At 40.5% G+C, this 136,062-nt stretch overlaps 8 long non-coding RNA genes across 9 annotated transcripts in view; 5 read left to right on the top strand and 3 right to left on the bottom strand.

The window, feature by feature from the left end:
- The first annotated feature begins 15,056 nt into the window (after nt 1–15,056).
- LOC117507581 lies at nt 15,057–24,001 on the top strand. Its single transcript, XR_004559767.1, has 3 exons — nt 15,057–15,096; nt 15,330–15,334; nt 23,848–24,001. It is a non-coding gene; the product is annotated as an uncharacterized LOC117507581 (long non-coding RNA).
- A 1,164-nt stretch (nt 24,002–25,165) lies between these two features.
- Nucleotides 25,166–48,800, bottom strand: LOC117507578. Of its 2 annotated transcripts, XR_004559763.1 has the most exons (4): nt 48,739–48,800; nt 42,022–42,149; nt 28,447–28,450; nt 27,348–27,359 (listed from the first exon to the last, which is right to left on the bottom strand). It is a non-coding gene; the product is annotated as an uncharacterized LOC117507578 (long non-coding RNA). The 2 variants fall into 2 exon arrangements; XR_004559764.1 differs by lacking the exons at nt 27,348–27,359; nt 28,447–28,450 and adding an exon at nt 25,166–25,213.
- LOC117507596 lies at nt 36,612–39,068 on the bottom strand. The gene is made up of 3 exons (XR_004559781.1): nt 39,057–39,068; nt 37,454–37,458; nt 36,612–36,717 (listed from the first exon to the last, which is right to left on the bottom strand). It is a non-coding gene; the product is annotated as an uncharacterized LOC117507596 (long non-coding RNA).
- A 5,586-nt stretch (nt 48,801–54,386) lies between the features above and the next one.
- On the top strand, nt 54,387–73,790 carry LOC117507597. Its single transcript, XR_004559782.1, has 3 exons — nt 54,387–54,676; nt 61,680–61,686; nt 73,779–73,790. It is a non-coding gene; the product is annotated as an uncharacterized LOC117507597 (long non-coding RNA).
- Nucleotides 55,042–78,136, bottom strand: LOC117507566. Its single transcript, XR_004559750.1, has 3 exons — nt 77,967–78,136; nt 71,269–71,396; nt 55,042–55,063 (listed from the first exon to the last, which is right to left on the bottom strand). It is a non-coding gene; the product is annotated as an uncharacterized LOC117507566 (long non-coding RNA).
- LOC117507575 lies at nt 77,961–103,389 on the top strand. The gene is made up of 4 exons (XR_004559759.1): nt 77,961–78,068; nt 78,122–78,123; nt 94,730–94,737; nt 103,376–103,389. It is a non-coding gene; the product is annotated as an uncharacterized LOC117507575 (long non-coding RNA).
- LOC117507571 lies at nt 83,071–83,529 on the top strand. Its single transcript, XR_004559755.1, has 2 exons — nt 83,071–83,220; nt 83,473–83,529. It is a non-coding gene; the product is annotated as an uncharacterized LOC117507571 (long non-coding RNA).
- Nucleotides 103,390–131,551: 28,162 nt separating the features above from the next.
- Nucleotides 131,552–136,062, top strand: part of LOC117507569 — a 14,143-nt gene continuing 9,632 nt past the window's right edge. The window contains exons 1-2 of the long non-coding RNA XR_004559753.1: nt 131,552–131,589; nt 133,597–133,601. This is a non-coding gene — a long non-coding RNA (uncharacterized LOC117507569). The remainder of the gene's footprint in view (nt 131,590–133,596; nt 133,602–136,062) is intronic.

Here is a 136,062-nt window from a genome sequence, read left to right as displayed (position 1 = left end):
GTATATGGCATTAGAGAACATAAAGAAGGAATCATATCCTTAAACCTAGTTACAGCGCTTTCTGAAAGACTTCTAGTGTAATGAAACTTATTCCCCACTGCTGGGTAGTCCATCAGAGTAAATGTAAATGTTATTAAGAAATGATCAGACAGAAGGGAGTTTTCAGGGAATACTGTTAAGTCTTCTATTTCCATACCATAAGTCAGAACAAGATCTAAGATATGATTAAAGTGGTGGGTGGACTCATTTACTTTTTGAGCAAAGCCAATAGAGTCTAATAATAGATTAAATGCAGTGTTGAGGCTGTCATTCTCAGCATCTGTGTGGATGTTAAAATCGCCCACTATAATTATCTTATCTGAGCTAAGCACTAAGTCAGACAAAAGGTCTGAAAATTCACAGAGAAACTCACAGTAACGACCAGGTGGACGATAGATAATAACAAATAAAACTGGTTTTTGGGACTTCCAATTTGGATGGACAAGACTAAGAGACAAGCTTTCAAATGAATTAAAGCTCTGTCTGGGTTTTTGATTAATTAATAAGCTGGAATGGAAGATTGCTGCTAATCCTCCGCCCCGGCCCGTGCTACGAGCATTCTGACAGTTAGTGTGACTCGGGGGTGTTGACTCATTTAAACTAACATATTCATCCTGCTGTAACCAGGTTTCTGTTAAGGCAGAATAAATCAATATGTTGATCAATTATTATATCATTTACCAACAGGGACTTAGAAGAGAGAGACCTAATGTTTAATAGACCACATTTAACTGTTTTAGTCTGTGGTGCAGTTGAAGGTGCTATATTATTTTTTCTTTTTGAATTTTTATGCTTAAATAGATTTTTGCTGGTTATTGGTAGTCTGGGAGCAGGCACCGTCTCTACGGGGATGGGGTAATGAGGGGATGGCAGGGGGAGAGAAGCTGCAGAGAGGTGTGTAAGACTACAACTCTGCTTCCTGGTCCCAACCCTGGATAGTCACGGTATGGAGGATTTAAGAAAATTGGCCAGATTTCTAGAAATGAGAGCTGCTCCATCCAAAGTGGGATGGATGCCGTCTCTCCTAACAAGACCAGGTTTTCCCCAGAAGCTTTGCCAATTATCTATGAAGCCCACCTCATTTTTTGGACACCACTCAGACAGCCAGCAATTCAAGGAGAACATGCGGCTAAACATGTCACTCCCGGTCGATTGGGGAGGGGCCCAGAGAAAACTACAGAGTCCGACATTGTTTTTGCAAAGTTACACACCGATTTAATGTTAATTTTAGTGACCTCCGATTGGCGTAACCGGGTGTCATTACTGCCGACGTGAATTACAATCTTACCAAATTTACGCTTAGCCTTAGCCAGCAGTTTCAAATTTCCTTCAATGTCGCCTGCTCTGGCCCCCGGAAGACAATTGACTATGGTTGCTGGTGTCGCTAACTTCACATTTCTCAAAACAGAGTCGCCAATAACCAGAGTTGATCCTCGGCGGGTGTGTCGTCGAGTGGGGAAAAACGGTTAGAGATGTGAACGGGTTGGCGGTGTACACGGGGCTTCTGTTTAGGGCTACGCTTCCTCCTCACAGTCACCCAGTCAGCCTGCTTTCCCGGCTGCTCGGGATCTGCCAGGGGGGAACTAACGGCGGCTAAGCTACCTTGGTCCGCACCGACTACAGGGGCCTGGCTAGCTGTAGAATTTTCCACGGTGCGGAGCCGAGTCTCCAATTCGCCCAGCCTGGCCTCCAAAGCTACGAATAAGCTACACTTATTACAAGTACCGTTACTGCTAAAGGAGGCCGAGGAATAACTAAACATTTCACACCCAGAGCAGAAAAGTGCGGGAGAGACAGGAGAAGCCGCCATGCTAAATCGGCTAAGAGCTAGTAGCTACGCTAAGCTAGCGGATTCCTAAAAACACGCAAAGTGAATAATGTGTAAATAATTTAGAGGTGATTCAGCAGAAGGAGTGCTTTAGTTAAGGCACGTAAAGATTACACTGGGAAACAAATCGTAATCTAGATAACTAGATCAATCTAACTGCGCAGATTAAACAGCTAACAGATACAGAAAAACACCGCTGTGCTCCGGAACAGGAAGTGATACAATACCGCAGTGAGAGCCAACCACCAGTAGAGGCAAGCAAGAGGATATATATATATATATATATATATATATATATTATATATATAATATATATATATATATATATATATATATATATTATAATATATATATATATATATAAAACATCATGAGGTTTATGTCACAGAAATCCTACTTTACAATCACACTGCAGTCATTGTTAAATTATTTCCTTTTGCTTTATAATAAACATTTGTATTTATTTAGTGTTTGTTTTTCTGGTTGAAATAAGATATAAATAATCTACCAGACTTCAAAAAAATATACAAGTTTCCATGTTATTTTATTTGTCTAAAAATAAATGTCTGAGGTTCCTTATGTTAAACAAGAAATTATCTAATCTGAAATAACAGGTGGTTTTAATACAGATGAAAGGTTTCTAAAGAACCATTTATTGATTTATTTACCTGTTTTAATTACAAGTGTTCTAAACTTTTTTTTAACAGTAATCAGAAATTTTGAGGTAACAACAACAACAAAAAACATTTCCAATGATTTTTCTTCAGAAAACTGCTCTCTAAATGAGCAGTCCTGTCACACGTTAATGTTTTGTACAGATCAGTGGTTTCTGCACCAATCAGATTGGTCCAATCCATTTTGTAGAGATCAGTGGTTTCTGCCACGAGTCTTCCGTGTTTTGGCCCGACGCGTCATTCCTATTGCACAATGCGAAGGTACGTCACAGCTCAGAGTGTCGAAAGTTGGCGCATCTCATCTCGACAGAACACCGGCTCTGTGGTATGCAGGAGATCACTTGACCGAGCGTCTATACGTTCAAATAATAATTTTTAAAAAATACTGTCATCACTCTTCACTCTTAGTCAGTCTCTTACAATGGTGCAGCGTAAATACACGAGCTTTCCAGGAGCGCACGTCTCCTCCGGTGCGCACTTTTTTGGGGGGGGGGGGCGACCCCGCCCCCTGTGATATATTTTTTTTTTTTTCTGGCACCGGGTCTGACAAAACGGAAGCAAAAGCACACAAGAGGAAAAAAAGTTTTGTGTCTCCAAAGTGTGTGTGTGTGTGTGTGTGTGAGTGAGTGAGAGAGAGAATGTGTAACCACTGCTAGGATTCACACAGCAGCAAATTAAGGAGCTGAAGTCCGTAGCTGTTGCATTTAAAGATTAACAAAAGTAAAGCACAGTTAATTAAGATAAAAGAAACGATTCCAACCTTGTGTCAGTAGAAGAGCGGAGAGAAGTCCAGGCGCCGAGGACTCAATCCATTCACAGGGGCGGGAGCGGCCGCCTGCTCTTCCTGCAATCTGATTGACCACCCTGTATGCTTCTCACCCTGTACGCTTCTGGAACATCATACGAAACAGTTAGTTAGGAATTGTTTTTTTCAGATCCGGAATATCTCTAAACTTCGAAAAATGGTGTCTTTTGAAGAGTTAGAGATGATTGTACATGCTTTTATATCTTCGCGACTGGATTACTGTAACAGCCTGTTCACGTGTCTTAATAAGAAAGAACTGGCTCGTTTGCAGGTTGTGCAAAACTCCGCTGCACAGCTTCTGACCTGCACCCACAGGAGAGCCCATATTAGCCCAATACTCAAGTCCCTGCATTGGCTCCCTGTCTCGTTTAGGACAAATTATAAAATCCTGGTGCTTACATTTAGAGCTCTGCATGGGCAGGCTCTGGAATACATCAAGGAACTGATCCAACCGTATGTGTCCACCAGGGGCCTGAGGTCCTCCAACCTGAACCTGCTGATGGTTCCCCGTACCTGTTTTAAAACTCGAGGGGACAGATCTTTTAAAGCCGTGGCGCCACGCCTTTGGAATGAGCTTCCCTGCTCCCTTCGCTCGATAGACTCTGTCGATGTTTTTAAAAAGCAACTTAAGACTCACCTTTTTAAAATTGCATTTTAGCTTGATTTTCTTTTAAATGTTTGTATGTGTTATTTTGTATTTATTGATTTTATCATGTGAAGCACTTTGTGACCCTGGTCTGTGAAAAGTGCTATATAAATAAAGTTTACTTACTTACTTACTTCTCCATTGTCATTGGCTGTAGGTCATGTCAGTCACTGTGCTCGATGTAAGTCTCCGTTGTGTGATCAAACGGAAACAAAACTGAAACCTAGAATAAGACTGCGCCGTGTATGAAACACTACAGAACTTTTATTTTGACACAAATTCAGGAAGTGGCCGATTAAATGCTGTAGCGTCACCGATCACGGATTTTCCTCGTGTTGACAGCAGCACGCGGTTCGAGAACACTGTATATTTCCATAATCTCTATAAATATGGGACGGCTGGCCCATGCACGTCTAAACATGCAGCGGCCCACCGGGCAAATGCCCAAAATCACGGATTACCAGTCCGAGCCTACACACACACACACACACACACACACAACACACACCACACACACACACACACACACACACACACACACACACACACACACACACCAGTTTGTGTGGAGAAACCATGTTTCTGCTCTGCTCCTGAAAAAAAGTCAGACAATTGTCAAAACAGAAAAAGAAACCATTTGGCTGTTTTTCTTTTAAAAAACATTGTGTGATGACTGAGAAATTTGAGGATGCAAACACAAGCACACACGCAAACACAAACACACAGTGTGTGTTGAGAAACCATGTTTCTACTTTTTTGAAAAATATTGCCATGAAAGAGAAATTTTAGGATGCAAACACACATACAGAGACAGAAAGACCAACAGACACCACACAATATGTGTTGAGAAACCATGCTTCTGCTCTGCTCCTGAAAAATGTTCAGGCATTTTCAATACAGAAAAAGAAACCACTTGGCAGTTTTCCTCTTAAAAAATCTTGCGATGACTGAGAAATTTGATGATACAAACAAAAGTGAACATGCAAACACTGTACACATACACACACTGTGGGTGTGTTGAGAAACCATGTTTCTGTTCTGCTGCTAAAAAATTGTTCATTTTTCAACACTGGAAAAGGAACCATTTGGCTGTTTTCCTCTTAAAAAAATCTTGTGATGACAGATTTGAGCACGCAAACACAAGAGCACATGTAAACACACACACACACACACACACACACACACACACACTGTGTTGAGAAACCACATTTCTGCTTTGCTGAAAAAAGTTCAGAATTGAAAACAGAAAAAGAAACCATTTGGCTGTTTTCATCTTTGAAAAATATTAAGATGAAAGAGAAATTTGATGATGCAAACATACACACCGACATACAGATGTGTGTGTGTGTGTGTGTGTGGTGTTGTGTGTGTGTGTGTGTGTGTGTGGTGGTGTGTGTGGTGTGTGTGTGTGTGTGTGTGTGTGTGTGTGTGTGTGTAGAAATCATGTTTCAGCTCTGCTCCTGAACAATGTTCAGACAATTTTCAAAACAGAAAAGAAACCATTTCACTGTTTTCCTCTTTGAAAAATATTGCCATGAAAGAGAAATTGAGGACACACACACACACACACACACAAGTTTGATGAACCGAAGCAGCCACCCCTTTTCACCTACAAAAATTCTTTTGATAACTTTTGATCAGCATGGGGTCATGGTGATGTGTACCAAGTTTGTTTAACTGTAAATAGTGGAAATGGCCAAAACTGAAAAATAACATCAAAATCGAAACTTCAAAATCAAAATGGCCGACTTCCTGTCGACATTTTACCATGACATTAAGAGACTTTTTGTGTCTCAGCATGGTAAATACATGTACCGAATTTTGTGAGGCTACAAAAAGAAAAAAAAAAAAGAACCCTAATGGGGAGGGTTTTTTGAAAATTTGTAGGGGGCGCCATTTTGTCATTTTGCTGCGAGCATGTGTGCGACCCCAAAAATATCAACTTTCACATCTGGCCGGACGGCTTTTCAAAGTTTGGTGAGTTTCTAAGCATGGAAAAGGCCGAAATTGGGGCTTGAAAAGTGTGAATAATAATAATAATAATAATAATAATAATGAATTATAAATAATAATAATAAACAGTGCAATTACAATAGGGTCCTCGTTGGACTTTGTCCTACAGGGGCCCTAATAATAAACAGCCCAATTACAATAGGGTCCTCGTTGGACTTTGTCCTACAGGGGCCCTAATAATAAACAGCCCAATTACAATAGGGTCCTCGTAGGACTTTGTCCTACAGGGGCCCTAATAATAAACAGCCCAATTACAATAGGGTCCTCGTTGGACTTTGTCCTACAGGGGCCCTAATAATAAACAGCCCAATTACAATAGGGTCCTCGTTGGACTTTGTCCTACAGGGGCCCTAATAATAAACAGCCCAATTACAATAGGGTCCTCGTAGGACTTTGTCCTACTTGGGCCTTTTTCAATACAGAAAAAGAAACCATTTGGCTGTTTTCCTCTTAAAAAAAATCTTGTGATGACTGAGAAATTTGAGGATTCAAATAAAAGTGGACATGCAAACACATGTACACATACACACACTGTGGGTGTGTTGAGAAACCATGTTTCTGCTCTGCTCCTGAAAATAGTTCATTTTTCAACACTGGAAAAGGAACCATTTGGTTGTTTTCCTCTTAAAACAAATCTTGTGATGACTGAGATATTTGAGCACGCAAACACAAGAGCACATGTAAACACACACACACACACACACAGTTTGTGTTGAGAAACCACGTTTCTGCTTTGCTCCTGAAAAAAGTTCAGAATTGAAAACAGAAAGTTTGATGAACCGAAGCAGCCACCCCTTTTCACCTACAAAAATTCTTTTGATAACTTTTGTTCAGCATGGGGTCATGGTGATGTGTACCAAGTTTGTTTAACTGTAAGTAGTGGAAATGGCCAAAACTGAAAAATGACATCAAAATCGAAACTTCAAAATCAAAATGGCGACTTCCTGTCGACGTTTCACCATGACATTAAGAGACTTTTTGTGTCCCAGCATGGTAAATACATGTACCAAATTTGTGAGGCTACAAAAAAAAAAGAACCCTAATGGGAGGGTTTTTTGAAATTTGTAGGAGACGCCATTTCATCATTTTGCTGCGAGCATGTGTGCGACCTCAAAAATATAGACTTTCGCATCTGGCCGGACGGCTTTTCAAAGTTTGGTGAGTTTTTGAGCATGGGAAAGGCCGAAATTGGGGCTTCAAAATGTGAACAATAATAATGAATTATAAATAATAATAATAAACAGTGCAATTACAATAGGGTCCTTGTTGGACTTTGTCCTACAGGGGCCCTAATAATAAACAGCCCAATTACAATAGGGTCCTCGTAGGACTTTGTCCTACTTGGGCCCGAATTATAAATAATACCTTTGAGATTATCCCAAACACTTTCTCCATCACAAGAATCACACAAGAAAACTGCTGGAGAAAATTCGTCTGTGCTTCCGAAGTGTTTAGAGGTGGTTTTATTAGCCAATCTCCGAGAGCGAATGATTAATCCACTACAAAATAAAATAATAATAAAAAAAAATCCACGATTAAGTGAAGAAGGGGAACCCCCCCCCCCAAAAAAATTTACATTTATTTCTTTGTGTTGTGAGTTTCGGAGCTTTCCTGACAGTGCACATGCATGTTATGACCACAGACCACAGCCTGGAAAACAGCCTCGCATGTGTGAATGTTTTACACAAAAGCTGCATTCATAAATCCGCCCTGTTGATGAACAGATGAAAGCTCTGATCAAATCCAATAAGAATATGTCTGATAAAGGTGCTTTTTAATAGTCAGTTGAATCGCATAAAAAAAGTGTGCGTCCATTCTCTTCAGGGGTCGACACACAGCGCTGTGTTTAACAAAAATACACAAAAACACTGCTTAATTTTAAATACACAACAAGTCTATTTAAGATCATCTGTGTGACTGTTGAGAGCATGAAGTTGATAAAACACACAATGAACTCTTTGCAGCTGCAGACAAACTCTGCAGGCCTCTGGTGCAGAGGTGGAGCCACATGGGCGAGGGGTGGGGAAGGGCCCCCAAACCCCTTAAAGGTCCACTTTTGCAACAATTTTAAATCAATTTTTTGCTCATAATAATAATAATAATAATAATAATTATAATAATCAGTATATGTGGGCTGAAAAGGGGTTTTCTCAGGAGGGTGATTAGGGTCTCCCTTAGCGATCTGAGGGGAAGGTCAGTCATTCGAGAAGAGCTCAGAGAACAGCCTCTGCTCAGTTGTGTTGAAAGGAGACAGCTGAGGTGGTTCTGGCATCTGGTCAGGATCCCTCCGGGCGCCTCCTTAGGGAGGTGTTCCAGGCACATCCAGCTGGAGGAGACACAGGAGTAGGTGGAGAGTTTATATATCCACACTGGCCTGGGAACACCTCGGAATCCCCCAACCAGAGGTGGTTAATATGGCTTGGTAAAAGGGAGGTTTGGGGTCCCCTACTGGAGCTGTTGCCCCGCGACCTGATCCCAGATAAGACTCGTGGCTGGAAATCCTACTCGGAGAGACTGCACATGTCATAATTCATAATGGAGCTATACGGTGCTATGATGGATCACCATGCTGTTGTTATAAGGCAGACAGGTAGACAGTTAAAGTAGTTCTGCTAATCCGCTAACTGCTAATTATCGAAGATAATGTTTTCATTATCGGATTATCTTTTCAAATAACTTTGAAAACCATCATCGGACCAATTATCTCCCAATAAGTTTTTGTCCGATAATTTTTAGACCGCTAACATTTTTGCAGACGTAGTGAGTAGGGTGTCTCTGCAGAGCCAGAGGCTGCACATTTACGGCTGCATGTTTACGGCTGCACTTTCAGGCCACACACTTCTAATGACATCGATTCAGAATATTGTTTATAGACAGCGCCACCTAATGGCTGCACGTTTGCGGCTGCACTCTCAGGCCGCACGCTTCTTCCTCCCGGGAAGCAGAGAATATGTACTTCTGTGGGTCACTTTACCATCAAAGGTAAGGGTAAAGTTTGTGTTTTTTTTGTTTATTTGGTTTTTTTAGAATAAACAACGCACAATAATCTCTTAAAATGTTTACTAATAGAAGTTGTTATTACCTGGAAGTAACAGTGTTACTGAATGAACTCTTAGGATTTATCAGTATTTTTCTCAAACCAGAGATTTTCTTGTCTGTCAATTGTTACCAGTGCAGTGGATGAATTTGGCAGATGGCTGAACACAGAATTAAAGAAAGAAGGAAGACAATTCTGGTGGTAGGGGGGATTAAAAAGGGCATGAACTGTTACAAATGAAAATTACGAGGTCTGTTAGAAAAGTATCGGACCTTTTTATTTTTTGCAATAACCTTATGGATTTGAATCACGTGTGATTGCATCAGCCAAGCTTGAACCTTTCGTGCGCATGCGTGAGTTTTTTCACGCCTGTCGGTTGCGTCATTCGCCTGTGAGCACGCTTTGAGTGAGCACTGGTCCTCCCCCCTTATCGGATTTTCATTGTGAGGAAAATGTTTGAACGGCTGGAGCAGCAATGCATCAAATTTTTCCAGAAACTGTGAGAGACAGCCAGGTGGAAACCATTCTGAAATTCAGATGGCTTTCGGTGAAGATTTATGGGCATCACAGAGATTAAGGAGCATTACAACCGGATTAAAGACGGCCCACAGTGGCTGAGGGCGCGCCGCGCTTCAAGCGGCCATCGACAGGCTGAAATGACCGGGTCATTTCCAAAGCGAAGGCTGTGTTGATCCGGGACGTCGTCTGGCCAGAGAAATGGCAGAAAAGGTGGACATCAGCACTTTTCCGGCACATTCCACTGTTAAAGGAGATTTTGTCATGAAAACAGGAGCGGAGGAATTCGCCACGGAGCCGCTAATGGCACGGAACGAAAACACCTCCGTGTTGGTCTCACAGGACATGTTGTGACATGCTCAGCTAATCGACAATTTCTCGGATACTCACTCAACTGAAAAGCCACCAAAAGCCGTCTGAATCTTCCGAATGGTGGAAGAGCTGGGCATGTCCTGTGAGACTTCCAACACAGAGGTGCTTTTTGTTCTGCGCCATTACGCGGCTCTGTACTGACGCGCGAATTCCGCCACACGTCTTTCATTACAAAATCTCCTGTAACAGTGTAATGTGCCGAAAAAGTGCTATGTCCACCTCTCTTGCTATTTCTCTGGTAGTCACACGACGTCCTGGATCAACACAGCCTTCACTTTGGAAATGATCTGGTCGTTTCAGCCTGTCAATGGCCGCTCGGAGTGCGGCGCGCCCTCAGCCGCTGTGGGCCGTCTTTAATCCGGTTGTAATGCTCCTTAATCTCTGTGATGCCCATTGAATCTTCACCGAAAGCCATCTGAATTTTCAGAATGGTTTCCACCTGGCTATCTCTCACACTTTCTGAAAACATTTTGACGCAGCAAAGCGGAAGTCGCTCAGCCATTTTCCTGACAATGAAAATCCACTGTGCTCACAGGCGAATGACACAACCGGCAGGCGTGAAAAAACTCATGCATGCGCACGAAGGTTCAAGCTTGGCTGATGCAATCACATGTGATTCAAATCCATATGGTTTTTGCAAAAAATAAAAAGGTCCGTTACTTTTCTAACAGACCTTGTATTAGGCCCATGAACGTGAAAGATGGAGAGTTTATCGGATATAATGCTTAGCCTGTTTTTGCATGCTAATGTCTATGAGTCTGTCTCTCAGGAGGCTCTGAGATTAGTCTGAGGAGCTACTAGTACTACCTGTGTGTGTTAAGCTTTTATTTTGGTTAATAATGTAAAAATAAATCTAAATATCTGCCTCCAGCATTGTCTTTGTTTATCACCTTGCTCAAAACTTTCAAACTGTCCTGTCGTAGATCAAGAGAACAGAGTGACCACACATATGATAACATTATTAATTTACCAGATTATAACATAATATTGCTACACATTTTGTCCCAATGCATGAAACAAAGTTTGTTTTTTTTTGTTTTTTTTTTATTAATAAGTAATATTTTTTGGTGGAATAAACCTTTAAAAGCTTAACTTTTTAAAAATTTCAGACCCCTCCATGATTTCTAAGTGGGGGAACTTGCTAAATCGCAGGGTGTTCAAATACTTATTTCCCTCACTGTAAATTGTAAGTATATTTGGAGTGAAATCAAATTTGAAAATAGCAAGTCACACTCTTGAATCACAGGTAGGTGGCACAGTCTCTAAAGAAATGCTCTATATCGACATCAGTAGAAGAAGCGTGTGGCCTGAAAGTGCAGCCGTAAATAAACAGCCTCCGGCTCTGCAGACACATACTATTGGACGTAGTAAACAAAGCTTAACAGTTACAAACATTTATGAAGTCTAAAATCCGATGAGTACCTACCTGTTAAATGTTTTGTAGTACAACCCCTGGCAAAAATTATGGAATCACTGGCCTCGGAGGATGTTCATTCAGTTGTTTAATTTTGTAGAAAAAAAGCAGATCACAGACATGACACAAAACTAAAGTAATTTCAAATGGCAATTACCTGGCTTTAAGAAACACTATAAGAAATCAGGAAAAAAAAATTGTGGCAGTCAGTAAGTTACTTTTTTAGACCAAGCAGAGGGAAAAAAATATGGAATCACTCAATTCTGAGGAAAAAATTATGGAATCATGAAAAACAAAAGAACGCACCAACACACTAGTATTTTGTTGCACCACCTCTGGCTTTTATAACAGCTTGCAGTCTCTGAGGCATGGACTTAATGAGTGACAAACAGTACTCTTCATCAATCTGGCTCCAACTTTCTCTGATTGCTGTTGCCAGATCAGCTTTGCAGGTCGGAGCCTTGTCATGGACCATTTTCTTCAACTTCCAAAGATTTTCAATTGGATTAAGATCCGGACTATTTGCAGGCCATGACATTGACCCTATGTGTCTTTTTGCAAGGAATGTTTTCACAGTTTTTGCTCTATGGCAAGATGCATTATCATCTTGAGAAATTATTTCATCATCCGCAAACATCCTTTCAATTGATGGGATAAGTAAAGTGTCCAAAATATCAACATAAACTTTTATTGATGATGTAATGACAGCCATCTCCCCAGTGCCTTTACCTGACATGCAACCCCATATCATCAATGACTGTGGAAATTTACATGTTCTCTTCAGGCAGTCATCTTTATAAATCTCATTGGAACGGCACCAAACAAAAGTTCCAGCATCATCACCTTGCCCAATGCAGATTCGAGATTCATCACTGAATATGACTTTCATCATGTCATCTACAGTCCACTGTAACCTTGTTTTTTCTGTTTAGGTGTTAATGATGGCTTCGTTTAGCTTTTCTGTATGTAAATCCCATTTCCTTTAGGGGTTTCTTACAGTTCGGTCACAGACGTTGACTCCAGTTTCCTACCATTTGTTCCTCATTTGTTTGTTGTGCATTTTCGATTTTTGAGACATATTGCTTTAAGTTTTCTGTCTTGACGCTTTGATGTCTTCCTTGGTCTACCAGTATGTTTGCCTTTAACAACCTTCCCATGTTGTTTGTATTTAGTCCAGAGTTTAGACACAGCCGACTGTGAACAACCAACATCTTTTGCAACATTGCATGATGATTTACCCTCTTTTAAGATTTTGATAATCCTCTCCTTTGTTTCAATTGACATCTCTCGTGTTGGAGCCATGATTCATGTCAGTCCACTTGGTGCAACAGCTCTCCAAGGTATGATCACTCCTTTTTAGACGCAGACTAATGAGTAGATCTGATTTGATGCAGGTGTTAGTTTTGGGGATGAAAATTTACAGGGTGATTCCATAATTTATTCCTCAGAATTGAGTGAGTCCATATTTTTTCCCTATGCTTGGTCTAAAAAAGTAACCGTTACTGACTACCACAATTATTTTCCTGATTTCTTATAGTGTTTCTTAAAGCCAGAAAGTTGCCATTTGAAATGACTTTAGTTTAGTGTCATGTCTGTGATCTGCTTTTTTCTACAAAATTAAACAACTGAATGAACATCCTCCGAGGCCGGTGATTCCATAATTATTGCCAGTGGTTGTAGATGGGCAGTTCTATCCTCTACAAACAGAGAGAGCTGGTCTAGAAGAAAACCACTCTATCCTCTGCAGGCAAAGGAGAACTGGTCACAGAAAAGAAAAAAGTTCATTTCTTTTGACCCCATACTGATATGCTGGCAATATCACCCAAGTCATCCAGAGGCATACACTTTTAACTTGTGGTTAAAATTTTAACCAAACTAATTGACAAGTTATTTAAATTAACATCATGTCTGAAGTTTTATAAAGTGAAAATATCAGATATATGTTTTAGTTTTAAAGTAATGCACTAATTTGTAGGTTTTCATGTGGACATGCTGTGCCCAGTGCAGTATGGGCAATCTCAGTATATTCACGACAGACGAAATGCATTGACACGCTCTGATCAAGCTCCACACCGACAACAGCATTAAACTCATTGTATATTGCGCCTAAAACGCTTGTGAATATATATATATCGTCTGGGTTTCTAGGCGTTGTTATTGTGTTTGTTTTATGAGAAAATGCCAGAAGAGACTTAGATTGCGTCCCCATTATTTCAGTTGGAATCATTGCAATCGATTTCTTTTTGCTCTTTAACATCTTGCTTATGTCAAACACTGTCATCTTTCTTCCAGAGTAATATATATAAGATGTCTGAAATTCAGTTTGTGTTTATTAAATTCTACGCATCTTAAACGTGACAGACACTGATTATCTGGAATTTTGCTTTGGCACGTTTTCATGGTCTCTACTGCCATCTACTGGCCAGTAGTGTTCATGGCAGTATTCGCCCTAAGTACTGAGCGTCTGGGCACCAGTAGATGGCAGTGTTCTATTTATTTTGACACTGGTTATATCAGACGGTATCTAATTACAACTTGGCTTTTTTTTTTTTTTTTTTTGCAAATGCCTTTTTTTACAAATAAAAAATGGCATATTTTACAAAAGCACATTATATGTAAACACCAACACACAATCACATTAACATGTTGGTTTTTACAGAATGAATGCGTCAACCAATTAATGTTAGCGGAGGCACATTTTACCCATAATTCCTTTAGCATCTGTCTGTGTTGTTACAAAACTTCAGAATTAGTACATTATTTACTCATTGTTTAGGTCTGTGGTTGCCTTAGGTTCTGCCACAAGTGATCGTGGTGTTAAAACTCAAAATCAGCTTGTTAGTAGTTGCAAGTGTACCAGAGACAATAGTGGAAGTTATCGCTTAGCTGTAGCTTCCGATAAATCTGTGGGTGGTTTATCGGTTTAGCTTTATAAAAGATAACTTTTCAGTTAGCTGATTATCTGTTATCGAACCTAACAATTTTGGTTAGCCGTGCCCACCACTGGATTTGGATAAGCTTTAGTGCTACATTATAGTTTTATGTTGTCTTGTTTACACATTCTGCTTCTATAAGGACCACTGTTACAAGGGACATTGTTACAAATAAAGTATTCACTGACCTTAGCACAATTTCCATTTATGTTGCTAAAAAAGAAAAAAAATTCTGTCATTGGGACTGAATTGGTTTAACTTGCGCTGCAACTTTTGTATTAGTTTTATGTTATATTGCACTGTTTTGTATTGTCTGAACACAGCACCTTTTTATTATTCATATTATGGGAGCTGTCAGGACTTTCAAAATATTAGCAAAAATCTATAAAAAAATTCTGGCTTTATTTACATTATTTCATTGAATTATTTTTATTATTTATGTTATTTTAATGTGTGTGATCAACAATTAAACCTTGAAGTCTGTCATACCGCTGTTGTCAATCTATAATCTAAATTATAACCTCACCTAAAGTAGTAAATGCCTTCAGATGTTCCCTTGTTTGCAAATGGGGGTGCCAAACAAATCCTAGGCCTCGGGCACTAAAATGCCTGGAACCGGCTCTGAGCCCAATTGAAGGAATTCAGTCATCGTGATGGAGAACTTTAACCTCTGTATTGTTTCTTTCGATGACCATGTTGTTCGTAGCGCATTGATAAGGTTTTGATATTTTATTTGTGTCTTCTATGAATTATCATGTGTTTGTTCAAAGGGCTCTTTAGTCAAAATCTTTGACCCACTCAGAACAGACAATGCTTTTTGTCAGTTTTTTTCATTTACCTTGGATTTCTTTTTAATAGACTGCAGTGGGCCCCAGACCCAGGGTCTAAAGTTACACCCGAAGCTCTAGTTACACCTAACCATAGCTGGCACTGTATCTGAGAGCTCTCTTCAAGATGGTGATTGTTCCCTTAATTGCAGACAACTGCACCTCATGTGTGCTTGGGTGACCGGGGATTGCCTCAAGTTATTTCTTCAGGTTCTTCTTCGTAAGGCCTTGTTGCCCCCACCACAACTGGGATGATATCGATGTCTTTCAGTGTTCATAGGCCATTTTTCAGGTCTTAGTATTTCATGATCTTTCCCCTTTCAGCTCAATTCAAGCCATAGTAATTAGGGACTGTTACATCGATGAGTTTGGCTGTTTTCTCTTGCTTGTTCAGATAATATCTGGTTTGATTGCACCTCCTTCGATAGTCTCCTGCCGGGATCTCTGTCGTAAAAGACAGTTATTTTTCCATTGGACGAGACTGGTGCTTGCTCATGCTCCCAGATGTTTTCCTTGACTTCCATCTCCAGTTCTTTGCATACTTTCCAGTGGAGATATTGACAGCTAATTTAAAATAATAATTTTGTATTATTGTACGATATATTTTTTCATCATATGAATTTCCTCAGGAAATTTGATTATAATGTGTTTGTGTTAAAACTGTTCAGTTTTGCTTTTAAAAATTAAGTGTTCAATTAACTGACTGTCATACTTATATGTGATTAAAAACTTAGTTTGTCATGTGAATTTCCTCAGGAAATTTATTGATTGTAATATGTTTGTGAAACTGTTCAGTTTCGCTCTTAAAAATGATGTGTTCAATTGCATTGTCGTATCTGAATAATGTCATACTGAGTTTTCAAATCTATGTGATTAAAAACTTACAATATTTTTCATAGGAATTTTCTCAGGGAATTTATTGATAGTAATGTGTTTGTGTTAAAGCTGTCCACAGTTTTGCTCTTAAATGATGTATTATTAATTATGCATGCAAACATTACCTGTCCTCATTCTTTGTTCATATGGTTCGTGCAATGTTCATGCCATGTATGAGAACGTTCTCATGCAAACGTCCAATGAGCATTCAAAGAACATACAGTTTCCGGGTGGGATCATGTTGCGGGGTAACATGTTTGAGGGTATTGGAAATTGGCTAATATTAGAAATTGGCAAATAATGCAATACTGTTTTCAATATGATTAGAGCATCTTTTAATTTTTACCCCTGTGTAAAACTTCATTGACCCCTGTGGCTACCTATTGAGAAATCAAGTGGATAGTCTGCTTTATCAAAATAGTAAGGAGTATTTGTGCAAAATTTGGTGCTTGTATCACCATTTGAAAGATGCCTCTGTAAATATTCTCTTATCTGCTGCACTATTTCTAGTCTTTTCTCCACAAGCACCTCAATTTACTTGCACTTCATCTCAGGTGTCAAGGTCAGTAAATGCTGATCTGGCTGTAACATTTGAGGTCTTTTGAATTGACCATTTATGGCTGAATGTGGTCATTTAGAGAAGACTCTTGTCCTTCAGTGTGTTGTAATGTCCAATCAGAGCTTTTACATAATTCAGTTTTTACAATTTTTAATTTTTTTTTCAGAAAATCATTCTCATCCTACTGCACATGTATTCACAAAATTACCAGTTGAATAACTCATTAGGAAAATATTTGACAGTCATAATAGCCTGTTATGGAGTAAAAGTAATAGTGAACAAACCTGCTTTATACATTAGTGTTCAGAATAATAGTAGTGCTATGTGACTAAAAAGATTAATCTAGGTTTTGAGTATATTTCTTATTGTTACATGGGAAACAAGGTATCAGTAGATTCAGTAGATTCTCAAATCCAACAAGAAAAGCCTTCATGATATGCACACTCTTAAGGCTATGAAATTGGGCTATTAGTAAAAAAAGTAGAAAAGGGGGTGTTCACAATAATAGTGTGGCATTCAGTCAGTGAGTTTGTCAATTCTGTGGAACAAACAGGTGTGAATCAGGTGTCCCCTATGTAAGGATGAAGCCAGCACCTGTTGAACATGCTTTTCTCTTTGAAAGCCTGAGGAAAATGGGACGTTCAAGACATTGTTCAGAAGAACAGTGTAGTTTGCTTAAAAAGTTGATTGGAGAAAGGAAAACTTATACGCAGGTGCAAAAAATTATAGGCTGTTCATCTACAATGATCGCCAATGCTTTAAAATGGACAAAAAACCGGAGACGCGTGGAAGAAAATGGAAAGCAACCATCAAAATGGATAGAAGAATAACCAGAATGGCAAAGGCTCATCCATTGATCAGCTCCAGGATGATCAAAGACAGTCTGGAGTTACCTGTAAGTGCTGTGACAGTTAGAAGATGCCTGTGTGAAGCTAATTTATTTGCAAGAATCCCTGCAAAGTCCCTCTGTTAAATAAAAGACATGTGCAGAAGAGGTTACAATTTGCCAAAGAACGCATCAACTGGCCTAAAGAGAAATGGAGGAATATTTGTGGAATGATGAGAGTAAAATTGTTCTTTTTGGGTCCAAGGGCCGCAGACAGTTTGTGAGACGAACCCCCCAAACTCTGAATTCAAGCCACAGTTCACAGGAAGACAGTGAAGCATGGTGGTGCAAGCATCATGATATGGGCATGTTTCTCCTACTATGGTGTGAGCCTATATATCGCATACCAGGTATCATGGATCAGTTTGGATATGTCAAAATACTTGAAGCGGTCATGTTGCCTTATGCTGAAGAGGACATGCCCTTGAAAGGGGTTTCAACAAGACAATGACCCCAAGAACACTAGTAAACGAGAAATCTTGGTTCCAAACCAACAAAATTAATGCCTCGCAGATGTGAAGAAATCATGAAAAACTGTGGTTATACAACTAAATACTAGTTGTATAACCACACTTTAGTGATTCACTGGATTGCTAAAAAGCAGTTTGAACATAATAGTTTTGAGTTGTAGCGTATTGTATGCTACTATTAAGGGCTTTTCACACTGCAAGCTTTAGCGCGATGCTTTAACGCCCCCTAGCACGTCAGGCCGATGCGTTCCAACGCGTTGTGACGTGTCGCTTTGGAAGCGGCAAGAGGGCGGAGATTGCGGCTATGTCCACTCTGGCTGTTTCCATAATCTGAAAAAAGTTCAGCGATCACCATCTTGAATTTGCGTCTCCTGAACCACAAAAAAGCTTTAAAAAACAGCAGAACGATTCTCCCATCACCCTGCTGGGAGAAGCTTTTTTTCAGTTACTTTTCGGAGTGACGCCGACCAAGGGAGGACTGACGACTTGGTGGGATATCAGTCGAACCGCGACAGCGGGGCCGACCCGCACGGAGAAGCGGCCTTCAGTCATCATTCCAGGGCAGACCGAGGCTGGCAGCCGGGGGGATGGAGCAACCCCACTCAGTCCGAAATCTCCCACTTTTTGGATATATGTGAAGTCCCAGTTTGCCGGAGGTTAGTTCTGCAGCTTTATCGAGGTGAGGATAAATAAAAGTAAAACGTGACGTTTCTGCACAGGTTTAATGATCAGCTAACATTAGCTTAGCTTTTTAGCACAGTTGATCTGAGTAAACGCTTTAATTTGTAGATGGTTCAGGTTTCTTATTTTACCAAATAAAGCTACAGCTTTTTTCAGACACCACAAAAGCTCAACTTTAAATAACTTATTTTTTCAGGCGTTTTTTTCCATCTTTTTTTTTTTGCCGTTTTTTTCCCTTTTTATATATAAACTGTTTAGCGTTTCTTTATATTTAAAAAAAATATTTTTATTTGTCCCAATCAGGAACATTTGTTGTGCATTCAACCAAGCTTCCCATTGATGAGCTGAACACCACGAAGTCGAGTCGAAAGAAAACATCTCTGCTCTTCAAAATAGGACAAAAGTGTCTTCAACAACACCACCAGAGTTCAAAGCTGCAGAAGAGGCCTTCATCTGGTCCCGAGAATCCAGCAGAACATCACCTGCTTCTAAATAAAAGGCTCTTTCAACAGCAACTATTTATTTTATTTTTTTAAAAAGCTGTTTCATTTTAATTTTTACAATAAATGAATGGTTCATTAAAATGTCCACGAATCAAAGTCAAAGACATTTGCACAGAAGCTCTCCACTTATTGTGCTCAAATTCATATTTAGAAATGACTGTCCTGATAACATTAAAGGCAATTACATATTTTGACAAAATTACAAGTTTAAATGACTATATAAAAAAAATTCATCATGAGGTTTATGTCACAGAAATCCTACTTTACAATCACACTGCAGTCATTGTTAAATTATTTCCTGTTTTGGCAGTTTTAGACCTGCAACACCAACAAAACTAGGTTTTACGTTGTAAACCTCAACCCTGAAAAACTGTAATCAATAGTATTGATTGATTGATTTCGTCCATCACCAAGCTGAACTGTCGTTCCTTTATCATCATAAAGCACAGTTTGGCTTATTATTTTTGCTGATATTTGGTGTTCAGTCTGTAATAAGAACTCCAACACTAGCAGCTATCATTTGGATGTAGTGGAGTTGACCTGAATAAAGTTTAGTGGACAAACCTGCTCTGGATCAGCAAACTTCAGGCTTGAAAACAGCATCCAGCACGTTTACTAGTTCTTCTCTTCTTTAAATCCACTCATTTCTTCTTGCTGCTCTGCGATCTGTTTATTTCTACCAACTCAAATTCTCACACTCAGACATCCGTGAACTTCCTAGACGGAAGCAAACTGCCATCTTTGTTTGGGAATTGAGCGACTTTGGTAACATGAAAGCGGCACGAAATGCCCAAAGTAGTTGTGTTCCGGGTTGTACAGCCAACCAAGAGTTATATAGAACGTCAGTTCTATATTATACCATCTGAGAAATGCAGATGTGAGAAATGGCTCGCTGCAATCAACAGGGCCGCTGTAAACACTGATGGGAGTATCAACAAAAAAGAAACGATGGGGTCCCAAGTCTGGTTGTGCTATCTGTGTTCTGCCCATTTCATCTCATAAGTACTTTTTGTGTTAATATTTATGAATTGAGGCTGTCGCCAGGATCCGTTCACATTTTTCAAGTTTGAAAATTCCGATAAAGCGCCAGCTACAGAAATTAAGCTGGATGACGGTTAAACGATGTCTCCGAAAGTCAACGTAAGGCCAGATTTCTTGTTTTGTTTTGGCTTCGGTGTCCATCATTAGTGCCGTGTGTGACTGGGGCTTAACTGATACAATTATTAATGTGTGTGTGTGTGTGTGTATATATATATATATATATATATATAAAAGAATACTCACAAGGACTCTTGATGAAGTATGTGAAGACGTCTTTGTAATCCATCTCTGGCCATAAGCCAGTTTCGACTTTTCAGCGCCACAGTGGCTGCTGGGTAAGTTCAAAGGTCAGTGCATATAAGGGTGATTCTTAGACTACGGGCACTTCAGACAACTTTATTGATCCCAAAAAACGGCAATTATGTTTACACTTCAATTACCTCAGACAAGATACAGCAATTAATCCACAATTATTACTTGTTTACCGTAATAATGGCACACATCAAAATTAAAGACAACACATATACATTTGACATTGTTTATGTGCACTACACTTGAAGCAGTCCGTCATCAGCACACGAGCGAAGTTACAATATTCTCAGAACGAATATACACAACATGCATCCAGCAGCATACACGTTGCTGTCATAGGCAATTGCCTGTAAAGTTTTTGGCAAGTTATAACTTTCTAAACAGTGTAATTTGTAATGAAAGCCACTTACATTTGTACGACTCTTTTGGCGCCATGTTTGTTTCTTTGGAGACAGCAGTAAGCTCCTCCTACCCCTCAAAACGGAGTGTGCATCCAGATTCCCCCCGTTTAAAGGGGTTTGTAGCCCTCCGCCTAGCGCCAAAAAGAGAATTGGGACACCCCTCTGTCTCTCATGCCCGTGCAAACAGACGGGAAGGGGTAAGGGGAAGGGCCAAGGGGTTGAATTGAGATTCAGCCAAAGTCTCAGTATAAGCAACAGTGATGACACATTATTCTAATATGATCCTTTTTCAGTAACAAGTAATCTAAGGTGTCAATCTTTCCAAATAGTCATCAGATTAGTTACTTCACCAAGTCAGTGTGTTACTATTATTTTTGTATTGCGAGACGATTGCAGCATTAAATCCGGCCTGTGAGCAGAGGGAGGTCGGGGTTCAACTGAACTGCCCACTTTCAGCAAGCTGCGAGCAGAGCCAGAACTGCTGTGCAGCAGCTCTAGAGTTGAAAAAAGTTGTCTCTCAAAGCGCGATGACATTTCTACATTTTTTTTCCTAAACAGCTGCTCCACGATGAATTATACCAACTAACACTTTTTTTCCATCTAAATGCACCTACAGTGAAGAAAATAAGTATCTGAACACCCTGCGGTTTTGCAAGTTCTCCCACTTAGAAATCATGGAGGGGTCTGACATTTCATCTTAGGTGCACGTCCACTGTGAGAGACATAATCTTAAAAAAAAAAAAAAAAAAATCCAGAAATCACAATGTATGCTTTTTTTTTTAAATAATTTATTTGTATGTTACTGCTGCAAATAATTATTTGAACACCTACCAACCAGCAAGAATTCTGGCTCACACAGACCTGTTCATTTTTCTTTAAGAAGCCCTCTTATTCTGCACTCTTTACCTGTATTAATTGCACCTGTTTGAACTTGTTACCTATATAAAAGACACCTGTTCGCACACTCAATCAATCACACTCCAACCTGTCCATCATAGCAAGGCCAAAGAGCTGTCTAAGGACACCAGGGACAAAACTGTAGACCTGCACAAGGCTGGGATGGACTACAGGACAACAGGCAAGCAGCTTGGTAGAAGACAACAACTGTTACGATTATTTATCAGAAAGTGGAAGAAATACAAGATGACTTACAATCTCCCTTGGTCTGGGATTCCATGCAAGATCTCACTGTGTGGGGTAAGGATGATTCTGAGAAAGCTCAGTAGGACCACAGTAGGACCTGGTCAATGACCTGATGAGAGCTGGTACCACAGTCACAAAGATTACATTAGTAACACATGATGCTGTCATGGTTTAAAATCCTGCAGGGCAGCAAGGTCCCCCTGCTCAAGCCAGCAAATGTCCAGGCCATTTGAAGTTCACCAGTGACCATCTGGATGATCCAGAGGAGGCATGGGAGAAGGTCATGTGGTCAGATGAGACCAGAATAGAGCTTTTTGGAATCAACTCCACTTACCATGTTTAGAGGATGAGAACAACCCCAAGAAAACCATCCCAACCGTGAAGCATGGGGGTGGAAACATCATACTCTGGGGGTGCTCTTCTGCAAAGGGGACAGGACGACTGCACCGTATTGAAGGTAGGATGGTTGGGGTCATGTATTGCGAGATTTTGGCAAACAACCTCCTTCCCTCAGTAAGAGCATTGAAGATGGGTCATGGCTGGGTCTTCCAGCATGACAATGACCCCAAACACAGAGCCAGGGCAACTAAGGAGGGGTTCCGTAAGAAGCATTTCAAGGTCCTGGAGTGGCCTTGCCAGTCTCCATCCCTAACTCAATAGAAAATCTTTGGAGGGAGCTGAAACTCCAAACGTGAAAGATTTGGAGAAGATCTGTATGGAGGAGTTGACCAGAAATCCCTGCTGCAGTGGGTGCACACCTGGTGAAAAACTACAGGAAACATTTGACCTCTATAATTACAAACAAAGGCTACTGTACCAAATATTAACATTGATTTTCACAGGTGTTCAAATACTTATTTGCAGCAGTAACATACAAATACATTATTAAAAAAAGCATACATTGTGATTTCTGGATTTTGTTTTTTTTTAGATTATGTCTCTCACAGTGGACATGCACCTAAGATGAAAATTTCAGAACCCTCCATGATTTCTAAGTGGGAGAACTTGCAAAACCGCAGGGTGTTCAAATACTTATTTTCCTCACTCTAAGTCTCTTACTGAGGATGACGTGATGTAAAAACACTGATAAAACTTTCTTACCTGTAAATCTGGTCGTTTTTTCTGCATAAATAAACCTTAATTCTTCTGCTCAAACAGCAAGTCAGGGGCGAATCCACGCGGGAAGGGGACGCGGGAGGGTGGGTGGCTGAACTTTCATCTCTTGAACACTAGATGGCATATCCACTCGTAATACATGAACAATTTTCAGGACAGAGGCATTTCCTCATTTCCAAAACACAACAAGAATCATCGTTCTCTGGCTGATTTGCCTTAATGTGTCGGTGAAAACATCCTTGCATTATTTAATGAGGCGCTGTCTCAAATGTTTGATTCAGGTTGTGACAGAGCTGCCTGCCTCCACCTGGAGCGTTCGCTGAAATAAACAATGACTTTGCAAATATTGCACATTGCTGTCTTGGCATTGCGGTGTAAAGTGACACAACTGCTAACTGCAGAAGACACTCCTCATCTCAGTGAGAGGACACGCCTCAGCTCAGAACAACCCCCCCCCCGAGGAAAGGAGGAGTGGGTCACGGATGCTTCACAGAGGAGTTTTCTTAGATCGAAAAACTGTGGGCATTATTGCGATTAGTCGGTGAAGTCCAAATCTCCACCATATGCCAATTCACACCATGTACCGTATAAACCTTATATGCCATGCAGCCTAAGTTGCACCATTGCTCTCCTCACACACCCAGGTGCCTAGGTGCTTTGGGGAGTTATTAGCTGGGGTTCGTTTTCTCTGAAACGTCCTCAGACCAAGATCTCTCCTGGAAAACCTCTTCAAAGTGGACCCAAGGACACTCGAGGGATGAATTATCATGTGCCTCTTCAGAGTGCTCTTTAGTCCAAATCTTTGACCACACTCAGAACAGACAAAAGCTTTTTTCCCTGTATGAATTATCATGTGTGTAGTCAGAGTGCTCTTATGTCTAAATCTTTGACCACACTCAGAACAGACAAATGGTTTTTGTCCTGTATGAATTATCATGTGTCTGTTCACGTGGCTGTTTCGCCCAAATCTTTGACCACACTCAGAACAGACAAATTGTTTTTGTCCTGTATGAACGATCATGTGTCTGTTCAGAGTGCTCTTTTGTCTAAATCTTTGACCACACTCAGAACAGACAAATGGTTTTTGTCCTGTATGAATTATCATGTGCCTGTTCAGGTGGCTCTTTAGTCCAAATCTTTTACCACACTCAGAACAGACAAATGCTTTTTGCCCTGTATGAATGATCCATGTGTCTGTTCAGAGTGCTCTTTTCTCCAAATCTTTACCACATTCAGAACATCCAAATGGTTTTTGTCCTGTATGAATTATCATGTGTTTGTTCAGAGTGCCCCTTTGTTTCTGTTTTTTACTGCGATCAGCACAGCTAAATGGTTTTCCGCTTGCTTGCCTCCCCTTGTATTGCTCTGAGTTGGTTATGTGACCAGATGCTTTTACATATTTAGAGCAATTAATCTGTATCTCAGCAATGTTGCAATTGCTTGAACTAACAATATTGGTATTTTTTTGACAGTTAAACCGTGACAGCAGTTCTCTGGTCTGTTCCCAGTCAAGACTGTCATCAGTCTCACTTCCAGAACTATTTGAAATCTTACCACTGGTATTTGGTCGTAAATGTCTGTTTGAGCTGTTAAATTGTTTCTCAGCAACGTTGCAATTGCTCAGATTAACAATATTGGTATTTTTTTGACAGTTAAATCGTGACAGAAGTTCTCGGGTGCGTTCCCAGTCAAAACTGTCATCAGTCTCACTTCCAGAATTGTCTGAACTCCTGCCACTGGTACCTCGTTGTAAATGACTGTTTGGACCTGAGTTGCTGGCTGGTTGTGGTCCTCCATCGTCCTCTCCATCAGCTTCTGCTGTCAGTGTTCTGTGTACAGATGAGCTGCTGGCTACAGGCTCAGCCTCTGTGCTTTCATCACTTCGGCTTTGATGAAGCTGTGATGACTCTGGTTTTTCATCATCAATTTCACTTTTCACAGGGATGGCAGTGAAACCAAACTTGGTGAGATCTGCCTCCTCCAGCTGCTGAAGCTGCTCTCCCTGCTGACTTATCCACAGCTTATCTTCTTCTTTAATGTCCTCCTGGTCAACACTCAGATTCCATTCCTGGTGTTCAGGGAGAATTTCTTCTTTCATCATCAACAACAACGGCTACATGTCTGTAAAGAAACAAATTAACAATAAATGTTACAACAACACTCATTTAAAAAAGTAGCAGAGTGGTGAGTTTGACTTGACAACACTAAGTTATTGCACTGATGAAAAATGAAAATGTACAACCCCAATTCCAATGAAGTTGGAACGTTGTGTAAAATGTAAATAAAAGCATAATACAATGATTTGCAAATTCTCTTCAACCTATATTCAATTGAACACACCACAAGACAAGATATTTAATGTTCAAACTGATAAACATTATTGTTTTTGTGCAAATATTTCCTCATTTTGAAATGGATGCCTGCAAAACCTTTCAAAAATGCTGGGACAGTGGTATGTTTACTACCGTGTTACATCACCTTCCTTCTAACAACACTCAATATGTGTTTGGGAACTGAGGACACTAATTGCTGAAGCGTTGTAGGTGGAATTCTTTCCCATTCTTGCCTGATGTACGGCTTCAGCTGTTCAGCAGTCCGGGGTCTCCGCTGTCTCCATCCCTGAAAAAGACATTGCCTGGATGGCAGCATGTGTTGCTTCAAAACCTGGATGTACCTTTCAGCATTGATGGTGCCATCACAGATGTGTAAGTTGCCCATGCCATGGGCACTAACACACCCCCATACCATCACAGATCCTGGCTTTTGAACTTTGCACTGGTAACAATCTGGTCTTTTTCCTCTTTTGTCTGGAGGACAGGATGTCCATGATTTCCAAAAACAATTTGAAATGTGGACTCATCAGACCACAGCACACTTTTCCACTTTGCATCTGTCCATTTCAGATGACCTTGGGCCCAGAGAAGGCGGCAGTGTTTCTGGATGTTGTTGATATTTGGCTTTCGCTTTGTATGGTAGAGTTTTAACTTGCACTTGTAGCAACGAACTGTGTTAACTGACAATGGTTTTCTGAAGTGTTCCTGAGCCCACGCGGTAAGATCCTTTACACAATGATGTTGGTTTTTAATGCAGTGCCGCCTAAGGGATCGAAGGTCACGGACATTCAATGTTGGTTTTTGGCCTTGCCGCTTATGTGTATAAAGTTCTCCAGATTCTCTGAATCTTTTGATTATATTATGGACTGTAGATGATGGAATGCGTGCATTCCTTGCAATTAAACGTTGAGAAACACTGTTCTTAAACTGTTGGACTATTTTTTCACACAGCTGTTCACAAAGTGGTGATCCTTGCCTCATCTTTGCTTGTGAACAGATGAGCCTTTTGGGGATGCTCCTTTTATACCCAATCATAAAACTCACTTGTTTCCAATTAATAACCTGTTCGCCTGTGGAATGTTCCAAACAGGTGGTGTTTGAGCATTGGTGATGTATGCAGGCATCCATTTCAAAATGAGGAAATATCTGCACAAAAACAATAAAGTTTCAGTTTGAACATTAAAAATCTTGTCTTTGTGGTGTATTCAATTGAATATAGGTTGAAGAGGATTTGCAAATCATTGTATTCTGTTTTATTTACATTTTACACAACGTCCCAACTTCACTGGAATTGGGGTTCTACATCAGGAGCATCTGTTTAAAATGTCACACATACTTGAACTGGACACCAACATAATGTCAAAATTCATGAAATACGACATCAACACATCTATAGTGACATTACAATTCATTAAAAAATATATAAGCCAACTATTTTAATTAATATTTTATAATGTTGCTGATCTCAAACACAATGTGAATGGACTTCATTTCTACAGCACTTTTTACCATCTGATAAACATACTCAAAGAGCTTGACATTGATGTCTCACATGCACCTCATCACACTCATGAAGCGGGAGTAATTTGGTGTTTAACAATCTTTGTGATTTTCAAATCTGACAGGAAAACATCTGACAGGGAGCCTCTGATGTGAAACCCGTGGCTTTAAACTCTGGATCCTGGTCTGCAACTGTGGAGACTGCTGTGAGGGGGTGCACAAAAGAAAATTTATGATGGTGTTCATCAAATATATTTAAAAAAACAAAAAAGTCACCACTGTTTAGTTTGAATGGGAGATTCAAGAGTGGAAAAAAAAAAATGAATTATTGTCATCTTAGACAGAGAAACCCTGTCAAGACTACCTTCCCCACAATTCTTATGGATGGAGATGGAACCCTTTTTAAAAGCCCAGCAACTCCAACAAGACGCTCTCTTACTTTTTACTCTTGTTCTTAAGTTTGTTTTCACGTTTGTACTTTATACTTTCACTTTAAGGATTTTGCATACCAATAACCAAATTTCTTAAGGGCCCCGTCACAGCAGAGCACGAATCCCATGCGAATCCCATGAATTAGCAAAACAAACAAAAGTTGAGCTGCATTCGTACAGGACAGACAATTAAGGCAGTCCAAAGGCAGTTGAACAGCCGTGTGCGAATTAAGGATGTGACCGAACCGATCCAGTATCAGCTTCCAATACCAATGTAATTCAAGTATCGGAAAATACAGATACAACCCACGATGTTTTCCCATACCAGAGAGGAGCCACTGTGAAACCTCTCAACTGTTGCTGTATGCTCTCTCCTTTGTTTGCTGCTGAGCATGAGGAGGGAAGGGGGTAGGTTTCTGAAGTCGAGCTGTTTGAGAGAGCTATCTTCCGCAGTCTTCTAAGCCTCGGTTAACGGCAAATCTCCACCCGGCTCTCTGATTCAAATTGTCTGCCACCGAGCATGGATTTTCCAAAAAAATTAACTCAATTGTTGCTGAAAATGTGTGCTGAAAAGTTAGCCGCTTCAGTGTCCCGAGGCTGTGAGACGCTATGAAATGGCATCTCAGAGCACAGCTGAAACAGTCGGAACTGAACAGAGATTCTGTTCGCTGAAAGGGAAAAAAATCTCCATCAAAATCCTTCAGTATCAATCCAGAGCAGGGGTGCCCAAGTTTGGTCCTCAAGATCTACCTTCCTGACACTCTTAGTTGTCTCCCTGTTCCAACACACCTGAATCCAATGAAAGACTCGTTAGCAGGCTTTTAATGACCCTTTCATTGGATTCAGGTGTGTTGGAGCAGGGAGACAACTAATGCCGCGTTCACACCGGGCGCGATCAGACGCTACAAATTCGCGTGGGTCGTCAGGCGACGGACGCACCTCCTTCGCCCGGTGTGTCATTATTTGCTGCAGGAGCTGTCTCTAGATGACGGCCGCTTTCAGTGGTCCTTCCTACTCTGCGGGAACCAGTTTGAGGATCAACTGTCCCGTTCACGCGCGCACATGTAAACAATAAAAAAAAAAAAGAAACTCCGCTGCTTGCTGCAGCTGGCTCTTCCCCCAAAAAACTCTGTCGTAATTGTGTTTAGAAACCAGTCACCATTTGTTTTATTATACATCTCTGTAGTTAATAAAATATTCTCTACAGATGATTCGCTCGCGCACACGTAAAAGAAAAGAAAAGGAAAAAGCTCCGCTGCTGCAAGCAGGGCTGCTGCTAGCTCCTAAAACTCTGTCATAATTGTGTTTTGAAACCAGTCACCATTTGTTTTATTATACATCTGTGTAGTTAATTAATAAAATATTCTCTACAGACGATTCGCTCGCGCGCACGTAAAAAAAAGAAAGAAAAAAGAAACTCTGCTGTTTGCTGCTGGCTGCTCCTCGCTCTTTTCCCCAAAAAACTCTGTCATAATTGTGTTTAGAAGCCAGTCACCACTTGCTTTATTATACAGCTGTGTAGTTAATAAGTAAAATAATCTCCAGGACGATTTGCACGCGCACGTAAAATAAAAATAAACTCGGCTCCACGCTGCCGTGGTGCTGCTGCTCGCTCCAAAAACTCTGTCATAATTGTGAAATAAAGGACAAAAGAGACATATAAGTCCTGCTCACAGGCTGCTACCAGATACAGGACATGTTCACATCTTCAGTCAAACTCCAGACATCTCCACGTCACTACATATTCAGTCCCTGATTGGTCATTGCGGCGCGACGAGATGAAAAAGTTCAGATTTTTGAACTTGGGGAGGAGGGCAACGCGACGCAATATCGCGCCACAAACGCGCAAAATGCTCAAAATCGCTTCACTTGTGTCGCTTCACTCGCCTCCATCGCGTCGCGCTGTGTGGTTTGGCGCCAAAACGCGTCCTTACATAGGGATTACATGGCAACCTGTGGCTGCAGTCGCTCGCGTCGTGCCCGGTGTGAACGCGGCATAAGAGCAACGGTGTAATGGTACATGTATTTGTACTGAACCAGTGGCGGCTGGCCCATAGGGGGCGCTCGGGCGCTGCCCTCCTAGATGTGGAGGGGAAAAGTCATAATATATATATATATTTAAAAAGTATTATCAATGTCAGTTTTACTTAATAGTATGTGCCTACATGTAATATGAATGATTAAAACAACACTTCCTCCAACTGACTCTCATTCAACAGTGCATTTCCACCGACAGAAGCAGAGAACGTATCATTCCTCGTCTTGGGCGGTCATTCAAAGCGCCCTTGAAGTGCAGCGAAATAACCTATTGTATGTAGTTGCTAGGGAAAATTAATAAATATTTGGCAAATCAACATTGCCAAAATTAATGGCTTTGGGGCGCCGGAATTTTAGCCCTTGCTACAAAAATGCGGGAACGTTAGATTGCTACAGTCAGTGATATACGTGACATTGCAGCTGCTGCTGCCAGTCAGTCAAGCAGGAAGAGATGATGGTGACGACGACGTTTGGGTTATATTTATTTATTTATTTTTATTTTGTCTCCGTGTGTTTTGCTGGAGTAAGTTGAAGAACTCTTCAGAGGTTTAAAACGGGACAAAACTAATCAAATCAATGACACCAAAGTTTCGCAGGGATCCTTTTAGAGGCGCATGGAGGTGCACACATCAGATCTTTCTCGTGGTTTAATGACAATTGCACATCCCGGTTGGAGGAGAGACGTTTGTCTGACTCGTTATAAACCGTGTCAGGCTTCATTCACACTGTCAGCGCGCACACATCACGGAGGCTGCTGATCTGCGCTCTTTACTGCGGGGTGGAAAGGAGCGCATCCACCTCTGCCAGCTGCGGACTGACTCCTCTGGATCCACTTCAGCTCAGGTGAGCTGACGAGCTGCTCGGATTTATTCCCGAATGTTGCTCCTGGTATGGAAACGAGGATGAAAATTTAAGATAAAACGAATGAGTGATGTTTTTTTGTTTGTTTTAGGGGGTCAAAGCTGTGATCTTTATTGGGACAGCAGACCAGTTATAATGGTAATAGGGGAGGCCGGGGCTGTTTGTAACAGTGTTCAAAGCTGTAGCCATGCTGGTATTTTGATTTCACTTTACACGTTATGAGGATCAGTTCACAGACGTGAAATATTCTTTGGAGTATTCCACACTCTAAAACAAATTATTTGCTAAGTTTAAAAACAAAACAAAACAAAACCCTAAAATAGCAATTTGCATGTTTTTTAAAGAAATTCTAACTAAATTCTAACTCAGCTACTCAGTACACACAAGACACTTATAGTAAGACAAACCCAAGTTTAGCAACGCATTTAATTAAGTGGTTTTGTGGGAGCCATCAGGGGAGGCTTCCATCCCATTAGGAGAATGCTAACTAGAGCACAATAGGCGCTAATTAGAACTATTGTTTAGTCATTAGCCTATAGCAGTCGGCCTCTCAGTAGGAGGGGTCTGGTTAGGTTAAAAAACTCCAGCTTTTGTTGGCTTCTGGTTTATTCTTCTCTACAAGAGTCAAGACAGAAGTCAGACTACCAGAGCAAGAATTTTAGCTGAGGAAGCTTCTGTGATTTGAAGTGAAACGTCCTCACGTCAAGCAACCCAGTCCAGTTGAAGATTCAAGCTTCTCTACTATGGTTTTGTATACTTAATTTGCTTTGTCCTCTACACTGTTAATTAATTTTAACCAATTTAATTTAAAGGTTTTGGTGTTATTAGGTAGTCAAGTTATTTAAGTTTTTCAAGCTTCTTTAGTTTGCCTCCATTCCACTCAGTAATGTTCATGCAAAATATTACCTTAATTTTCTCTCGCGCTCTCTCTCTCTCTCACTCTCACACACGCTCTCTCTCTCACACACACACACACACACACACGCTCTCTCTCTCACACACACACACACACACACACACACACACACACACACACACACACACACACACACACACACACACACACACACACACACACACACACACACACACACACACACACACACACACACACACACACACACACACACACACATTTTCTCTCTCTCTCTTGGAAGGTGGTGTGAACATTGTAGTATGTACATAATGTTCTTTTGTCAATTGAAGAATTTTTCCATATTTTGAAAGAGTGTAAATTTGGTGATATTTTCTATTTTGTTAAGGGGGTATCATTGTGAACCCCAAGATCTGTTTGCCTGAAGATAATGGCAGTGCAGTACAGTTTGGTGTACTATATGTGTAATTGGTGTCAAATGGTGAAATGTTCTTTGCTCAAGAACTTGAGTGTTGTATTTGATACTGTTCCTTTCCAAAGTAGAAATGGGGCCTAATATAGCTGTAAATGGTTACCTTTATTTGTAAAACTGCTGATTTTGAGAAGGACATGAAATGATTATTGTGGAAATGTAGTAATTTTCCGACTGTTCACTTGAATGCCTGTACTGGACAAGTCAAGGGAATCTATTGGCACAGCAGCCCCATCAAGACTGTTTTTCACCAGCCGCCACTATACTGAACCATTTCGGTATGGGCCGTTCGGTTCGGTACAGGGCTGTGCACGGGTGAGTTTGCGTTGCGTGTGTTGACATTCAGTGTTGCCAACTTATCAACTTTCTCGCTAAATCTGGTGACTTTCCAAACCCTCTTGACTACTTATTTTCTCAAAAGCGACTAACAACAAATCAAAATACTTTTCCTGGCGTTACCAGAGACTTTTCTGATGTTTGGTGACTGAAAGTTAAAGTATCTGTTGTCACCAAGTGGCAGCGGGTCTCCCCTTCCTCCGCTGCCTGCAGCAGCCTGAAAGCGCTGAGCGGAGGAATATCTACAATCCTCCTCACTCTGACTTGCTCAGCCTACTGACTTCGACTGCTGCGCTGTGATTAAATAGTCCCCAGACTTTGAGAAGCCCTGGCCTTGAGAAGTTATTTTATTTTATTAGACCCCATTCCTACCAGACTGCTCAAGGAAGCCCTACCATTATTTAATGCTTCGATCTTAAATATGATCAATCTATCTTTATTAGTTGGCTATGTACCACAGGCTTTTAAGGTGGCAGTAATTAAACCATTACTTAAAAAGCCATCACTTGACCCAGCTATCTTAGCTAATTATAGGCCAATCTCCAACCTTCCTTTTCTCTCAGAAATTCTTGAAAGGGTAGTTGTAAAACAGCTAACTGATCATCTGCAGAGGAATGGTCTATCTGAAGAGTTTCAGTCAGGTTTTAGAATTCATCATAGTACAAAAACAGCATTAGTGAAGGTTACAAATGATCTTCTTATGGCCTCAGACAGTGCACTCATCTCTGTGCTTGTTCTGTTAGACCTCAGTGCTGCTTTTGATACTGTTGACCATAAAATTTTATTACAGAGATTAGAGCATGCCATAGGTCAGTGATTCTCAACCGGGGTGCCGCGGCACCCTAGGGTGCCGTGATCGATCGTCAGGGGTGCCGTGGGTATTTTTCATATTCGCGATTACCATGAATTATTTATTTTATCCATAAAGCATAAAACGACTCAGCCTCGCGTGCTGCAGCCTCCCTCTCGTCTTAAGGCGGGACAATAACAAGGAGGCTGACGGCCGATTAAAACAGTGCCGTCTCCTTCAAAAGCCGTCTAAAATGCGGAGCTGTCGGTGTGTGTCAGTGCCTGTGTGTGCGCGCGCGCGGAGTTAACAAGCTGCAGACTGCAAGGGAGGGGGTGGGTGAGGGAGGGGGTGGGTGAGGGAGATTCCTGAATGCAGGCGCGACACGTTCAGTGCGCAGCGAGCGCGGAGCAGAGAGAGGATTTTAACCCAAGTGAACGTTAACAAAACGGAAACATGAAGTTGCCTTTACTTCTCTCTGAACTTTCTCTAAAGGTGTGATTCTGCCGTTACCGTCCTGTTCACACCATGTGCGCGTCATATGCTGAATTTATGAGATCATGAGATGAAATAAATGGTCAAATATCTTTAAAAACATATTTAAAAAATGAGAATATATGAATGAACTGAGCCACAAAAAAAAAAACAATGTTCAGATGCAGAGATCACAAAAAGCAGGTGAGAACTCTGAACTTTAACAGCTGTTATTTTCCAAAGGTATTTATTTGTTCAATATTTAGCTTAATGCAGTGTTTAAGCACAAAACGTGACTGATGAGGAGAAACAATTTCAGAAATGCAACAGAAACAACCACAAATCAGAAAAAGTTGGGACTGTATGTAAAATGAAGATAAAAATAAAAATGTTGCACCATTCCCAGTTTCTCCACTCACAGAAACCACACGTTCTTCCAGAGTTGTGTAATTATACTACAATAGTAGAATATAAAGAAGGGAAAAAAAAGAAAAAAAATAGACAATATATTCGTCAATCGCAATTATTTGTCTGACAATTAATCGTCTCCAGAAATTCGTAATCGTGACAGCCCTACTTGAGATCAGAGCACAAAATGCTTGAGGATTTTCGAAATGCGGTGTTTTCTGTATCGATTTTCTATTGCGATAATTGGGTTCTGCGCAAAACCAGAGGTAATAGCATTATAATATTATTTTGGTTGGTGGTGTGCCGCAGGATTTTGTAAATACAAAAAGGGTGCCGCGGCTCAAAAAAGGTTGAAAATCACTGCCATAGGTATTAAAGGCACTGCGCTGCGGTGGTTTGAATCATATTTATCTAATAGATTACAATTTGTTCATGATGCACTGAGTGTTTCTTTCTCTTTTTGCTCTGTATGCACCACTCTGCATTTAATCATTAGTGATTGATCTCTGCTCCCCTCCACAGCATGTCTTTTTCCTGGTTCTCTCCCTCAGCCCCAACCAGTCCCAGCAGAAGACTGCCCCTCCCTGAGCCTGGTTCTGCTGGAGGTTTCTTCCTGTTAAAAGGGAGTTTTTCCTTCCCACTGTCGCCAAGTGCTTGCTCACAGGGGGTCGTTTTGACCGTTGGGGTTTTTATGTAATTATTGTATGGCCTTGCCTTACAATATAAAGCGCCCTGGGGCAACTGTTTGTTGTGATTTGGCGCTATATAAATAAAATTGATTGATTTTAATAAGTGATGGCTACTTTTAATGGCAAAATAAATATGCAAACCATGAATCAAGTGTATTTGTGGTTCTAAATACTTTAAGGTGGTTTTACTCACTTTTTTGCCTCAGTTTTTTTTCAAATCTTTATTTAAAAAGATATATTAATGAACATTAAATGAACAGTTAATAGAAAGAGATAGAAAATAAAATAAATTGTACAAAAGTAAAGGGATTCTTTAACATTAATTCTCTTTTTTAAAAAATCCTTTACAGAGTGTGACAGTTTTGGACAAGTTAATTTTTCTGACATAAAATATGAAGGTTGAGTAAAATTGAGCAGGGCTTCATGCTGGAACTGTTGTGCTGCTCTTTACTTGTGGAAAGGTTTTGTTAAAGAATGTTTACTACAACCCCTGGCAATAATTATGGAATCCCCAGCCTCGGAGGATGTTCATTCAGTTGTTTAATTTTGTAGAAAAAAAGCAGATCACAGACATGACACAAAACTAAAGTCATTTCAAATGGCAACTTTCTGGCTTTAAGAAACACTATAAGAAATCAGGAAAAAAAAAATTGAGGCAGTCAGTAACGGTTACTTTTTTAGACCAAGCAGAGGGAAAAAAAATATGGAATCACTCAATTCTGAGGAATAAATTATGGAATCACCCTGTAAATTTTCATCCCCAAAACTAACACCTGCATCAAATCATATCTGCTCGTTAGTCTGCATCTAAAAAGGAGTGATCACACCTTGGAGAGCTGTTGCACCAAGTGGACTGACATGAATCATGGCTTGAACACGAGAGATGTCAACTGAAACAAAGGAGAAGATTATTAAACTCTTAAAAAAGGGTCAATCATCACGCAATGTTGCAAAAGATGTCGGTTGTTCACAGTCAGCTGTGTCTAAACTCTGGACCAAATACAAACATGGGAAGGTTGTTAAAGGCAAACATACTGGTAGACCAAGGAAGACATCAAAGCTTCAAGACAGAAAACTTAAAGCAATGTCTCAAAAATCGAAAATGCACAACAAAACAAATGAGGAACGAATGGGAGGAAACTGGAGTCAACGTCTGTGACCGAACTGTAAGAAACCGCCTAAAGGAAATGGGATTTACATACAGAAAAGCTAAACGAAAGCCATCATTAATACCTAAACAGAAAAAAACAAGGTTACAATGGGCTAAGGAAAAGCAATCTTAGACTGTGGATGACTGGATGAAAGTCATATTCAGTGATGAATCTCGAATCTGCATTGGGCAAGGTGATGATGCTGGAACTTTTGTTTGGTGCCGTTCCAATGAGATTTATAAAGATGACTGCCTGAAGAGAACATGTAAATTTCCAGTCATTGATGATATGGGGCTGCATGTCAGGTAAAGGCACTGGGGAGATGGCTGTCATTACATCATCAATAAATGCACAAGTTTACGTTGATATTTTGGACACTTTTCTTATCCCATCAATTGAAAGGATGTTTGGGGATGACGAAATCATTTTTCAAGATGATAATGCATCTTGCCATAGAGCAAAAACTGTGAAAACATTCCTTGCAAAAAGACACATAGGGTCAATGTCATGGCCTGCAAATAGTCCGGCTCTCAATCCAATTGAAAATCTTTGGTGGAAGTTGAAGAAAATGGTCCATGATAAGGCTCCAACCTGCAAAGTTGATCTGGCAACAGCAATCAGAGAAAGTTGGAGCCAGATTGATGAAGAGTACTGTTTGTCACTCATTAAGTCCATGCCTCAGAGACTGCAAGCTGTTATAAAAGCCAGAGGTGGTGCAACAAAATACTAGTGATGTGTTGGAGCATTCTTTTGTTTTTCATGATTCCATAATTTTTTCCTCAGAATTGAGTGATTCCATATTTTTTTCCCTCTGCTTGGTCTAAAAAAGTAACCGTTACTGACTGCCACAATTGTTTTTCCTGATTTCTTATAGTGGTTCTTAAAGCCAGAAAGTTGCCATTTGAAATGACTTTAGTTTTGTGTCATGTCTGTGATCTGTTTTTTTTTCTATAAAATTAAACAACTGAATGAACATCCTCCAAGGCCGGTGATTCCACAATTTTTGCCAGGGGTTGTAGGAATGTATTTTTTTTATAATATTTTATACATTTGTCATTTATTTGAGAACATTTTATTTAACTTATTACCAGACAGCACTTTGCAATTATTTTATTTTCCTGTTTGTATAATGTTACAATAAATTGTTAGTTTAAACAAGAAAATTTAGGTTTTGCATTTTGTTCCCATACTGTACCGAAAATGAACCAAACCGTGACCTCAGAACCGGGGTACGTACCGAACAATGATTTTTGTGTATCGTTACACCCCTAACTAAGAGTGTCAGGAAGGTAGATCTCGAGGACCAAACTTGGGCACCCCTGATCCAGAGTTTCTCGCATGAGCATGGCTGGTGATACATTTAGAAATTTACGGTTTATTTTACAATTCAAAGGCTTTGTGTTTCCAAAAAGTGGTGCCGCAGAAAAAAAAAAAATCGATTCACGTCCGAATCGCGATTCTTATTTATTACAATTCTGAATTGATCCAAAATGTCCAAGAATCGATTTTTAAAAAGCATTTTTTAAACATTTTCTTGCTTACTCGCTGCGTGTACTGTTTGTCAGGCAACGGCTTCCATACTACAGCGTCTCCGCAAGGGGAGGGTCCGGCGTGCTTTAAACATTCGTGAACTGCAGCTTAGCACGGTGGACGAAGAGCTAATTCAGTCAGCACCGTCTTTGCTGAAGGCAATTGTTTGGGCGCATTTTGGATTTTATTATTTGCTGCGTAAGAAGGAGCTTGACATGACTTATGCAGTGTGCAAAATCTGCAAAATGAAAGTCAAGTACTTTGGAAACACTTCAAATCCACAAGCCCACATGCTACGCTATCACCCAGAGCTAAAAGAGGGGAGCAGAAGTCTCTGCCGACTACTGACCAGCGCTTTGCTAAACTGCCAGCCAACTCTGAACAAGCAAAGCAGATAAGTAAATTTACATCTAGAATCACTTGATTAACCTTGTAAAGCTGCATTTTCTTAAACATAAACATTTTTAAGTAATATCACTATTTCTCAGAGCTCTTTGAATCGAAAATCGATTCTGAATCGAATGGTCACCCCAAGAATCGGAATCGAATTGAATCGTGAATTGTTGTACGATTCACATATATACTTACTTACAAAACCGGAAACAGTTTGTCAAACTCAGGGACTGCTGTTCTTCATATCTGGACATCATTTGTGGGCCAAAATTATTTATTTTGTACATCAATGATTTATGCAAAGTTTTGGATTTATTTAAAGCAGTTCTTTTTGCAGATGATACAAATCTGTTTTGTTCAAGAGGAAATTTGCAACAATTATCTGATTTAGGAAGTGAAAGAGATGAGTTAAAGAGATGGTTTGATATTAATAAATTATCACTAAATTTGTCTAAAACTAAAACAATGTTATTAGAAAATTATAAAAAAAAGACATACAAATTCTGTTAAATATACAAGGGGTAAACATAGAACATGTCAAAGAGAATAAGTTTTTAGGTGTGATTATTGATGAAAGAATTAATTGGAAAGCTCATATTCAACATATTCAAAAGAAAGTATCAAAATGTATTGCAGTATTAAACAACGCAAAGCATGTTCTCAATTACAAAGCACTACATACTCTGTATTGTTCATTGGTTGCACCCCACCTGACTGACTGTGCTGAAGTTTTGGGAAACAATTATAAAACTACATTGCAACCATTATTAATTCTTCAAAAAACAAAAAAAGAGCATTAAGAACAATTCACAATGCAGGTTATCAAGACCACACCAACCCACTGTTGATTAAATCTACAGTATAAGATTAAAACTCCACAATATGATTGCATTTAAGACTGTTCAATTAATATATAAAGTGAAAAATAAGAATTTTTCATTGAGAGAGACAGAAAATATAATCTCAGGGGCTTGTGTCATTTTAAAATTGCTGGCGCTCGGACGACCAGGAAAGGTTTCTGTGTCTCCATTTGTGGCCCTAAAATATGCAATAAACTGACGGAGGAATTCAAACGATGTCCAAATATTAATCAGTTTAATTATCATTATAAAGAAATGATGTTCTCTACATATGTGTCTGATGAAGAAAGATGAGTTTTGTGCTCTATGTGTTGCTATATTGTAAATGTAAATTGTTCAGTAGAATTTGGATTGTGTCCTTTAAGCTGAAGTGATTAAAGAGGTTGAAAAAGGGAGTGGGAACAAAAAAGTTTTTTTTTACTTCCTCCCACTCCTTTTTGAACTAGATTAAACTGGATGTATAATCCAGAAATGTAAATTGTCACAGTATTGAGCTGTATATTTTGTGAATGATGTAGGCTTATGGCAGATTGTATTTTTAAGTTGTGTGCAAATTATCTTATCTTTTCTTTGTTGTGTATGTTCTGTGGTCCGAATAAACCATTCATTCATTCAAGGAGAGAGAGACAGACAGAGAAAGAGGGAGGAGTCAGAGGACTAAATTTTGAACTTTTCCTCTTAACACTTGCTTTGACAATGTAAACATATGTTTCCCATATCAATAAAGCTCAAATGAAATTGAAAATTGAGGAGAGAGACAGAAACAGACAGACAAAGGGAGACAGAGGACTTAAAATTTTACTCAACACTTGTTTTGACAATGTAAACATATACAAAAATCTATAAAAAATAAATAAATAAAAGTACTTAATTCTTTCACCAAACATCAAATCTAGGCTTTCATCTTAGATAAACATTCTGGAAAAGTGTACCGGAACTTTCAGATATTCTTTTTAAGAAAACCCTCATATAAAATCAACAATACGAGGTCTGTTAGAAAAGTATCGGACCTTTTTATTTTTTGCAAAAACCTGATATTTGAATCACGTGTGCTTGCATGAGCAAACCTTGAACCTTTGTGCGCATGCGTGAACTTTTTCACGCCTGTCGATTGCATCATTTTCTGGTAAGCAGCCTTTGTGTGAGGTGTGTGTCGTGAGCTTGGCGTTTTTTCATTCCAAGGAAAAAGACGGAACGACTGGAGCAGCGCCGCATCAAATTTTGCCAAAAACTGGGCGACAGCCAGGTGGAAACCATTTGGATGATTCAGACGGCTTTCGGTGACGATCCCATGGGCATCACACAGATTAAGGAGTGGTACAACCGGTTTAAAGACGTCCGCACAACGGTGGAGAGCGAGCCACGCTCCGGTCGGCCATCAACATGCTGAAACGACCAGATCATTTCCAAAGTGAACGCTGTGGTGATGCGGGATCGTCGTGTGACTGTCCGAGAAATTGCGGAAGAGGTGGACATCTGCACTTCTTTGGCACATTCCACTGTGACAGAAGATTTGGCCATGAAAAGAGTGGCGGTGAAAATCATGCCAATGGCTTCGGCACGAAGCTGCCAACGGTGGAGCAAAAGCGCCTTGGTGTTGAAGTCTCACAGGACATGCTATGACATGCACACTTCTTCCACAATTCTCGGATAGTCACACGAGTGAAAAGTCACCGAAAGCCATCTGAATCATCCGAATGGTTTCCACCTGGCTGTCGCCCAGTTTCTGGCAAAATTTGATGCAGCGCTGCTCCAGTCGTTCCGTCTTTTTCCTTGGAATGAAAAACGCAGAGTGCACGACACACACCTCACACAAAGGCTGCTTACCAGAAAATGATGCAATCAACAGGCGTGAAAAAGTTCCCGCATGCACACGAAGGTTCAAGGTTTGCTCATGCAAGCACATGTGATTCAAATCCATCAGGTTTTTGAAAAAAAAATAAAAAGGGCCAATACTTTTCTAATAGACCTTGTAATATTAAAACAAACAGAGCCCTGGTATTGGAATAGTATCGTATCGGAACTGAAAAATGTGGATTGGTGCATCTCACTCTCACACACACACACACACACACACACACACACACACACACACACACACACACACACACACACACACACACACACACACACACACACACACACACACGTGGGCGTGGCAGGCGTGTGCTGTGGTTCGCACAACTGAGAACCTGCCGTGTCCCACTGCTGGATGTCAATGACATCATACCCATTAACTGAATACATGACACTTCCTGGATTGGAGATTCCCCCCCACCACCACCACCACCCTTGACCTCCTCACTGCCTCTCTCTCCCTGTCTGGCTTGGTCGATCCCTCTCTGGAAACCATTAATCCATTTAATCACTTTGGGTGGTAGAGTCCCTCTCAAACAAGCTGCAGTGGTCCCAAATGACAATGCACACTGGAGGCAAAGCGGACCAATTGGTCTGTGACACTGGTCCTTCCGTGGCTCCAGTTTTTGTTTTAAACAGCCACACTCACTCACAGCTGCAAGGTGAAAAGATAAGATTATGGAGGTTGTTACAAAACAGAGGTAAAAGGAGAAAAAAAAATGTCAAAGCAAGTTGGGAGAGCAGAGTCTACAGGTCAGCACCGCGGACAGGTCCCCCTCCTTTTCCTAACACACATACACACACGGAGCGGCTCGCACTTATATGTGACGTCACAAAATGTGCGCGCCATTTCCATGTGCATGTGTTGCACACAATATGTACTGCGCGTGTGATAGCACATCCGTGGTATTTTGTTGTGAACCTGCAGCAGGGTGGTCAAACTGTTCCAAATGCTTTATGGAAAATGGAGGCAATATTAATAAAATAGGAGTCGGCTGAATGGTGGAGGGAAAAAGAATCGCTGAAAATCTAATGAGAAGTTTGAAGTTTAGCAGAGGATTTTCTGAGTGTAGCATTATGGATAATTTACAAGGAGTTTTCCAGAGTTCCTCACATACAGCGTAGCTGATGATACAATTAGAAATTTACAGTTTATTTTACTGTTGAAAGGCTTCGTGTTTCCAAGAAGTTCCAAATTTGCTCTTACCACGAAAACAGCAAGCAAGAGAGAGGGCTTAATTTTTAACTTTAATTTTTTTACTCTAAGACTTGCTTTGACAATGGAAATGTATGTTTCAACTGAAATCGAATTGAGAGAGAGACAGAGGGAGAGAGAGGACTTAATTTAAAATTTTTTACTCTATAACACTTGCACTGACAATGTAAACATGTTTCCCATGTCAATAAAGTTCCATTGAAATTGAAAATTGAGAAGGAGAGAGAGACGGAGAGAGAGACAGAGAGAGAGGGACAGACGGAGGGAGAGCACTATGTTTTCTGTTTTAAGTCTATAAAAATAACACTATAAAAAATTTTTTAAAAAGTGCTTAATTTTTTCACGAAAACATCAAATCTAGGCTTGCATCTTAGATGCACCTTCTGGCAAATTGAAGCTGAACTTTCAGGTCTCTTTTTTAAGAAAATCCTCCTCTAAACACTTCATGAAGCTGTATAACTGGGAATACAAAATATTATAATATTAAAGCAATAATAATAATAATAATGCAAACAGAGCTCTGGTACTGGAACAGTATCTGTATCTGCAGATATCCAAATTCAGGTATCGGGATTGGATCAGAAGTGAAAAAAATGCGGATTGGTGCATCCCTACTTACAACCACATGTTCTAAAGTACAGTAATACAAACAAAGCTGAGTGAACAAACCTGTTCTGTAGAAGAGATTTGGCAGATTAAAAACAGCATCCAGCCCTTTACATCTTTTGTTCTCTTCTTTTAAATGACACTTTTCTTCTTCCTGGTTTGTGATCATTCCATCAGCAGGTGTTTGCTGTAGTTTCAACATGTCCCTCAGCTGCTGGACTTCAGACATGTTTGCAGAAAGACTTTAAAACACACAAAAGAAAGAGAGAGTCAACGACCAAGTGGAGGGAAGACTAAAAACAGGTCAATTTAATCATCTGCTGCTGCTCTGCTGCCCAGGCTGACCAATCACAAGTGCGAGACAACACCGAAATGTCCCTGTGGTGGGAAAGACATCCTAAAGCAGGAGACACCAACCCTGATCCCAGAGATCACCAGACATGCACGTTTTCCTTACGTACCTGCTGCAACCAGCTGATTAGAAAGAGAGAGGTGATATGAATGGCCATAAGATGTTTCTTTAAATTAAACTGAGATAGTGAAAAGATAAAATAAAGTGTTCTTAACTTACATGTCAGTGATCAGAAAGAAAAGAGGACAAGTAGACATGGTCCCCATTTTGTGGAAAGGTTTTGGGACAATTTAATTTACAATGGGACATTTGCCAAATATTGTGACAAATTTATAACTTTAATTTTAATATAAATCTTTGTCTTTTTAGTTTTAATTTACACATACTTCATATGTTTCCTTGCCACAATGATCAAACTTGCAGCCTTGTTGAGTGAATTTAATTTTCCAGGTTTGTTGAACACTCGGTTTGGGCCATATGACAAATATATCTGTAAATTAAAGCATTATTAACCTACTGCGAGGTCTGTATGGAGAAATATCAGACTGAGGTGTAGGTACGGGCCGGGTGCAAGCGAGGTCCATGCGAAAAACACCGAATGTGTGTGTGTATATATATATATATATATATATATATATATATATATATATATATATATATATATATAAAAACACACGAACACCCGAATATGAAAGCTGCCGACAGCTCGTAGACAGAGCTCATAGTCAGAGCGGAAGAGAAGCCATTCGCTTCACCTCCGAGCCGTGAGCAGCAGAAGTTAAGTTCACCTCCACAAAAAACAAACAAACAACAAAAAAAAACAGGATTCACCTCGTCTGCTCACTTCAGAGCTCTGAAGCCGAGCGAGCAGTGGCTCTCCTCAACTCACCTCTGAGCTGATGGCCGGTGTCCCGACAGAACACCAGAACAGAGCAGGAACTTGCTAACAGATGGTCAAGGTCGAGCTGGTAAGCTTTCACTGTGTGTTTTTCCGATGTTGTTTAGATATTTATAGAGTATGTTCACATCCAAATTGGTTTTTGTAATTGTGTTTTTAGCTTCCTAGTTTGTAAAGAAAATAGTGTTCGGACTGATTATGAGAAAATATCCGACCGTTAATCAGCCAATCAGAGCGCACGTAGTATCGCATCCATATAATAAAATAATGTAGTCCCCTCATGTTGATCAATTTTGATTTTTACTGTGACACATAATTACACTGAAGCCTGAAGAAAATATCAGATTGAAAAATCTGATTCAAATAATTTTTCATGTTGTAGTAAATACACTCCCAAAGCATTTTGTAATTTAACAATGACTTGGTACCAGTGTCACAGATGAGAAAAAAAAAAAACAAAAAAAAAAAACACTCTGAAGCTCTGATCTTGTGCCAAACATCAGGGGGACTCCCCCTGATATAAATCTGGCAGAGATAGATGAACATGCAGTACAGGACACTGAACAGCACAGTAAAATTCAGGAGCAGAAAAACAGCCGAAGCTCACAGAAAAATCCTACAGCAATAAAATGCAACAGCCAATCACATCTATTGCTCACACCGAGCAATGACAAAGACAACTGATGATGTCATGTAACCTAGCGGTGGGCGATGTACCCTCAAAATTAGCCATTAGACTCTTTAACTCCTCCCTCTGACACTCATTAACATAACAGTTGTCTCCTCCCTGTCTCAATGTCATCTCATCACTCTGGAGTTGCCCAGGGGGTGAGGCGCCGGGCAGGTATGGGGATACTCACGAGTCCCCGGCTGAGCTCACCTACGTTGGAGTTTACTCCAGTAGACGAGAGGTTCGCCTCCCTGCGTCTTAGGGGGTTAGGGGGGAAAAGTCTGACTGTTGTTTGTGCATGCGCAGCAAACAGCATTTTGGAGTATTCGGTCTTCTTGGAGTCCCTGAATGGAGTCCTATATGGGGCTCCAGTGGGGGACTCCGTTGTTCTGCTGGGGGACTTCAACACACATGTGGGCAATGACAGAGATACGTGGAGAGGTGTGATTGGGAGGAACAGCCTCCCTGATCTAAACCCGAATGGTCGTTTGTTATTGGACTTCTGTGCTAGTCATGGACTGTCCATAACAAACACCATGTTTGAACATAAGGATGCTCATAAGTGTACATGGTACCAGAGCACCCTAGGCTGAGGATCAATGATCAATTTTGTGATCGTATCATCTGATTTGAGGCCGCATGTTCTGGACACTCGGGTGACGAGAGGGGCAGAGCTGTCAACTGATCACCATCTGGTGGTGAGTTGCATCAGAGGGTGGGGGAGGACTTTGGACAGACCTGGTAAGCCCAAATGGATAGTGCGGGTGAACTGGGAACATCTGAAGGAACCTACTGTCTGACAGCTCTTCAACTCACACCTCCGGCAGAGCTTCTCAAGCATCCCTGTGGCGGTTGGGGGCATTGAACGAGAATGGGCAATGTTCAAAGCTTCCATTGCTGAAGCTGCAGCGGGGAGCTGTGGCCTGACGGTCTTAGGTTCCTCAAGTGGCGGCAACCCTCAAACACAGTGGTGGACACCGGTGGTCAGGGAAGCCATCCGACTGAAGGAGGTGTCCTTCCAGGATATATTATCTCAGAGGACTTCAGCGGCAGTTGCAAGGTACCAACAGGCCCGAAGGGCAGCAGCCTCTGCTGTGGAGGAGGCAAAGCAGCGGGTGTGGGAGCAGTTCGGAGCAACCATGGAGAAGGACTTTCGGTCGGCACCAAGGTGCTTCTGGTGGACCGTGAGCGTAAAACGGGGAACCATCCAAGCTGTCTACAGTAAGGATGGGACTCTGTTGACCTCAACTGAGGATGTAATCCGGTGCTGGAAGGAACACTTTGAGGAACTCCTACATCAGACCGGAGCACCCTCTATAGTAGGGGCAGAGCTGGAAGCTGATGGAGGATTTTCATCCATTTCCCTGGTGGAAGTCACTGAGGTAGTCAAACAACTCCACAGTGGCAAAGCCCCGGGGGTTGATGAGATCCGTCCAGGGTTCCCAGTTTGGTGGGCTCAGGGTCTCATCACTGCTTTTTTGCAGATGATGTGGTCCTGTTGGCTTCATCGACCGGTGACCTCCAGCACTCACTAGATCGGTTCGCAGCCGAGTGTGAAGCAGCTGGGATGAGGATCAGCACCTCTAAATCTGAGGCCATAGATCTCAGCAGGAAACCGATGGATTGCCTACTCTGGGTAGGGAATACGGCCTTGCTCCAAGTGAAGGACTTCAAGTACCTCGGGGTCTTGTTCACAAGTGAGGGGACGATGGAGCGCAAGATTGGCCGGAGAATCGGTGCAGCAGGGGCGGTATCGCATTCGCTCTACCGTACTGTTGTGATGAAAACGGAGCTGACCCAAAAGGCGAAGCTCTCAATCTACTGGTCAATACTCGTTCCTACTCTCACCTATGGTCATGAGTGTTGGGTCTTGACCGAAAGAACTCAATCACGAGTACAAGCAGCCAAAATGGGCTTCCTCAGGAGGGTGGCTGGTGTCTCCCTTAGAGATAGGGTGAGAAGTTCAGTCAACCGTGGGGAGCTTGGAGTAGAGTCGTTGCTCCTTCACATTGAAAGGAGCCAGCTGAGGTGGTTCAGGCATCTGGTAAGGATGCCTCCTGGGCGCCTCCCAAGGGAGGTGTTCTACGCACGTCCATATGGGAAGAGACCCCAAGGAAGACCCAGGACTAGGTGGAGAGATTATATCTCCACAATGAACTGAGAACGCCTCAGGATCCCCCAGTCAGAGGTGATCAATGTGACACGGGAAAAGGAAGTCTGGGGTCCTCTGCTGGAGCTGTTGCCCTGCGACTCAAACCCGGAAAAGCAGATGAAGATGAGTGAGTGATGAGTGGTTATTTTTTTGGTAGTGGATATTTTGCCAGATACGGCAAGCACACACCAAGCGATATTTAACCAGATCTCCTCGCTGACTGGTTAGTTCAAATGACATCATCGTAGAAGGTATTACAACATGGCGGCACCCTCGGCATTTAATGCTGGTGCTCATTTTTCATTCTTAAATGCCATTTTGGGTGCCATAAAGTTGTTTGAATTGGAACAGAAAATCACCTACTGGCGGAAGGATTCTCGGACGCTAAAAGCAGCTCAAAAACGTGGCATAGCTGTACCCGAAATTATTTCCACCATGTGGCGAAAATTATGTCCACCGGCGCATTTTGCCACACAGTGGAAATAATTTCGGACACAGTGGAAATAATTTTTGCAGTCTTGGTAATTTTCTGTGTAGGACGGGGATGATAAACAACTTCTTTTTTTTAAATTTGGCCTTAAGTGGCCTCATTTTGTGTAGCTAACATGATAACATTCAAAATGCCATGGTAAACAAAAATAAGCCCCACGTCGGCATGTGTGTTTATCCTGTTTTTCCTCTGTCAGTGTCATGTCTGCAAAACCTTCGATCAAGCCACCCCTGAAAATAGTGAAGGGTAAAATATGCCAATTTTCAATAATGAAAATCACCAATGTCAAGCTACTATCATAAATGTGAAATAAGGAGATCTTAAACTCCGATCACCTTTAAGTTCTCGCCCGACTGCGGCCGTTCCATTCCGTTGTGAATAAATTTAGATGGCCGGCAAAACAGCACAACCTGCCATTTTGCCTGTGCCACGTACGGCAAAATATCGTCCAGTTCAACTTTGCCGAGGGCGCCGCCATATTGAAATAAAGTCTACGATGATGTCATTTGAACTAGCCAATCAGTGAGGAGATCCGGTCAAATATCACTAGATGCGTGTTTGCCGTATCTGGCAAAATATCCACTGCCTATGTTTTATTATAGGGCGGCGTGGGGGTTAGTGTGCTTGCTTCCAAACCAGGAGGTAGTCGACTCAAGACCACACGTGCTCATTCTCCATGTCATGTGGAATTGTATCAGGAAGGGAATCCAGTGTAAAACTTGTGCCAAATCAACATGCAGATAGATACACATCAGATGCGCTGTGGTGCCCCTGAGCAAAAACAGAGAAGCTGAAAGAACTTACGATGGTTATTTTTCTTATCCAGTCTCCTGCTGTTCATTTTGACTTGCAACTCTTTATCTGTGCAGTTGGAACATCAGCAGTTTCCTTCAGGATAAATTAAGTCTTCTGATTCTAACTTGTGATTTGATTGAAACCGTGGTGTTGTGCTCAAAGTTCAGCGGTTTGGAGTCATGACGTTGATATACGAGCTTCAGATCTCCATTTTTGTGTGTATAAAATGTGAAAAAAACTGTAATCAATAGTATCGACTGATCGGCTTCATTGGCCCATGAGCAAGCTGAACTGTCCTTCATTTATCACCAATCAATCAATTTTTTTTTATATAGCGCCAAATCACAACAAACAGTTGCCCCAAGGCGCCTTATATTGTAAGGCAAGGCCATACAATAATTATGTAAAACCCCAACGGTCAAAACGACCCCCTGTGAGCAAGCACTTGGCTACAGTGGGAAGGAAAAACTCCCTTTTAACAGGAAGAAACCTCCAGCAGAACCAGGCTCAGGGAGGGGCAGTCTTCTGCTGGGACTGGTTGGGGCTGAGGGAGAGAACCAGGAAAAAGACATGCTGTGGAGGGGAGCAGAGATCGATCACTAATGATTAAATGCAGAGTGGTGCATACAGAGCAAAAAGAGAAAGAAACAGTGCATCATGGGAACCCCCCAGCAGTCTACATCTATAGCAGCATAACTAAGGGATGGTTCAGGGTCACCTGATCCAGCCCTAACTATAAGCTTTAGCAAAAAGGAAAGTTTTAAGCCTAATCTTAAAAGTAGAGAGGGTGTCTGTCTCCCTGATCTGAATTGGGAGCAGGTTCCACAGGAGAGGAGCCTGAAAGCTGAAGGCTCTGCCTCCCATTCTACTCTTACAAACCCTAGGAACTACAAGTAAGCCTGCAGTCTGAGAGCGAAGCACTCTATTGGGGTGATATGGTACTACGAGGTCCCTAAGACAAGATGGGACCTGATTATTCAAAACCTTATAAGTAAGAAGAAGAATTTTAAATTCTATTCTAGAATTAACAGGAAGCCAATGAAGAGAGGCCAATATGGGTGAGATATGCTCTCTCCTTCTAGTCCCCGTTAGTACTCTAGCTGCAGCATTTTGAATTAACTGAAGGCTTTTTAGGGAACTTTTAGGACAACCTGATAATAATGAATTACAATAGTCCAGCCTAGAGGAAATAAATGCATGAATTAGTTTTTCAGCATCACTCTGAGACAAGACCTTTCTAATTTTAGAGATATTGCGTAAATGCAAAAAAGCAGTCCTACATATTTGTTTAATATGCGCTTTGAATGACATCATCAGTTTGTCTTATTTATTTCTGCTGATATTTGATGTTTACTCTATAATAAGAATGATGTTAGCTGTTAGTTTGTGTTGGAGTTCTAAGAACTCCAACACAAACTAACAGCTATCATTTGGATGTGGTGGAGTTGGTCTGAAATAAAGTTTAGTGGACAACCTGCTCTGGATCAGCGAACTTCAGGCTTGAAAACAGCATCCAGCACGTTGACTAGTTTCTTCTCTTCTTATATCCACTCGTTTCTTCTTGCTGCTCTGTGATGTTTGTTTCCCGACATTAGCAGCAGTTAGCCGCTGTTTCAACAACCTTCTCAGCTGTTCCACCTTTTCGCGCTAACTTCGTCTTTTCTTCTTTTTATTTCGGTTTACTGTCGACCTTTGTGCTTCTGGAGCTCTTCAAAAAACATATTCGAGGATCACAGAATGAAGTTTGATCTGTTCAGAGAAGCGTTTTCAGCGTCCCCAGCTAATTAGCTTTAGCCTCGGACGACAACAGAACACAGCTTCTTCGTTGGATATTTGTGACGTTTGGCAAACCAGGTTTTAGGTGCATTATCGCCACCTATTGGACTAGATTATGGAGATGTTGTCGACGTCAACATGATAAATAGGAAGTGGCCTCTGTGTGTTCGTGTATCCGGAGCATCAAACTGAAATCCAGAAAGAACAGACTTTCGTCCTTTGGCAGACTTGTGCATTTTTTCCATGAGGATTCAAGTCATGAAAAGAGAAAGGTGATTGGAACAATATTTTTTGAGAAATCAGTAATTTTTGAAAACGACTGTTTATGTCGCACTTCCACAATAAGAGCATGTATTTCAAAATAAAAACCTTTGAGGTTGGCGCAGACCTGACAGATTTCATCAGTCTGTCCATCCTTGACCATCCCAGACAGCAGATTCAGATCTGGACATTTTCTTTCTGAACGTGACTCCAAACCCAGAATTAACATGTTCACAATCCGGACAAAACAGCAGGATTGTGTCTCAACAGTGTGGGAAAAAAATAAATAAATTTGATCAAATGTGAACATGGTCACAGTGCAAATATACAACTTCAGTTATTTGTAATTTCTTTACATGGAATATTGTCCTGGTTAAGCAGCTTCAGAAAAAGCTTACTGACAACAACAACAAAAAAAATCATTTTAGAAAATTGAACACAACTGAAAACAGATTAAACCTTCAATAAAGACTTTCATAAAAGCCAAGAAATTTTTTGATGTCAACACTTAATAAAATGTAGCATAAACAGATTTTCACAAAAAGTCAGCTGTCCTCCATATATAGTACAAATGATGACCACATCTAGAACCCGTGATTCCCCACAAGTCAACATACTAGTATTTGTCATACCTGAGTGACGTTTGGAGACGACAGCAGACAAAATCATCACCATTAATTTCATTTCTGGCCGATGTGACATTTTGCCCAGTGGTTCAGGAACACAGCTGGAGCCAGGCAGAGGTCAACCAAGGGTTACACCGTTGTCAACATTTTAAAATACCCCAATCAGACTGAAGGATGTACAACATGATTTGATTGATCATAATAATTTGCATCATTTTTAAACAAATTTGGAGTAACTTTAACTTTTGACCCCTGTGTGTACTTAAGTTGACCTTTGTCACCTTTTCTATTTTTAACCCAAAACTCCAGAACATTCAGTCATAGTCTAAACTATACGCTTATAGGATCTTTATGATCAGAGAATTTATTCTCCTTAAACAGGACCGAAAACCTCCTCATGGACCGTTTCATAAACATAAACACCAAATTTGGTGCTGTCAGTCAAACTGATGGTTTCTTCAAAAAAATCCTGATAACACCTATATTGTTGGTGAAATGCTCCTCTTTTGTGTCCGACAAACAAATTTACAATTATAAATGCAAGAGTATAAACAGACTTCCAAACACTTCTGCAGATAGATTTTTGTACAATTTGCATTTTCCTTTTTATGTAGATAAACAGAAAGGCGTTACTTCATGACCACCCCCTTCGCCCCCCAAAAAACAGGTTTATTTTTATGTGCTTGGTTTAGTTTTATTCAATGTGAAAAATTTATGATTTAGCAGTATATAAGTCACACTGGAGTTTAAGTCCCAGAACCTCCCAACTAGTAAATAAATGCAATTTGACACTCCAGAAAATGCAGAACTGACAAGGATCAGAGCAGCTGAACGGCAGCGTTGTAAATCTGGACACCCTGTTGTCCTCAGTTCATGTCCGTCTCTTCTGTCATGTTGATTTTCCAGCATTGCTGCTGTCAAATTGTCATGACAGGATCAGAAACGCCACTGATTCAGGAAAAATGTTTCCCTTTAAGACACTCCTCGTTCCACCTCCACCATCGACCTCTGACCTCACAGGTACAGCAGCAGACATCATGAAACAGTTCTAGTTAATAACCAGAGCTCACCCAGGTTTATTCTCCCAACTATTTCCCCGCACTATGCAGGTGAGGAAAATGATGACATACCCCAAATAAAATTCTTCACCAATGGCTGTAAATTTTGTAAGAGTCATTTTAGTGTTTACACTACTGTCAAATTAGACTTTTGAATGAAACCTGAAGTACCAGCTGAAATATTGACAGTAGTGTGTCAACTGTATCAGGGAACAGAAATTTGCTGGAAATATTATTGCTGGAAGTTGAGGTTCTCCTCCAAATTTTAATGACAATCTGTAAATTTTCTTCAATGTTATCTTGTTTTGGTGAAGGTTTCTCTCTCAGGGAATTTGAAAACTTAACCAACTTTGGGTGTATTTTAGGTTTCATAACCAAAAGTTAGTACTTTGCCCAAATTTAAAATTCTGTAATTTAGAACAGAGCTTTAATGAATCAAACAAAACAATCAGAATTAAAATGTATCAGAAACTGGAGGAAAATAAACATTTTGGGTGAATTTTATTGTTTTCAAACAAACAGTATTTAATGACAAAAATTCAAACTTTTTAAGGAAGAACTGTGAACAGTGTTTAGATGAATCAAACTCATCAGAATTAAAATCAGAAACTGAAGGAGAAAATGTGTTCTGATGAATTTTAATATTTTCATGATAAAAAAAATCTACATTTTTCCAAAACTCAAAATTTTAATATTTTTCAGAGGAAGAATTGTGAACAGTGCTTCAATGACTCAAACAGAAACATGATAATCAAAATCCAAGAACTGAAGAAGGAAAAAATTAGGATAAGTTTCAGTTTTTACTGAAAAATATTCCATATTTTCAACAAAATTTACAATTTCAACATTGCGACATTACAACATTCAGAGACTTGTCCACATCCCCAGTTTATGACTCTGATCTTGTTCTTTGGTGTCAACTCTGTTTGTCAGATCTTTTTTGAAGTGGTTTAGGTATTCTTGTGTTGTGTTGTTTTCTTTGTCATTTTCTTGTGCTCTATTGAAGCATTTTCTTCAATTCCCAAGGATTTGTATGTGGAGTCTTCAGCCAAATCTTCAATGTAGCACCCTTCATCCAACTATATGTTTTCTGGTTTTCTCTTTTTACATTTTTTGATTGTGCATTTTGAGCATTTATCCAGTCCAAATTCCATACAATGTCTTTGGAGAATCATGGACTGATTTCCACGAGCTGACTGAGTCCCTTTTGCCTTTCATTTGCCTTGGATTTCCTTCTAATAGAGTGCAGTGGGCCCCAGACATGGGGTCTAAAGTTGTACCCTAAACATTACTGACTTTGTATCCGAGGGCTCTCTTCAAGATGGTGACCTATCCTCTCCTCAAATACTGCCTTTGATTTCCTGCCCCACTTCTCATGTTTGAGTAAGTGAAACAGTGAAAGATCTTTTGCTTCTCCCCAATGGACCATTTAACAATGATGTATTTTCAGTGGATTCTTTTAGCCCTTTGATGGTGTTGTTGCTGGGGTCCAGGATCAGAACTATCTGGTGAATGACCGAGCTGATCTGGAGGATGACCCAGCTGAGTGCTGCCACAGAAGAGATGTCTCCCCACAGCACTGGGAGAAGTTGCACCATTGCTTTCTTCACACACCCTGGTGCCTAGGTGCTTTGTGGAGTTTTTAGCTGGGGTTTGTTTCTTTTGAAACATCCTCATACCAAGATCTCTCATGGCAAACCCCCTCACAGTGGGGCCGAGGACACTCGAGGCTCGTGTCCAGTAGGAACTCCAACCCACTTCTGTATGAATTGTCATGCGTTTTGTTCAGGGTGCCCTTTTGTCCAAATCGTTGACCACAGTCAGAACAGACAATGCTTTTTGCCTTTGTTTTCTCATTTATCTTTGATGTCTTTTTAATAGAATGCAGTGGGCCCCAAACCTGGGGTCTAAAGGTGCACCCTAGGCTCTATAGTTATCCTAACCAGAGCTGGCATTGTATTTGAGGGCTCTCTTCAAGATGGTGATCGTTCCCTTAATTGCAGACAACTGCACCTCATGTGCGCGTGCGTGGGTGACCGGGGATTACCTCAAGGTATTTCTTCAGGTTCTTCTTCATCAGGCCTGTTGCCCCCACCACAGTTGGGATGATATCGATGTCTTTCAATGACCATGTTGTTCGTAGGTCATTTTTCAGGTCTTGGTATTTTGAGATCTTTCCCTTTCCGCTCGATTCAGGCCGCAGTCATTGGGGACTGTCGATCGATGATTTTGGCTGTTTTCTCTTGCTTGTTCCAGATGACAATATCAGGTCTGATTGCGCCTCCTTTGATATGTCTTCCTGCTGGGATCTCTTTGTCATAGAAGACGGTTACTTTTCCGTTGGATGAGACTGGTGCTGGCTCGTGCTCCCAGATGTGTTCTTTGACTTCCAGTCTCCAGTCCTTGCATATCTTCCAGTGGAGATATTGACAGATTCTGTTGTGTCTGGATGTATAATGTCCATTGCCATGAGGATCTGGCATGCTGAAGTTAGGATGGTTTTACATTCTCAACAGCTGTATGACAGAATCGGACATTTATCATTTTGTGAGATCCCTGCCATTTTTTTGAAGCCATTTGTTAGAAGTCCCTGATCTTGTGCTCCAATCAGAATTATTTCTCCATCAAAACCAAGTTCTCCATTTTTTAGCCACTGCCATGTTCCAACTTTGTCAATGTATTCCTTTTCGAGTTCTTCTTGGAACTCATCTGGCTCTTTTGTGCTGTTTCCATCTTTCCACTCAATGTTTTCCTTCTCTTTTGCTGTATTGCTCTCTGGTCTGTCTTGCAAGTTTTGTTGCTGCATGAGACTGTTGCTTTTTCTCTCTTGTATGAATTATCATGTGTGAGTTCAGGTGGCTGTTTCGTCCAAATCTTTGACCACACTCAGAGCAGACAAATGCTTTTTGCCCTGTATGAATATCATGTGTGAGGTTAGGGTGCCCTTTGTCCAAATCTTTGACCACACTCAGAACAGACAAATGCTTTTTTGCCCTGTGTGAATTACCAGGTGTGTGTTCAAGTGCCCCTTTCGTCCAAACCTCTGACCACACTCAGAACAGACAAATGCTTTTTGACCTGTATGAATTTTCATGTGTTCGTTCAGGCTGCACTTTCGCCCAAATCTTTGACCACACTCAGAACAGACAAATGCTTTTTGTCCTGTATGAATTACCATGTGTGTGTTCAGAGTGCTTTTTTGTCCAAATCTTTGACCACACTCAGAACAGACAAAGGCTTTTTGTCCTGTATGAATTATCATGTGTGTTTTCAGGTTGCCCTTTTGTCCAAATCTTTGACCACACTCAGAACAGACAAATGCTTTTTGTCCTGTATGAATTATCATGTGTATTTTGAGGGTGCTCTTTCGTCCAAATCTTCGACCACACTCACAACAGACAAATGTTTTTTGTCCTGTCTGAATTCTAATGTGTTTGTTCAGAGTGCCCTTCTGTTTCTGTCTTTTAGTCTGATCAGAACAGCTAAATGGTTTTCCACTTGCTTCCCTCCCCATTTGTTGCTCTAAGTTGTTCATGTGACCAGATGCTTTTCCATATTTAGAGCCTTTAAACTGTTTCACATCAGTGTTGCCTGAATGAGCAATATTTGGTATTTTTCGACAGTTAAAATGTGACTGTAGTTCTCTGGTCTGTTTCCAGTCATAACTGTCATCAGTCTCAGTTCCAGAACTGTCTGAACTTTTGCCACTAGTATTTGGTTGTAAGTGACTGTTTGGACCTGATTTACTGGCTTTTTGTGGTCCTCATCATCCTCTTCATCAGCTTCTGCTGTCAGTGTCTGTGTACAGATGAGGTGCTGGCCTACAGGCTCAGCCTCTGTGCTCTCATCACTTTGGCTTTGATGAAGGAGTGAATGACTCTGATTTTTCATCATCACTTTCACTCTCACAGTGAAACCAAACTTTGTGAGCTCGCCTCCTCAGCTGCTGAAGTTCCTCTCCCTGCTGACTTATCCACAGCTTCTCTTCTTCTTTAATGTTCTCCTGGTCAACACTCAGATTCCATTCCTGGTGTTCAGATGAGAGCTTTCTCTTTAATCACCAACAACGGCTGCATGTCTGCAGAGAAACAATACAATTAATTTAACAACGAAGCCTCCGCTCCTCTTTCCATGACAAAAACTCCTGTAACAGTGGAATGTGCCGTTCATTTCCAAACTGGATGCTGTGTTTTATCCAGGACGTCGTTTGTTTCTGACTAGCACAGGGAATTGTGAAAAAGACACTTTTTCGGCACATTGAGACAGATGTGTGGAGGAATTCCGCGCGTCGCGGCGGTGCCGCATGGCGCACAGCAATGCCGTGATGAAGCCTCACGGGACATGTTCTGGCATGTCCAGGCACATCCACAATTTCTCAAAAAATCACTCGATGGAAAATCCACCGACAGCTGTCTGAACGCCATCTCAAAGCCGTCCTGTGAGACCAAAACGGAGGTGCTCCTTTGTCTCGCTCCATCAGCAAATCAGTCGTGACACGCGAAGCCTCCGCTCGGCTTTCCATGACAAAATCTCTTGTTAAAAGTGAAATGTGCCGGAAAATGGCTAATGTCCAGCTCTTGTGATAACCAGAGAAAGTGCACATGACGGTCTTGGATCCACAGAGCCATCCGTTTAGAAATAATCCGGTGGTTTGTGGCTCTCGATGGCGGCACGGAGCGCGGCATGCCGAGTGTCCTTAAAGCCGTCCTTAAAGCTGTAGTAACACTCCTTATTCTCTGTGAAGCCCGTAAAATTTTTACCGAAAGCCAGATAAATTTTTCGAATGGTTTCCAGCTGCCAGTCTCTAACAGTTTCTGAAAAAATTCTGATGGAAAAAAAGCCCAAATCATTCCGCCATTTCCTGACAATGAAAATCCGCCAAGGGGGCTGGACCACTCCTCACTCAAAGCCTGCTCACAGGCGAATGACGCAACCGACAGGCGTGCAGGTTTTCTGCAAAGAAAACCTGCACCCTCTTGGCCCTTTCTGGAACAACTTGCCCCCTCTTGGCCCTTTCTGGAACAACTTGCCCACCCCTGGTTTAAATTAAAATATGCTCCAATCATATAGAAAACTAAACCACATTATTTGCCTGATAATAAAGATTCCAAAAAGGTATAGTTTGGATAAACTGTGACTGAATGTTATGGAGTTATGAGGTAAAAGCAGCAGGAATGGTGACAAAGGTCAGTTTCAGTTTGTACAGAGGTCAAGCTCCAGCTGTATTTGTGCTGAATCTGAAACAATCCTTAAAATGGTGATAGAAGCATCACCATTTTAAGGATTGTTTCAGTTATCTGCTGCAATAATAAGCCAACATGAACTAGCTGTTGTCTGTTAGTTTTAACGTGTACATAAACCAACCCAAATTAAAGGAGAAATGCTGCTTTTAACAACCTGGACCTCATTTCTGGCATAAAATACGGTCGTGTGATTAGAAGTCCATATTTCAAACGATGTGTTCAGTTCAAATCTGAAGCAAACATTTTTCTTCTTCTACTAAGGTGGATTAGAACTTTTTGTGGTACACAGCACAAACTACTGGACAGGAGGAACTGAGCGGTCAATGTGACTCACTGATTTGAAAATGCAGATCTTTCAACCAGATGTGTGGTGCTGTAACATGTCAATCACCTGTGTCCAATCAGATTTCAGGAGAGTCCAGAGAAATCCCGGCCTCAGCTCTAGCTCCACCCATGCCAGGAAGTGTTTGACATTTCAACAGTTCCTGTTTCACTGTGATTGATAAATTGGCACTTCCTGTTTAGGACGCCCTGTACCATGAGTGAGCTTTGCGCCGCTTCGCTCATATAATTTCCTCTTTGTATAGGGGGTAAAATAACACTATTCAAAATGCCAGTTGAAAACAGTCTAAACCCAAATCTTTATTCAACATCTACAAATAAACAAAAATCTTTCACTTTTGAATGTTTTGTCAATTTCAAAATGCTAACTGGTGTAAATGACCCGGCTCTTTGTTGGAACCATCCTGAACACAGGGCTCAGAAGCAATGCTTTAAATACAGAAAAGGCCATTTCATTAGTCTAATGCGAAGTCATAACAGATCTGGACTCTTAGTGAACATAGCTCACGTGGGAACTGGTTCAGAAAGAGCTACAAACACACAGCGGCACACTGGAACACACAAAAACAGGTTGATGGTTCGCCCTATTTGTCAGTATCCACCCTGTTGACTCACTGCAATGGCACCATGTTGTTGTGTCTTCTCATGCAGATAAGAGAAGTGGAGACTGGCTGACAGTTACAAGAAGTCATGATAGCAGAGTAAACACCGTTCCTGGGAAATGGAAACTTAATCTTATATAACCTTAGCAAGAGCACAGTGACACATTAGCAACTCCCCCTTCTGAAAGATAATATCACGTCAATATCCATCTGCCCGATCTGTGCATCCCTGGACAAGCATGCACCTGAACTGGTCCCCCAAGCCAGATCAGACTGAACCCAACCACACTGAGCACAGAACGGAGAGAAACCGACAGAACCCCCTTTAATACAAAACAATGTCACACAACCCTGCATCCCTATGGCTGGCATGCCCAACCGGTTGATCGCGGGCTGAGTTCCAGTCGAACACCTGAAAAATTTGTTAAAAATCTGGACTCAAGAGCATTTCATGCTGCGATAACAGACTGATGCAGAAGGTGGCAGCAATGCACCAATAAGAATGCCGGCTGCCGTTGAACGCCAAAGAACAAGTAACGCTGTAGAACAGTGAGGTAATGCTAAAAAATAAAAACATCAAAAACTTATTTTCATTCAGAGTGGGAGAAGGATTATATTGAATGTCAAATCCATCTGTCTTATCGACAATGCAAATGTGGTTTTACCGAAGAAATTTTTTTGCGGGCACTGTTCGGTCTGTGACACCAGAGCAACAGTCATCGACCCAGAACTCTTTTTAACACTATTAATTTAGTTGTTAATCAACACACACACACACACACACACACACACACACGTTCTGGCTGATACCTCAGTCAGTACTTCTGAGGACTTTCTTCATTTCTTTATTGGAAAAGTTGACAGTATAAGAAAACTTGACAACAACAGTCTCAGTGCTGACCAAGCTGTTGGTCCAGTTCCTCCTTCTGTGATTGAGCGATGTGAACTTGTTGCTCTTTCTACTCTCTCTAAAGTGGTGCAGCAATTGAAACCTACCTATTATTTATGTGCTTAAATATTCTGAAATTCACAGATTTAGTTGATTACAATACAAACTATATACAAAACCAAAAACAAACTTTTATCCCAACATGTCCAAAATCTGTTAAAATGAAGGACTCCACTTATATTCGACAGGAATATTGATATTTGATAAGCCAAGGACTTGAACTACTGTACTGAAATTTGGAACAACTGTCCCACAGGGTATTAAATTATGCTGTACTCCAGTCAGATTTAAAAGACTTTATAAAAACTATATAATTTCTGGTTACAGTATGGACAATTCAGTTTATTGATTTTGTACTATTATCTTTGGATTGTGCAATGTGCACAATTATTACTTATTTCGTTAGTAAGTCCCTTCGGCTGCTCCCTTGTTTGCACTCGGGGTCGCCACAGCAAATCCAAGGTGGATCTGCATGTTGAATTGGCACACGTTTTACGCCGAATGCCCTTCCTGACGCAACTCCACATTACATGGAGAAATGTGGCAGGGGTGGGATTTGAACCCGGAACATTCTGAACTGAAGCACATTAAACACTTGGCCACCACCCCTGCTACTTGGCCACCACCCCTGCTTATGATGAGAAATTTAAGTTCATTGATTATCTTCAAAGGTTTGTGCCTTGCTTGTTCTGATTATTTTGCGATTGTTGTGAGGAGTAAATTTTACTGAGGTAAAAGGGGTAGGTGTATATAAGCTTTTGCTTCTACCTACAACCTTTCCATTACTTAGATTGACTGACAAATCAGTTTTGTTTCTTTTTATTTTGTATTGACGTTTCTTTTCTTTGTACCGAAATTACCTCATTCATTCATTATTTGAGGCCATATCAAAACTATAACCAGAAGCACAGTATGGTCTTGCCTGCCACCTAGCTTGTTCAGTCCCTATTATAATACAACCCCAATTCCAATGAAATTGGGGCGTTGTGTAAAATGTAAATAAAAACAGAGCACAATGACTTGCAAATCCTCTTCAACCTATATTCAATTGAATACACCACAAAGACGAGATATTTAACACTCAAACTAATAAACTGTGCAAATATTTGCTCATTTTGAAATGGATGCCTGCAACACATTTCAAAAAAGCTGGGACAGTGGTATGTTTACCACTGTGTTACATCACCTTTCCTTCGAACGAAACTCAATAAGCGTTTGGGAACTGAGGACATTAATTGTTGAAGCTTTGTAGGTGGAATTGTTTCCCATTCTTGCTTGATGTGCAACTTCAGTTGTTCAACAGTCCAGGGTCTCAGTTGTCGTATTTTGTGCTTCATAATGCGCCACACATTTTCAATGGGCAACAGGTCTGAACTGCAGGCAGGCCAATCTAGTACCCACACTCTTTTACTCTGAAGCCACGCTGTTGCAACACGTGAAGAATGTGGCTTGGATTGTCTTGCTGAAATAAGCAGGGACGTCCCTGAACAAGACGTTGCTTGGATGGCAGCATGTATTGCTCCAAAACCTGGATGTACCTTTCCTTGCGGGATCAAAGGTCATGGGCATTCAATGTTGGCTTTCGGCCTTGCCACTTACAGTGGGGTAAAAAATTATTTAGTCAGTCCCTGATTGTGCAAGTTCTCCTACTTAGAAAGATGAGAGAGGTCTGTAATTTTCATCATAGGTAAACTTCAACTATGTGAGACAAAATGAGGAAAAAAAAAAAAAAATCCAGGAAATCACACTGTAGGATTTTTAAAGAATTAATTGGTAAATTGTGGTGGAAAATAAGTATTTGGTCACCCACAAACAAGCAAGATTTCTGGCTCTCACAGACCTGTAACTACTTATTTAAGAAGCTCTTCTGTCCTTCACCTGTTACCTGTATTAATGACATCTGTTGGAACTCGTTATCTGTATAAAAGACATCTATCCACAGCCTCAAACAGTCAGACTCCAAACTCAGCCATGGCCAAGACCAAAGAGTTGTCGAAGGACACCAGAAAGAACATTGTAGACTTGCACCAGGTTGGGAAGAGTGAATCTACAATCGGCAAGCAGGTTGGTGTGAATAAATCAACTGTGGGAGCAATTGTTAGACATACAACACCATTGATAATCTCCCTCGATCTGGGGCTCCACGCAAGATGTCATCCTGTGGGGTCAAAATGATCATGAGAACGGTGAGCAAAAAATCCCAGAACTACATGGAGGGACCTGCAGAGAGCTGGGACCAAAGGAACAAAGGCTACACACTATGCAGTGAGGGACTCAAATCCTGCAGTGCCAGGTGTGTCTCCCTGATTAAGCCAGTACATGTCCAGGCCCATCTGAAGTTTGCCAGAGAGCATATGGATGATCCAGAAGAGGATTGGGAGAATATCATGTGGTCAGATGAAACAAAATAGAAGTTTTTAGTAAAAACTCAACTAGTCATGTTTGGAGAAACAAGAATACTGAGTTGCATCCCAAGAACACCATATCTACTGTGAAGCATGGGGGTAGGAACATCATGCTTTGAGGCTGTTTTTCTGCAAAGGGGACAGGCAACTGATCTGTGTTAAGGAAAGAATAAACGTGGCCATGTATCGTGAGATCGGTCAGGCCGATATAAGCCCTTTTCATAGTACTCACTATCAGCCAAAATTTTGCCGATAAAATGCCGATAATTTCTCAAAAACAGAACAGTTACTGAAATAATGTTTGTGTTGGCAATGTAAAATGTCCTTGCACCGTTTGTCCAGTAGATGGAGCTCTGACTCCATTCAACTGAGAGCTGCTTACACCCCTGCTTAAATGTGTTCATCACCAGCCCACGTAGTTCGCCGTCACACTGCACTGATCAGCTGACAAAAGCATACAAGTAAGTTTATAAGAATGTTGTTTGTAATAACTCTGCGATTACATTCACCCCACATTTCTCCCGTTTCAGTTCAACTCAGTTTGATTAACTCAGTTTATGTAGTAATGTGTCAAATGTGCTTCATTGCGTCGGTCACGCTTTTTAATAAGCCCATGTTGTGTAGACCTTATTTCTAGCATGAAAAACTTTCGTTTACTGCTAAAAGGTTCAATCAATCAATCAATTTTTATTTATATAGCGCCAAATCACAACAACAGTTGCCCCAAGGCGCTTTATATTGTAAGGCAAGGCCATACAATAATTACGTAAAACCCCAACGGTCAAAACGACCCCCTGTGAGCAAGCACTTGGCGACAGTGGGAAGGAAAAACTCCCTTTTAACAGGAAGAAACCTCCAGCAGAACCAGGCTCAGGGAGGGGCAGTCTTCTGCTGGGACTGGTTGGGGCTGAGGGAGAGAACCAGGAAAAAGACATGCTGTGGAGGGGAGCAGAGATCAATCACTAATGATTAAATGCAGAGTGGTGCATACAGAGCAAAAAGAGAAAGAAACACTCAGTGCATCATGGGAACCCCCCAGCAGTCAAAGTCTATAGCAGCAAAACTAAGGGATGGTTCAGGGTCACCTGATCCAGCCCTAACTATAAGCTTTAGCAAAAAGGAAAGTTTTAAGCCTAATCTTAAAAGTAGAGAGGGTGTCTGTCTCCCTGATCCGAATTGGGAGCTGGTTCCACAGGAGAGGAGCCTGAAAGCTGAAGGCTCTGCCTCCCATTCTACTCTTACAAACCCTAGGAACTACAAGTAAGCCTGCAGTCTGAGAGCGAAGCGCTCTATTGGGGTGATATGGTACTATGAGGTCCCTAAGATAAGATGGGACCTGATTATTCAAAACCTTATAAGTAAGAAGAAGAATTTTAAATTCTATTCTAGAATTAACAGGAAGCCAATGAAGAGAGGCCAATATGGGTGAGATATGCTCTCTCCTTCTAGTCCCCGTTAGTACTCTAGCTGCAGCATTTTGAATTAACTGAAGGCTTTTCAGGGAACTTTTAGGACAACCTGATAATGAATTACAATAGTCCAGCCTAGAGGAAATAAATGCATGAATTACTTTTTCAGCATCACTCTGAGACAAGACCTTTCTAATTTTAGAGATATTGCGTAAATGCAAAAAAGCAGTCCTACATATTTGCTTAATATGCGCATTGAATGACATATCCTGATCAAAAATGACTCCAAGATTTCTCACAGTATTACTAAAGGTCAGGGTAATGCCATCCAGAGTAAGGATCTGGTTAGACACCATGTTTCTAAGATTTGTGGGGCCAAGTACAATAACTTCAGTTTTATCTGAGTTTAAAAGCAGGAAATTAGAGGTCATCCATGTCTTTATGTCTGTAAGACAATCCTGCAGTTTAGCTAATTGGTGTGTGTCCTCTGGCTTCATGGATAGATAAAGCTGGGTATCATCTGCGTAACAATGAAAATTGGTCCTAGCACAGAACCTTGTGGAACTCCATAATTAACCTTAGTCTGTGAAGAAGATTCCCCATTTACATGAACAAATTGTAATCTATTAGATAAATATGATTCAAACCACCGCAGCGCAGTGCCTTTAATACCTATGGCATGCTCTAATCTCTGTAATAAAATTTTATGGTCAACAGTATCAAAAGCAGCACTGAGGTCTAACAGAACAAGCACAGAGATGAGTCCACTGTCTGAGGCCATAAGAAGATCATTTGTAACCTTCACTAATGCTGTTTCTGTACTATGATGAATTCTAAAACCTGACTGAAACTCTTCAAATAGACCATTCCTCTGCAGATGATCAGTTAGCTGTTTTACAACTACCCTTTCAAGAATTTTTGAGAGAAAAGGAAGGTTGGATATTGGCCTATAATTAGCTAAGATAGCTGGGTCAAGTGATGGCTTTTAAGTAATGGTTTAATTACTGCCACCTTAAAAGCCTGTGGTACATAGCCAACTAACAAAGATAGATTGATCATATTAAGATCGAAGCATTAAATAATGGTAGGGCTTCCTTGAGCAGCCTGGTAGAATGGGGTCTAATAGACATGTTGATGGTTTGGATGAAGTAACTCATGAAAATAACTCAGAACAATCAGAGAAAGAGTCTAACCAAATACCGGCATCACTGAAAGCAGCCAAAGATAACGATACGTCTTGGGATGGTTATGAGTAATTTCTTCTCTAATAGTTAAATTTTATTAGCAAAGAAAAACGTTCAGATTCACTGGTCATCCGGAAGGGTTCTGGGAATTACTGCCATTAGCCATTAAAGCTCTGGGGTCGACACCGTCGTATACGACGGCTGGGACCAAGCTTTACTAAACTGTAAATAACTTTTTAATGATATGAGATAGAAACTTTTTTTGGCTGAAAAGTTAACTCCGCGGACTTTCGATCCACCATCGCCATCTTGGTACTCCTCATAGAAGATGTGTGATAACGTGCGCAATGTGAGTGTCCAATCAGAATTGGTTCTCTGTCATATGGTTTTCGAAAATCCAATCATATGGCAGATTTACCTCACATGATATGGCAAAGATCGTTTTCAGGAGTGATATCTTACTAGCTGGCCCGTTTGAATAGCCCCCTAACTGCTCCAATTGCATTTTTTGAACTTCAAAAGTCTTCTCTGTTATAATGTTAATCAATGAGGACAAAGCTTCAGCTTTTAGCTCATACCTTTTAAGGGTCCAAAAAGAACATTTATTTATTAAAAAAAATAATAATAATAATAATAATATCGACTGATTTATCGCTATCGGCAAATCAGCCGATTTATCGATTATCGGCATTTTTTTCATCCAAATATCGTTATCGCCATCAGCCTCAAAAAATCCATATCGGTTGGGCTCTATTTAAGCCAAAACCTACTTCCATCAGTGAGAGCATTGAAGATGCAACATGGCTGGGTCTTCCAGCATGACAATGATCCCAAACACAATGCTCGTGCAATGAAGGAGTGGCTCCGTAAAAAGAATTTCAAGGTCCTGGAGTGGCCTAGCCAGTCTCCAGACCTCAACCCCATAGAAAAATTTGTGGAGGGAATTAAAAGTCCGTGTTGCCCAGTGACAGCCCCAAAACATCACTTCTCTAGAGGAGACCTGCATGGAGGAATGGGCCAAAATACCAGCTACATTGTGTGCAACCTGGTGAACGACTTACAGGAAATGTTTGAGCTCTGTCATTGCCAACAATATTATGTTACAAAGTATTGAGCTGAACTTTTGTTATTGACCAAATACTTATTTTCCACCCAATTTACAAATAATTCTTTAAAAATCCTACAATGTGATTTCTTGGATTTTTTTTTCATTTGTCTCTCATAGTTGAAGTGTACCTATGATGAAAATTACAGACCTCTCTCATCTTTCTAAGTAGGAGAACTTGCACAGTCAGGGACTGACTAAATACGTGTTGGCCCCACTGTACATGGAGAAAGTTCTCCAGATTCTCTGAATCTTTGATTATATTATGGACTGTAGATGATGGAATCCCTAAATTCCTTGCAATTGAACATTGAGAAACATTGGTTTTAAACTGCTGGACTATTTTTCACGCAGGTTGTTCACAAAGTGATGATCCTCGCCCCATCTGTGCTTGTGAACGGCTGAGCCTTTTGGGGATGCTCTTTTGTACCCAGTCATGAGACTCACCTGTTTCCAATTACGTGTTTTTTTTATATTTTATTTGACAGGGACAATGCAATCAAACATAGTTACAAACAAGTTTGCAGCTGATGCGATGCACACAGAGTATAGCTACTGCTAGTTTTCAACTCCCATCCCTGGTTGAGCTTTTCTATACCAACAAGACATTATCTAAAATACAAATTCATTTACATGAAAACATTTCATCTATAAATAGCAGTCAAAAACAGTTCAAAAATTCATCACTTACCCATCTCATTCATTCACACTCTCATACATGGGTGCAGTTTTGGTTATTTTAAGTCAAGATTTAAGTTTGGATAAGAACAATTTAAACTCACTGATGGACTTCATTTCTGTGGCAATGAGTTCCAGAGTTTTACAGGCTTTATAAGAAAAGGCTGACTGTCCAAATGATGTTCTACACTTGGGGATTATACAGTGTGGTTTAAGCTGCCTCTGTTGTCCTGCTGCTTGGTCTAGCCAACTGTACTGAGTGATTCTGGAACCAAATTATGGTAACATTTAAAAAATAATTTGAGAAAGCCACAAATTACTGAAAACTATCAAAACTTAAGAAATTATACTTGTTGAGAATTTGACAGTGGTGAAAACGGATAGGTTTTCTGTCCATAATTTTCATAGCTTGATTATAAAGTGAACCAATGCACTTTGTAGCTAAGGGGACTGCCTGGGCCCATGCTGTCATGCGGTAGGATATATGTGAAAATATTATCCCATGCATGTACAGCAGGGCCGCCTGGTTTGGAATGTAATGTCTGATAAGTTTAAAATTTTAGGTTTCTTTGTATTGTTTTCGATATCTTCTTTATGTGTCCATCAAATTTTAGTTGTGAATCAAGAACTAAACCTAAATATTTAGTTTCATTTACCCATTATATTTTATTATTTTGCAAAAGTATTTGAAAATTCAGTTCTAAATTTTGTGTTTTGATGGAAAAACACGTCAACTGTTTTAGTGAGATTAGGAACCATTCATTTTTGAAAAGCCACAGACTAACCTTAGCCATGTATGCAGATAAAACTGCTGCAGCTTGCTCTGGTGTCTTTGCGGGACCATAAAAAACAGCATCATCTGCATAAAGTTGATAGTGGACACCACAACAAATCAAAGGCAGATCATTTATGAAGAGACCAAACAGCAATGGTCCCAGTATGGAGCCCTGAGTTATGCCCATCGAGATGTTTATGAGAGACGACTTTTCCTGGGCCACTTTCACACACTGTTCCCGATCCTGAAGAAACGAGGTAAACCACCGCACTGCCTCAGGGGAGATGTTAAATAAAGGCATTTTGGCTAAAAGAAGGCTATGGCTGACTGTTTCAAAAGCTTTTTTAAGATCGAGAAACACAGCTCCTACCACCTCACCCCTATCCAAGGACTTCTTTATATTATCTATGAACAGGCTTGGGGAGTAACAGAATACATGTAACGGCGTTACGTAATTAGGATACAAAAAAAAGGTAACTGTATTCCGCTACAGTTACAGAAAAAAGGCGTATTCAGATTATAGGTATATTTAGTAAAAATGGGGATTACTTTGCAGGATTATAATTTTAATGCATTTTATGATATTATCCAGGGTTCTAGCTAGCGCAAACTTGCGTTACGGCCCGTTACGCTATCATTTTGGACCGTTACAATTTTTAATACAGCGTCTGTAATCAACCGTTTCTGCAGTGCGACTCCAGTTTGAAGCATAAATTGAAGCAATGCTTCGATTCAATGGCTCGTGGCTCTTTTATTCGCTGCTCTTCAGAAGAGGTAAGTCTGCTTCTTAACCCCTCTGAAAGCCATTAAAATATCATGAGTCACTTTTGTGTGGATTAAAGGCATTAACTGGAACTCTGGTCTTGTTGCAGTCGAGAAACGAGACTCGTTCTCCATTCTGTCACAGCTTCAAATGCTGCGTGGCTCTCTGCTGAGAGTCTGCTCGGAATTAATAACTTCAAAACTAATCGCCACTTTAAATAAAATGACACCTCTTACAAACCTTGCAATACAGACAATAAACTACAATCGACTAAAACATTTTTTCCTTCCAAAATGAGACGTCTTGCATTCTTTATAAACCTGACCTCTGTAAGAGCTCAGCTCATAGGTATGGAAAGACATTCATGCCAATAATAATGTCTGAAAGGAAGTTTCTGACAAAAACTAACATTTTATTTCTGTTCAACTCAGGGACTGCTGTTCTTCATATCTGGACATCATTTGTGGGCCAAAATTATTTATTTTGTACATCAATGATTTATGCAAAGTTTTGGATTTATTTAAAGCAGTTCTTTTTGCAGATGATACAAATCTGTTTTGTTCAAGAGGAAATTTGCAACAATTATCTGATTTAGGAAGTGAAAGAGATGAGTTAAAGAGATGGTTTGATATTAATAAATTATCACTAAATTTGTCTAAAACTAAAACAATGTTATTAGAAAATTATAAAAAAAGACATACAAATTCTGTTAAATATACAAGGGGTAAACATAGAACATGTCAAAGAGAATAAGTTTTTAGGTGTGATTATTGATGAAAGAATTAATTGGAAAGCTCATATTCAACATATTCAAAAGAAAGTATCAAAATGTATTGCAGTATTAAACAACGCAAAGCATGTTCTCAATTACAAAGCACTACATACTCTGTATTGTTCATTGGTTGCACCCCACCTGACTGACTGTGCTGAAGTTTTGGGAAACAATTATAAAACTACATTGCAACCATTATTAATTCTTCAAAAAACAAAAAAAGAGCATTAAGAACAATTCACAATGCAGGTTATCAAGACCACACCAACCCACTGTTGATTAAATCTACAGTATAAGATTAAAACTCCACAATATGATTGCATTTAAGACTGTTCAATTAATATAAAAGTGAAAAATAAGAATTTTTCATTGAGAGAGACAGAAAATATAATCTCAGGGGCTTGTGTCATTTTAAAATTGCTGGCGCTCGGACGACCAGGAAAGGTTTCTGTGTCTCCATTTGTGGCCCTAAAATATGCAATAAACTGACGGAGGAATTCAAACGATGTCCAAATATTAATCAGTTTAATTATCATTATAAAGAAATGATGTTCTCTACATATGTGTCTGATGAAGAAAGATGAGTTTTGTGCTCTATGTGTTGCTATATTGTAAATGTAAATTGTTCAGTAGAATTTGGATTGTGTCCTTTAAGCTGAAGTGAAAGAGGTTGAAAAAGGGAGTGGGAACAAAAAAGTTTTTTTTACTTCCTCCCACTCCTTTTTGAACTAGATTAAACTGGATGTATAATCCAGAAATGTAAATTGTCACAGTATTGAGCTGTATATTTTGTGAATGATGTAGGCTTATGGCAGATTGTATTTTTAAGTTGTGTGCAAATTATCTTATCTTTTCTTTGTTGTGTATGTTCTGTGGTCCGAATAAACCATTCATCATTCAAGGAGAGAGAGACAGACAGAGAAAGAGGGAGGAGTCAGAGGACTAAATTTTGAACTTTTCCTCTTAACACTTGCTTTGACAATGTAAACATATGTTTCCCATATCAATAAAGCTCAAATGAAATTGAAAATTGAGGAGAGAGACAGAAACAGACAGACAAAGGGAGACAGAGGACTTAAAATTTTACTCAACACTTGTTTTGACAATGTAAACATATACAAAAATCTATAAAAAATAAATAAATAAAAGTACTTAATTCTTTCACCAAACATCAAATCTAGGCTTTCATCTTAGATAAACATTCTGGAAAAGTGTACCGGAACTTTCAGATATTCTTTTTAAGAAAACCCTCATATAAAATCAACAATACGAGGTCTGTTAGAAAAGTATCGGACCTTTTTATTTTTTGCAAAAACCTGATATTTGAATCACGTGTGCTTGCATGAGCAAACCTTGAACCTTTGTGCGCATGCGTGAACTTTTTCACGCCTGTCGATTGCATCATTTTCTGGTAAGCAGCCTTTGTGTGAGGTGTGTGTCGTGAGCTTGGCGTTTTTTCATTCCAAGGAAAAAGACGGAACGACTGGAGCAGCGCCGCATCAAATTTTGCCAAAAACTGGGCGACAGCCAGGTGGAAACCATTTGGATGATTCAGACGGCTTTCGGTGACGATCCCATGGGCATCACACAGATTAAGGAGTGGTACAACCGGTTTAAAGACGTCCGCACAACGGTGGAGAGCGAGCCACGCTCGGTCGGCCATCAACATGCTGAAACGACCAGATCATTTCCAAAGTGAACGCTGTGGTGATGCGGGATCGTCGTGTGACTGTCCGAGAAATTGCGGAAGAGGTGGACATCTGCACTTCTTTGGCACATTCCACTGTGACAGAAGATTTGGCCATGAAAAGAGTGGCGGTGAAAATCATGCCAATGGCTTCGGCACGAAGCTGCCAACGGTGGAGCAAAAGCGCCTTGGTGTTGAAGTCTCACAGGACATGCTATGACATGCACACTTCTTCCACAATTCTCGGATAGTCACACGAGTGAAAAGTCACCGAAAGCCATCTGAATCATCCGAATGGTTTCCACCTGGCTGTCGCCCAGTTTCTGGCAAAATTTGATGCAGCGCTGCTCCAGTCGTTCCGTCTTTTTCCTTGGAATGAAAAACGCAGAGTGCACGACACACACCTCACACAAAGGCTGCTTACCAGAAAATGGCAATCAACAGGCGTGAAAAAGTTCCCGCATGCACACGAAGGTTCAAGGTTTGCTCATGCAAGCACATGTGATTCAAATCCATCAGGTTTTTGAAAAAAAAATAAAAAGGGCCAATACTTTTCTAATAGACCTTGTAATATTAAAACAAACAGAGCCCTGGTATTGGAATAGTATCGTATCGGAACTGAAAAATGTGGATTGGTGCATCTCACTCTCACACACACACACACACACCACACACACACACACACACACACACACACAACACACACACAACACACACACACACACACACACACACACGTGGGCGTGGCAGGCGTGTGCTGTGGTTCGCACAACTGAGAACCTGCCGTGTCCCACTGCTGGATGTCAATGACATCATACCCATTAACTGAATACATGACACTTCCTGGATTGGAGATTCCCCCCACCACCACCACACCCTTGACCTCCTCACTGCCTCTCTCTCCCTGTCTGGCTTGGTCGATCCCTCTCTGGAAACCATTAATCCATTTAATCACTTTGGGTGGTAGAGTCCCTCTCAAACAAGCTGCAGTGGTCCCAAATGACAATGCACACTGGAGGCAAAGCGGACCAATTGGTCTGTGACACTGGTCCTTCCGTGGCTCCAGTTTTGTTTTAAACAGCCACACTCACTCACAGCTGCAAGGTGAAAAGATAAGATTATGGAGGTTGTTACAAAACAGAGGTAAAAGGAGAAAAAAAAATGTCAAAGCAAGTTGGGAGAGCAGAGTCTACAGGTCAGCACCGCGGACAGGTCCCCCTCCTTTTCCTAACACACATACACACACGGAGCGGCTCGCACTTATGTGACGTCACAAAATGTGCGCGCCATTTCCATGTGCATGTGTTGCACACAATATGTACTGCGCGTGTGATACATCCGTGGTATTTTGTTGTGAACCTGCAGCAGGGTGGTCAAACTGTTCCAAATGCTTTATGGAAAATGGAGGCAATATTAATAAATAGGAGTCGGCTGAATGGTGGAGGGAAAAAGAATCGCTGAAAATCTAATGAGAAGTTTGAAGTTTAGCAGAGGATTTTCTGAGTGTAGCATTATGGATAATTTACAAGGAGTTTTCCAGAGTTCCTCACATACAGCGTAGCTGATGATACAATTAGAAATTTACAGTTTATTTTACTGTTGAAAGGCTTCGTGTTTCCAAGAAGTTCCAAATTTGCTCTTACCACGAAAACAGCAAGCAAGAGAGAGGGCTTAATTTTTAACTTTAATTTTTTTACTCTAAGACTTGCTTTGACAATGGAAATGTATGTTTCAACTGAAATCGAATTGAGAGAGAGACAGAGGGAGAGAGAGGACTTAATTTAAAATTTTTTACTCTATAACACTTGCACTGACAATGTAAACATGTTTCCCATGTCAATAAAGTTCCATTGAAATTGAAAATTGAGAAGGAGAGAGAGACGGAGAGAGAGACAGAGAGAGAGGGACAGACGGAGGGAGAGCACTATGTTTTCTGTTTTAAGTCTAAAAAATAACACTATAAAAAATTTTTTAAAAAGTGCTTAATTTTTTCACGAAAACATCAAATCTAGGCTTGCATCTTAGATGCACCTTCTGGCAAATTGAAGCTGAACTTTCAGGTCTCTTTTTTAAGAAAATCCTCCTCTAAACACTTCATGAAGCTGTATAACTGGGAATACAAATATTATAATATTAAAGCAATAATATAATAATAATGCAAACAGAGCTCTGGTACTGGAACAGTATCTGTATCTGCAGATATCCAAATTCAGGTATCGGGATTGGATCAGAAGTGAAAAAAATGCGGATTGGTGCATCCCTACTTACAACCACATGTTCTAAAGTACAGTAATACAAACAAAGCTGAGTGAACAAACCTGTTCTGTAGAAGAGATTTGGCAGATTAAAAACAGCATCCAGCCCTTTACATCTTTTGTTCTCTTCTTTTAAATGACACTTTTCTTCTTCCTGGTTTGTGATCATTCCATCAGCAGGTGTTTGCTGTAGTTTCAACATGTCCCTCAGCTGCTGGACTTCAGACATGTTTGCAGAAAGACTTTAAAACACAAAAGAAAGAGAGAGTCAACGACCAAGTGGAGGGAAGACTAAAAACAGGTCAATTTAATCATCTGCTGCTGCTCTGCTGCCCAGGCTGACCAATCACAAGTGCGAGACAACACCGAAATGTCCCTGTGGTGGGAAAGACATCCTAAAGCAGGAGACACCAACCCTGATCCCAGAGATCACCAGACATGCACGTTTTCCTTACGTACCTGCTGCAACCAGCTGATTAGAAAGAGAGAGGTGATATGAATGGCCATAAGATGTTTCTTTAAATTAAACTGAGATAGTGAAAAGATAAAATAAAGTGTTCTTAACTTACATGTCAGTGATCAGAAAAAAAGAGGACAAGTAGACATGGTCCCCATTTTGTGGAAAGGTTTTGGGACAATTTAATTTACAATGGGACATTTGCCAATATTGTGACAAATTTATAACTTTAATTTTAATATAAATCTTTGTCTTTTTAGTTTAATTTACACATACTTCATATGTTTCCTTGCCACAATGATCAAACTTGCAGCCTTGTTGAGTGAATTTAATTTTCCAGGTTTGTTGAACACTCGGTTTGGGCCATATGACAAATATATCTGTAAATTAAAGCATTATTAACCTACTGCGAGGTCTGTATGGAGAAATATCAGACTGAGGTGTAGGTACGGGCCGGGTGCAAGCGAGGTCCATGCGAAAAACACCGAATGTGTGTGTGTATATATATAATATATATATATATATATATATATATATATATATATATAAAAACACACGAACACCCGAATATGAAAGCTGCCGACAGCTCGTAGACAGAGCTCATAGTCAGAGCGGAAGAGAAGCCATTCGCTTCACCTCCGAGCCGTGAGCAGCAGAAGTTAAGTTCACCTCCACAAAAAACAAAAAACACAAAAAAAAACAGGATTCACCTCGTCTGCTCACTTCAGAGCTCTGAAGCCGAGCGAGCAGTGGCTCTCCTCAACTCACCTCTGAGCTGATGGCCGGTGTCCCGACAGAACACCAGAACAGAGCAGGAACTTGCTAACAGATGGTCAAGGTCGAGCTGGTAAGCTTTCACTGTGTGTTTTTCCGATGTGTTTAGATATTTATAGAGTATGTTCACATCCAAATTGGTTTTTGTAATTGTGTTTTTAGCTTCCTAGTTTGTAAAGAAAGTGTTCGGACTGATTATGAGAAAATATCCGACCGTTAATCAGCCAATCAGAGCGCACGTAGTATCGCATCCATATAATAAAATAATGTAGTCCCCTCATGTTGATCAATTTTGATTTTTACTGTGACACTAATTACACTGAAGCCTGAAGAAAATATCAGATTGAAAAATCTGATTCAAATAATTTTTCATGTTGTAGTAAATACACTCCCAAAGCATTTTGTAATTTAACAATGACTTGGTACCAGTGTCACAGATGAGAAAAAAAAAAAACAAAAAAAAAAAACACTCTGAAGCTCTGATCTTGTGCCAAACATCAGGGGGACTCCCCTGATATAAATCTGGCAGAGATAGATGAACATGCAGTACAGGACACTGAACAGCACAGTAAAATTCAGGAGCAGAAAAACAGCCGAAGCTCACAGAAAAATCCTACAGCAATAAAATGCAACAGCCAATCACATCTATTGCTCACACCGAGCAATGACAAAGACAACTGATGATGTCATGTAACCTAGCGGTGGGCGATGTACCCTCAAAATTAGCCATTAGACTCTTTAACTCCTCCCTCTGACACTCATTAACATAACAGTTGTCTCCTCCCTGTTCTCAATGTCAGCTCATCACTCTGGAGTTGCCCAGGGGGTGAGGCGCCGGGCAGGTATGGTGATACTCACGAGTCCCCGGCTGGCTCACCTACGTTGGAGTTTACTCCAGTAGACGAGAGGTTCGCCTCCCTGCGTCTAGGGGGTTAGGGGGGAAAAGTCTGACTGTTGTTTGTGCATGCGCAGCAAACAGCATTTTGGAGTATTCGGTCTTCTTGGAGTCCCTGAATGGAGTCCTATATGGGGCTCCAGTGGGGGACTCCGTTGTTCTGCTGGGGGACTTCAACACACATGTGGGCAATGACAGAGATACGTGGAGAGGTGTGATTGGGAGGAACAGCCTCCCTGATCTAAACCCGAATGGTCGTTTTGTTATTGGACTTCTGTGCTAGTCATGGACTGTCCATAACAAACACCATGTTTGAAACATAAGGATGCTCATAAGTGTACATGGTACCAGAGCACCCTAGGCTGAGGATCAATGATCAATTTTGTGATCGTATCATCTGATTTGAGGCCGCATGTTCTGGACACTCGGGTGACGAGAGGGGCAGAGCTGGTCAACTGATCACCATCTGGTGGTGAGTTGCATCAGAGGGTGGGGGAGGACTTTGGACAGACCTGGTAAGCCCAAATGGATAGTGCGGGTGAACTGGGAACATCTGAAGGAACCTACTGTCTGACAGCTCTTCAACTCACACCTCCGGCAGAGCTTCTCAAGCATCCCTGTGGCGGTTGGGGGCATTGAACGAGAATGGGCAATGTTCAAAGCTTCCATTGCTGAAGCTGCAGCGGGGAGCTGTGGCCTGACGGTCTTAGGTTCCTCAAGTGGCGGCAACCCTCAAACAACAGTGGTGGACACCGGTGGTCAGGGAAGCCATCCGACTGAAGGAGGTGTCCTTCCAGGATATATTATCTCAGAGGACTTCAGCGGCAGTTGCAAGGTACCAACAGGCCCGAAGGGCAGCAGCCTCTGCTGTGGAGGAGGCAAAGCAGCGGGTGTGGGAGCAGTTCGGAGCAACCATGGAGAAGGACTTTTCGGTCGGCACCAAGGTGCTTCTGGTGGACCGTGAGCGTAAAACGGGGAACCATCCAAGCTGTCTACAGTAAGGATGGGACTCTGTTGACCTCAACTGAGGATGTAATCCGGTGCTGGAAGGAACACTTTGAGGAACTCCTACATCAGACCGGAGCACCCTCTATAGTAGGGGCAGAGCTGGAAGCTGATGGAGGATTTTCATCCATTTCCCTGGTGGAAGTCACTGAGGTAGTCAAACAACTCCACAGTGGCAAAGCCCCGGGGGTTGATGAGATCCGTCCAGGGTTCCCAGTTTGGTGGGCTCAGGGTCTCATCACTGCTTTTTTGCAGATGATGTGGTCCTGTTGGCTTCATCGACCGGTGACCTCCAGCACTCACTAGATCGGTTCGCAGCCGAGTGTGAAGCAGCTGGGATGAGGATCAGCACCTCTAAATCTGAGGCCATAGATCTCAGCAGGAAACCGATGGATTGCCTACTCTGGGTAGGGAATACGGCCTTGCTCCAAGTGAAGGACTTCAAGTACCTCGGGGTCTTGTTCACAAGTGAGGGGACGATGGAGCGCAAGATTGGCCGGAGAATCGGTGCAGCAGGGGCGGTATCGCATTCGCTCTACCGTACTGTTGTGATGAAAACGGAGCTGACCCAAAAGGCGAAGCTCTCAATCTACTGGTCAATACTCGTTCCTACTCTCACCTATGGTCATGAGTGTTGGGTCTTGACCGAAAGAACTCAATCACGAGTACAAGCAGCCAAAATGGGCTTCCTCAGGAGGGTGGCTGGTGTCTCCCTTAGAGATAGGGTGAGAAGTTCAGTCAACCGTGGGGAGCTTGGAGTAGAGTCGTTGCTCCTTCACATTGAAAGGAGCCAGCTGAGGTGGTTCAGGCATCTGGTAAGGATGCCTCCTGGGCGCCTCCCAAGGGAGGTGTTCTACGCACGTCCATATGGGAAGAGACCCCCAAGGAAGACCCAGGACTAGGTGGAGAGATTATATCTCCACAATGAACTGAGAACGCCTCAGGATCCCCCAGTCAGAGGTGATCAATGTGACACGGGAAAAGGAAGTCTGGGGTCCTCTGCTGGAGCTGTTGCCCTGCGACTCAAACCCGGAAAAGCAGATGAAGATGAGTGAGTGATGAGTGGTTATTTTTTTGGTAGTGGATATTTTGCCAGATACGGCAAGCACACACCAAGCGATATTTAACCAGATCTCCTCGCTGACTGGTTAGTTCAAATGACATCATCGTAGAAGGTATTACAACATGGCGGCACCCTCGGCATTTAATGCTGGTGCTCATTTTTCATTCTTAAATGCCATTTTGGGTGCCATAAAGTTGTTTGAATTGGAACAGAAAATCACCTACTGGCGGAAGGATTCTCGGACGCTAAAAGCAGCTCAAAAACGTGGCATAGCTGTACCCGAAATTATTTCCACCATGTGGCGAAAATTATGTCCACCGGCGCATTTTGCCACACAGTGGAAATAATTTCGGACACAGTGGAAATAATTTTTGCAGTCTTGGTAATTTTCTGTGTAGGACGGGGATGATAAACAACTTCTTTTTTTTAAATTTGGCCTTAAGTGGCCTCATTTTGTGTAGCTAACATGATAACATTCAAAATGCCATGGTAAACAAAAATAAGCCCCACGTCGGCATGTGTGTTTATCCTGTTTTTCCTCTGTCAGTGTCATGTCTGCAAACCTTCGATCAAGCCACCCCTGAAAATAGTGAAGGGTAAAATATGCCAATTTTCAATAATGAAAATCACCAATGTCAAGCTACTATCATAAATGTGAAATAAGGAGATCTTAAACTCCGATCACCTTTAAGTTCTCGCCCGACTGCGGCCGTTCCATTCCGTTGTGAATAAATTTAGATGGCCGGCAAAACAGCACAACCTGCCATTTTGCCTGTGCCACGTACGGCAAAATATCGTCCAGTTCAACTTTGCCGAGGGCGCCGCCATATTGAAATAAAGTCTACGATGATGTCATTTGAACTAGCCAATCAGTGAGGAGATCCGGTCAAATATCACTAGATGCGTGTTTGCCGTATCTGGCAAAATATCCACTGCCTATGTTTTATTATAGGGCGGCGTGGGGGTTAGTGTGCTTGCTTCCAAACCAGGAGGTAGTCGACTCAAGACCACACGTGCTCATTCTCCATGTCATGTGGAATTGTATCAGGAAGGGAATCCAGTGTAAAACTTGTGCCAAATCAACATGCAGATAGATACACATCAGATGCGCTGTGGTGCCCCTGAGCAAAAACAGAGAAGCTGAAAGAACTTACGATGGTTATTTTTCTTATCCAGTCTCCTGCTGTTCATTTTGACTTGCAACTCTTTATCTGTGCAGTTGGAACATCAGCAGTTTCCTTCAGGATAAATTAAGTCTTCTGATTCTAACTTGTGATTTGATTGAAACCGTGGTGTTGTGCTCAAAGTTCAGCGGTTTGGAGTCATGACGTTGATATACGAGCTTCAGATCTCCATTTTTGTGTGTATAAAATGTGAAAAAAACTGTAATCAATAGTATCGACTGATCGGCTTCATTGGCCCATGAGCAAGCTGAACTGTCCTTCATTTATCACCAATCAATCAATTTTTTTTTATATAGCGCCAAATCACAACAAACAGTTGCCCCAAGGCGCCTTATATTGTAAGGCAAGGCCATACAATAATTATGTAAAACCCCAACGGTCAAAACGACCCCCTGTGAGCAAGCACTTGGCTACAGTGGGAAGGAAAAACTCCCTTTTAACAGGAAGAAACCTCCAGCAGAACCAGGCTCAGGGAGGGGCAGTCTTCTGCTGGGACTGGTTGGGGCTGAGGGAGAGAACCAGGAAAAAGACATGCTGTGGAGGGGAGCAGAGATCGATCACTAATGATTAAATGCAGAGTGGTGCATACAGAGCAAAAGAGAAAGAAACAGTGCATCATGGGAACCCCCCAGCAGTCTACATCTATAGCAGCATAACTAAGGGATGGTTCAGGGTCACCTGATCCAGCCCTAACTATAAGCTTTAGCAAAAAGGAAAGTTTTAAGCCTAATCTTAAAAGTAGAGAGGGTGTCTGTCTCCCTGATCTGAATTGGGAGCAGGTTCCACAGGAGAGGAGCCTGAAAGCTGAAGGCTCTGCCTCCCATTCTACTCTTACAAACCCTAGGAACTACAAGTAAGCCTGCAGTCTGAGAGCGAAGCACTCTATTGGGGTGATATGGTACTACGAGGTCCCTAAGACAAGATGGGACCTGATTATTCAAAACCTTATAAGTAAGAAGAAGAATTTTAAATTCTATTCTAGAATTAACAGGAAGCCAATGAAGAGAGGCCAATATGGGTGAGATATGCTCTCTCCTTCTAGTCCCCGTTAGTACTCTAGCTGCAGCATTTTGAATTAACTGAAGGCTTTTTAGGGAACTTTTAGGACAACCTGATAATAATGAATTACAATAGTCCAGCCTAGAGGAAATAAATGCATGAATTAGTTTTTCAGCATCACTCTGAGACAAGACCTTTCTAATTTTAGAGATATTGCGTAAATGCAAAAAAGCAGTCCTACATATTTGTTTAATATGCGCTTTGAATGACATCATCAGTTTGTCTTATTTATTTCTGCTGATATTTGATGTTTACTCTATAATAAGAATGATGTTAGCTGTTAGTTTGTGTTGGAGTTCTAAGAACTCCAACACAAACTAACAGCTATCATTTGGATGTGGTGGAGTTGGTCTGAAATAAAGTTTAGTGGACAACCTGCTCTGGATCAGCGAACTTCAGGCTTGAAAACAGCATCCAGCACGTTGACTAGTTTCTTCTCTTCTTATATCCACTCGTTCTTCCTTGCTGCTCTGTGATGTTTGTTTCCCGACATTAGCAGCAGTTAGCCGCTGTTTCAACAACCTTCTCAGCTGTTCCACCTTTTCGCGCTAACTTCGTCTTTTCTTCTTTTATTTCGGTTTACTGTCGACCTTGTGCTTCTGGAGCTCTTCAAAAAACATATTCGAGGATCACAGAATGAAGTTTGATCTGTTCAGAGAAGCGTTTTCAGCGTCCCCAGCTAATTAGCTTTAGCCTCGGACGACAACAGAACACAGCTTCTTCGTTGGATATTTGTGACGTTTGGCAAACCAGGTTTTAGGTGCATTATCGCCACCTATTGGACTAGATTATGGAGATGTTGTCGACGTCAACATGATAAATAGGAAGTGGCCTCTGTGTGTTCGTGTATCCGGAGCATCAAACTGAAATCCAGAAAGAACAGACTTTCGTCCTTTGGCAGACTTGTGCATTTTTTCCATGAGGATTCAAGTCATGAAAAGAGAAAGGTGATTGGAACAATATTTTTTGAGAAATCAGTAATTTTTGAAAACGACCTGTTTATGTCGCACTTCCACAATAAGAGCATGTATTTCAAAATAAAAACCTTTGAGGTTGGCGCAGACCCTGACAGATTTCATCAGTCTGTCCATCCTTGACCATCCCAGACAGCAGATTCAGATCTGGACATTTTCCTTTCTGAACGTGACTCCAAACCCAGAATTAACATGTTCACAATCCGGACAAAACAGCAGGATTGTGTCTCAACAGTGTGGGAAAAAATAAATAAATTTGATCAAATGTGAACAATGGTCACAGTGCAAAATACAACTTCAGTTATTTGTAATTTCTTTACATGGAATATTGTCCTGGTTAAGCAGCTTCAGAAAAAGCTTACTGACAACAACAACAAAAAAATCATTTTAGAAAATTGAACACAACTGAAAACAGATTAAACCTTCAATAAAGACTTTCATAAAAGCCAAGAAATTTTTTGATGGTCAACACTTAATAAAATGTAGCATAAACAGATTTTCACAAAAAGTCAGCTGTCCTCCATATATAGTACAAATGATGACCACATCTAGAACCCGTGATTCCCCACAAGTCAACATACTAGTATTTGTCATACCTGAGTGACGTTTGGAGCGACAGCAGACAAAATCATCACCATTAATTTCATTTCTGGCCGATGTGACATTTTGCCCAGTGGTTCAGGAACACAGCTGGAGCCAGGCAGAGGTCAACCAAGGGTTACACCGTTGTCAACATTTTAAAATACCCCAATCAGACTGAAGGATGTTACAACATGATTTGATTGATCATAATAATTTGCATCATTTTTTAAACAAATTTGGAGTAACTTTAACTTTTGACCCCTGTGTGTACTTAAGTTGACCTTTGTCACCTTTTCTATTTTTAACCCCAAACTCCAGAACATTCAGTCATAGTCTAAACTATACGCTTATAGATCTTTATGATCAGAGAATTATTCTCCTTAAACAGGACCGAAACCTCCTCATGGCCGTTTCATAAACATAAACACCAAATTTGGTGCTGTCAGTCAAACTGATGGTTTCTTCAAAAAAATCCTGATAACACCTATATTGTTGGTGAAATGCTCCTCTTTTGTGTCCGACAAACAAATTTACAATTATAAATGCAAGAGTATAAACAGACTTCCAAACACTTCTGCAGATAGATTTTGTACAATTTGCATTTTCCTTTTATGTAGATAACAGAAAGGCGTTACTTCATGACCACCCCCTTCGCCCCCCAAAAAACAGGTTTATTTTTATGTGCTTGGTTAGTTTTATTCAATGTGAAAAATTTATGATTTAGCAGTATATAAGTCACACTGGAGTTTAAGTCCCAGAACCTCCCAACTAGTAAATAAATGCAATTTGACACTCCAGAAAATGCAGAACTGACAAGGATCAGAGCAGCTGAACGGCAGCGTTGTAAATCTGGACACCCTGTTGTCCTCAGTTCATGTCCGTCTCTTCTGTCATGTTGATTTTCCAGCATGCTGCTGTCAAATTGTCATGACAGGATCAGAAACGCCACTGATTCAGGAAAAATGTTTCCCTTTAAGACACTCCTCGTTCCACCTCCACCATCGACCTCTGACCTCACAGGTACAGCAGCAGACATCATGAAACAGTTCTAGTTAATAACCAGAGCTCACCCAGGTTTATTCTCCCAACTATTTCCCCGCACTATGCAGGTGAGGAAAATGATGACATACCCCAATAAAATTCTTCACCAATGGCTGTAAATTTTGTAAGAGTCATTTTAGTGTTTACACTACTGTCAAATTAGACTTTTGAATGAAACCTGAAGTACCAGCTGAAATATTGACAGTAGTGTGTCAACTGTATCAGGGAACAGAAATTTGCTGGAAATATTATTGCTGGAAGTTGAGGTTCTCCTCCAAAATTTTAATGACAATCTGTAAATTTTCTTCAATGTTATCTTGTTTTGGTGAAGGTTTCTCTCTCAGGGAATTTGAAAACTTAACCAACTTTGGGTGTATTTTAGGTTTCATAACCAAAAGTTAGTACTTTGCCCAAATTTAAAATTCTGTAATTTAGAACAGAGCTTTAATGAATCAAACAAAACAATCAGAATTAAATGTATCAGAAACTGGAGGAAAATAAACATTTTGGGTGAATTTATTGTTTTCAAACAAACAGTATTTAATGACAAAAATTCAAACTTTTAAGGAAGAACTGTGAACAGTGTTAGATGAATCAAACTCATCAGAATTAAAATCAGAACTGAAGGAGAAAATGTGTTCTGATGAATTTTAATATTTTCATGATAAAAAAAATCTACATTTTCCAAAACTCAAATTTTAATATTTTCAGAGGAAGAATTGTGAACAGTGCTTCAATGACTCAAACAGAAACATGATAATCAAAATCCAAGAACTGAAGAAGGAAAAAATTAGGATAAGTTTCAGTTTTTACTGAAAAATATTCCATATTTTCAACAAAATTTACAATTTCAACATTGCGACATTACAACATTCAGAGACTTGTCCACATCCCCAGTTTATGACTCTGATCTTGTTCTTTGGTGTCAACTCTGTTTGTCAGATCTTTTTTGAAGTGGTTTAGGTATTCTTGTGTTGTGTTGTTTTCTTTGTCATTTCTTGTGCTCTATTGAAGCATTTTCTTCAATTCCCAAGGATTTGTATGTGGAGTCTTCAGCCAAATCTTCAATGTAGCACCCTTCATCCAACTATATGTTTTCTGGTTTTCTCTTTTTACATTTTTTGATTGTGCATTTTGAGCATTTATCCAGTCCAAATTCCATACCAATGTCTTTGGAGAACTCATGGACTGATTCCACGAGCTGACTGAGTCCCTTTTTGCCTTTCATTTGCCTTGGATTTCCTTCTAATAGAGTGCAGTGGGCCCCAGACATGGGGTCTAAAGTTGTACCCTAAACATTACTGACTTTGTATCCGAGGGCTCTCTTCAAGATGGTGACCTATCCTCTCCTCAAATACTGCCTTTGATTTCCTGCCCCACTTCTCATGTTTGAGTAAGTGAAACAGTGAAAGATCTTTTACTTCTCCCCAATGGACCAATTTACAATGATGTATTTTCAGTGGATTCTTTTAGCCCTTTGATGGTGTTGTTGCTGGGGTCCAGGATCAGAACTATCTGGTGAATGACCGAGCTGATCTGGAGGATGACCCAGCTGAGTGCTGCCACAGAAGAGATGTCTCCCCACAGCACTGGGAGAAGTTGCACCATTGCTTTCTTCACACACCCTGGTGCCTAGGTGCTTTGTGGAGTTTTTAGCTGGGGTTTGTTTCTTTTGAAACATCCTCATACCAAGATCTCTCATGGCAAACCCCCTCACAGTGGGGCCGAGGACACTCGAGGCTCGTGTCCAGTAGGAACTCCAACCCACTTCTGTATGAATTGTCATGCGTTTGTTCAGGGTGCCCTTTTGTCCAAATCGTTGACCACAGTCAGAACAGACAAATGCTTTTTGCCTTTGTTTTCTCATTTATCTTTGATGTCTTTTTAATAGAATGCAGTGGGCCCCAAACCTGGGGTCTAAAGGTGCACCCTAGGCTCTATAGTTATCCTAACCAGAGCTGGCATTGTATTTGAGGGCTCTCTTCAAGATGGTGATCGTTCCCTTAATTGCAGACAACTGCACCTCATGTGCGCGTGCGTGGGTGACCGGGGATTACCTCAAGGTATTTCTTCAGGTTCTTCTTCATCAGGCCTGTTGCCCCCACCACAGTTGGGATGATATCGATGTCTTTCAATGACCATGTTGTTCGTAGGTCATTTTTCAGGTCTTGGTATTTTGAGATCTTTCCCCTTTCCGCTCGATTCAGGCCGCAGTCATTGGGGACTGTCGATCGATGATTTTGGCTGTTTTCTCTTGCTTGTTCCAGATGACAATATCAGGTCTGATTGCGCCTCCTTTGATATGTCTTCCTGCTGGGATCTCTTTGTCATAGAAGACGGTTACTTTTCCGTTGGATGAGACTGGTGCTGGCTCGTGCTCCCAGATGTGTTCTTTGACTTCCATCTCCAGTTCCTTGCATATCTTCCAGTGGAGATATTGACAGATCTTGTTGTGTCTGGATGTATAATGTCCATCTGCCATGAGGATCTGGCATGCTGAAGTTAGATGGTTTACATTCTCAACAGCTGTATGACAGAATCGGCATTTATCATTTTGTGAGATCCCTGCCATTTTTTGAAGCCATTTGTTAGAAGTCCCTGATCTTGTGCTCCAATCAGAATTATTTCTCCATCAAAACCAAGTTCTCCATTTTTTAGCCACTGCATTGTTCCAACTTTGTCAATGTATTCCTTTTCGATGTTCTTCTTGGAATCATCTGGCTCTTTTGTGCTGTTTCCATCTTTCCACTCAATGTTTTCCTTCTCTTTTGCTGTATTGCTCTCTGGTCTGTCTTGCAAGTTTTGTTGCTGGCATGAGACTGTTGCTTTTTCTCTCTTGTATGAATTATCATGTGTGAGTTCAGGTGGCTGTTTCGTCCAAATCTTTGACCACACTCAGAGCAGACAAATGCTTTTTGCCCTGTATGAATTATCATGTGTGAGTTTAGGGTGCCCTTTTGTCCAAATCTTTGACCACACTCAGAACAGACAAATGCTTTTTGCCCTGTGTGAATTACCATGTGTGTGTTCAAGTGCCCCTTTCGTCCAAACCTCTGACCACACTCAGAACAGACAAATGCTTTTTGACCTGTATGAATTTTCATGTGTTCGTTCAGGCTGCACTTTCGCCCAAATCTTTGACCACACTCAGAACAGACAAATGCTTTTTGTCCTGTATGAATTACCATGTGTGTGTTCAGAGTGCTTTTTTGTCCAAATCTTTGACCACACTCAGAACAGACAAAGGCTTTTTGTCCTGTATGAATTATCATGTGTGTTTTCAGGTTGCCCTTTTGTCCAAATCTTTGACCACACTCAGAACAGACAAATGCTTTTTGTCCTGTATGAATTATCATGTGTATTTTGAGGGTGCTCTTTCGTCCAAATCTTCGACCACACTCACAACAGACAAATGTTTTTTGTCCTGTCTGAATTCTAATGTGTTTGTTCAGAGTGCCCTTCTGTTTCTGTCTTTTAGTCTGATCAGAACAGCTAAATGGTTTTCCACTTGCTTCCCTCCCCATTTGTTGCTCTAAGTTGTTCATGTGACCAGATGCTTTTCCATATTTAGAGCCTTTAAACTGTTTCACATCAGTGTTGCCTGAATGAGCAATATTGGTATTTTTTCGACAGTTAAAATGTGACTGTAGTTCTCTGGTCTGTTTCCAGTCATAACTGTCATCAGTCTCAGTTCCAGAACTGTCTGAACTTTTGCCACTAGTATTTGGTTGTAAGTGACTGTTTGGACCTGATTTACTGGCTTTTTGTGGTCCTCCATCATCCTCTTCATCAGCTTCTGCTGTCAGTGTTCTGTGTACAGATGAGGTGCTGGCTACAGGCTCAGCCTCTGTGCTCTCATCACTTTGGCTTTGATGAAGGAGTGATGACTCTGATTTTTCATCATCACTTTCACTCTTCACAGTGAAACCAAACTTTGTGAGCTCTGCCTCCTCCAGCTGCTGAAGTTCCTCTCCCTGCTGACTTATCCACAGCTTCTCTTCTTCTTTAATGTTCTCCTGGTCAACACTCAGATTCCATTCCTGGTGTTCAGAGAGAGCTTCTTCTTTAATCACCAACAACGGCTGCATGTCTGCAGAGAAACAATACAATTAATTTAACAACGAAGCCTCCGCTCCTCTTTCCATGACAAAAACTCCTGTAACAGTGGAATGTGCCGTTCATTTCCAAACTGGATGCTGTGTTTTATCCAGGACGTCGTCTGACTAGCACAGGAATTGTGAAAAGACACTTTTTCGGCACATTGAGACAGATGTGTGGAGGAATTCCGCGCGTCGCGGCGGTGCCGCATGGCGCACAGCAATGCCGTGATGAAGCCTCACGGGACATGTTCTGGCATGTCCAGGCACATCCACAATTTCTCAAAAAATCACTCGATGGAAAATCCACCGACAGCTGTCTGAACGCCATCTCAAAGCCGTCCTGTGAGACCAAAACGGAGGTGCTCCTTTGTCTCGCTCCATCAGCAAATCAGTCGTGACACGCGAAGCCTCCGCTCGGCTTTCCATGACAAAATCTCTTGTTAAAAGTGAAATGTGCCGGAAAATGGCTAATGTCCAGCTCTTGTGATAACCAGAGAAAGTGCACATGACGGTCTTGGATCCACAGAGCCATCCGTTTAGAAATAATCCGGTGGTTTGTGGCTCTCGATGGCGGCACGGAGCGCGGCATGCCGAGTGTCCTTAAAGCCGTCCTTAAAGCTGTAGTAACACTCCTTATTCTCTGTGAAGCCCGTAAAATTTTTACCGAAAGCCAGATAAATTTTTCGAATGGTTTCCAGCTGCCAGTCTCTAACAGTTTCTGAAAAAATTCTGATGGAAAAAAAGCCCAAATCATTCCGCCATTTCCTGACAATGAAAATCCGCCAAGGGGGCTGGACCACTCCTCACTCAAAGCCTGCTCACAGGCGAATGACGCAACCGACAGGCGTGCAGGTTTTCTGCAAAGAAAACCTGCACCCTCTTGGCCCTTTCTGGAACAACTTGCCCCCTCTTGGCCCTTTCTGGAACAACTTGCCCACCCCTGGTTTAAATTAAAATATGCTCCAATCATATAGAAAACTAAACCACATTATTTGCCTGATAATAAAGATTCCAAAAAGGTATAGTTTGGATAAACTGTGACTGAATGTTATGGAGTTATGAGGTAAAAGCAGCAGGAATGGTGACAAAGGTCAGTTTCAGTTTGTACAGAGGTCAAGCTCCAGCTGTATTTGTGCTGAATCTGAAACAATCCTTAAAATGGTGATAGAAGCATCACCATTTTAAGGATTGTTTCAGTTATCTGCTGCAATAATAAGCCAACATGAACTAGCTGTTGTCTGTTAGTTTTAACGTGTACATAAACCAACCCAAATTAAAGGAGAAATGCTGCTTTTAACAACCTGGACCTCATTTCTGGCATAAAATACGGTCGTGTGATTAGAAGTCCATATTTCAAACGATGTGTTCAGTTCAAATCTGAAGCAAACATTTTTCTTCTTCTACTAAGGTGGATTAGAACTTTTTGTGGTACACAGCACAAACTACTGGACAGGAGGAACTGAGCGGTCAATGTGACTCACTGATTTGAAAATGCAGATCTTTCAACCAGATGTGTGGTGCTGTAACATGTCAATCACCTGTGTCCAATCAGATTTCAGGAGAGTCCAGAGAAATCCCGGCCTCAGCTCTAGCTCCACCCATGCCAGGAAGTGTTTGACATTTCAACAGTTCCTGTTTCACTGTGATTGATAAATTGGCACTTCCTGTTTAGGACGCCCTGTACCATGAGTGAGCTTTGCGCCGCTTCGCTCATATAATTTCCTCTTTGTATAGGGGGTAAAATAACACTATTCAAAATGCCAGTTGAAAACAGTCTAAACCCAAATCTTTATTCAACATCTACAAATAAACAAAAATCTTTCACTTTTGAATGTTTTGTCAATTTCAAAATGCTAACTGGTGTAAATGACCCGGCTCTTTGTTGGAACCATCCTGAACACAGGGCTCAGAAGCAATGCTTTAAATACAGAAAAGGCCATTTCATTAGTCTAATGCGAAGTCATAACAGATCTGGACTCTTAGTGAACATAGCTCACGTGGGAACTGGTTCAGAAAGAGCTACAAACACACAGCGGCACACTGGAACACACAAAAACAGGTTGATGGTTCGCCCTATTTGTCAGTATCCACCCTGTTGACTCACTGCAATGGCACCATGTTGTTGTGTCTTCTCATGCAGATAAGAGAAGTGGAGACTGGCTGACAGTTACAAGAAGTCATGATAGCAGAGTAAACACCGTTCCTGGGAAATGGAAACTTAATCTTATATAACCTTAGCAAGAGCACAGTGACACATTAGCAACTCCCCCTTCTGAAAGATAATATCACGTCAATATCCATCTGCCCGATCTGTGCATCCCTGGACAAGCATGCACCTGAACTGGTCCCCCAAGCCAGATCAGACTGAACCCAACCACACTGAGCACAGAACGGAGAGAAACCGACAGAACCCCCTTTAATACAAAACAATGTCACACAACCCTGCATCCCTATGGCTGGCATGCCCAACCGGTTGATCGCGGGCTGAGTTCCAGTCGAACACCTGAAAAATTTGTTAAAAATCTGGACTCAAGAGCATTTCATGCTGCGATAACAGACTGATGCAGAAGGTGGCAGCAATGCACCAATAAGAATGCCGGCTGCCGTTGAACGCCAAAGAACAAGTAACGCTGTAGAACAGTGAGGTAATGCTAAAAAATAAAAACATCAAAAACTTATTTTCATTCAGAGTGGGAGAAGGATTATATTGAATGTCAAATCCATCTGTCTTATCGACAATGCAAATGTGGTTTTACCGAAGAAATTTTTTTGCGGGCACTGTTCGGTCTGTGACACCAGAGCAACAGTCATCGACCCAGAACTCTTTTTAACACTATTAATTTAGTTGTTAATCAACACACACACACACACACACACACACACACACGTTCTGGCTGATACCTCAGTCAGTACTTCTGAGGACTTTCTTCATTTCTTTATTGGAAAAGTTGACAGTATAAGAAAACTTGACAACAACAGTCTCAGTGCTGACCAAGCTGTTGGTCCAGTTCCTCCTTCTGTGATTGAGCGATGTGAACTTGTTGCTCTTTCTACTCTCTCTAAAGTGGTGCAGCAATTGAAACCTACCTATTATTTATGTGCTTAAATATTCTGAAATTCACAGATTTAGTTGATTACAATACAAACTATATACAAAACCAAAACAAACTTTTATCCCAACATGTCCAAAATCTGTTAAAATGAAGGACTCCACTTATATTCGACAGGAATATTGATATTTGATAAGCCAAGGACTTGAACTACTGTACTGAAAATTTGGAACAACTGTCCCACAGGGTATTAAATTATGCTGTACTCCAGTCAGATTTAAAAGACTTTATAAAAACTATATAATTTCTGGTTACAGTATGGACAATTCAGTTTATTGATTTTGTACTATTATCTTTGGATTGTGCAATGTGCACAATTCATTACTTATTTCGTTAGTAAGTCCCTTCGGCTGCTCCCTTGTTTGCACTCGGGGTCGCCACAGCAAATCCAAGGTGGATCTGCATGTTGAATTGGCACACGTTTTACGCCGAATGCCCTTCCTGACGCAACTCCACATTACATGGAGAAATGTGGCAGGGGTGGGATTTGAACCCGGAACATTCTGAACTGAAGCACATTAAACACTTGGCCACCACCCCTGCTACTTGGCCACCACCCCTGCTTATGATGAGAAATTTAAGTTCATTGATTATCTTCAAAGGTTTGTGCCTTGCTTGTTCTGATTATTTTGCGATTGTTGTGAGGAGTAAATTTTACTGAGGTAAAAGGGGTAGGTGTATATAAGCTTTTGCTTCTACCTACAACCTTTCCATTACTTAGATTGACTGACAAATCAGTTTTGTTTCTTTTTATTTTGTATTGACGTTTCTTTTCTTTGTACCGAAATTACCTCATTCATTCATTATTTGAGGCCATATCAAAACTATAACCAGAAGCACAGTATGGTCTTGCCTGCCACCTAGCTTGTTCAGTCCCTATTATAATACAACCCCAATTCCAATGAAATTGGGGCGTTGTGTAAAATGTAAATAAAAACAGAGCACAATGACTTGCAAATCCTCTTCAACCTATATTCAATTGAATACACCACAAAGACGAGATATTTAACACTCAAACTAATAAACTGTGCAAATATTTGCTCATTTTGAAATGGATGCCTGCAACACATTTCAAAAAAGCTGGGACAGTGGTATGTTTACCACTGTGTTACATCACCTTTCCTTCGAACGAAACTCAATAAGCGTTTGGGAACTGAGGACATTAATTGTTGAAGCTTTGTAGGTGGAATTGTTTCCCATTCTTGCTTGATGTGCAACTTCAGTTGTTCAACAGTCCAGGGTCTCAGTTGTCGTATTTTGTGCTTCATAATGCGCCACACATTTTCAATGGGCAACAGGTCTGAACTGCAGGCAGGCCAATCTAGTACCCACACTCTTTTACTCTGAAGCCACGCTGTTGCAACACGTGAAGAATGTGGCTTGGATTGTCTTGCTGAAATAAGCAGGGACGTCCCTGAACAAGACGTTGCTTGGATGGCAGCATGTATTGCTCCAAAACCTGGATGTACCTTTCCTTGCGGGATCAAAGGTCATGGGCATTCAATGTTGGCTTTCGGCCTTGCCACTTACAGTGGGGTAAAAAATTATTTAGTCAGTCCCTGATTGTGCAAGTTCTCCTACTTAGAAAGATGAGAGAGGTCTGTAATTTTCATCATAGGTAAACTTCAACTATGTGAGACAAAATGAGGAAAAAAAAAAAAAATCCAGGAAATCACACTGTAGGATTTTTAAAGAATTAATTGGTAAATTGTGGTGGAAAATAAGTATTTGGTCACCCACAAACAAGCAAGATTTCTGGCTCTCACAGACCTGTAACTACTTATTTAAGAAGCTCTTCTGTCCTTCACCTGTTACCTGTATTAATGACATCTGTTGGAACTCGTTATCTGTATAAAAGACATCTATCCACAGCCTCAAACAGTCAGACTCCAAACTCAGCCATGGCCAAGACCAAAGAGTTGTCGAAGGACACCAGAAAGAACATTGTAGACTTGCACCAGGTTGGGAAGAGTGAATCTACAATCGGCAAGCAGGTTGGTGTGAATAAATCAACTGTGGGAGCAATTGTTAGACATACAACACCATTGATAATCTCCCTCGATCTGGGGCTCCACGCAAGATGTCATCCTGTGGGGTCAAAATGATCATGAGAACGGTGAGCAAAAAATCCCAGAACTACATGGAGGGACCTGCAGAGAGCTGGGACCAAAGGAACAAAGGCTACACACTATGCAGTGAGGGACTCAAATCCTGCAGTGCCAGGTGTGTCTCCCTGATTAAGCCAGTACATGTCCAGGCCCATCTGAAGTTTGCCAGAGAGCATATGGATGATCCAGAAGAGGATTGGGAGAATATCATGTGGTCAGATGAAACAAAAATAGAAGTTTTTAGTAAAAACTCAACTAGTCATGTTTGGAGAAACAAGAATACTGAGTTGCATCCCAAGAACACCATATCTACTGTGAAGCATGGGGGTAGGAACATCATGCTTTGAGGCTGTTTTTCTGCAAAGGGGACAGGCAACTGATCTGTGTTAAGGAAAGAATAAACGTGGCCATGTATCGTGAGATCGGTCAGGCCGATATAAGCCCTTTTCATAGTACTCACTATCAGCCAAAATTTTGCCGATAAAATGCCGATAATTTCTCAAAAACAGAACAGTTACTGAAATAATGTTTGTGTTGGCAATGTAAAATGTCCTTGCACCGTTTGTCCAGTAGATGGAGCTCTGACTCCATTCAACTGAGAGCTGCTTACACCCCTGCTTAAATGTGTTCATCACCAGCCCACGTAGTTCGCCGTCACACTGCACTGATCAGCTGACAAAAGCATACAAGTAAGTTTATAAGAATGTTGTTTGTAATAACTCTGCGATTACATTCACCCCACATTTCTCCCGTTTCAGTTCAACTCAGTTTGATTAACTCAGTTTATGTAGTAATGTGTCAAATGTGCTTCATTGCGTCGGTCACGCTTTTTAATAAGCCCATGTTGTGTAGACCTTATTTCTAGCATGAAAAACTTTCGTTTACTGCTAAAAGGTTCAATCAATCAATCAATTTTTATTTATATAGCGCCAAATCACAACAAACAGTTGCCCCAAGGCGCTTTATATTGTAAGGCAAGGCCATACAATAATTACGTAAAAACCCCAACGGTCAAAACGACCCCCTGTGAGCAAGCACTTGGCGACAGTGGGAAGGAAAAACTCCCTTTTAACAGGAAGAAACCTCCAGCAGAACCAGGCTCAGGGAGGGGCAGTCTTCTGCTGGGACTGGTTGGGGCTGAGGGAGAGAACCAGGAAAAAGACATGCTGTGGAGGGGAGCAGAGATCAATCACTAATGATTAAATGCAGAGTGGTGCATACAGAGCAAAAAGAGAAAGAAACACTCAGTGCATCATGGGAACCCCCCAGCAGTCAAAGTCTATAGCAGCAAAACTAAGGGATGGTTCAGGGTCACCTGATCCAGCCCTAACTATAAGCTTTAGCAAAAAGGAAAGTTTTAAGCCTAATCTTAAAAGTAGAGAGGGTGTCTGTCTCCCTGATCCGAATTGGGAGCTGGTTCCACAGGAGAGGAGCCTGAAAGCTGAAGGCTCTGCCTCCCATTCTACTCTTACAAACCCTAGGAACTACAAGTAAGCCTGCAGTCTGAGAGCGAAGCGCTCTATTGGGGTGATATGGTACTATGAGGTCCCTAAGATAAGATGGGACCTGATTATTCAAAACCTTATAAGTAAGAAGAAGAATTTTAAATTCTATTCTAGAATTAACAGGAAGCCAATGAAGAGAGGCCAATATGGGTGAGATATGCTCTCTCCTTCTAGTCCCCGTTAGTACTCTAGCTGCAGCATTTTGAATTAACTGAAGGCTTTTCAGGGAACTTTTAGGACAACCTGATAATGAATTACAATAGTCCAGCCTAGAGGAAATAAATGCATGAATTACTTTTTCAGCATCACTCTGAGACAAGACCTTTCTAATTTTAGAGATATTGCGTAAATGCAAAAAAGCAGTCCTACATATTTGCTTAATATGCGCATTGAATGACATATCCTGATCAAAAATGACTCCAAGATTTCTCACAGTATTACTAAAGGTCAGGGTAATGCCATCCAGAGTAAGGATCTGGTTAGACACCATGTTTCTAAGATTTGTGGGGCCAAGTACAATAACTTCAGTTTTATCTGAGTTTAAAAGCAGGAAATTAGAGGTCATCCATGTCTTTATGTCTGTAAGACAATCCTGCAGTTTAGCTAATTGGTGTGTGTCCTCTGGCTTCATGGATAGATAAAGCTGGGTATCATCTGCGTAACAATGAAAATTGCCTAAGGGAAGCATGTATAAAGTGAATAAAATTGGTCCTAGCACAGAACCTTGTGGAACTCCATAATTAACCTTAGTCTGTGAAGAAGATTCCCCATTTACATGAACAAATTGTAATCTATTAGATAAATATGATTCAAACCACCGCAGCGCAGTGCCTTTAATACCTATGGCATGCTCTAATCTCTGTAATAAAATTTTATGGTCAACAGTATCAAAAGCAGCACTGAGGTCTAACAGAACAAGCACAGAGATGAGTCCACTGTCTGAGGCCATAAGAAGATCATTTGTAACCTTCACTAATGCTGTTTCTGTACTATGATGAATTCTAAAACCTGACTGAAACTCTTCAAATAGACCATTCCTCTGCAGATGATCAGTTAGCTGTTTTACAACTACCCTTTCAAGAATTTTTGAGAGAAAAGGAAGGTTGGATATTGGCCTATAATTAGCTAAGATAGCTGGGTCAAGTGATGGCTTTTTAAGTAATGGTTTAATTACTGCCACCTTAAAAGCCTGTGGTACATAGCCAACTAACAAAGATAGATTGATCATATTTAAGATCGAAGCATTAAATAATGGTAGGGCTTCCTTGAGCAGCCTGGTAGGAATGGGGTCTAATAGACATGTTGATGGTTTGGATGAAGTAACTCATGAAAATAACTCAGAACAATCAGAGAAAGAGTCTAACCAAATACCGGCATCACTGAAAGCAGCCAAAGATAACGATACGTCTTTGGGATGGTTATGAGTAATTTCTTCTCTAATAGTTAAAATTTTATTAGCAAAGAAAACGTTCAGATTCACTGGTCATCCGGAAGGGTTCTGGGAATTACTGCCATTAGCCATTAAAGCTCTGGGGTCGACACCGTCGTATACGACGGCTGGGACCAAGCTTTACTAAACTGTAAATAACTTTTTAATGATATGAGATAGAAACTTTTTTTTGGCTGAAAAGTTAACTCCGCGGACTTTCGATCCACCATCGCCATCTTGGTACTCCTCATAGAAGATGTGTGATAACGTGCGCAATGTGAGTGTCCAATCAGAATTGGTTCTCTGTCATATGGTTTTCGAAAATCCAATCATATGGCAGATTTACCTCACATGATATGGCAAAGATCGTTTTCAGGAGTGATATCTTACTAGCTGGCCCGTTTGAATAGCCCCCTAACTGCTCCAATTGCATTTTTTGAACTTCAAAAGTCTTCTCTGTTATAATGTTAATCAATGAGGACAAAGCTTCAGCTTTTAGCTCATACCTTTTTTAAGGGTCCAAAAAAGAACATTTTATTTATTAAAAAAAATAATAATAATAATAATAATATCGACTGATTTATCGCTATCGGCAAATCAGCCGATTTATCGATTATCGGCATTTTTTTCATCCAAATATCGTTATCGCCATCAGCCTCAAAAAATCCATATCGGTTGGGCTCTATTTTAAGCCAAAACCTACTTCCATCAGTGAGAGCATTGAAGATGCAACATGGCTGGGTCTTCCAGCATGACAATGATCCCAAACACAATGCTCGGGCAATGAAGGAGTGGCTCCGTAAAAAGAATTTCAAGGTCCTGGAGTGGCCTAGCCAGTCTCCAGACCTCAACCCCATAGAAAATTTGTGGAGGGAATTAAAAGTCCGTGTTGCCCAGTGACAGCCCCAAAACATCACTTCTCTAGAGGAGACCTGCATGGAGGAATGGGCCAAAATACCAGCTACATTGTGTGCAACCTGGTGAAGACTTACAGGAAATGTTTGAGCTCTGTCATTGCCAACAAATATTATGTTACAAAGTATTGAGCTGAACTTTTGTTATTGACCAAATACTTATTTTCCACCACAATTTACAAATAAATTCTTTAAAAATCCTACAATGTGATTTCTTGGATTTTTTTTTTCATTTTGTCTCTCATAGTTGAAGTGTACCTATGATGAAAATTACAGACCTCTCTCATCTTTCTAAGTAGGAGAACTTGCACAGTCAGGGACTGACTAAATACGTGTTGGCCCCACTGTACATGGAGAAAGTTCTCCAGATTCTCTGAATCTTTTGATTATATTATGGACTGTAGATGATGGAATCCCTAAATTCCTTGCAATTGAACATTGAGAAACATTGTTTTTAAACTGCTGGACTATTTTTTCACGCAGTTGTTCACAAAGTGATGATCCTCGCCCCATCTGTGCTTGTGAACGGCTGAGCCTTTTGGGGATGCTCTTTTGTACCCAGTCATGAGACTCACCTGTTTCCAATTACGTGTTTTTTTTATATTTATTTGACAGGGACAATGCAATCAAACATAGTTACAAAACAAAGTTTGCAGCTGATGCGATGCACACAGAGTATAGCTACTGCTAGTTTTCAACTCCCATCCCTGGTTGAGCTTTTCTATACCAACAAGACATTATCTAAAATACAAATTCATTTACATGAAAACATTTCATCTATAAATAGCAGTTCAAAAACAGTTCAAAAATTCATCACTTACCCATCTCATTCATTCACACTCTCATACATGGGTGCAGTTTTGGTTTATTTTAAGTCAAGATTTAAGTTTGGATAAGAACAATTTAAACTCACTGATGGACTTCATTTCTGTGGGCAATGAGTTCCAGAGTTTACAGGCTTTATAAGAAAAGGCTGACTGTCCAAATGATGTTCTACACTTGGGGATTATACAGTTGTGGTTTAAGCTGCCTCGTGTTGTCCTGCTGCTTGGTCTAGCACAACTGTACTGAGTGATTCTGGAACCAAATTATGGTAACATTTAAAAAATAATTTGAGAAAGCACAAATTACTGAAACTATCAAAACTTAAGAAATTATACTTGTTGAGAATTTGACAGTGGTGAAAACGGATAGGTTTTCTGTCCATAATTTTCATAGCTTGATTATAAAGTGAACCAATGCACTTTGTAGCTAAGGGGACTGCCTGGGCCCATGCTGTCATGCGGTAGGATATATGTGAAAATATTATCCCATGCATGTACAGCAGGGCCGCCTGGTTTGGAATGTAATGTCTGATAAGTTTAAAATATTTTAGGTTTCTTTGTATTGTTTTCGATATCTTCTTTATGTGTCCATCAAATTTTAGTTGTGAATCAAGAACTAAACCTAAATATTTAGTTTCATTTACCCATTATATTTTATTATTTTGCAAAAGTATTTGAAAATTCAGTTCTAAATTTTGTGTTTTGATGGAAAAACACGTCAACTGTTTTAGTGAGATTAGGAACCAATTCATTTTTGAAAAGCCACAGACTAACCTTAGCCATGTATGCAGATAAAACTGCTGCAGCTTGCTCTGGTGTCTTTGCGGGACCATAAAAAACAGCATCATCTGCATAAAGTTGATAGTGGACACCACAACAAATCAAAGGCAGATCATTTATGAAGAGACCAAACAGCAATGGTCCCAGTATGGAGCCCTGAGTTATGCCCATCGAGATGTTTATGAGAGACGACTTTTCCTGGGCCACTTTCACACACTGTTCCCGATCCTGAAGAAACGAGGTAAACCACCGCACTGCCTCAGGGGAGATGTTAAATAAAGGCATTTTGGCTAAAAGAAGGCTATGGCTGACTGTTTCAAAAGCTTTTTTAAGATCGAGAAACACAGCTCCTACCACCTCACCCCTATCCAAGGACTTCTTTATATTATCTATGAACAGGCTTGGGGAGTAACGGAATACATGTAACGGCGTTACGTAATTAGGATACAAAAAAAAAGGTAACTGTATTCCGCTACAGTTACAGAAAAAAAGACGTATTCAGATTACAGGTATATTTAGTAAAAATGGGGATTACTTTGCAGGATTATAATTTTAATGCATTTTATGATATTATCCAGGGTTCTAGCTAGCGCAAACTTGCGTTACGGCCCGTTACGCTATCATTTTGGACCGTTACAATTTTTAATACAGCGTCTGTAATCAACCGTTTCTGCAGTGCGACTCCAGTTTGAAGCATAAATTGAAGCAATGCTTCGATTCAATGGCTCGTGGCTCTTTTATTCGCTGCTCTTCAGAAGAGGTAAGTCTGCTTCTTAACCCCTCTGAAAGCCATTAAAATATCATGAGTCACTTTTGTGTGGATTAAAGGCATTAACTGGAACTCTGGTCTTGTTGCAGTCGAGAAACGAGACTCGTTCTCCATTCTGTCACAGCTTCAAATGCTGCGTGGCTCTCTGCTGAGAGTCTGCTCGGAATTAATAACTTCAAAACTAATCGCCACTTTAAATAAAATGACACCTCTTACAAACCTTGCAATACAGACAATAAACTACAATCGACTAAAACATTTTTTCCTTCCAAAATGAGACGTCTTGCATTCTTTATAAACCTGACCTCTGTAAGAGCTCAGCTCATAGGTATGGAAAGACATTCATGCCAATAATAATGTCTGAAAGGAAGTTTCTGACAAAAACTAACATTTTATTTCTGTTTATGTCCAGAGATCAAGGATCCACCATGTAGAGTTTATTATGTCCAGAGTTTAAAGATCCAATAACCAATTTCATATTTATTTACTTTAAGACTCAATAAAATGTTGTTCAATTTCAATTTAATCAGCTTCTAAAGCGCCAAATTACAACAAAAGCCGTCTCAAGATGCCTCACACAGAACAGTTCAACATAAAAAATTAAAATAAATAAATAAAAATAAAAAAATTCAAATACCTAATTAAAACAGAAGTAAAAGAATAAAACATAACAAAATAAAACTACTCATAAGAAAGAGAATAAAAATAGGTTTTAAGTCTTGACTTAAAAATGTCCACGGACTCCGACTGCCTCATTGAGGGCCATATACTGGCTAACCCAGAATGAGATTGCCCACTCAACAAACTTCCCCAGCCTTCTCGACATGATGAAGGGACTTGGGTCGTACCTGGCTTTTCCCCTTTGGGTACCCCTAGAATGGCCAATTTTTAGCTTGAATTTTCAAAAGCTTCCCCGCTTCGTCCTCTCGACATTACCATCCATCCATCCATCCATCCATCAAATTTAAAATCTTATGGATGGATGGATGGATGGCTAAAATTTTATCCTTGCTAGAACCCTGTTATCTGTATATAATATTTTTTTTTCTTTGAAACGAAAACGTCCCTTCATGAACAGCGACATGACATCTCCTAACAAACAAAACAAAACAACAAAATATTGATGGAGCCGGATGTTAAAACATTTTCAATGGAGATCCGCGACTGGACACTCTCAGAAAAATGCTCGCAAAATACATGTTAAAAAAATGCCATTTTGACCTGGATATTGAGCCAGTAAAATTAAATTACATTAAATTATGTCAGGAAAGTATTAAACTTATTCTGACACGCACACACATTCCCAAATATTAGTGTTGAAAGTTACACGGATCTGCGCTGTTCAAGCTGCTGAGCTGAGGCGTCCTGCTGCAGCTGTTGTTCAGCGCAGCGCAGCTCCTAAAACCATTACAATACATATTATATTTTTACACAATTATCCTTTATTGACCGAGTTTCATTCATGAAGTCAGTGGTGTGGGTACACATCTCTATGTGTGGGTGTGACTGTGAGCGCCCAGAGCGTGGGTCATTATAATCTCATTATTTTAAAGGTGCAAATAAAAACAAAATCCCCAGTCTTGTCAAACAATTTTAATCACTAACAACAAGTATTTTAACTAGACATTGGTCTAGCAGTGAAAAATATCAACTAGAATAAGTGAAGAGTTAATGGTCCGTGTCATCAGGCAACACAGGTACGGCAGGAAACATACAGCTGTTTATCATCCAAATATCACGGACAAAGTGACAAAAATAACCAAAACCACTTACTTATGGAAGGAAATATTGTCTCCCTTGTTCCTCCGTTTGTGGCTTTGCCAACATGTGCAGCTTTCTGGCATATTCCACCTGTTTCTTGAACATCTATGCACGCAAATCACTAACTTGCCTGGAATTAAAATGGTGATCACGCCTCCTTACTGACAGAATTTACTTAATGGTTTTCATTATGCTTTTCTTCTTATTTTGAAAGTTCAATAAGTGGACTGATATGTTAAACATGGTGCGAATTTACTGAACAAGTAGTAGAGGTTTTTTTGTTTTGTATATTGTTCTGCAAGCCACTTTTAATTACAAATTCATCCGCACAAGCCTGAGTTTTCATTATCCTTCATTTGTTTGACATTTTTTGTTGAAAATTTAGCAGGTGAACACTGGGTGTGTTTAAAACAATATTGTGGGTGCTCTTAATTCATAATGTGAAGTAAAACAGAGCATGCCATGTAAAAAAAAAAAAAAAAAAAAAAGAGTTTTATTTTTGCTTAATAAACTGTACTATGTGGTCAAGACTATTTATATTTAGTTTCTTTTGTCTGTATTAGCATATTTGATATTGGAGTAATCCAGAAATAATTGAAAGTAATCAAATTACATTACTTTAATATTATCAATCAATCAATCAATTTAATTTTATATAGCGCCAAATCACAACAAACAGTTGCCCCAAGGCGCTTTATATTGTAAGGCAAGGCCATACAATAATGATGTAAAACCCCAACGGTCAAAACGACCCCCTGTGAGCAAGCACTTGGCTACAGTGGGAAGGAAAAACTCCCTTTTAACAGGAAGAAGCCTCCAGCAGAACCAGGCTCAGGGAGGGGCAGTCTTCTGCTGGGACTGGTTGGGGCTGAGGGAGAGAATCAGGAAAAAGACATACTGTGGAGGGGAGCAAAGATCGATCACTAATAATTAAATGCAGAGTGGTGCATACAGAGCAAAAAGAGAAAGAAACAGTGCATCATGGGAACCCCCCAGCAGTCTACATCTATAGCAGCATAACTAAGGGATGGTTCAGGGTCACCCGATCCAGCCCTAACTATAAGTTTTAGCAAAAAGGAAAGTTTTAAGCCTAATCTTAAAAGTAGAGAGGGTGTCTGTCTCCCTGATCTGAATTGGGAGCTGGTTCCACAGGAGAGGAGCCTGAAAGAGAGAGGCCAATATGGGTGAGATATGCTCTCTCCTTCTAGTCCCCGTCAGTACTCTAGCTGCAGCATTTTGAATTAACTGAAGGCTTTTTAGGGAACTTTTAGGACAACCTGATAATAATGAATTACAATAGTCCAGCCTAGAGGAAATAAATGCATGAATTAGTTTTTCAGCATCACTCTGAGACAAGACCTTTCTGATTTTAGAGATATTGCGTAAATGCAAAAAAGCAGTCCTACATATTTGTTTAATATGCACTTTGAATGACATATCCTGATCAAAAATGACTCCAAGATTTCTCACAGTATTACTAGAGGCCAGGGCAATGCCATCCAGAGTAAGGATCTGGTTAGACACCATGTTTCTAAGATTTGTGGGGCCAAGTACAATAACTTCAGTTTTATCTGAGTTTAAAAGCAGGAAATTAGAGGTCATCCATGTCTTTATGTCTGTAAGACAATCCTGCAGTTTAGCTAATTGGTGTGTGTCCTCTGGCTTCATGGATAGATAAAGCTGGGTATCATCTGCGTAACAATGAAAATTTAAGCAATACCGTCTAATAATACTACCTAAGGGAAGCATGTATAAAGTGAATAAAATTGGTCCTAGCACAGAACCTTGTGGAACTCCATAATTAACCCTAGTCTGTGAAGAAGATTCCCCATGTACATGAACAAATTGTAATCTATTAGACAAATATGATTCAAACCACCGCAGCGCAGTGCCTTTAATACCTATGGCATGCTCTAATCTCTGTAATAACATTTTATGGTCAACAGTATCAAAAGCAGCACTGAGGTCTAACAGAACAAGCACAGAGATGAGTCCACTGTCCGAGGCCATAAGAAGATCATTTGTAACCTTCACTAATGCTGTTTCTGTACTATGATGAATTCTAAAACCTGACTGAAACTCTTCAAATAGACCATTCCTCTGCAGATGATCAGTTAGCTGTTTTACAACTACCCTTTCAAGAATTTTTGAGAGAAAAGGAAGGTTGGATATTGGCCTATAATTAGCTAAGATAGCTGGGTCAAGTGATGGCTTTTTAAGTAATGGTTTAATTACTGCCACCTTAAAAGCCTGTGGTACATAGCCAACTAACAAAGATAGATTGATCATATTTAAGATCGAAGCATTAAATAATGGTAGGGCTTCCTTGAGCAGCCTGGTAGGAATGGGGTCTAATAAACATGTTGATGGTTTGGATGAAGTAACTAATGAAAATAACTCAGACAGAACAATCGGAGAGAAAGAGTCTAACCAAATACCGGCATCACTGAAAGCAGCCAAAGATAACGATACGTCTTTGGGATGGTTATGAGTAATTTTTTCTCTAATAGTTAAAATTTTGTTAGCAAAGAAAATCATGAAGTCATTACTAGTTAAAGTTAATGGAATACTCAGCTCAATAGAGCTCTGACTCTTTGTCAGCCTGGCTACAGTGCTGAAAAGAAACCTGGGGTTGTTCTTATTTTCTTCAATTAGTGATGGGTAGAAAGATGTCCTAGCTTTACGGAGGGCTTTTTTATAGAGCAACAGACTCTTTTTCCAGGCTAAGTGAAGATCTTCTAAATTAGTGAGACGCCATTTCCTCTCCAACTTACGGGTTATCTGCTTTAAGCTACGAGTTTGTGAGTTATACCACGGAGTCAGGCACTTCTGATTTAAAGCTCTCTTTTTCAGAGGAGCTACAGCATCCAAAGTTGTCTTCAATGAGGATGTAAAACTACTGACGAGATACTCTATCTCACTTACAGAGTTTAGGTAGCTACTCTGCACTGTGTTGGTATATGGCATTAGAGAACATAAAGAAGGAATCATATCCTTAAACCTAGTTACAGCGCTTTCTGAAAGACTTCTAGTGTAATGAAACTTATTCCCCACTGCTGGGTAGTCCATCAGAGTAAATGTAAATGTTATTAAGAAATGATCAGACAGCAGGGAGTTTTCAGGGAATACTGTTAAGTCTTCTATTTCCATACCATAAGTCAGAACAAGATCTAAGATATGATTAAAGTGGTGGGTGGACTCATTTACTTTTTGAGCAAAGCCAATAGAGTCTAATAATAGATTAAATGCAGTGTTGAGGCTGTCATTCTCAGCATCTGTGTGGATGTTAAAATCGCCCACTATAATTATCTTATCTGAGCTAAGCACTAAGTCAGACAAAAGGTCTGAAAATTCACAGAGAAACTCACAGTAACGACCAGGTGGACGATAGATAATAACAAATAAAACTGTTTTTTGGGACTTCCAATTTGGATGGACAAGACTAAGAGTCAAGCTTTCAAATGAATTAAAGCTCTGTCTGGGTTTTTGATTAATTAATAAGCTGGAATGGAAGATTGCTGCTAATCCTCCGCTTCGGCCCGTGCTACGAGCATTCTGACAGTTAGTGTGACTCGGGGGTGTTGACTCATTTAAACTAACATATTCATCCTGCTGTAACCAGGTTTCTGTAAGGCAGAATAAATCAATATGTTGATCAATTATTATATCATTTACCAACAGGGACTTAAAAGAGAGAGACCTAATGTTTAATAGACCACATTTAACTGTTTTAGTCTGTGATGCAGTTGAAGGTGCTATATTATTTTTTCTTTTTGAATTTTTATGCTTAAATAGATTTTTGCTGGTTATTGGTAGTCTGGGAGCAGGCACCGTCTCTACGGGGATGGGGTAATGAGGGGATGGCAGGGGGAGAGAAGCTGCAGAGAGGTGTGTAAGACTACAACTCTGCTTCCTGGTCCCAACCCTGGATAGTCACGGTTTGGAGGATTTAAGAAAATTGGCCAGATTTCTAGAAATGAGAGCTGCTCCATCCAAAGTGGGATGGATGCCGTCTCTCCTAACAAGACCAGGTTTTCCCCAGAAGCTTTGCCAATTATCTATGAAGCCCACCTCATTTTTTTTTTTTTTTTTAATGGTACTTGGATTACGTTACTGATTATATTTTTCAACAGGTAACTAGTAACTGTATCGGAATACATTTTTAAAGTAACCCTCCCAACCCTGTCTATGAAGCAGCAGTTTGCAATCTCAGTGGAATAACCTGATCTAAAGGCAAACTGCTGTGGGTGTAGGAGCTGATTAGCCGCCAAGTGATTGGTCAGTTGAGCCGCCACAACTTTTTCAATAATCTTAGACAGTACCGGTAAAATTGATATTGGTCGGTAGTTGTGTATAGAGTCCTGGCTTCCTGATTTAAAAATTGGGACAACAACAGCTTTCTTCCACCCTAAGGGAAATTTACCTTTACTAATGGACAAATTGACAAAGTGTGTCAAGGGTTTAATTAACAAGTTAGCATAGCGATTAAGGAAGCAACACTTCATATTATAAATATCTTTTGCTCTAGAATTAGACAGTTTTTGAATGATCTGGGTGACTTCAGTCACACTTACCTCTTTAATACAAAAGGAGGCAGAGGCAGGCTGAAGTGGTTTGCTCTCACATTTAGGTCCCTAAAAATGTTTTGTTAATTCTACTATTGATTGTACAAAGTAAGTATTAAATTCATTAGTCATAATAGCACTGTCACTAATACTTTGGCCATTTATAATTAATTCCCTAATGCCTTTGAATTTAGTTGTTTTATTAGCCAAATTATTTCGGTGCTTCCAAAGGGAATTACTGTTGCCCTTTGCATTACCTATGAGGTTTATATAATATGAAGCTTGTGCTTTTCTAAGCTCGTGAACTACTTTATTTCTTAAGCTTTTAAAAATAAAATGATCTGTATTAAGTTTAGACTGTAATGATTTCTTCAAAGCCAAATCTCGCTTCTTCATAAGTTTCCTTATATCATTATTAAGCCATGGAAGTCCGTTTTCATTTTGTTTACACTTTTTTTTTTTGAATGTTAAATCAACTTAACTAAATGTGTGATAGCTGCAGTGATGGAATTGCAACATTTATCCACATCTTCTATGGCCAAAACTTGTGCCCAATCAAAAAGTCTTAGTTCCCTTTCAAACTATAAGGTTTTGGATTTAGGGACAAATGATTTAGTGCCATTTTCATGATTGTATAACTTACCAAAATATTGGAATCTCTTTTTAGTCAGCTTCCTAAAAGTCAAAGCCAGATAACCCTGTTATTAAATTATAACTCAACAATACGCTCAGGTTTGTTTGTAAATGCCAAGTCAATAAAGGTCTTTGTCTGACAGGTAATCCTGCTAGGTCCTTTAATCATTTGGTGATAATAAAATTTTGTCATAATTGTTTTAAGTTTTTGTTTGCACACTTTATCAGCCCAATTGATGTTAAAATCCCCAAACCATATAGTTTCTCTATGTAGCTCCAGTTGCTTTACTGCACAACTTAGAGCATTCTTCAAATTTCCCAGTCTTTTGTTGCCCCGTCCCAACTTTTTTGAAACATGTTGCAGGAATCCATTTCAAAATGAGCAAATATTTGTACAAAAACTATAAAATTTATCAGTTTGAACATGAAATATCTTGTCTTTGTGGTGTATTCAATTGAATACAGGTTGAAGAGGATTTGCAAATCGTTGCATTCTGTTTTTATTTACATTTTACACAACCTCCCAACTTCATTGGAATTGGGGTTGTAAGAGTTGTATTTAAAAAAAATTGTTAAACATCAACAGAAGTTTGTTTTGTTTACCTTCATCACAGGGCCATAATTGAATAATATACACTGAACAAAAATATAAACACAACATTTTTGTTTTTGCTCCCATTTTTCATGAGCTAAACTCAAAGATATAAAACATTTATAAATGACAAAAGACCTATTTCTCTCAAATATTGTTCACAAATCTGTCTGAATCTGTGTTAGTGAGCACATCTCCTGTGCCGAGATAATGCAGCACACCTCCCAGGTGTGGCATATCAAGATGCTGATTAGACAGCATGATTATTGCACAAATGTTCAGTTTTATCACACAGCACAATGCCACAGATATTGCAAGTTTTGAGGGAGCACGCAATTGGCATGATGACAGCAGGAATGTCCACCAGAGCTGTTACCGGTGAATTGAATGTTCATTTCTCTACCATAAGCCGTCTCCAAAGGCGCTTCAGAGAATTTGGCAGTACAACCAACTGGCCTCACAACTACAGGCCACGTGTAACCACACCAGCAATTCATGTTGATGTGAATTAATATTGCAGTGATGAATAAATTCTGGGGGCAAAGATAATTATTCTTCATCTGCTCATAACCACAGGTGCTCTTACCCGTGTACAACAGGTTACTGATGTTGACATTTTCGTGCCAAGTGTTGAATTAAAATACACCACACCTCTCCTTGCCACAATACACAAATCACTACCACCAGAATCCTTTCAGTTACCCTGCAACCCCTGGCAAAAATTATGGAATCACCGGCCTCAGAGGATGTTCATTCAGTTGTTTAATTTTGTAGAAAAAAAGCAGATCACAGACATGACACAAAACTAAAGTCATGTCAAATGGCAACTTTCTGGCTTTAAAGGAGACCTGCATTGAAAAAAATGCAGTCAGATTTTTTGAACAAAAAATGACTTACATTTACACATGAAATCCTTCTGAATGTAGTAAAGTAAATCTGCAAGCCCAGATCTGTCATTCAACGGAGAAATCTTCATTTGAAAATGACAAATTTACAGCTAACATTTAGCCCTCCGCAAACTATCCCTCTCATCATGGACGCTGCCGAGATGTCACGGACAAGACCCTCTCCCAGCATGCATTGCGCCAATTGTAATTTGTGGATTTACATCAGTTTGCATCTGCACCTTTTTCTTGTCTTATACGGAAGGATCTACTTTTTTTAAAACTTCATATTGTCTTGCGGCACGTTTGGTGAGTACACATTTCTTTTATTTGTGCTTGAAAATTATTTTGGGGGACTTTTTCATACGCCCGTTTGATTGAGTGGTGTCGCAATGAAAATCTACTGTCTTTCGCCTCCGGTACCATCGTGGGATACGGAGGTGAGACCCGCAAAAAATCCCAGTCATTAAAAATATATAAACCTCTCTCAGTGTCCATGGAGCTCTGGGGCTCTGATTGCCGAGACGTGCGGTGCTGTGGATTTTGCCGCAAGAAGTCTGTCCTTGCAGCAACAGGTGTACCAGCCGCTTCACATTAAAACAGAGAGCGTAGCGGAGGCAGAGAGCGGGAGAGGAAGAACAGCGCCCGCTGTCGATGTCGTTGCTGATCTGAGCACAAAGATCTGTATCTCACATTCATCGCAGCTTACGTTTGGATGTTGAAACCAGGACGTGTATAAGTAACATTACGAACAGATAAAATCAATTTCAATGCGGGATCGGACTGAAGGCGGGAGCACGTCGTCTTGTCCCTGACGTCATGGAAATGATACAGCTGTACAAACTGTTTTCAGAGGGCTAAATTTTAGCTGCAAATTTGTCATTTTTAAATGAAGATTTCTCCGCTGAATTGCAAATTTGGGCTTACAGATTTACTTTACTGCATTCACAAGGGTCTTATAAATACATATCAGCTATTTCTTTCTGAAATCTGACCACATTTATTTCAATGCAGGTCTACTTTAAGAAACACTATAAGAAATCAGGAAAAATAATTGTGGCAGTCAGTAACGGTTACTTTTTTTAGACTAAGCAGAGGGAAAAAAATATGGAATCACTCAATTCTGAGGAAAAAATTATGGAATCATGAAAAACAAAAGAACGCTCCAACACATCACTAGTATTTTGTTGCACCACCTCTGGCTTTTATAACAGCTTGCAGTCTCTGAGGCATGGACTTAATGAGTGACAAACAGTACTCTTCATCAATCTGGCTCCTCTTTCTCTGATTGCTGTTGCCAGATCAGCTTTGTAGGTTGAAGCCTTGTCATGGACCATTTTCTTCAACTTCCACCAAAGATTTTCAATTGGATTAAGATCCGCACTATTTGCAGGCCATAACATTGACCCTCTTTTTGCAAGGAATGTTTTCACAGTTTTTGCTCTATGGAAAGATGCATTATCATCTTGAAAAATGATTTCATCATCCCCAAACATCCTTTCAATTGATGGGATAAGAAAAGTGTCCAAAATATCAACGTAAACTTGTGCATTTATTGATGACGTAATGGGAGATGACAACCATCTCCCCAGTGCCTTTACCTGACATGCAGCCCCATATCATCAATAACTGTGGAAATTTACATGTTCTCTTCAGGCAGTCATCTTTATCAATCTCATTGGAACGGCACCAAACAAAAGTTCCAGCATCATCACCTTGCCCAATGCAGATTCGAGATTCATCACTGAATATGACTTTCATCCAGTCATCCACAGTCCAAGATTGCTTTTCCTTAGCTTTTCCTGTTTAGGTGTTAATGATGGCTTTCGTTTAGCTTTTCTGTATGTAAATCCCATTTCCTTTAGGCGGTTTCTTACAGTTCGGTCACAGACGTTGACTCCAGTTTCCTCCCATTCGTTCCTCATTTGTTTTGTTGTGCATTTTTGATTTTTGAGACATACTGCTTTAAGTTTTCTGTCTTGACGCTTTGATGTCTTCCTTGGTCTACCAGTATGTTTGCCTTTAACAACCTTCCCATGTTTGTATTTGGTCCAGAGTTTAGACACAGCTGACTGTGAACAACCAACATCTTTTGCAACATTGCGTGATGATTTACCCGCTTTTAAGAGTTTGATAATCCTCTCCTTTGTTTCAATTGACATCTCTCGTGTTGGAGCCATGATTCATGTCAGTCCACTTGGTGCAACAGCTCTCCAAGGTGTGATCACTCCTTTTTAGATGCAGACTAATGAGCAGATCTGATTTGATGCAGGTGTTAGTTTTGGGGATGAAAATTTACAGGGTGATTCCATACTTTATTCCTCAGAACTGAATGAGTCCATGTTTTTTTCCCTCTGCTTGGTCTAAAAAGTAACCGTTACTGACTGCCACAATTATTTTTCCTGATTTCTTATAGTGTTTCTTAAAGCCAGAAAGTTGCCATTTGAAATGACTTTAGTTTTGTGTCATGTCTGTGATCTTCTTTTTTTCTACAAAATTAAAAAACTGAATGAACATCCTCCGAGGCCGGTGATTCCATAATTATTGCCAGGGGTTGTAGTTCATTTCTAAATTCAAAGTCCCTGCTGATCTTGGACAAAGGGAGATGAAACATTGAGGGTGGTGATGTCACGTTCCTTCCAGAATAAATTATCCAGAGATTTTACAGAATATGGAGAAATTTTACATGCATCTTTCATCAAAATCCTCCTCATCCTATTGCGTATGTATGGGCAGAATCAGTGGAGGAATACCCAATGAGGAAAATATTTGACCGTTACAACATGCGATAAAGTATCAGTAACACAAACTAAGCTGAGTGAAAAAACCTGTTCTGTAGGAGAGATTTGGAGGATTAAAAACAGCATCCAGCCCTTTACCTCCTTTGTTCTCTTCTTTTAAATGACACATTTCTTCTTCCTGGTCTGCAATCATTCCTTCGTCAGCAGGTGTTCGCTGTAGTTTCAATGTGTCCCTCAGCTGCTGGACTTCAGACATGTTTGCAGAAAGACTTTAAAACACACAGAAGAAAGAGAGAGTCAACAACCAAGTGGAGGAAAGACTAAAAACAGGCCGATTTTATCATCTGCTGCTGCTCTGCTGCTCAGGCTGACCAATCACAAGTGTGACACAACACCAAAATCCTCAAGAAAGAGACTCTAACCCTGATCTCAGAGATCACCTGACATCCACGTTTTCCTTACGTACCTGCTGCAACTAGCTGATTAGCAACAGAGACAGATGATATTAATGTCCATAAGATGTTTGTTTAAATCAAATTAAGACAGTGTTAAAATAAAATTAAGTGTTCTGAACTTACACGGTCAGTGATCAGGAAGAGAAATGAAGACAATGCGACACTGCCCCATTTTGTGGCAAAGCAACGGGACAGTTTCATTTCCAATGAGACATTGTAAATGTTTCCAAATTCAAATGTTGTATAAGATGTAAAAAGTTTGATTTTATATTCACCATCTCCAGGGATGAAAGTGGTGAAAAAAATGAAAAAAGCTGAAACCAAAAATTACTAGGTGGCATGATTCCCCACAGAAAAAAAAAAGTTTGAATTCGAGCTCTGAGCTACAATCTGGTGCTATTCCAGCCAATAAATTACAGTGAGTGCAGCACCCATTTTGGTGAGAAAAAAAAAAAAAACTTTCCTTCTTCAAAATCGCTCATCTAGTAGTATTCTCACAAGAACTTACAAATATATCTTTTCAACATGAAGTAACAAAAACTAATCATACAAGTAATGCACAACCACTTTTAATTGTACTACCTAAATATACAGACAGTTGCCCAGTTCCGGATCACCTTTTTTAAAAGTTCTGCTATACGGAGCCATAATGCAACTGAATGCCCTTTATTGGGTATTTGGATGTTATCTAGCTGTAAAAGTCTGGATGGAGTACCCTTCTACTTAAAGTGTGAAGCCACATTATATGTGGTGCAAATATTTGCCGGAAATGGATCACTTTGCCCGGTTCTGGATCACGACCCTCTGCGTCACTTTGGGGGCATTCCTGGCATCTGGCTGGAGTCCTTGTAATGCAGAATGATACACACTGTGCCCGAGAATGTGTTTTGAATACAAAATGATATAAATTATACTTATTAAATGAGAATTTACTGTTTCGAAAGGCACTGTTATACGTTTTTATGAGCAAAAAATGAAGTGTGGAGGTGAGATTTCTCCCGAATTAAAACGTAAAAGCCCCCACATTCATGCCCATTCATGATGTTGAGATGACCCCCAAAGTACACGACTCACAAGTCCTGACACGAGGCTGCTGCTTCAGTGATCCATAACCGGCAAATTTTCACATCGGAGATAAATGCGTGCAGCAATTAAACAGCAAGACATAACACAGACATTTTCTACCCAAGTAAGTATTTTCCCCACTCTAGAACCAGTGACACTGAATGGCTAACTCACTTTTGCTACTTCTTAGAGATCGTCACTTTCACACTTGCAGGAATGAGTGAGTCAGAAAATGTGCGCTGATCACATGGCTGGACCAAGTCGAGCTTGTGGTCGTTTGTAGACAAAACATCAGTCTTTCCATTAGTACCAAATATTAGCTTATTTGTGCTGATTACGAGAAACAGCAGGCAAATACTACAGCAGTGATCTGGAACTGGCAATGATCCGGAACTGGGCAAGTGACTGTACTTCAATCTACTTCTAAATTTTTAGACCTGTTGTCTGCAGATATGATCGGTTTGGCCACCTTTGGTTTTGTCTTTACATCTTTGAAAAGTGGATGAACACCATACGATGTTGTCAAAATGGCAACACATTATACATATAGCCCCATCATTTTTTTCTCAGTGGTGTTGTGAATGTGAAACATAGAGAATTGATAATTTGCTGATCTCCTTTATCCACCAGAGAACTCCGGTCAGAGAGTAGACATGGACACACAGGAACAGTACAGAGCCTTTATATGCAGATTTGTTGCCTAACAGATGAACTTCAATGGCTCAGTTTAACATGCAGGGGGCACCGGAGTTGGAGTGAAACATCCATAAACCACTGAATGGTCTGAATTAATAGTTTGTGTTGGGAAGGTGTCGTAGCACGGACCCACAACAGGGGGCGCAAATGAACGGACAATGAGTAAGCCAAAAGGTAACAATTTACTGTTGTGACAAAACACAACTAAATGTACAGAAATTGCAAAGTCAATGAACACCAGGTGACGTGTGGGCAGGCTCGAAGATAGAAGACCCCGACGAGAGAGAGACCGCGTCCCACACGGCCTCCACCACCAACGGTCTGAAGAACACCGGAGCCGCCAAGTCCCGAATCCCCAGGTGACCTCTGTCTTCGGCTGTCGACCCTGGTACTGCTGGCAGAAAGCAGAAAAAAGATGAATGAGTGTAACTCCTTACACTCAGTGGTCTACAGTTTGTGCACAGTAGGAGGAGAACCTCCACCTCCGAATCACACACTCGTGCAGCTCCTAGTGTGTCCACTTATCTGTAGCGCGGTTGTCGTCGTCACGCTCCACGCCACTTCCCAGATAAGGGTGAACACCACAGGATACCGGCTGCAACAGAAATTCAGAATCCTACACAACGTGTTAATCAGCAGAGAAGTGTACCTCACGGTAGTCGATTTCTCGGCGAGGAGGTGGAGTCCCGATCCGGCTTTAAAGATGGTGATGATGATGATGAACGAGTGACAGCTGGTGCAGGGGATGAATGACAGCTGTCACTTCCTCAGGGTCCGGCGCCCTCTCATGCTTGGAGCCCGCACTCCAAGCAGGGCGCCCTCTGGTGGTGGTGGGCCAGCAGTACCTCCTCTTCAGCGGCCCACATAACAGTTTGGACGAATGGACGAATTAAAGATTTCTGCAAAACAGTAACACAAACAATACAATATGATTTTCGTTCTAAATCCTAAACACACAGTGCTTTTTAATACAGCAATATCCGAGAAACACTAATAACTGTTGGCTGAAATTATTTAACCTAATATCATCTAAACAGACCACATAGCGGCTAGTTAGCTTAGCCCTTAGCCAATAATGCCAAATAACTTAAAACATCCCCACGCAACATCCATCCCAGATAAAACAGAAAACTCTGCAAATAAGTAACTCACCCTCTTCTTCTTCTTCTTAGTTGTCGGCGGGCTAGACACGGTCAATGCATTGCTGCCCCCCTCAGGCCATAAGACACAGAACACCTATTAAATGTCAATGAAATAGACACAACAACCCTATATTTTCCAATACAAGCCACAGTTTTTTAAAAAACAAACCACCAAATTCGCTCTCTCCTTTGAACTCACCCTCTTCACGAAGGAATTCTACTTTAAAAGCAGCGTCGTCGGTATCAAAAATAACTGGTCATCACGCGACCAAAGCTAACAGCGCATTGGGGCTGCTGTCCAAATCGATGCCTGACCTAAATAACAACTAATACAACTAAAGGGAATTTACAACACAACGGATTTGCACTGATCTAAAAAATGACCCAGGCGACTGGCAAAAAAAAAAAAAAAAAAGAAGCTAAAATCCACCAAAAAGCAGAGATTTTCCATCTCTGCATCTCTGTACACAAACTTGTAAATAAACACAGTGCTACTCAACTGAACAAACTTGTTATGCAATTTTTAAAATACAATAATTAGTATTGGTATGTATTTATGACTCAAACAGCATCATCTAGCAAAATATCAACGGTTCAAAAAAAGAATAACGTAGCCTTCATTACAATTCCACCATGACTGCACCAACTGGACTAAATTTCCAACTCTGCCATCACAAACTGACTTTGTAAAAGCTATCTCGAGGTATGATAGCTGAAACTAAAATTTTATAAGCCATATACAGTGAGAAAAGTATGAGAGACTGTTGATTTTGCAAGTTTTCCCACTTACAAAGAATAGAGAGGTCTGTAATTTTTTATCATAGGTACACTTCAACTGTGAGAGACAGAATCTTAAAAAAAAAATCCAGACAATCACATTGCATAATTTCTGAATAATTAATTTGCAGTTTGCAATGTTATTTACTATTATTATTATTATTATTATTATTATTATTTCTTTGTAAATGATATGCAATAAGCCCCTTCTGTTCTTTTATTTTGGGCAGAACAGTTGCTTAGTGGCTAGCACTGTTGCCTCACAATGCTAGCCACTCAGTGCTCACAGAGGTCATGGGTTCAAGTCCCACCTGTGGCCTTTCTGTGTGGAGCTTGCTTGTTCTCCCCATGTTTTGTGTGCATTCTCTCTGAGTGTTCCGGCTTCCTCCCACATCCAACGACTAGGTTAGGTGGATTGGAAACTTTAAATTGTCCATAGGTGTGCGTGCGGGTGTGAATTGCAGCAGCTAAGAGAATATTTAGAGCAGTAAGTAAGTCCCTTCGGCAGCTCCCTTGTTTGCACTTGGGGTCGCCACAGAAAATCCAAGGTGGATCTGCATGTTGAATTGGCACAGGTTTTACGCCGAATGCCCTTCCTGATGCAACTCCACATTACATGGAGAAATGTGGCAGGGGTGGGATTTGAACCTGGAACCTTCTGCACTGAAACCAAGCGCATTAACCACTTGGCCACCACCCCTGTATCTGCAAATGTTGATACAAGCATCAAATTCGGCACAAATACTCCTTAGACATCACTCTTTTAAAATAACTGATTAGCCACCTGAATTTTCAATAGGCAGTCAGGTAGGGGTCAATTGAAGAATTACACAGGGGTCAAAATTATAAGATGCTCTGATCATATTGAAAACTATATCACATTATTTGCATGATCATAATGATTCCAAAAAGGTATAGTTTGGACTATTTTGACTGAACGTTATGGAGTTATGGGGTAAAAACAACAAAAATGTACAGGGGTCAAAACTTAACGTTTCTCCAATTTTGGTAAAAGTGATGCAAGTTATTGGTTGAAATGAAAGGATTAAAAAAATGGAATAGTTTTGACTGTGTTGAATGCTTGGTCTCCAAGTAAAGGTCAAACTATGGGGCCATATGATTGTAGCAAAAGTATTTGCAAATGTGTATTTCGATCCACAAATGTGTATTTCAATCCACAAATATGTAACCAGATCCACAAATAATGGGCCCATAGTATGGGCTATAGGCTCTCCCAGGCATACGCACTCGAAACTGAGATGGCTTATCGTAATGGGCCCCTGAGGCTGCATTATGATTCTTTTGAGCCATTGATATTTTGCTAGATGATGCTGTTTGAGTCATAAAAACATACCAATACTAATTATTTTATTTTTAAAAAATTGCATAATCTTTGTTCAGTTGAGTAGCATTTTATTTCGAAATTTATGTACAGAGATGCAGGGATGAAAATTCTCTGCTTTTTGGTGGATTTTAGCTTTTTTTGCCAGTCACCTGGGTCATGTTTTAGATCAGTGAAAATCCGTTGTGTTGTAAATTCCCTTTAGTTGTTATGTAGGTCAGGCATCGAGTTGGACAGCCCCATTTCGCTGTTAGCTTCGGTCGCGTTAGGACCAGTTATTTTTTTTACACGACGACGCTATTTTTAAAGTAGAATTCCTTCGTGAAGAGGGTGAGTTACCTATTTGCAGAGGGTTTTCTGTTTTATCGTGCATGGATGTTGCGTGGTGTTGATAGTGATTCCTGCCGAGTGGGGATGTTTTAAGTAGTGATGGGATGATGATACCTCAAGGAGTGTATTGACACACTACACAAACTGTTTCGACACAGTGACTGTATTGACACTGTGTTGGTCGCTCAATAGTGACCCCTGCAGTAGTTATAAAATCATTGCAGGTAAATAAAATGAAAATAAGATGGAAAAGCTAACGTGCTGCAAACGCAGCATCAGCCTGTGAAATAGTTAATCGCCAGTCCTCTGTTTAAAATATGATCTCATCATTGCATAATTTCATGCGCTCAATTTGTGTGTCGAGTTAAGCTGTTCATGAGAAGAGTTTAAAATTTGCTTAAAACCCTGTTTGTGTAAATGCTAAACTGAGTTGGTTTGTAAAATATAGCAAATTTGTCTGTAATAAAAGTCAGAGTTAAAATTTGTAACTTATGTATGGAAATTTGTTAACTTGATATGATATGAAATAAAAGACTAAAAGTAGATTCATTTATGCATTTTTATTGAAGAACAAAGGTTTCTGAAGTGTCTTTGCTCCAAGGTGAGTTCTCCTCTTATGCTGCGTTCACACCGGGCGCGACGTGAGCGACTGCAGCCACAGGTTGCCATGTAATCCCTATGTAAGGACGCGTTTTGGCGCCAAACCGCGCAGCGCGACGCGATGGATGTGAGTGAAGCGATTTTGAGCGTTTTGCGCGTTTGTGGCGCGATATTGCATCACGTCGCGTTGCCCTCCTCCCCAAGTTCAAAAATCTGAACTTTTTCATCTCGTCCCGCCGCGATGACCAATCAGGGACTGAATATGTAGTGACATGGAGATGTCTGGAGTTTGACTGAAGATGTGAACATGTCCTGTATCTGGTAGCAGCCTGTGAGCAGGACTTATGTCTCTTTTGTCCTTTATTTCACAATCATGACAGAGTTTTTGGAGCGAACAGCAGCACCACAGCAGCGGGGAGCGGAGTTTCTTTTTATTTTTATTTTACATGCGCGTGCGCGAATCGTCCTAGAGATTATTTTACTTATTAACTACACAGCTGTATAATAAAGCAAATGGTGACTGGTTTCTAAACACAATTATGACAGAGTTTTTGGAGCAAGCAGCAGCCCTACTTGCAGCAGCGGGAGCGGAGCTTTTTCCTTTTCTTTTTTTTTTTTACGTGTGCGCGCGAACGAATCCTCTGTAGAGAATATTTTATTAATTAACTACACAGATGTATAATAAAACAAATGGTGACTGGTTTCTAAACACAATTATGACAGAGTTTTTTGGGGGACGAGCCAGCTGCAGCGAGCAGCGGAGTTTCTTTTTTTTTTTTTTATTGTTTACATGTGCGCGCACGAACGGGACAGTTGGTCCTCAAACTGGGTCCCGCAGAGGTGGAAGGACCGCTAAAAGCGGGCGTCACCCAGACATAGCTCCTGCAGCAAATAATGATACTCTCTGTATTTGGAGCTTTCTACAGCAACTCGCTCCGTGTGATCAAGGTCTGTCATGTTAGCTTGACTGACAACCGGAGCCGGCGAGCGAAATGGAAGCTCCTCCTATTTGATGATGCACCGGGGTGAATTTTCGCAGCGAAAGTCCACCCAAGCAGAGCGACACACCGGGCAAAGGAGGCGCGTCCGTCGCCTGGCGACCCACGCAAATTTGTAGCGTCTGATCGCGCCCGGTGTGAACGCGGTTTTTAACACACCAGTTTCCCTGCCTTAGAAAAAAACTCTTACACAGGGTACAGATAAAGATGGTGAGCATAAACATTTCAGTGTGAGTTGTTAAAGGTGTGGATATGTTTTCTGGTTATTCTTCCAGTACTGTAAAGGAGTACAAACATATGTAATCTTATTTGGTGTTAAAAGATCAAAATTATTCCAGACTGGGGAAACGTCTTTGAACGATCCATGAGGTCAGTGGAACAAGGTGAGGGCAAGCAAAAATCCACCAGCAAAACTCCATCCAACAAATCTGCAACATGTCAATACAGTTTGTTTCCTTATAAACACAATTTGGCGCGGCGCAGTCGAACAACACAGTGCCTGTATCGGTCACGTGATTTTGTCTTAAAGCGATACGCGCACCAATACAGGGTTTCACTCTTGTGTGCTCGGCACAGTGTTGACGCACCAGTGTTGTTCATCCCATCACTATTTTTGAGTTATCTGGCATTATTGGCTAAGGCTTAAGCTAACTAACCGCTATGTGGTGTGGGTCTGTTTAGACGATGTTTGGTTATGTTAAATAAGTTCAGCCAACAATTAATATAATGAAGGCAAAGCCTTTGACTGAGCAGCGTTTTTCTCCATGGAAAAATATTGAAGTTGTTTGACATACTGTAAAAAAATTGAAGATTCCATTGGACAATATTATTTTAATAATTTTCTTCAGGGGTTGATGATTTCATTAAAAAAGTGATGTTTACACAATAAAAGATATTTATTCTTCTGACTTATGTGGCACTGACAACTGGAGCTGGGTATCGATTCAAATTTCAAAAATCGATTCAATTCCGATTCTTAAGATTCAGAATTAATTATTTCGATTCAATCCAATTTGGTTTAGTGTTATTAAAACCGTTTTTGAACTGTTACCTAATTGTCTAGTTATGCAACATATTATACTAGTATAATATTAACATTTGACAGCAAATTAATGAAGTATTGATAGTTAATAATGATGGCTATAAGACTGATGGCACGGACCAATCCCTCTCCCAGAATATTACAGTATTTTTATAATATTACAGTGTTATAGCTTAACGGATTTTAATAAATGTAGGCTTGTTTTAAAGCCATTTCAAAGCTCTTTCCAATGAACCGATGCATGTGTGGGTGAAAAAAAAAAACTTATGTAAAATGCAGAAATTTGGGGAAATTATGACAAACGGTGCTGCTTTTCTCTCTCTATTGTCGCTATTTGTTAATAGATTTTAATAAAAGTAGGCTTGTTTTAAAGCCCTTTAATTGCTCTTAATGAACCCCATACATGTCTGGGTAGAAAAAAAAAATGTTTTATGTAAAGTGTCGAAATTTGGGGGAAAATATGCCATTCTGTTCATTTACGGTGATGTTTTTTTTTTCCTGTCATAATTCTCGATGGGTTTTTATAAATGAAGCCTTGTAAGTTGTATTCAAGCTGATTAAAAGCTCTAACGAACCCATACATGCCTGGATAAAAAATCCTTATGTATTAAAATATAAATCTGAAGTATGTCTTGCCATTGTGCTCATTTACCTTGCTGCTTTTTCCATTGTAATATTATTGCTAGTCTTTTAATGACAACAACATATATATGATTTTTACTAACATTTTATTACAAGTAGATATAAAGCCATTCAGAATTTATAATTTTTGACCCTCAGTCAGGGCAAAAAGTACCTCCTCCATCCCCTCCAACCACACTGCTAAAATTTAAATGCCGCCTGTGACCACCATGTACATATCATATTAAACAACTGCAAGTATATATAAATATATTTAAACATTTTTGTTTCCATATCTGTATGCATGTGAACGCAGCTTAATGAAAAGAACTTAGGCGTTGAGTTATAGTCTCAGTATATTGATATTAATTTGCGACATAATGACTTTAAAATAGACATTTGTTTTACATAATTACATTAAGGCTCTTGTACAGTTCATTTTAGTATTCGGGAATTTGTTTTTGTAGTTGGTGCAGTTGATGGTGAAGCACTGGCTGCCTTTTTTCCCCTTATTTCACTTCTGTTTAACTGGCTCAAGGCGCTCTCTCCACCCTTAGTAATGGTGGATGTGCGGGCAAGATGGCGGACAGGGCACAAGCAAACTTTTGAGCTCCGTACGTCTGGGTCCCAACGTTAGACTAGAACTGTCCTCTTTTGACAAAAAATCGCTGTGAACTGTGAAATCACTGTCTAACCTACCAGTAGGTACGTGAATAAAAACTATGTGTGCAAATAAAGACAAAGCAAACGGAAAGGCGGGACATTCGCTAGCCTTTCATAGCTACGCCGCTGCCGCCGCCGCCGCATTTCCGGAGAAGGCCACCCCAATGGACGCCATCAACCAGGGCAAAACCAGACGACAATTAAGCACTCCCACCAAACAACCACCTGCTAAGAGGTTGGCACAAAACACAGAGAAGACGACATTAAACACAAAGTTGGAAATAAACAGTATGGAATTCACGTTTGCTGACATGGTGAAAATCCTGAGGAAAGTTGAAGGCAAAGTAGATGACTTGACGGAGCAAGTGAAAGAACAGTCAAACATGTTTGCCGAGCTACTCCAGCATGTCGAGGTAAATGGGAAAATAATCGCTGAATGCTGCTCGAGAGTCAAAACTCTGGAATGCGAATGCAAAGAGCTGAAAAAAGAAAACACTGCTCTGAAAGAAAAGGTTCTAGAAGTTGAACGTTATAAACAACGCTGGAATCTTCGATTATCCGGTCTCAAAGAACAAGATGGCGAAAACATCAGGGAGAAAATCGAGGAGCTTCTGCTGAAAATCTTCCTACAGTGGGCTGACAACATCGGAGACGTGATCGACTCCGTGCACCGCGTCGGAAGAAGGGAGAATGGATGCAGCCGCCAGGTCATCATCCAGTTTGTAAGAAGAATTCATTGAGATGCAGTTTGGAAATCAACCAAGGAGTCACCAGTCTGCAAGGATCGAGGAGTACGCTTTGTCCAGGATTTCATCAAGGAAGATCTGCTATCTCGAGAGAAACTTTGGCCAATAATAAAACTGGCCAGATCACAGAATAAGGTGGCTTTTTACAAAGGCCACACTGCAGTCATTGACGGCCGCATAGTTACAGCCTAAAAACGAAAATATACTCAACAAAAATATAAACGCAACACTTTTGGTTTTGCTCCCATTTTGTATGAGATGAACTCAAAGATATAAAACTTTTTCCACATATACAATATCACCATTTCTCTCAAATATTTGCACAAACCAGTCTAAATCTGTGATAGTGAGCACTTCTCCTTTGCTGAGATAATCCATCCCACCTCACAGGTGTGCCATATCAAGATGCTGATTAGACAGCATGATTAGTGCACAGGTGTGCCTTAGACTGCCCACAATAAAAGGCCACTCTGAAAGGTGCAGTTTTATCACACAGCACAATGCCACAGATGTCGCAAGATTTGAGGGAGCGTGCAATTGGCATGCTGACAGCAGGAATGTCAACCAGAACTGTTGCTCGTGTATTGAATGTTCATTTCTCTACCATAAGCCATCTCCAAAGGCGTTTCAGAGAATTTGGCAGTACATCCAACCAGCCTCACAACCGCAGACCACGTGTAACCACACCAGCCCAGGACCTCCACATCCAGCATGTTCACCTCCAAGATCGTCTGAGACAAGCCACTCGGACAGCCGCTGGAACAATCGGTTTGCATAACCAAAGAATTTCTGCACAAACTGTCAGAAACTGTCTCAGGGAAGCTCATCTGCATGCTCGTCGTCCTCATCAGGGTCTCGACCTGACTCCAGTTCGTCGTCGTAACCGATTTGAGTGGGCAAATGCTCACATTCGCTGCTGTTTGGCACTTTGGAGAGGTGTTCTCTTCACGGATGATGCGAAGGAGATGTGTTGCACTGCATGAGGCAAATGGTGGTCACACCAGATACTGACTGGTATCCCCCCCAGTAAAACAAAACTGCACCTTTCAGAGTGGCCTTTTATTGTGGGCAGTCTAAGGCACACCTGTGCACTAATCATGGTGTCTAATCAGCATCTTGATATGGCACACCTGTGAGGTGGGATGGATTATCTCAGCAAAGGAGAAGTGCTCACTATCACAGATTTAGACTGGTTTGTGAACAGTATTTGAGGGAAATGGTGATATTGTGTATGTGGAAAAGGTTTTAGATCTTTGAGTTCATCTCATACAAAATGGGAGCAAAACCAAAAGTGTTGCGTTTATATTTTTGTTGAGTATATATATATACTAATAGACTTAAAAAGAAAATAGACACTATTATTAATGAAACACAATCAGGCTTTGTGAATAAAAGATCTATACATAATAATATTAGATTGGTAAAAGACCTATTAGATTATAGTGACTTAATTGAAGACAAAGGATTCATTCTATTCCTTGACTTTTATAAGGCCTTTGATCAACTAGAGCATCAATTTCTTTTTCAAGTACTGCGGGCATATGGCTTTGGACCTAAATTTTGTAATGTAATTGAAACATTCTATAGAGATACTACTAGTACAGTGACACTTGCAACTGGTACCACACCACGCTTCTCTTTAAATAGAGGAGTAAAACAAGGATGCAATATTTCACCACTCCTATTCATAATGGCAGTTGAAATGCTGGCCATTATGCTTAAAAATTCAAGTATAGAAAAAATGAACATTTTTAGTAAACAGCTTATGATTAGTCAACTTGCTGACGACACAACTATCTTCCTCAAAAATTTAGAACAAATTCCTGTAGTATTAAACTTAATTGACCTCTTCTCTTAAGCATCTGGTTTGACACTTAATCGTAATAAATGTGAACTTATGGCCATACACGATTGTAACCTTATAGAAGCATATAATATTCCAATAAAATCTTGTGTAAAATATCTGGACATTAGTCTAACTAAAGATACTGATGCAAGTGACTCCTTAAATATATACCCAAAAATTAATCAGTGTAAATCTAAGTTGAATTCTTGGTTACAATGAGACCTAACAGTTTTTGGAAGAACATACCTAACTAAAATGGAATCTCTAGCAAGATGTATTTATCCAGCCTACTCCATGGCGATCCCAGACAAATCAATAAAAGCTCAACTTTAACTTTGTCTGGAAAAACAAAGTTCACTATATTAAAAAATCTGAAACCGTAAAAGAATACGAGGAAGGTGGACTTCAAGTAATTGATTTTGAATGTTTAAATACTGTACTAAAAAGAAAATGGTTAAAATCGTTCCTACCTGAAAAAAATAGTGTCTGGTTCTGCCTCTCCAAAGGCCTGTTTGATAAAATGGGAGGTATTGAATTCATCCTTAGATGTGATTTTAATGTTGATAAATTACCAGTTAAACTATCATCCTTTCATAAACAAGTCCTGTTAAACTGGAAACTTATGTACAACCACAATTTTACTCCACATCAAACCCCAATATGGAACAACAGATATGTACTTTGCAATAGAAAATCTATTTTCTTGCAGAACTGGATGGATAAAGGAGTGTGGTCAATACGCCATCTAATGGATGACCAAGGGAACTGGTTATCATTTGAAAACTTCTGCACCCTACACAATATTACATGTCGAAGGGCAGAATTTAAAAAAATCTCCAAAGCAATCCCTCAAGCTCTCAAAGGCCTAATAGAGAGCATGGAAATGAACAATCTGCCTGTTCCTAACCTCCCAAACCTGCAAATCTATGAACAAAATTTCTTAGAAAAAAATATACCCACCAAAACTCTCAGAAAATGTCTAAATAATCAATTATTCCCCATAAAACCAAACAGAAACTCAATCATCCAAAAATTTTCTAAAGTTGAAATTAAAAAAATTAGAACTAAATATCTAAAATTTCCCATTAGTCCCAAAACAAAAGAAACACACTTTAAAATTTTAAATTAAATTTATCCATCCAGGGAACTGCTTAGAAAAAGATTTAATATTGAACAAAACAACTGTATATTCTGTGATAACGACATTGAAACAACCGGACATTTATTTTACCAGTGCATATATTCCAGGACATTTTGGGACGACTTGTGGAACTGGCTATCTTCAAGAATCCAGCTACAAAGTGATCTGAAATGGGATGATATTGTTTTTGGTATTTTTTCAAGAGACACTGAAACAAGAAATGTGCTGAACAATACCTTATTGTTAGCAAAATATTTTATACATACATGTAAATGTAAGAAAGTAAAGCCCATTTTCACTGTCTTTAAAAAACAAATCCAAGATAACTATGTAAAATCCCTTAAACAGATGACATGTAAAAATGCACTATCTCTGATGGAAGCCATAGAAGAGCTACAACTTTTTGCTGACCTCTAATATTTGTATATAGATGTATATCTTTGTGTTGGTTGAACTTTCCTCCGGTGGAAAACCGACGTCTACTCCAGTGTCCTCCTTGGAGAGTGATCGTCCTCCAATTATTTCTTCATTAATTAATAATAGGGGAAGGTGCTTGGAGCTGCACCGCTTCAAGCCTCTGCTTGTAGAAAGCGCTCTTCATTGCTTTCCATTGGATTTTAATTTGCTCAACTGACCTGCTAACAAGTCTGTGTTGCCAAATTTACATCCGTCGAGCCTTTCCACTATTTTAAATTCTTTAATACGTTGAGGAGGAGTGTTGTCTCTTGTAAAGTCCAGCTGTGTTTTGCGACCACCATTTTCCTGAACACAGAGCAGGAAGCATCACGTGGTGATGTGACATAACAGACATGCGCAACAAGATTATCCACACAAGCGGATAATCCGACGTGCTGTTTACATGGACCCCGATCGGGTTACAAACGGGCTCACACCACCTCCTCTGACCCAATTATGATTTCGATTGGATTGGACGAATCTATTCAGATGGCGCTGTTTACATTGCGTGATTTTGATCTGATCATTCAGTCTGCTTGTTCAGTCAGATTACTTGTGGTTCATGTAACCACAGCTACTGTGCAATATGGAGTGGTAACAATAAACAGTGAATTTAATGTACATCTGAAATGTTATAGGATGGAAAGGCTTTAGAGTACTACTAAAGACGAGTGCCAAAGGTACTATTACTCTGAAAGGTACTCTTTATTGGTCTGGCGCTTTAGTGGTATTCTTATCTGTACTTTTCTTTTGCTAAAGAGTACTCCAGATGCAGGCTGAGGGACAGAGAGCTCTCTTCTGCACAGCGAAAATGTGTCAATTTATTTTATAGTACCGAATGCAGTGTTACACTTTCAATGATTTCTAACGAAATGAAACACGCCTGTGATGAAGGATATTGGTTGAATTGTTGTTGTTTTGTGTGTGTGTGTGTATCTTCTTTTCTTCTTTTGTTAAGTTACCAGTGCCTTGTAAACCGCACCAGAATGTTTCAAATTGTTAATTGCCAAGATGGTTTGTACATTTAATCCTGTTGGAAGGGGAAGGAGAGGGAGAGAGAGGAGAAGGAAGAAGAAGAAGAAGAACAAAAAAAAACTATTTCTCATGATAATACTGAGAACGTTATTGTGGCCTTCCCTTTTTTTTCGTTACTGTATGCTGTTGCATTTGTTGAAATAAAGTTTTGGAAAAAAAAAAAGAGTCGGATGGACTACGACTCTGACGTCACGCCCGTCTGTCAACATCCTCCCTTCTCGCACTTCTCGGTATTAGTGTTTCTCCGATGGTATAAGAACTGAATTTTTTAATGAAAATCACATTGCTTTATGTGTGTTTCTTGTAGAAACCATTAATTCGTCTGAATTATTAAACAGACCATTCAGTGGTTTATGGATGTGCCTTGATTGAGAGAGTGGCGTTAACTCAACATGGCATCATTTTGGTTCCAACTACGCTGAACTACTGAATGAACCTTTAATGTTTAAACATTTTTTAAAATAATCTAACCACGTACAGCACCACATCCAGGTACAGGTGCTATCAAAATAGATATAAAATAGTCAAGCTATCAAATTAACAGTTTATGATGATTTATTTAATTAATTTAAAGCCTGATTTATGCAGCTGCAGCTCTGTAACTCCGTGTTATACAAAGACGTTCTCCATCTCTGGATTATGCTTTATTATGGACTAATTTGACCCTCTAGTTTTTCTTAACTACAATCATCACCTCCAAAACAAAGGTTAGCTGTACATTTTCCTCTTTTACCAGCTTTATGCTGTAAATGTGATGCAGACTTTTCTGATCCAGTTATCAGCATGCGCACTATATAATATGATGGGAGACAAAGGATTGAAAGCAGAAGTGTTATGTGGGCCGCTGAAGAGGAGGTACTGCTGGCCCACTACCACCAGAGAGGGCGCCAGACCCAGAGGAAGTGACAGCTGTCACTCATCACACCAGCTGTCACTCATCTACACCACTACTTAAGCCGGACTGCAACTCCACCTCCCCGCCGAGTAATCGACTACCATTACAAAGGTAATTTCTCTGCTGACAGACACTTTGTGTGTAATAACCTGAACTTCTATTGCAGCCGTTTTCCTGGAGTGTTGCCTTATCTGGAGGATTGGCGTTTGGTGTGACAGCGACGGCTTCGCCTCACACCCCAACCCAGATAAGTGGTTGACCAGGAGCTGCACGAGTGTGTGTGATTGGAGGTGGAGGTGCTCCCTCCTAACTGTGTTTGGACTGTGAATTACTGAGTGTGCAGACTCACACTCATACATCTTATCTCTGCTTTCTGCCAGCAGTACCAGGGTCGACAGCCGAAGACAGAGGCCACCTGGGGACTCGGGACTTGGCGGCTCCGGTGTTCTTCAGACCGTTGGTGGTGGAAGCCGTGTGGGACGCGGCTTCTCTCAAGTCAGGGGGCTTCTATCTTCGAGCCTGCCCACACGTCACCTGGTGTTTATTGACTGTGCAAATTTCTGTACATTTAGTTGTGTATTATCACAACATTAAATTGTTACTTTTTGGCTTACTCATTGTCCGTTCATTTGCGCCCCCTGTTGTGGGTCCGTGCTATGACACCTTCCCAACAAGAAGAGTGTCAAATCACAGCCTTTTGTGTCTGATTTAAGAGCTGCACGTCAGGCTGCGGGTTCTAGTCTGAATACAATTTGAAAAAACTAAACGGTTGGACTTTGAATCACAGAAATAAGTCCGATCCTACTTTCCTCAAATAGGCGAGTGTCACAGCAGAACTTTGATTTGTATCTCTGTACTTCCAGACTGCTCGAGGTTTTTAATGGAAATACATTGAGATCAGACGGGACATTTATCTGATGTGAGCAATATGTATGTAACGGATTAGTTAAATCAGGAGGTGCTGAACATCTACGGGGAATCCTGAATCAGGACGTGTACCTTATTTAATGAATGGGTCAAAATTTCCCCTGAATTTTTTATTTATTTATTTTTGCCAAATGTATTTGATCGATTATCAAAATGTAATCTGCGTGCATACAGTAAAAACTATTAAAGTATGATGAGAGATGATGGAGTGAAGGCAGCAAAGTGTTAGTTCACAGCCTTGTGCTGTAACCTCGGTGTCAGGCTGCGGCTTTGAGTCTGAGTACAGCTTGACAAAAATAAATGGTCAGGCTTTTAATCGTGAAAATGGTTCCAGTCCCACATGTGATGGGTTTAATGGAAATACATTGCGATCGGATGGGACATTTTATCTGATGTGAGTGGAAAAATCCGTTATATATGGTGTTAATTACGTGGAAAACAATTTTTTACGCCGAATGCCCTTCCTGACGCAACTCCACATTACATGGAGAAATGTGGCAGGGGTGGGATTTGAACCTGGAACCTTCTGAACTGAAACCAAGCACATTAACCATTTGGCCACCACGGTTGGCTTATTAACGGCTAATTTAGCTCTTCTAACTAGAACTAGCTTATTTTCGTTATATACAATTTTATTTTACATGGTGTAGATTTTTAAAGATTCATCAGTTTATGTGTTCTTTTTATCGATATCAACATATAGTACCTTAGTTCTTAGGTCTCCATTTGATAGCATATAGAGTATGCATTTTATTTTCCTATAGTATGTTAGCATAGTAAATTTAGATAGATAACAATACACATTCCATCATAGCTTCTGTTTCTATAATAAAATATGACCAAATCTTCTCCTTTATTAATATTTAGGTTTTAATACCTACTCCTGTATACGTATTATATAGAACCATAATTATTCTATATGTTGTTTATTACCCTTAGTATTTATATATATATATATATATATATATATATATATATATATATATATATGAAGTCTTATCTTTCTTATGTCTTATTATTTATTATATATACTTTTTTCTTGAGCCGCGTGGGTGGGTAGGGAGAGTTCCCATGGGATAAAAAAGCTTTTCAACCTACCATCCCTGGTTCTCAAGACCAGGCACCTAAGTGGCTCTACTCTACTCTTTTCTACTCTTCTATTTTACTCTTCCTTTTTAGATATTAGATATACCTTAGTATACTAGTATAGTTCCACCTTAGAATTGGAATATAATATATAAGATATACCTTACTGAATTTTCATGTTATATGTTCACTTTTTAAATGGGTCAGACTCGTCAGTAAAGTCAATTTAATGTACAGTGGTTGACTTCAGGTCAGCTTGGTATATAAACCTCGTTGTTTCAGGCAGTGAGAGCTGTCAGCTGGCTGTTAGAGACAAAACAAAACCAGCTGATTTCAATTGACAATCAATGCAGCCCCAGCTTGTTTTCAGTGGGTGGCCAGTCGCGGAGGTACGAATTCTCTCCTTTGAATTGGCCACTTTGCCGGAAGGCACTGTCTCCGTGGCAACCCATATGTATAATGTGTTGCCAATCTGACAGCGTTGTATTGTGTCCATCCACTTTATAAAGACGTAAAGCCAAGACCAGAGGAAGTCAAAACAGTCGTATGTGTAGATGACAGGTCGAAAATTTACAAGTATATTTATGTAGGTACAGTTAAAAGTCAAGTGGTTGTCCATTGCTTTACCGGTATGATTAGTTTTGTTACTTCATGTTGAAAAGATATATTTGTAAGTTCTTGTGAGAAAACTACTAGACGAGTGATTTTGAAGAAGGAAAGTCCCCCCCCACCAGAATGGGAGCTGCACTCACTATAATTTATTATCTGGAATAGCATCAGATTGCATCTCAGAGCTTCTAGAATTCAAACTTTTTCTGGGGTGGGGCATGCCCCTAGTGATTTTTGGTTTCAGCTTTTTTTTCATTTTTCACCACTTTCATCCCTGGAAATGTTGAATATAAAATCAAGCTTTTACATCTCATACAACATTACAACAAACTGTCCCATTACTTTGCCACAAAATGGGGACAATGTCTCATTGTCTTCATTTCTCTTCCTGATCACTGACCGTGTAAGTTCAGAACACTTAATTTTATTTTAACACCATCTTAGTTTGATTGAACAAACATCTTATAGGCAGTAATATCATCTCTCTCTCTCTCTCTCTCTCTCTCTCTCTCTCTCTCTCGCTAATCAGCTGGTTGCATCAGGTACGTAAGGAAAACGTGGATGTCAGGTGATCTCTGGAATCAGGGTTGGTGTCTCCTGCTGTAGGACTTTGGTGTTGTCTCACACTTGTGATTGGTCAGCCTGGGTAGCAGAGCAGCAGATGATTAAATCGGCCTGTTTTTAGTCTTTCCTCCACTTGGTCGTTGACTCTCTTTCTTTTGTGTGTTTTAAAGTCTTTCTACAAACATGTCTGAAGTCCAGCAGCTGAAGGACATGTTGAAACTACAGTAAACACCTGCCGATGAAGGAATGATCACAGACCAGATAGAAGAAATGTGTCATTTAAAAGAGAACAAAAGAGGTAAAGAGCTGGATGCTGTTTTTAATTTTCCAGATTTCTTCTACAGAACAAGTTTGTTCACTCAGCTTTGTTTGTGTTACTGATACTTCATAACATGTTGTTGTAACAGTCAAATATTTTTCTCATCAGATATTCCTCCTTTTCCTTGGTAACTTGTCGGCTTTGCTGCCAGGCGTGACATGTCGACCTGAATTGTGTAAATGTGGAAGTGTGCAGAATTGTGGGTTTGCAAAAGAGAGAGAGAAAAAGAGGCTGTGATGGAAGTCTGGTCCAAGAAACATCTTTGTTAATAGAACTATCTTTGGTTTTGTGATAGCAGTCAGTTTAGCCTGTTAGCATCAGTGGTGCTAGCAAACATCTAGAAGTCAGGCCGGGAAGCATCACCGGTTTAGAACTGATGCATATAACTATAGTTACAGTCACGCCATCAAGGCGGGACGTAGCACAGGTAAACTAACGTCTGGTTTTTGTTTTTGTCTTGCAAGTAACATTTTATAACACTAAACTGTACTTTCATCAAATGTTTAGACACGGCCCTTTTCGTAAAGTCGAGCAAACAACTGTCCAAGATCTGTAGTCTGGAAATTTCCCATTTTATTTTCCACTAAAAATGAAGAAAGTTTCAGGGAGTCTGCAACTGAACTAGTGTGTTGGGTGAAATACTCTGTTTGGTGCATATAAGGTGTCTGTCTGTTACACAGAATGATGGCACTTATGCAGCCGTGCATCTTAAAACATGCCTGATCTGCAGATGGGATACAAAAATACTTTTCTGTGTAACAGCTTCAGTGGCCCCGTGAAAGGTGGGGCGTGTCAGGTTTGACCTCGGCTAGACATACAAGAAAGAGCCAGACAGAGAGACAACATGTCTTTAGTGGGCTTTGCAAAGCAGAGACACACAGACCCTGACAGCCTCGTGCAGTTCTCTCATGTCCCCTCATTGCATGGCCCTTTTATTGAGAAAAGAAAACAAAAGATAAGAGGAGTGAGTTGAGTCCATCGTCACAACATGTTTGTGCAGATACTTTTGTAATCAACTGAATCATTCTGAATTTGTACAGAGTGACAACTGAATCATTGTGTCATTAGTGAAAACAACTGAATCATTCCTGATTTTTAGGTACAGAGTGAGTGGTTTTTGCTGAAGCTTGCTAAAAGCTATAAAGAGGCTGCAGCTGTGAATATCTGAAAGAAAACAGTTTGCAGATTTTTATCATACAGAAAGAACAATTTGCAAATGAGCAGATGTTAATAGATGATAATAAATGACAAACCATGTTCTTGACAGTATAATTTATCTAACAGGGCGCCACAGATGATGTTACATTTCCACGGAGATCTGCTGCTTTTTTGACATACGGTATGTGCTGACTTTGAGCGGTTTGCTCAGGTCAAAATACATGACGCCATTTTTCATCACTTTCTGGGGGGGGGGGGGGGGGGAGAGACAAAACAAGCTAAATGTTAAATGGTTAATTTTCCACTATTTTGGATCTTTGGTGTGTGTGTGTCTTCATTATTCTCATGGGTGGTGTCAGGTGACATCATTGGGTAATTAACACCTACACTATGACTGGAAAACAACTGAGCCATGAAAATATAAAGGGATTTTCAAAAAAGACCAATACAAAGCACATGTATATGCCAGTGTTCATATATTGTCACCAGTGACAATATATGCATGGCATTTACAGCAAATATTGTCACCCACCGGCACATATTCTCACTAGCAACAATATTGCCTGTTGTGTCACTGTGCACAGTCGACTGCACCGGCGACAATATGTACCAATGTTCCCAGCACATATTGTTGCTGGTATGCCGCAACAGGTGTGTGTGTGTGTGTGTGAGAGAGAGAGAGAGAGAGATTTTCAACAGTTGTTCTTTTAATAAACAATAAGGCTTAGCCCAGGCTGTGTTCAGTAGGAGAGGAGAGCAGCAAAAGTGGATTCAGAATGTTGTCAGCAGTGGAAAGAACACTTGGGATCTCCTCAACTCTGCTGACATGCCTTCCATCGAGGAGGCAGGATGGAAGACTTGGGCAGATGTGGTGAAATCACCCTAGTGGACGTCACAGAGGTAGTCAAAAAAAGTCCTGGCAAATCACTGGGGGTGAAGATTTGTTCTTAGATGTTTAAGTCTCTGGATGTTGTTGGCCTGGCATGGCTGAGATGCTTGCACTGTTGCATAGAAGTTTGGGACGGTACCTCTGGATTGCCAAACTGGTGGTGGTCCCCATCTGTAAAAAAAAAAAAGTGGACCTGAGTGTGTGTTATAATTATAGAGCCTTCATGGGAAAGCCTATGCTAGGGTACTTGATCAGGGTTGTGTCCTGGTCATGTAACAGTGGACCAGCTCTTTACTGTTGAAAGGATTTTGGAAGGGTCTTGGGAGCATGACCAGTCAGTCTACATGTGTTTTGTGGACTCCCTCAGGGTATCCTGTGGGGGTGCTGTGGGAGTGTTGGGTACCGGATTCCCTGAGACATGTGATCTGGTCTATATATGACCAGAGTAGGAGCTGTGTCTGCATTCTCTGCATTCTCAGATCTTTTTCCTGAGGGTTTTGGATGCTGCCAGGGCTGCCCCTTGTCTCCAGTCCTGTTTGTGATGATCATGGACAGGATTTGAAGGTGCTGTCTGGGACTGGAGTGTGAACAGTTTGGTGAGTTATAGAGTTCTATCTCTGCTTTTTGCAGATAGTGTTCTGTTGGCTTCATGTGCACTAAGCAGGTTTGAGGCCAAGTCTGAATCGACTGTGATGAAAATCAGCATCTCCAAATCTGAGACCATGGTCCTCTGTCAGAAAAGGGTGGGTTGTCCTCTCTGGGTTAGGGAAGAGTTATTGCCCCAAGTGGTGGAATTTAAGTATCTCAGGGTCTTGTTCACGAATGAGGGTAAGCCGTGGAGCGTGAGATCGATAGATGGATTGGAGCAGCGTCTGATGCTGTGTCAGACTGTCATCGTGAAGAAGGAGCTGAGCTGGAAGGTGAGCGTTTCAATTTGCCAGTTGATTTATGTTCCCATCTTCACCTATGGACATGGACTTTGAGTAATGACTGGTGTGCTGCTCTACTGGCAGCAGACAGGAGAAACTGCCCACACAGACTGACACTCGCTAATGTCAGTTTTTCAACTGTGATATAATGTTTTTATGGCCTAAAATCGAGTTGAAGCATAATTAAGGCTTTGGGAACTTGATAATGATCCTCCATTTGTTTCAGCTGTGATGTAAATATAAACCTCACCCATGAAGGTATTCAAGGTGAGGCTCAATCGTGGGAAAGGCAAAGGAGCTTCCACAAAAGCTGACACCTGAAAGGCCTTGGGTATTAGAATTAAGCCCCTGCAGATGTTCTCTTGTTTTTACTCAAGGTTGCCACAACCTGATGCCACAACCTGAACCTTTTGATTTGGTACAAGTTCTACACCAGATGCCCTTCCTGACGCAACTCTGTATTACATGGAGAATGAGCGGCAGTGAGGTTTGAACCAGGAATCTTCTGCACTGAAAACAATCACTCATAATTGCTTGGCCACCATCCCTATTTCCCAAAAAAATGTAAGATTCCAAGAGACACCATTGAGAGCATTATAAGGAAGCTTAAAACTTATGGAACAGCTGCAAACCAACCTGAGCCCATGGAAGGAAACCCATAATTTCATTAAGGACCCTTAGGAACTCAGTCAGTACAACTAAGAGAAACCCTTTGTGACTGTAAGGCCCACTGCAAGGACGACCTAATGAAGGCTGGTACAAGTTCAGTGGCAACTATAAGATGTGCACTGAATAAATAAGGACTTCATGGCCGGACTCCAAGATTCTCTCCACTCTTGACCTCTAGAATATGTATATGCTTGGATGCGTATTCCCAATGTTTTCTGAGCATCTGCTCGGCAGGACCACAAATGTATTTGTCATGAAAGAATTCCAGTTCTTATTGATTAGGCTTCTTATATTGAAATTTATGCTCCCATTATCTCAAATTATCTTTCAGCCTTTGTACTAAAAGATATGGCTGCATCATATTCAATGAACAAGTGTCTGGCATGTGCATGTGCTTCTCCAGTTCATACAAGGAGTCAAAAATAAAAACCTTTGCATTTCCACCCCTCTCCCTGCCTGGTAAGCAAATTAAAGTGTGTCAAGGACTCCATCTACAGTTTCCAAAATAAAATTCTTCACAGCTCTCTCAAAGCTTTTCATTATTAGTGATGTTAAAGCGACAGGTCTAAAATCGCTAAGTTCCTTCAGTTTAGTCATCTTTGGGACTGGGATCACCGTAGAAGATTTCCAACTGACGGGGATTTGGTTGGTTTGATTTGGTTACTGATGCTTCCCTGTCAAATCTACTCTTTGAATCACATGGAGCCAGTGAAAGGAAGCCAGAATGGCTGCGATCAAATCTCCTGGTTTTCATCACAACTCGAGCAGCAGTATTCTGTACCATCTGTAGCATGTCATAATCTTTTGTTGCAATCCAGAAAATAAAGCATTACAATAGTCAATTCTGGAAGACAAAAGCTTAAAATGTAAAACAAATCGTCCTGAAGTACATTTCCACTCGAACAATTCCATCAGTGCAGAAATTTACTGACATCACACACCTCACTGATACTTTATTTCAGTGAGTGCTGTTTTAACATTTACTGTCAATTTGTTTCTTTGCAGACTTGCAGCCATTTTTGGTGATTTAAAAAAGAACGTCTCCCTGAACACCAGGAATGGAATCTGAGTGTTGACCAGGAGGACATTATAGAAGAAGAGAAGCTGTGGATAAGTCAGCAGGAAGAGCCACTTCAGCAGCTGGAGGAGGCAGATCTCACCAAGTTTGATTTCACTGCCATCCCTGTGAAGAGTAAAAATGATGAAAAACCAGAGTCATCACAGCTTCATCAAAGCCGAAGTGATGAGAGCACAGAGGCTGAGCCTGTAGCCAGCAGCTCATCTGTACACAGAACACTGACAGCAGAAGCTGATGACGAGGATGATGGAGGACCACAACCAGCCAGCAACTCAGGTCCAAACAATCTTTTAGAACCAGATTCAGGAAGTGAGACTACTGACAGTTTTGACTGGGAACAGATCCGAGAGATTCAGTCACGTTTTAACTGTCAAAAATTCAGGCATGACTGATAAGAAACAATCTAATTACTCTAAATATGGAAAAGCATCTGGTCACATACACAAGTCAGAGCAACAGAAAGGGAGGCAAGCAAGCAGAAAACCATTTAGCTGTTCTGATTGGAGTAAAAGACAGAAACAGAAGAGCAGTCTGTGTTTCTCTGTTCTGAGTGTGGTCAGAGATTTGGACAAAAGGGCAACCTGAACAGACACATGATAATTCATACAGTATTTGAGGAGAGGAATGGTCACCATCTTGAAGAGAGCCCCTCGGATACAAAGTCAGTAATGTTAAGGGTGCAGCCTAATCTTAAAAGTAGAGAGGGTGTCTGTCTCCCTGATCCGAATTGGGAGCTGGTTCCACAGGAGAGGAGCCTGAAAGCTGAAGGCTCTGCCTCCCATTCTACTCTTACAAACCCTAGGAACTACAAGTAAGCCTGCAGTCTGAGAGCGAAGCGCTCTATTGGGGTGATATGGTACTATGAGGTCCCTAAGATAAGATGGGACCTGATTATTCAAAACCTTATAAGTAAGAAGAAGAATTTTAAATTCTATTCTAGAATTAACAGGAAGCCAATGAAGAGAGGCCAATATGGGTGAGATATGCTCTCTCCTTCTAGTCCCCGTCAGTACTCTAGCTGCAGCATTTTGAATTAACTGAAGGCTTTTCAGGGAACTTTTAGGACAACCTGATAATAATGAATTACAATAGTCCAGCCTAGAGGAAATAAATGCGTGAATTAGTTTTTCAGCATCACTCTGAGACAAGACCTTTCTAATTTTAGAGATATTGCGTAAATGCAAAAAAGCAGTCTTACATATTTGTTTAATATGCGCTTTGAATGACATATCCTGATCAAAAATGACTCCAAGATTTCTCACAGTATTACTAGAGGTCAGGGTAATGCCATCCAGAGTAAGGATCTGGTTAGACACCATGTTTCTAAGATTTGTGGGGCCAAGTACAATAACTTCAGTTTTATCTGAGTTTAAAAGCAGGAAATTAGAAGTCATCCATGTCCTTATGTCTGTAAGACAATCCTGCAGTTTAGCTAATTGGTGTGTGTCCTCTGGCTTCATGGATAGATAAAGCTGGGTATCATCTGCGTAACAATGAAAATTTAAGCAATGCCGTCTAATAATACTGCCTAAGGGAAGCATGTATAAATATACATGTATATACGGCTGTTGAGAGTGTAAACCATCTAACTTCAGCATGCCAGATCCTCATGGCAGATGGGCATTATACATCCAGACACAACAAGATCTGTCAATATCTCCACTGGAAGATCTGCAAGGAACTGGAGATGGAAGTCAAAGAACATGTCTGGGAGCACAAGCCAGCACCACTCTCATCCAACGGAAAAGTAACGATCTTCTATGACAAAGAGATCCCAGCAGGAAGACACATTGAAGGAGGTGCAATCAAACCTGATATTGTCATCTGGAACAAGCAAGAGAAAACAACCAAAATCATCGATGTGACAGTCCCCAATGACTACGGTCTGAATCGAGCGGAAAGGGGAAAGATCTCGAAATACCAAGACCTGAAAAATGACCTACGAACAACATGGTCATTGAAAGACATCAATATCATCCCAGTTGTGGTGGGAGCAACAGGCCTGATGAAGAAGAACCTGAAGAAATACCTTGAGGCAATCCCCGGTCACCCAAGTGCACATGAGGTGCAGCTGTCTGCAATTAAGGGAACGATCACCATCTTGAAGAGAGCCCTCGGATACAATTCCAGATCTGGTTAGGATAACTATAGAGCCTAGGGTGCAACTTTATACCCCAGGTTTGGGGCCCATTGAATTCTACTAAAAGACATCAAAGATAAATGAAAAACCAAAAGGCAAAGGAAATTCAAGGCAAATGAAAAAAAAAGGCAAAATGAACAACTCAGAGCAACAAAAGGAGAGGCAAGCAAGAAGAAAACCATTTAGCTGTTCTGATCAGAGGAAAAGACAGAAAGAGAAGAGCACTCTGAACAAACACATTAGAATTTAGACAGGACAAAAGGTGGGTTTGGAGTTCCTACTGGGCTCTTGCCTCAAGTGTCCTCGGTCCCAATGTGAAGAGGGTTTGCGGGGAGAAATCTCTGTATGAGGACGTTTCCATGAAAACGAACCCTAGCTAAAAACTCCACAAAGCAAATATGGAAAAGTCCAAAAATGGTAAATTGTACTGGCCGGATGTCTCCCAGGATAAAAAAAAATCACGCCTAGGCACCAGGGTGTGTGAGGAAAGTAATGGTGCAACTTCTCTCAGTGCTGCAGGGAATGATCTCTCCTGCTGGAGCACTCAGCTGGATAACCCATCAGATCAGCACAGTTCTGATCCTGGACTCCAGCAGCAACAGCCTCAAAGGGCCAAAAGAAATCTACGAAACTACGCCACTGTAAATTGGACCATTGAAGAGAAGAAAACGATCTTCTACTGCTTCGCTTACTCAAGGCATGAGAAGTGGGGCAGGAGGAAAAAGGCAGTATTTGAGGAGCGGATAAAAGAAGAGAAAGAAGCCACTACAACTGCAAAATTACAATCGATCGCCTCTCAAATTACAAAATATTTGACAGCAGAGGACATACAAAAAATAAAGGAAGAAGCCGACAAAAAGCATTTGACTGTTCTGAATGTGGTCCAAGATTACAAAAGGGTAACCTGAAAACACACATGATAATTCATAGGGAGCAACAGGCCTGATGAAGAAGAACCTGAAGAAATACCTTGAGGCAATCCCCGGTCACCCAAGTGCACATGGGGTGCAGTTGTCTGCGATTAAGGGAACGATCACCATCTTGAAGAGAGCCCTTGGATACAATGCCAGATCTGGTTAGGATAACTATAGAGCCTAGGGTGCAACTTTAGACCCCAGGTTTGGGGCCCATTGCATTCTACTAAAAAGACATCAAAGATAAATGAAAAACCAAAAGACACTCACTCTAGGAGAAGGAAATTCAAGGCAAATGAAAAAAAAGACAAAAGAGTGGGTTGGAGTTCCTACTGGACACAAGCCTCGAGTGTCCTCGGTCCCACTGTGAAGGGGTTTACCAGGAGAGATCTTGGTATGAGGATGTTTCAAAAGAAACAAACCCCAGCTAAAAACTCCACAAAGCGCCTAGGCACCAGGGCGTATTAAGAAAATGGTGCAACTTCTCCCAGTGCTGCAGGGAGATATCTCTTCTGTAGCAGCACTCAGCTGGGTCATCCACCAGATCAGCAGTGTCATCCACCAGATAGTTCTGATCCTGGACCCCAGCAACAACACCATCAAAGGGCTAAAATAATCCAGTGAAACTGCATCATTGTAAATTGGTCCATTGGGGAGAAGAAAAAGATCTCTCACTGCTTCGCTTACTCAAACATGAGAAGTGGGGCAGGAGATCAAAGGCAGTATTTGAGGAGAGGAAAGGTCACCATCTTGAAGAGAGCCCTCGGATACAAATCCAGTAATGTTAAGGGTGCAGCTTTAGACCCCGGGTCTGGGGCCCACTGCACTCTTGTAGAAGGAAATTCAAGGTAAATGAAAAAAAAAGACAAAAAAATAAAATAAAATAACCATTCACTGCCCCCAGAAAAAATGAACAACTCACTCCCTCTCGAAAAAACGAACCATTCACTGCCCCCCGAAAAAACGAGCAACTCACTGCCCCCTGAAAAAATGAGCAGTTCACCAGCTCATCTACAAAACAATATACAGGTGCACACAGACCCAGAACAGCAGGAACTAGAAGAGGAATTGGCAAATAAGATTGAAGAAACAAGAAAAATGGACATGAAAGAGCGCCCAAAGCTGACTAAACTAAAGGAGAATGCAAAATTCAAAAATATCCTGCAAAAAGTTAACATAGGACTGACCAAACTGGTCCCAAAAGGAACCACATTGACAGAGTTAAACTCTGTAAATTATGGAGCGGCATGGTACATACAAAGTAAATTGGCCCCACAAGATTTGGAGAGAAACGGAACCACAAATAAGAAAAAGAATACCATGCCACGATGGAAAAAGAAATTACAACAAAAAATCAGCCGCCTAAGAGCAGAGATCTCCCAAATGGCCACATTTTTGGGAAACAAAAAACACAAAAAGAATCTTCTTAAAAAAGTAAATCACATTAAAAGAAAATACAATGTTGAAGACAACCAGCTAGGTGGAAGGCTGGCTGAACATCAAGCCTTAGTAAAAGCTTTTGCAGCACAAATTAGGAACAAAGACAAGAAAATACAAGCAAAACAGATAAACAAACTATTTGCAAAAAATCCCAGACTAGTGTACAGAAAGCTAGCAAACGACACAATAGAAGTACAACAGCCACCTGAGAGAGAGGAAATTGAAAAATTCTGGAGACCACTCTTTGAAGATCCAAAACAACACCAAGAGGCTGAGTGGATTGAAAAAATAAAACAGAAAAACAAAGACAAACAACAAATGCCAGCAATTGTAATCACTGAAGAGGAGATCAGAAAGAAAATGAGTGAATACAGTAACTTCAAGGCACCTGGCATCGACAAAATCCCAAATTTTTGTCTGAAAAGACTGACAGCATTACACCAACATTATGCTGTGACTTTCACAAAAATATTGAACGAAGAAGAGGACACACCAGACTGGCTAACGACAGGGAACACAAGCCTAATTCCAAAGACCAAGGAAACACATCTTCCCAACAAGTACAGACCCATCTGCTGTCTAACAAC

The sequence above is a fragment of the Thalassophryne amazonica genome, chromosome 3 (genome assembly GCF_902500255.1).
Source record: "Thalassophryne amazonica chromosome 3, fThaAma1.1, whole genome shotgun sequence".
Classification (NCBI taxonomy): Eukaryota; Metazoa; Chordata; class Actinopteri; order Batrachoidiformes; family Batrachoididae; genus Thalassophryne; species Thalassophryne amazonica.
Note: the sequence above shows the minus strand (reverse complement) of the source record. Positions and strands in the feature narration are given on the sequence as shown.